This window comes from Coturnix japonica, chromosome 5, assembly GCF_001577835.2.
Source record: "Coturnix japonica isolate 7356 chromosome 5, Coturnix japonica 2.1, whole genome shotgun sequence".
Lineage (NCBI taxonomy): Eukaryota > Metazoa > Chordata > Aves > Galliformes > Phasianidae > Coturnix > Coturnix japonica.
Genome location: NC_029520.1, coordinates 6,976,572 through 7,089,049, shown reverse-complemented (window position 1 = coordinate 7,089,049; position 112,478 = coordinate 6,976,572). Strand labels below are relative to the sequence as shown.

At 41.5% G+C, this 112,478-nt stretch overlaps 3 protein-coding genes across 21 annotated transcripts in view; all 3 read left to right on the top strand.

Annotated features, from left to right (window-relative positions):
- Window positions 1-7,565: 7,565 nt before the first annotated feature.
- Window positions 7,566-79,995, top strand: ANO1 (anoctamin 1). 8 transcript variants are annotated; one of them, XM_032444890.1, is made up of 28 exons: window positions 7,566-7,849; window positions 39,523-39,701; window positions 41,446-41,769; window positions 43,497-43,595; window positions 44,687-44,838; window positions 45,934-45,988; window positions 47,528-47,579; window positions 50,147-50,212; window positions 50,711-50,766; window positions 52,364-52,405; window positions 55,519-55,583; window positions 56,261-56,395; window positions 57,721-57,881; window positions 61,491-61,573; window positions 63,382-63,393; window positions 64,219-64,290; window positions 66,096-66,173; window positions 67,278-67,352; window positions 68,090-68,291; window positions 68,889-69,000; window positions 69,674-69,731; window positions 69,841-69,941; window positions 70,353-70,498; window positions 71,825-71,977; window positions 72,700-72,752; window positions 74,318-74,502; window positions 76,298-76,403; window positions 77,332-79,995. In XM_032444890.1, exons 1-28 carry the CDS (start codon window positions 7,792-7,794, stop codon window positions 77,590-77,592), a joined length of 3,141 nt encoding a protein of 1,046 aa, XP_032300781.1. In that variant the 5' UTR covers window positions 7,566-7,791; the 3' UTR covers window positions 77,593-79,995. The 8 variants fall into 8 exon arrangements, with proteins under 8 accessions (XP_032300781.1, XP_015719169.1, XP_015719174.1 ...); XM_015863683.2 differs by lacking the exon at window positions 66,096-66,173 and having other exon boundaries at window positions 7,567-7,849; window positions 77,332-77,592; XM_015863690.2 differs by lacking the exons at window positions 7,566-7,849; window positions 66,096-66,173 and adding an exon at window positions 28,984-29,001 and having other exon boundaries at window positions 77,332-77,855.
- Window positions 79,996-91,102: 11,107 nt separating this feature from the next.
- On the top strand, window positions 91,103-94,395 carry FADD (Fas associated via death domain). The gene is made up of 2 exons (XM_015863706.2): window positions 91,103-91,519; window positions 92,292-94,395. Exons 1-2 carry the CDS (start codon window positions 91,219-91,221, stop codon window positions 92,576-92,578), a joined length of 588 nt encoding a protein of 195 aa, XP_015719192.1. The 5' UTR covers window positions 91,103-91,218; the 3' UTR covers window positions 92,579-94,395.
- Window positions 94,396-111,142: 16,747 nt separating this feature from the next.
- PPFIA1 (PTPRF interacting protein alpha 1) overlaps window positions 111,143-112,478 on the top strand; it is a 54,042-nt gene continuing 52,706 nt past the window's right edge. For 9 of the 12 annotated variants that reach the window (XM_032445207.1, XM_032445206.1, XM_032445205.1 and 6 more), the window contains exon 1: window positions 111,719-112,209. The gene's annotated coding sequence lies outside the window, so the exon portion shown is untranslated. Of the gene's footprint in view, window positions 112,210-112,425; window positions 112,462-112,478 lie in introns of all 12 variants that reach the window. The other 3 variants (XM_032445201.1, XM_015863674.2, XM_015863678.2) reach the window with 3 other exon arrangements.

The following is a 112,478-nucleotide window of genomic DNA, read 5'->3' as shown; positions in this document are numbered from 1 at the left end:
GAATCAACCCCTTTTCAGACCTCTTGCCAAACAGATAGCTTCATAGCTGTTGATATCTTTATCTTCATTGTGTGCCTTGGCTTCTTCCCATAAGAACCCAATCCACCATTAAAATAAAGGAAGTGTAAGTTTCTTAGGTTTAATTAGTTACTGAGATAGCTGATAAAATAGGTTAAAAAAGAAAAAAGTTACATATATGGTAGGTAATGACCAGATTTCCAACTTATTTTTGTGCAGCAGCACTGACTGGGAACAAAATCCACACAGCTGGGTTCAGAACAGCAGGCATGCTGCCAAGTACATATTTTGCTGGGGTCCTGGTTAATGGCAGCAAATTGCATCCATCACATTTGTTGCAATTTGGGAACACTGGACAAGGCATGTCAGCAACTCAGGAACTGAAAGAGAACTGACAGACTATGGCATCAAGCTGTTATAAGAGCAATGACCAGACTCAGGATAGGTGGATGATTACCATCCAAGCACAGCACAGGAATTCAGATAATCTGAGCGCTGTTGGAGGTCCTGTGATTTGAGAGGAAATACTCAAAAGCTGATCCTGAGATGTTTATGAGTCACCAGAATTTTTTTGTGAGTGTATCTATTTCCCATTGTGATCTACATAAACAATGAACTTCCTAAAATCCCAAATTCAATTTTCAGCTGTGGTCAGCAAGGGGCTGCTGTGATTTGAGTTCTCCCAAAGGGCAGCTTGTCTCTGAAAGTAAATTACTCTGCTGGGTACCTCTTGGGTTGTAGTCTTGACGAAAACATTATTGATTCACTTATTGCAGATGCGTGTGTGACAGTCTTAGGCAAGAGCTACAAAAACTCTCTAATGACAGATTAACTGTAAGTGCTACAATTAGAGAGATTTATTAAGATAAGGTGGAGAAGGTGCCATTAAAGCTGAAGAAATGCTTTGGATGTCACACCTACCCTGATGTCACATGTGGCAACAGTTGATAGGAGAAACTTTACCTTGGCTTAGTCGCAGGGAAGAAGATGCCACAAGATTATAAAGACTTTTTTCTGCCTCTTCCTGTCCATCTTCTCTCACCACCCAGCCTTGCTCACAATTCCAAGCACTTGGGCTACTTTGTTTCGGCCAGCCCTTCCTGTCTTGCTGGCCTCCCCACTCCAGCTCACAGTGGTGATGTTCAGAGGGCACGCACCTGGCCCAGCATCACTCTCTTGCTCTTAAGGCACTGCATGCTGTGGGCTGTTGGTGATGCACTCGGTGTACAGCAACAGCCAATGTGGCTTTGTTACTCTTCATTATCTACCTGGGTATAGACAAGCTAGCTACATTTACAGATATATTACTGGAAACTATGCAGTATTGAGTCTGATCAGGAAACAATCACCACCACATTATTTTATTTATATAGATTCAAAACACAATGTAAGAATGTCCATACACTATCTCAGATCCATTTGATACTCAACAAAAAGTATGTGAGCATAAACCTGTTCTTCAGGATCAATCAAAATTAATACCAACATCATAGACAGCCATACCTAATTACTAAGGTGAACACAATTTCTTTTAATTGTGTGTGATATACTGTCCTGTTCCAATCTGCAAACCCTGCACAGGATAAATGGCTGCATGTGAAAAGTATTCTTCTTCAGAACTTTCCGACATTTATTTCTTTCAGTACCTATGCAGTGAAAAAACAGAGAATGGAAAAGTGAACGCAACTGTTTCTTAAACCATGTCCTCCTCTTCATATTTTCTTGTGCAGATCTTGTCCATTCCTACTTTGGAAAGTACTGATGAATCTCTCTGAACTGCTTTTGACTCAGCTCTAGGCTGGACTCCGAGCTCATTGCTCACATGTTTCCCAGGGATCCATGCGCTGAAGATGGTTGAATGCATGGCTAATGTGTCTAAACTACGAAGTCCTTGAGATTGGGATATTACAATAGATATGGGTTAAATCAAAACAACAACAAAAACCTCACAAATACCTCTTGCCAGCAGTTACAACTGAGTATATATAAGGAGGTACAGAATATACAGATACAATTCAGTGAGGGTCATATGGTGTAATTTCACTGCTGATGTCCTTGTAAGGGCCTTCTAAGATTTGTATACTACATACAAAATAATTGCTATTGTAGACCAGTGAGACTTGCAGTGAGTAATTAGATTCTGAAAAAGCAGCCATATCACTGTGCATAATGCTATCCAACCATTAGTAAAGGAGATTTTCTGCTGTTATACCATAACCTGGTACTGTTATAACAGATCTTCACTCATTTATGCAAGTATTAACCCGCTACTTGTTGCGAAGCACTGTTACAAAACAATAGTCTTAAATTTCCAGTCACAGCATAAAATGCAGTTGTGATGGGAATGGGTGCTCAGCAAGAATAGAAGCCTGTGCAGTGAGGGATGCCCCAGCATCCCTCCAGCTGCAACTGTTCTTCAGGTTGGAAACAGCTGAGCATAAAGGGCTGTGGGAAGGGGGGAAAGGGCTGCTGAATTCTTCCCCTGGCACCTGGGCTGAATGTAGCATGAGAAGTTGGTCTAAGATCCTGGCTGGATGGGTAGACGGGAGTACCCAGACCTTTGGAGATGATCCCTATTAACTCCAGAAATTAAGTGCCCAACGGAGGCTGATGAGAAGGGTCCTAAGGGGCAGCTGACCGCAAGGAGAGGTTAGAAGCAGCAGCTGTGGTCTTTTCCTGTCCAAGGTGCTTAGAGATTGTTGTCTCAAATGACTGTTACTGTCTCTTGATATTTTTAAAGAAAAGGCTTTGCTACCTCTGCTATAAATGGTGCACCCACAGCAAACTCCTGTAAGTCAAGGGTATCACCCATACTAGATATGCGCTGTGGGTGATGCAGGCTCCTGTAAATGTCAACTATAAGAGTTTTTATTTTTTTCAACTTTCTCGATTAAGACCTGTAGCAGAAGTGCCAAGTCACAGCCTGAAACAGTGAGGGAGCGCCTGGTAGGAAGGCAGGGCCAACCCGGGAGAGCTCAGATGTATGCAATGCAATGCACCTGAGTGACCAGAAGGGGTGGATCTGCCCCTTCTCAGACTTTATTTAAGGGTTGGCAGTGGAGGTGAAGGTATCTTGCTGGAGATTTCTGCCTACCTGAGGCCATCCAAAGGTAAGCAGCTTCTTTCATTTATTTCTGTGCCCGTGGCTGTGTTTGAGCAATTCCTCGCTTGCTGCAACCTAGGACCTTGCTGCTCTGCTGTCATTGCTGTGCTTTTTGTTGCATTACAAAAACAAAGAATTTGAGGCAGATCATTGCACACTGCTGCAGCTTGCACAGGCACACCTTGGGCTGACTTTTGTTTTGAGATGTACACCACAAAAAGGGAAAACAAAGATACTTGAAAATTAATCTTAATCTTCCTGTCCTGGTTACCTCAAGCTTCAGCTCAAGAAAGCAATCAATAGCTGCTCCTAACCATTAGCCACAGAGATCAAAGCGGAGGGAATGTGCATTTTCACGTCCGTTGGAAATGGCCATGGATCGATGGACTTGTCTCTCATCTCAATCTCTTCTTGCTAGAGCAGAAGTGCAAGGATAATTATGTGTATAGCACTGGATTCTTGCAGCAGCTTGAAACTTGAATGGAGGGGGCTGAATTCATGGCAAAGAGTTAACAGACAAGGAGGGGGCCTTGCTTTGCTTCCCCACCCTCCGGCCTGTGCAGCTGGGCAAGTGCCACGGCTGCTGTAATTTCCTTCCATCAGCAGCAAGGGGAGAGCAGGAGACCAACTGTGACTCACATGGTCTGAGTCAAATCTTCTCTCTGAATGTTTCTGAACGCAGCTTAGAGCATCTTCTAATTTAATTTCAAAGCCCTGGCCAGGCTCTTGGGTGGTGTTACCTCCAACTGTAAATCGCAGAGGGAAGCAGTGGGAGGTTCCTCAGACTTTTGGAAAATGACACTTGGAAAATTCAGCAGCATTAATAGGAAAACCCTGCATGTATTCATAGTGGCTAATAGTAACTAGAGAAAATGTTTCATGCAGAAATGAGAAAGGGAGGAGTTCTCACACATGCAAAATCAAGGTATTCTGTCTCAGAGTTGTTCTCTTCTTAGAAGAACTTAATAATTCACTTGCCTTATGTTGTCTAAAATTGTGTGGATCAGTCATCCTAAACATCCACGCTTAGGAGTTGTATGGTGACCCTAAACATGTATCAACCGTAGGCACAAGCGAACACCTTTGAAGCAGAGGAGAACCTTAACTACAGATGTTTTTTGCATCAGTCACTACATTGCATTCATCTTTGACCATATATATGGCATACTAGGCAATACTATTTACTAACCTTAATATGTTTCTCATTCAATTTTGGCTAAAAGCAAAGAAAGAGAGCAGGTAGTGTTGATATAAGTAATATTTAATCATTTACAGAAGCATTTGAAAGACTGAAGCACCGATGAAATAATATTCTTAGCAGTATTTTCTTTATTCCAACACAACTCTTTGACTTGAATGAGACTGTAACAAGCGCAATGTTTTGTGTTCTAGATACTTGAGTTCTATGTGAAGATTAAATGCTGCACAGCCAAGAGACCTGCCACGTGCTGTCAGATCCAAGGACTCTTCAGCTCAGGACCAGCGTATGTCAGTGGCAAGCAGCAAGGGAAGGAGATAAGAAGCAGAACATCCTTCCCCACAAATGCCTTTCCAGCAACCAGGGGCTTAAGAGCTTACACAGCTGAAAATTATAGCCAGACTGCTTTGTACAGAAGACACCACTGAACCTATATTTTAACGGATGGTTCACATCCCTTAAAGGAAAAAAAAAAAAGCCTGTGCTTCTAGCCTAAGGTACATTTCATGCAATTCAACTATGCTCCTGTATCTATAGTTTGGTTGTACTTAATGTTATAGAGTAATTTAATAAAATTACTATTTATTCAGGAATACCATCTGTCAATTTCTCTGGGTATGTCTTAGTTGTTATAACTACTCCCTCTTTTCTTCACGGTCCTGCCTGTGGTTTTCAGGGCTCTCCAGTAACTCATTCCCTACTTCCACTACAACTCACCCGTTCACTTTTACTTGGCACATGGGTGATGAGCAGGGGGTGGGACCAGCTGTACTGAGCCATGGCCAGGCCTCATCCTTCCCCATGTGACTGTGCTGGCATGGCCCCAGGCAGCTGCCAGGGCTATGGTCCTTATCTGGGTGCCTCTGTTGTGGGGACTGCCTCACTGTGTGCCTCCAAAGTGAAACAGGGCCAAGAAATTAGTCTGGAGGTGACCACAAGAGGCTGCAGGGCTGCCCCTGGGGCCAGTCATGAGTGGGTGTTCCTCCAGCGTGAGCACCCAGAGCCTGTGCTTGTTTTGAGATGACAGGAGGTGAGAGCTGTGTTACTGTTGTTACAAAGGTACACAGTACATTCTGCAGGAGCAAACTATAAATATTTTCAGCAAATGCACTTACTGTAGGTGTGGGTGCCAAGTAGCACTGTCTCCTTCCTAATTGTTAGGAAAGCATTTTTGTTTTATTGCACAGACAAGTAGATTCCCCGTCCCTTTGCTATTCTTCTTGCAAGTATGTGTTGAGATGGTACAGTGGGTTTATCACACGCCAAGGAGGAAAACTACAGCAGAGCCGCTGCCTCCTATCAGCCCTGCAGCCTATTTTAGCTTGGCGGCTCTTGTTATGACAAATCACGTTTCTTCTGCTCTTGCGCATGGCCTGAGTGTCCCCGCAACTCAGATGCCACCCTGGGCACAGCAGCAGTCCCACTGATACCAGCCCCACTCTGTGCCTACCCACTTGTGTGGGTATGTCCCGATGTATGGCAGCCACACAGCCTTTGCCTGTCTGTGTGATTTCCCATTCTCTTGTAGCTGTGTCCAGCCGTGGACTTTTCTTAAGCAGCTGAGGGATCTGCTTGGGCTCCTGCATGGAGCAGGGAGGAATGCTTGGCCTCCTGGTGCTGCAGGGGCAGCACATGGAGGTTTCCACTGCCATAAAAATTGGGCCAGGCCAGGGCCTTCTGAAATAACTGCAGGCAATTGCTATAGTTTTTTTGTTTGTTTGTTTTTAAGGTCACTTTAAAGAACAAACTTTTTTTTCTTTAACATTTGTGCTCTAACCTTGTTCAGGTGCTTAATATCTACTGCTTAATTCTTTTCCACGTGTTTAGCTGGAGTATAACTTTAGTTTTTGACCTGCTGCCTGTCATACTTAAACTCTCTAAACCTCATTATGAATGACATCATGGCTCAGCTGGCCTTTGGTGGGGCTTTCAATAGGGTGATGGAGAACAGCAGGCTTAGGGGAGGTTGTAGCAAGGTGGGGATTGGCCTCTCATTGTGTGTGATGCACTGGCACAGACTGGTCAGGGAGGTGATGGAGTCACTGTGGCTGGAGGTGTTGAAAGAAAGGGCAGATATGGCACTGAATGACATGATTTAGTGGGCATGAGTGATGGGTTGATGGTTGGGTTAAGCAGTCTATCTTTCCAATCTCAGTGATCCTATGTCGCTCTTGCTGCTCATCATTTTGGTGAGCACCCAGCTCTGTGCAGCCCAGCCAAGTGCCCACCCATGTGCCTTCCCCAGCCACTGGCAGCAGGGGAGCCTGTGGTCACATTGAGATAGGGTGCTGGAATCCAGCATTGTTTCCACATTTCTTTTGTTTTGTATTCATGAGACAAATATATACATTGGGCTTGCGCCCGCGTTTGGTTCTGCTGCAAAACTCAGTCCAGAACAAATTAGTTGTAAGCAGAGGAAGGAGAACTTGCTCTCAAGTGCCTTTGATCTCTGGTAAAGCAAGCTGGTACAGAGAGCTTTGTACAGTACCATCTACTCATCTGCTCTTCTAATAATAATAAATGAATAAATAGTAAACTAAAACGTGCATTTTTAAAAATAGATTAAATCCAAGCTTTGTCAAAATAAAAGAAAAAAAGCACTAAAATTACAAAGAAGAAGATACAAAACCTAGCCTAAAAGCACCCTGCTGTGGTTTTGAAGCCTCTAGAGACTGTAGTCCATGAAGAAGTCCGTACGAGTAAATTCCTGTATTTATTTTGTGTTTAGTTGATGTGTTTTCTACTCACCGCATCAAATCTCAGACCTTCCCAGGAAAGTTTCAAGTTGTAAAAACTTTCAAAACCCAGTTCCGGAGCCACAGCGAAGTACGCTCTGGGTAACACGGGAAAGCCGAAAGCGGGACCGGACCGAAACGGGGGCCGGCAGGTTGCAGCTCAGCGCTCCCGAGCATCCCTCGCTGGCTGCGCGCTGTGAAAATCGGCACGGGCAGGGCGAGGGCTGCCCCCAGGAGAACCCCGCGGCCCCGCTCCGCTCTGGCCGGGCACCGCGGGCGCTCTGACCTTTGTCGGCCGCGCTGCCCCCGCCCGGCCGAAGCCGCCGCAGCTGCCGCCGTCCCTCCGGCGCCCAAGGTCAGGGCAGCGCCGCCGTCGCGCAGGTAGGCGCAGAGCTCCGCACGGGGCGGGGGGCGAGGGCGGGGAGGGAGGAAGGGAGGGGAGAAAGGAGGGAGGGAGCGCGGCGGCGTGACGCGGAGGGACGGCTCCCCGCGGAGGGCCGCGCTCCCGGCGGGCCGGCTCCCGGCGCCCTTATTTAAAGTCGGCCGGGGGGCGGTGGGGCGCTGCGCGGTGCCGCTCGGCGGGTGAGAGAGCCCTCCCCGTGTCACCGAGCGGGGGGAGGAGAAGGATAAAAGGGACGAAAGAAGAAAAAAAAAAATAGAAGAAAAGAAAAGGAGGGAGGAGGGACCCTGGCAAGTTGAGTTTGGTACCGCAGCAGGGCTGCGGGGATCGGCGGGCGATGGATAAGGATGAGATCCACCTGCGCAGGCTGCCTGCCGCCGCGCCCTGGGGACCACGTAAGTGTGCGGCGGGGAGAATAGTGAGGGGCGCGCTGCGGGAACGGTGTCCGGGTGGTGCTGCCCTGCGGGCTGCCGAGCGGTGTTACAGATCCCGGAGTAATCTCTGCAAAGTAGTAGGGAAATAAAACAGCGTTCTTACCCCCCCCACCCAGAAGTGTAGAGCAGCATAGAGTCTTCCTTATCTACATTAATGTAGTAATTAAAAGCTCATCTAACCCCAGGAAGCCAGGCTAATTATGAAAAATTGCTGGTGTAAAAGTAGATGAGATAAACCCTTGATTCGATGGCTGCTGTCAGTTCATGCTGTGCCGTGGCAGGCTAGCAAGAAAGGTCTCACAAAATGAACTGGGTTTGTTCAGCTGGTCAGTAGTGTCCTCACAGCACTGGTTTAATCGTGTGTCTCTGAATCATTAGCTAATGTGTGCAGCAAAATAAATTATATATATTGGAAAGGGAAAATACATTCCTTGGCTGAGAAGTTGCAGAATGTTTTGAGCCAAAGAGCCAAGCGCTTAAATGGTAGTGGGTGGGAATTTCCTTGGCTTCGCTCTGGAAATAAATCCCTGCTCGGTGGCTGTGGGTGCACACACGCACCAACACATGGGTTTGTGGAAGATATCATACATGCACGTATACACCATGCACAGAAAATCCTCTTGTGTATGCATTGGGGCACAAATTTCACAAACACTATTTACAGGAACGCATTATTCTCCTGGTTTAGAGGCTATAAAACTAGGGCTGAGATGCTAACCAGGATCGCGCTGTAACCCCCTTGGTTAGCCAGCAGAATTGTATACAAATGGAGTAAATTTAGCATGGCACCATTTATGAATTCCATACTTTACAATCAAAATTCCAAATCTTACTGTTTGCGGCTAAAAATAGCGTGGGGAGCCCTTTTCTTTACTCCTTCTTCTTGGATTCCCACGAAAACCGTTATCCTGGAGTCTCCTCGTTGCATGGCCAAACATTCAGCTGGAGCTCAGCCCAGTTCTGAAATGCTTTGTAAGCCATGGCGGAGCAACCAGGAGTGGAAGGGAACCGGTTCTGAGTCTGTGATACAATGCAGCTGGGCTGTGCAGCTCAGCACTGGGCAACGGGGTTGCTGAGCTGAATGGGGGAGATGGAAGTCCTCCGCGCTGTGTGTTGTGGAACGGAGGCTGAGGTGTTATCAGGGATGGCAGTAGGAGGGCGAAGGGGCAAAACTGGCACTGGGAAGCTCTGGCTTTGTACAAGTGGCCATTTATCCCGAGGTAATGGCAGTGGTAAAGCAAGTCCTGGGAAGCTGAAGTGGCACTTTATCTGTGAGGAACTCAGCGTAATGCTTTGCGGTGGCATTCTCTGTTTAATTTCTGAATCACCCATCAGCAGCACAAACACTGTGCACCAGCTTTGTTAGTGAGTACAAGGAGCAGCTTTGCTCGCGGAAGCACATGCATATTCCTGTTGGTATCCCCTCCCAAAGAGCGTGTTTGTGAAGCTGTTTATGGGATGAAGCTCCTGTCCAGTCCCATGATGGATCCATGCACGGCAGTGCAATGCTAGCCCTGGCCAGTCCTTGGATACGTTCTGCACTTGTTACTGGAGGGTCAGCTGGAGATTTGTCCTTGCACCAGGTCATTATCCCTAGTAAACCTTGCTGCAGGCTGCTGGGGTGGGACAGAGTTAGGAAAAGCTGGCATCAGAGGGAAGATGACAGGAGAGAGAGAAGTGAAGGTGTATTCCCATACAGCTGGAGTTACCTATGCCCAAATAACTATTTCACGTTTCTCTTGGAATGAGCTGGCTGGTGACTTCTGTATGTTATCTTTCATTCTGTTGGTAGCAGGAGAGGCAGAGGGGTCCTCTGCCCCTGCCCTTCCCACAGCCCCAGGCACTTAAGGTGATGGCTTTCAACTTGCTGCCTGCTCCTTCCTTACACCCTGGGCAACTAGGATGTGTGAAGAAGGGGCTGCGGCAGAAGCAGCTGAAAAGGCAGTAGTCAGTTGGTTGGGGAAAGGCCTGGAGTAGATCGTCATGCCAGTGTAAGTCATGAGGAGACTGGGACAAGTGCTTGGGATGCAGATTGACACAGTTGTGCCTTCACCCCCTGCATATCAACAGTTAAAATTCCCCTGAGAGAACAGCTTAATCCTCTGAAAACAGTGGGATATTTTATGCGGTCAGGCTGTTCTACCAGAAAGCGAGGTGTTTCCCCTTCTTTTCTCAGGATTACTTCACTTATGCCCCAGCATGGCCAGGGTCCCTAGCATGGCTCCATTGGCTCTTCTGCAGCACCCATCTCCCCATGGTAGCACTGCAGCGATTCCATTAATGGCAAAAATGATGAAGCATATTAAGCTAATAATTAATCAGAGATGACAAGGGACTAATAACCGTATTGATTTAATTAGGACTTCTTTTCCAGCTCAGTAACTTGCACTCACGTACAACATTAATGTAATATTTTAATTTGTACTAATAACTTATTAATTTCTGCGGCTGGGCCATGGAAATGTGGAGGGGATGGGGAATGTGGAGGCAGAGTGAGCAGGCAGGAGAGCAGCCCTGGGAAGGGGCAGTATTTATTGGCAAACAGAAGGGAAAAATATCCCTTTTGACTTTAATTGCACCCTTTGGCTTCTGGAGCTTTTGAGAAAAGGAAATGCTTGGGGACATGCTGTGGTCGGAAAATACAACTGGCTTTAAATTAGGATCACTTTGTGGACAGGGAAGAGCAGAGGGGACTGTGGCAGACAGGATAGGCTTCAAAGCATTACTGTGCAAAAGGCTGAGGAGCTCTGAGCTCGCTCATCTCCCTCTGCTTCATTCCACACAGTTGTTCAGTCACTGTATGGGTAAGCCCTCAGCTTGGTAAGTTCCACAGGCAGTTGTACCAGTGACCAGTTTTTATGAATGCCCAGTGGGAACCCATGGCACCATCACGTTCTGCAATGCTAAGCCACCCCATGCCAGCTGCCAGGCCGGTGTCACTGGGGGGTGATGCCAGCAGTTGTGTGCAGCTTATTTTCAGCACTTTGAAGAACGAGAAGACAGTGGTGCTTTGGTTGTCGCTGCGAGGTAATTTATGGCACACGCAGCAGGCGCAGGAAGCAGAGCAGCCTCAGCTGCATTAGTCATAGCCCCTGCCCCAGGCCTGCCCCTGTGCACCCACGGGAAGAAGAGTTGTGTTTATTTGGCTTAGCGTTCAGTTTCCTACCCTCACCCCAGTGCCTCTGAGAGTGGTGCTGTAGCCCAGCAGGAGGCTGGCCTGTCCCCATGCTCCCTCGCCTTCTTCCAGCCACTGTCCTGGGAGAGCTGGACCACATCCCTGCTCTTCACATACTCCATATCCTGCTCCGCCATGCCGGCTTGTCCCCTGGGCCCTCAGCTCCACTGCCACCCCAGATCCTGCTGCTTTCCCTCTTTTTCTCGTTCCTATCTGTGAGCCTTCCCCTGGCAGTCTGTCCTTCTGGCCGTTATGGAAGCTCTTTCCAGATGTGACCCAATGGAATGATGGAGATCCCGTGCCATCTCCTTGCAGTATCTTTACCCATTGCCTTATCTGCTTACCTGATTTGTTCTTGGCAGCTCTGAGTCAGTGCGAGAGCCTGCTTGTGTGTACTTACTTCTCTGAGTGGAATATTAATAATATACGTAATCACAAAATTGTCCTCTCTGACTGCACTCCAAAAAATACCACCTTTTTTTTTTTTTTTTTTTGTAAACTGTCATGAACTTGTGACTTTTTATGCACAACTGTAACTAATCTGAAACCTGTTGTGAAAAGGTTAAGTAGTGTGCAGGCATTAACTGCTCCTTTTACATCTTATAAATTACTTTTTTTATATCCTGTGGATACGAGTTCTGTGCTCCTGGTCCTGCTACCTTACCTCTCTTGCTATTTGTATCCTGTGGATAGGAAGCATACACTACAAAGAGGAAGCACTTTGTTTTCTAAACACACTGCAAATATTTGTTGCCTCATGTACTTATTTATTGATATCAGCTGATGTCCCACTTGCAGAATGAACTTGGAATATGTGATAAGAAAAGTTCTCCACGGAAAATTGCCTACGGAGAGAAAAACACATTTTACAGCGCTCAGTAGAAAGGGGAAAAGGCTGGCAACTGAAAGTGCAGATTGAGGGTGCACTTAGAATAAGTAAATACAGAAATTGAGTAGTTACTGACTTCAGCAATATCATGAGCACTGAGTCTTCTGAAATTACTTTGAAGCTTTTTCAATGCAGTACTTTGACAGTCCTATAATTTTTCTTGAGAAGAATAAGATCTCCAATGTGGAGGTTTTGGGGTGTAGCTTCGCTCCACGTGTTAGGTTTTTACTCCTTTGGTGTAAGAAGAATGGCAGAAGTGGGTCTCGTGCTGTTATTTATGTCCACTCATTTGTACTATAGCATCTTGGCTGGCGATGTACCGCAAGATATGTCAATGAGTGTGCTTTGCAATTCTTCCCGGATTTTGGCAGGCAGAGATTCAAAATATGGCATGACTTTATGCTTCTGGTATGATTGCCCAGAAAAAAATCTACTGCAGACTGCAAAAGATGGCAGCTTTTATGCAAATACCATTAAATTCATCACAGTGTGTTGTGGCACTATTGTCTTGAAAAGGTTTTCTACTGATGTATGCGTGCTATTTTGGCAATAGGAGGGGGAAAAGGGTTGTGTGGGTGTATTGCATTTGCTGCTCAGTTTTGGGGAATTGAGCATCAAGCTCCACAATAAATCACATGTTTGGTTTTGCTTGATGTTGGCACAGCCTGCGTCTGGAGGATCTGACTTAGGCATCAAGGTCTTCTCACCTGTATTTAGTAGCATTAGTAGATGGCGTGGGTGTAGCATTTTGGGATGTACTGGTGGTACCGCGGTGTATCAAAAATGAGGAATTGGCTATGGAGCCACTGGAAGGATGGGAAGCCTAGGCCATGTCCACGCAGCTGTGGCACGCTGGTGGAAAGGCTGTTCCCCAGGTCTGCTAGTGGAACTGCCCCATTATTGTCTGTATCCTGTGCTCTCTGGCACCAGGTCCATGTGACCCGAAGAAGGAAAATGGCTCTGTGTATAGTCTGGTGTGTGGTCAGCCAACTTCAGCCAGATGCTTGTATCTCGCTGCATACTTTTGAATGTTCTTTTTTGATGAATGGCAAGAACAGGTTTCTATAAATAAATTAATAGTTTTCCCTTTTTACTTCCTGTGACTTAATATACTTTATTTATCTATATAGCTACTAGTCATCGTCATTCTTCGGCTCACGGGAGTATAAACAGAGCTGAGTCCCAGCCACTGAGTGAGAATGTGGAGCCAGGCTTTATCCTGGTTTCCAGCTGAGTGTGGGAGCTGCAGAACAAGGGTGGGGATGAGGACAGGCAGGGATGGCTCTGGGCTGTGCTGCGGAGGACTTGTGTGTGAAGAAGCAGTGGAAAAGTGACCCCCTTAGTTTATCCTTAAAATGGTAAATCCCAAGTGAGGTTCCAGTTAATTATTTCTCCAGCATTATCCCTACTATTGATCAAGCCAATGTCCAAACCAATGGTTGTTTTCATTTAATCAGCTCGAACGATGTACTTTAATAAATTTAGTCTTCCAGGAGATGTATTCAATTCATCATACTGTTGATTCTGTGTCCCAGACAAATCATAAACTTGAATCAAACAGATCTGAAAATAAATTAGCCTTGTTTTTTTGGGAAACGATCTCCCTTCTGTGGTGATTGATTGCCTACTAGAATTTAAGGCTGCTCTGTACTGTGGCATCATAGTGTGGTAAATTTGTTTACTTGTGAGAAATGTCTAGTATCTGATCTAAGACATGCTGAGCATCATTTCCCACCCCAGAACATAAGGTTCTACGATATGGCATAGCTTGGAAGTGCCTCTCTGTTGTGCAGCAGGGCACCTGCATGTTACAGTGTAAAATGTATATTGTGATGTAAACGAAATAGGAAAGGTACCTTATAAGGCATACTGAACAGTTTGAATCTGCGCTGGTTTAAGCTTAGCGTATCCACATATCATGATATCATGATATGTATGGCTAATAGGACTGGCTTGGTGGTCTGTGCTGGAAGTGGGTTTACTACCAAGCAGAGTAATGCAGGGTGAATGTCAAAATGTTCCATTTTCTTTTCCCTCTTTTATCAGACTAACTGCTTGTATAGAAAACTCAAGTTGAGAAACCCTTTATTTTCATTTCCTGAGGTGGAATACATTCAGTTCAGCTCTATTGAAAGTCTGTGCGGTATATTTACAAGTGTATATATACAACAGTTGATGTTGTATGTAGTAGAAGAGGGCGTAATATTTCCCTGCCCCTCTTGCTATCCCTGCATCTTTTTTGACCTTGCCAATACATACATTCTCCTCATTTCCACCTGTACTACGTCTGTATTTCTTCTTAGGGAACTTTTACTTCCTTCCCCTTTTTCTCTTTTCATTATTAACTGTACCTGTCTAACTTCATGCACAGCTGTCCTTGGAGCTGCTGTGAGATTATTTGGTGAATGTGAATGCTTTTCTGGGAACTGTTCTATAGGATATTGTCAAAGCTTTGCATTCTTCACTGTTTACTATCCTGTTAATTAAAAGGGCTTAAAGATTCCAAAACCAACAACCTTTACACTGGATGCACGTTTGCAGTTACTTTGAGTTAACTGAAAGCTTTTCATAAGAGACTTTGGGGAACTTCATCTAGTGGAAAGGCTATGGTCTGAACTATTCAGTTATTCTCTGAATATTGCATCCAGAATATCACATTGCATTGTCATGGTTTTTCAGGGATGTGGGCATCAGAGTTATGTTTGTCGGTTCCTTAATTCTGTGTGTGAACAGCTTGCTAGGGTTTAGTGTTGACACTGATGGGGACATAGATCTGAAGTGCTATTTCCTCTTCACAGCTGCTGTCGATAACCCCTTTGGCAGATAGCTGAGTCTGGCTGGAAAAGAAGAGAGAACATCTTTAGGTACATTAGGAGGACATACCTCAGCTATCAAGGACAACTATTTCTATGCTACAGGCCGGTATTTCAAATTCAGTCACTTTGTAGAATTGTTTCACCCTGTGTGCCTTGAGGCACCAGAGGACATTTGGGCTCTCATAATAGGGACAGATTCTGTTACTGAACAATTGTACGGCAGGACGTGCACCGTGTCCTCCTTTAGCTCATGTGGTAGGAAGCCAGGCTGAGAGGCAACAGCTGGGCACAGACACCCTGTCCTAGTCCTTTTGTACATGCTTTAGAAGTACAAAATATTTCTTTAGCCACTGATCTTAAAGGACTTTATAGCCTTCGGGGAGCCCTTGGGAGAGCCCATTTTCTCCTTTTTCACATCACAGAATCACAGAATGACCCAGGTTGGAAGGGACTTCAAGGATCATGAAGCTCCAACCCTCCTGCTTGGCTCCAACCCCCCCCCCCCCCTTTCATCATTTGCATTTGCTGTGGCAGAGCTTACTTTATATGCCAGGAACTACCATGTTGAATTTAGGGGTTTGGCAGGTAACAAAAGCAAGAATTGTCATTTCAGTTCACTTGATGGACTCAGCTGAGAGAAATAATGCTTGCCCAGGGTGTAGCCACATGTACGTGGGTGGGAGTGGAAGAAATGGACTGTTGTGGGTCTGCCCTGACTTAAATGGGGTCAGACTGTCCAGAGCTGAGTTTTATCAGGCCATGCTGGATCTCTCTGCTGCTTACTTTGCAGGGGACAGACAGCTGCATGTCAATTTAAATGAAATAATTTATGTTTTAAACACACAGTCCAGAGCTTTCCTTGAGGAATGAATGGCTAAATGTAACAACCAGTAATCTACAGCAAGATAACTGTGCACATCAATACCACTCTAATAACCTGTCTTCTGTGTGTTGCAATTAAAGTATTATCAATTAATTTGATACATTTAAGTTCATCTGGCAAGATAACTAATTAATTGGATAATAATAATGAAAAAGAAAAACCGAAAACACAACATGTACCAGTTACCAATGGAAGAGCAGAAATAGATTTGTGTGTAGATTTGAAGCATCCTATTATCATATCAGAGGCATGGACATAAAATCTGAGTCTTTTAAGGCTAATAGTTTCTAAGTGGTGGATTAATTGCTTTATTTTTAAAACCTTGTCCTTGTAGTGCAGTGCTAGCAAATTTCCAGTTAAAACAGCCAGATTATTGTTTCCAAAACAACATCTTCGTTGTCTTAATAATATAAATTAATGAAAGCTTTCCTTTCTTTACTTTGGTGTATTTTCCCAAAATAGTTTGTAGGGGGTGTATCCTTCAATTTGCTGTGCCCTCTGGCCCTTGTCCAGTAAAGCACTTAAGCAGGCAAATAGCCCTAATTTTGGTCAAAAGTGGGCAACTGTGATCCCCCTGTGTGTCTTGCTGGCATCCATGCCCCTGGGTTTTTGAGGGAAACTTGTAACATGCTTGCCATTCTGTGTAAGCAATATTTCACCGTAGAGTCCTTCTCCTTCACTGAGGCATCTCTCTGAGGAGCCTGGAGAATTATTTATTGGAAGAAGAACCTGGAGCATCTTCTTTAGACGTGGAGGGTGGCAAGGCACAGGGTCCCTTCCCTAATGGGTGGCTTCTGATAAGCTCGGCTCTAGGTCTTAGTATGAGCTTTACCATTTGTCTTCATTTTGGCAAGGATGCACACATCTAGTGGTATTTGAGGAGCTCAGCATCTTGCTAGTTACAGCACTAAATCTCTCAAGTAAAATCCAGTTGAAGCAGTTCCTGGGAGCCTGCAATTGATTCCAGTCCAGCAATTACTTTGTATTGACTGGCGTGTGCATGCAGTCTGTCAGCTGCAGGAATTTCCTACAGAGACTCAGTTGCGGGAAGCTTTTACATTTTTGCAAGTGGAAAACAAATTCAGGGAGCTTAGTGAATGTATTTCAACCTCTGTGTGAACAATTATTTTATTTTATTTTATTGTTAAGACATTTAAATCTCAGGCACTGCGTGAAGTGTGCACAAAGGCTGTCATTTTGTCATTGAGATAGGAAAATATTGATTTCTCATAACCAGATTATTGCAGGGGAGGGTCCCTCCTCTTGGGTTTGGTGTCATTGTCAATAGAAAATGGGCAGCTAACTTCAGCTTGTGCCAAGTTAGACATCATGTCTCTTTGCACCACATCCTTTCCCCAGATCTTTCTTACTTTTCTTTCTTGCTATTTTATTTTTAAGATTCCAAAAGGGGAGAAAAGAGGACATCATAGAAACGGAGACCAAACTTGGGCGTGGAGGGAAAGTGTTTCAGACATCCATGGGCAGGAAATTTGAGCTCCTTTGGAACCTGAATGAGTTCTGGAGCAGTCTCGCTATTTTTATATATTTATTTCCCTGTTTGGCTATTCTGTCTGCTTTTCCCACGTTATCATCAAAGTGGCCCCAGAAGGGATAGTTGTGAAACAGAAACTATCTGTGAGTAGCAAAAACAAACAGCTTTAATTGCCATAAGTATTTGCAAATGCTTTTGCTCTTTTTGGAAAGTGTTTTAAATGGGGGGAGAAGGGAAAGGCAAGGGGAGATGTGCAGGGACTCCTCCATCTTGTTGAAACTCTTGATGAGGAGCCAGTGCACCAATGATAGTTTCTCCTTCTTCCTAATCCCTGCCCTAGCCTGAAGCAGATAGGTCCAGAGCTGTGAAGCTAAAGGAAAAAATAGTTTCTTCCCCTGGTTCACATGAACTACTTTGAACTGGAACAGATGTGGATGTACAGAACTATCTGCTTACTGCATCTGTTCCATTTTTAACCACAGATTTTCTATTCAGGTCTCTTTATCATTTTAACTTATTTTGTGTTTCCATGTCCTTTTCCACAATAAAATACTTGTAACTAAATGGGATTTCAGCTTGCATCCAAAGCCTTTGCAAGCACTCTTCCTTGTGTGAACTTTCAATCCCCAGGTTACTGTTCAGAGACCTTTTGCTTATTGTGGTTGCTCTGAAGACCAAGTTGTGTTTGGGATCATGCTGTTTGTAAGATGGTGTCCAGAATATTGGCGTGTTACCAAATTAGGTTAGAATTCAGAGTCCAGTGTAGTGGTGATTTAAATCTCACAAAAGATGTTTGTAATATCTAACTTTCATGTGCCATTTCCATTAGGCATCTGCTTTATGGAGTTTTTTCCAAATTTGAAGTACAAGATAAGTCTGTGTAACCCAAACAAAAACAGTTACAAATAAGAGGTTGAAGTTCAGTATCTTAAGTTCAGACAACAGTATCGGTTTTGTTTTGTGTTTCTCATGAGTTCCTGTTTTGAAGCAGGCCCACCCAGTTTTCAGACTGAACAAGTGTTCAGTAATTAATTCCCTGTATGTTATGTTAAGTAAGGTGAGTCCTGGAGTTCCCAGGAACATGACCTGAGGTGGAGGAAAATGGTTCACAGCCATGGATGGCATCAGCAATGATACTTGGTTAAAGCCAAGCGGTTATGCCTTTCCAGTTCTGTGCTCAGCAAAGCAGACCATGTGGCCTTTATTACAAAATTAGGGATTCATTTTTTTAGAGTTACTTCAGTTTCTCTGTTCTCTAATTTTCTATGGAAACAATCAGTTGTTTGCATATTGGAGGCTGTACGTGTCAAGTTCTTTGTTTTAGTTTGCCGGTTTTGGTCTTGATGCAGAACGCAAAAATTTCATCAAAGACATGGAGGCAGATAGGATTTTAATCTAAACCATGTTAAAAGCTGAACTCCAGTCTGACTGTGGGGCTCATTAGGGATCAGCCATGAGCCTTCTTCTTTCTGCCTTGGCGGGATGCCGGGGATCTTCCTTTGCAATTTGAAGACAGGCTGTGCAGCTGGATGATGAAGAAGCATTCTGCTGATATTTGGGTGCTCTGTGGAGCAGCTGAAGATGGCAGAGTGTCCTGTGGGTTGGTCACAGAGATTGGGAGGTGTGTGGCTGTTATCTGGCAGCAGAGAAGTCGCATTAAGTTAAACACAAATAAAAGTAGGTGTTGCCAGTATGAAGAAGGCGTAGTTTCTGTAGCTTCCCAACAACAAATAGATGAAGAAACAAAAGAAAAAGTTGTGTTTTATTGTCTAAATGAAGGTTAAGGTTTAACTGCTAATATCTTTCCCTCAACCAGTTGGATTTTAGGCCTTGTGGGAACTATCTCCTGTCATTAACGCTGTGAAAGCATGTCCTTCTGTGATTCACTGATGCAGCACAGGGAGGCAGGGTCTGGTGGTGGGATGGCTGCTTGTGAAGAAATGAAGATAGGATCACGGTGACTTTGCATGTTCCTCTTCTGTTTGTGTGGATGAAAACCAGGCAGTTTGGTTTGGTCCCATCTGTCCAATAGCTGCAGTCCACTTTATTAGCTTGTTTTAATTTTCATTTAAAGTTTATTCTAACAGGAACTACAACACTTCAACTATTCTTTTCATCTCTGAATGTTTCTGGTTGTACAGTGCATGTGACCACATAGCAAACCTTTTCCACACTGCCCTCGTGGTAGAACTCTTCTCCTGAGTGTGCCGAGTGTCCTTGCTCTGCCCTTCTGCAGCTTCAACAAGAACTAAAACTTCATGGGAATGCACCCAGTCCACAACCACATCAAAGCTGTGGCTGGAGTCCGGTTTTCAAACAACCCCCAGAATTGGTCAGGTTTGTGTTTTCAGTTTTCACTAGGAATGTTAGACAGAGACCCTGCTTGCAACATTCAGTGAGGGATGGAGAGCAGACGCCAAGCTCCCAGCAGATAACTGCTGTCTGGACTGGGGCAACATCTTGTTCATCTGTTCCTGTAACTTGTCTACAAGAGTTGTTTTATCCCCTTATTCCCCAAAGCACCGTGCAATTTGTCTGGTTTTAATACTGACCACTAGTAATGTTTTAATGTGAAGAATGTGCAGTGAAGAAAGACCTGTTTGCTAGATTTGATAGATCGTTTCCATTTTTGTTTGCATCTGCTAGTTTTATTGACTCCATTTTTAAGGAAAAATAATTACGTGGAGTCTGGTTTTAGTCGAGAACTTTTCTGTTTTATGAGGAACAAAGACCTGTAGGATCAGAAGAGTAAAATTAGGTGGGAAAAAAAAGTGTTCTCTTCCCTTCAGCAAATAAATCAAGTGCTTCCACTGTACAAGAATGCACTACAATGAAAAGCGTGGGCACTAAGGATAAGCAGACACATCAACAGAGGGAAGTCTCTGACAAGCTTTAGGTATGTCGCTTGGACATGGGATGTATCTTAGGAGGCAGTCTGTCACTTTTATTCACTAATAACTTTTGACAAGAGACAGATAATGCTGCAGAGTTTATTTTAAGGTAGATTGTTTAATTTTGTGTCTGTTCTCTTTCTTTTTTTTCATTTTTCTTTTTTTCCTCTCTGGTTACTTACCCTTTTTCATTGAAAAAATAACACACACATACACAACAACACAAGCGCCACTCTGCAAAGTGTCCCCTGGAAAAGGATGTTATTCCTGAGTTTCCCCTGATGTCCACTTACAGGAATCCAGATTTTTCTCTTTTTTTTCATTTCTTTTTCTTTCTTTGGTCAGATGAACAGTTGATTATGGGGAGGTAGGGGCCAGCTGCTGCACTGCTGTGCCTGCCAGCCCCAGGCTTATGGCTGGACCAAGCTCCTAAATCACATGTTTGTGCTATGATGGACCTGGTGCCTAAAATGTTGATTTTCTGAAGGGTGCTTTTGAAGAGGAGATTTAAGCTGAGCACTAGTGCAGCTGATGCCTTGCTGCCTGCTTGTGCCCATGACTTGAGAGGCTGAGGGTACTCTGGCTCTGTTACTTTCCATGCTTGGAGTATGCAGGGGAGGGGAGTAGGGTGAGCAGAGGAAGGGAGGGAGGGCAACTTCCCACTTGGAACTAGAGCTTCGGAGCAGAAAGAACCGGAGTCCTCCTGAGACCAACACAGGTATATAAGTGCTATCCAGAGAGGCTGCACCTTGGAAGATGGATTAGCCTGTTGCTCTGTCTCTTCTAGGTTCCCATCTTAAGTAGATAGATGTGTTGTGCCTCCATGACATGGCAGATAGATGCTCATTACAATAATTACTCACTGAATTTGAAGGGCACAGATATCCACTGTGGAAAACTGAAGTGTTCCTTCAGGCTGCATCTCCCCAAACGAATTCAGGCCATAAGGGATGTAAATGTAGTGTTTCTGGGCCTGCAGGTTTCCACTGAATGTGATTTGAGCAGTGAGCTCTTCAGGGCAGCATGGTTGGACCCTCTAGGACCCTCTTGTGGCTCAGAGGTTTTACTCTGCATTCACCATTCTAGTAGGAACTAAATGATCTTTTGAGTCCCTTCCAACCCAAAAGCTATTCTACAATTCTCTTGCTGAAACACTTGATTGACCATTTACTTTGCCTGTCATTGGAATTGATGACTTTGTTGCTTTCAGCACTAACTTAGGTAATATTCTTACAGTTTTAAATGACTGCCCTGTTATTTCTTGCCAGCTGCAAGCAAAAGTAAACAGATGAGTGTGTAACTGGCAGTTGCAGATAGCTCATTTGTTAATGGAGAGAGTTCAAGTGACCCAGAAAAGACCATTGCAGAGCAGTCTTCTAGCTTGGGCAAGATTCAACCTTGGAACCTTTCAGTGCTCTACAACCTCACCAAAATGGAAGACAGATGTCTGACACTGCTAATGTTTCACTTCCACTCTTCCATCCTGTTTCACAGCTCTCTGCAGCGTCTTCTCTTATGGCCTTCCACAACCTAGTTATCCCATCCAGGGGGAGAACCATGCTACATGAAACCCCACTGCTGCACTGAGCTTTTTTAAAAGTGGTGAAGAGAAGGTTGTCATTTAAACTTGCTGTACAGTGCTTTATGAGGGAGAAACTTGTAGACTGTTCACTCCTATTTTACTGCTGAAGAAAAAGTCAAGTAAAGAGCAAGTGAAACTGATAGTCACTAAAGCATGTGTTACAGTTTGGAAATGACTGCAAGAAGCTGTCACTGAGAACAGGCCAAAGAGAGCAACTGAAAGAAAAATTATAATGCAAGTGGAATGTAATTAAAGCTATAATTGTAGCTTAGGAGGCGCTCTGATGTATTTTTTTTTGTTTTTTAAATTTCTGTGTGAGTAGGGCTTGCTGCCTGGGTGCCTGCAGTGGGGGATCCAGGACCTCTATTAGGGAGAAGGAGAAGATGCGTGCTGTTTTACTTGATTTTTTGCATTCAGATAACAGATTTGGGCCAGAAGAGTTATAAACTCTTATAAACAGGATTTGTAAGTTCTCCTATTAGTGTCTTCCACTTACTGGAGCTGAGTGAAAGCATGCAGGTAATTGGAGGAAACACCAGCTGCCCCTTCACTGGAAAATGTCTGCCCTGTAAGGAGAAATCCCTCATCTGCTCCCTGCAACATACAGCGTGTGAACTTGTTCTGTCATCCAGGATGTGGATGCAGATGTTTTGGAAAGGGCTTTACAGAAGTATTTCCACCTCTGTTTTCCTTGGTACCAGCTGCTGTTACACCCTGAAAAGGAAAAGGAGCTGATTCCTTCGCCTCTTAAGGCAAGGGCATGTTAAGCCAACATTTGCAGTGATACATGTTCAGATTTCACATGCTGCTTGTTTAGGGTGCGCAGAGATGCTGTGCTTGCAGAAGGGCCCTAAGGACTCCCAGGGATCAGGGAATGGGCGCCAAGGTCTACCTGGGGTCAGAGCACAGGCCCCAGCAGTGAGGAGGTGCCCCTGTGCTGGGGAAGGGGTGGGCTGAGAGTTGTGCTGCAGTTGATGGCCACCATCACGCTGCCTGGGCCCAGAGGCCGGGCCTTGCCGTGCAACATGTTTCCAGTGCTGGTGCCAATGGCTGGTTGACACAAACACATCCCTTCTCTGTGCAAGGCAGAGGCAGCAGCAGGCTCACTATGTTCACCCAATGTAATAAAACACTTGGGCAGCACCAGTGGGCAGCAGCTGCTTTGAGAATAACATGATGGAATGGAGTGGGGACATTTTGGTGGCAGAAAGCCCATGCGTGCTTGCAACTGAGAGCACCCTGTCTCCCCTTTGATGCCCCAATCTGTGCCCTCGGTTCAGATGTCCTTAAGGTTGGCTGTGTTAAAAAGAGCCGCTGGTTAATTTGCTTCCCTTTTACAAGCTGCAGTTTGTGGGGCATGTGTGTAATGCAGGGCACGTGAGTGGTGCTGTGCAAAAACATGGGTCTGCTCACATCCAGGGCTTGTCCCTGGAGAAATTAGATGCAACTTTGGTCTCTGCCCAGCAGTGTGATTGAATCGTCTCTCTGGGATGGGCAAGCAAGATGGCATCTTCTAACAGCTCCAAAGCATTTATATTTAATGGTAAGTTTCATTTACAATTTACTGTAAAAACAAAATTTGTCGTTTACCATAGGAGCTGACACAGCTTGGTCACATGGAGTAATCCTGAGGGCACCTACTGTTTCATAGCCTATACATACATGGGTGTTGTAAAATTTTGCTTTGTGTCTTTTCATTAGTTCTTTGTAGAGCTCGTGATCCATCTGTGCTCCCCATGCCCCCAACTGGGTCTTTCCTATGAATTTTGAAGGTGACAGTGGGGCAATGTGGCAAGGTGAAACGTGGGGCAAAAAGATTTATTGTGTGTTTAATCCATTTTCAGATTTTTTCATGGTATACTGAAAATGATCGTATGCTTTTTTGTGAAACCAGAGGCTCTCAAAAGTCACGTGAATGTCTGTTGCACAGTAGTGAGAAATTCTGCTTCTGGTGGTTTGGATGCAGAGTAAAAAAGGAATATAGCACATTAGCATTCTGTATTGTGTAGACTGAGGGACTGGAATAACTTAGTGCTGGTTAGGAGTATAAGAAATTGTATTCCACATTTCTGTCCTTTTGCTTTGTGGTGTTGTACCTCATCCTTGTCATTAATGGAATACAGATTCTTTCAGGAACACTTGAGCTTGATCCTACAAATTATTCAGTAATGAATCACTCCTTTCCAACTTAAGAAGATCTTCACATAGCATCAGCAAGACAAATTGCCTGCTTAAACATGCTTAGGTTTGTGTTTTCCTCCATGGCTGGTGTCCTGTGTCCTTAATTTTACTTACTTATTTTCAGCTTCTGTGTAAAGAAGGCCCTGTGGCCAAGTGGTTAGAGCAGGAGCCAGCAGTCTCACCCAGCCTGCACCCACGACTCACATTGCACCGAGTCAACACACATCTCAGCAAATCCAGGCTTCAGGCTCTGCCTGTAAGCACAGCTACTGCAAATTCTGGATTTAGCTTACATGAAGTGGAAGTCTTTTAAAGGTTGTTTGAATGGGGGGAGTTCTAACTGAAGAAAGGCTTTTTTTTTTTAGCAACAAAAATAAAACTCCAATAATCTGTGTTTGCGTTCTGCTCCACCATGTATTTATTTTAAAATCTGGTTGCGCATCAACACATTCTCAATCTGATCTGTAGATCTCAGACTGAGATGTTTCAAATGTTTGAACAGAATCCAGTTTTAAAGTACTACGGTTATCTAAGAAGTACATCGAAATTTCCTTCAGTATTCATTTGTCAGTATTATCTGTTCTGGAGTGGTGATTGTTTTTCAGTGTAATTAGCGTATGTGTCACTGTAAGTTCTCTTTCTTATCTTGCATCAGATGTACTGTCATGTTTACAGAAAAGAATCTCATCCAGTATCTACAAAGCTATGTCGAAAAAGAACTTTTGCCCTTCTTCCATGACTTTAGATTTTGGATTTATGTGCTATCAGATCATGCAAAGTACTGGTGTGGTTTTCTTTGAGTGTGTGCAGCTCTCAAATTCAGCAAAGCACCCAAGCAAGAAGTAGCGGTAGCTCTGTTCTTTTATGCCAACGTTAGGCTAACTGTGGCAGGCCTGTTGGTAACAGATTTGAACTAAAGCCTGCCAATATCATATTGCCACAAAGCTTTGTTTTGAAAAACCTCGAGCGATATGGTGACTGTATTTCACAGTTCTTCATTCTGTGTTATGTGACTATGGAGTTTTGGATCTGGTACTAGTAGCTTTAAATCCTACATATTTAAATCATAGACTTGTTGCCTATCTTCCTGGAAAAGGATGTGTTCCCATAGCTTGGGCTGAGAACCAGACAAGCGCAGACTGTTCCATCTGGGTCAGAATAATTAGCTGAATAAAGAGCAGTTCCTCAGAAAAGGATCTGGGAGTCACAAACTAAACATAAATCCACAACATCATATGTTGTGGTGGAAAAAACTGAGTGGTGTAAGCAAGAGATGGTGATATAATTCTTCTCAGGGGTGGAAAAGCATCAGCTGGTGTACCATATCCAGTCTGGGTCATCTTTCTGCAAGAAAAGTGTGGATCTTGCAAAGCTGAGAGGAGTGGAAAAAATGATAAGAAACCCAATAAGATACATCTTAGAAGAAAGTAGTCTAAGAGTGGCATTTCCCACTGAGTTTGCAAACTTGCATTACATTTTCTAGATTGAACTGCTGTACGTAGGGGAACATTCATTATCCTTGCCCTGTTCTGCAGTTCCTTATATTAATGCTGATATTTATTTGGAACTTGGAGGGAAAAGTCCGCGTTGTAGGAGGGGCACAGAAGCAGTGGGAAACCTTCTGTGCATGTATGGCCTGTGTGCCAGCTGCTTTCAGGAACTCCAGGGTCATCATGTCCAAATCTTTGCTATTTTGGGCGACTACATCACAGAACCCCATTCATAAATTTCTCAAGTACCACTATAAAAATAGTTTGTATTTTCTTTTCGTTTGGGTTTTTTTTCCTTTTTCATTTTCTTTTTTTTTTTTTTTTCTTCCTCCTCCATTGCTGACTTGAACCTCAGGCATCAGGCATTCTTCTAATCCAGAGCGTCATCTCTGGACCATCTATGCATGTTTTAAACATTAAGGTGATTATATGTGCTCTTTATTTGTTCTTCATTGCTCTTTAGCTGTTTAACCACCCAACTAAGAGGAAAGGAGGTAATGAAGGGAATCTATCCAGATAGCTTTTCAGCTTAAAACATCAAATTTCTTTCTTCATCTTCAGGAAAGACAAGCTTCTCTGTCTACCACTGCTCCTCCCAGTCATTTTGCTTCTGCTTAGATTTGAGTTCATGTTTCTGAAAAAGGGATGATGAAAAATGCGAGCTGTATCCCAGAGGATCACTGCTGCTGCTCTTTGATTTTTACCAGAAATACTTTGATTGGTGTAATCTAAAATTTGCCTTTTTCTGAGATGTGCCTCAGAGATGGATAATTGTGCTGTGATCTACTGACATAGAAGGAAGGAGCCCTATCATGTCTGCAGTGCTAGACAGTGCTACTATGTGAGAAAATTAGTAACAGCCGGTGTTCGAGCAGAAAACACATGCCAGTTTTCTTAGAGCCTTGATGGACTTGCAAAGGCGTTACAATCATAGGAAAGATATTTTTGTGGATGTTCCCTGAAATTAAGAAGTCCTGTTGCTTTTCTGCACAGAATGGCCAGTCAGTGTAGTTTTTTATTCATAAGGTGTTAGTCATGGGTTGGATAGGCACAGTTTAAATATATGCTGTTCTACTTGGAGAACACCCATGCTGCTACCAGATGTTCACAGCTGCATTGTGTTGGCAGCTTCTCACATCACTGTGAAGAGTCTCCAGCAACCTGGAATTGTAGTTTCAGTAAAACCAATCTCTGCTTGTTTTCCAGAGACCATATGTTCAGAGTGTTGTCCCCTAACTGCCATGCAAGAGAAGAGCTAATTTAGTGGGTGAGATTTTCTAGAGACCAAACAAGAAAAATCAGAACTGTTTTTTGGAGGGGACTGTCATAAGGCAGTAATATAAAGACTCAGAAGACTCTGAGCTAAAGATCCTTACCTGTTTCAGTAGAGGGAGTCATATGTCCTCCCTGTGGACAGTTATTTCTATTTGTTAGAGGAGGTATTTCTTACAGAAGTTTAGGCAAGAGATCAGATTTAGAAAACAGAAGAACTGCTTGACGATGCAGGGATTATCACATTGTATTTGGCTACATCTCATGCATTCTGAAAAGCTTGAGAACTTCAGTGTCATTGGAACCTTTACAGACACCTATGAAGTAAGGAGAAGGCAGAAGTGTCAGTAAATGGTAAAAACTATGTGTATTCCTCTACAAGCAAAAATAGAGAGACTCCAGCCCAAGAGCAGTCAACCCAGAGACCCTTGCTTTTGAGCATCAGGCCAATGGTGGGGACATTGAGGCATTCTAAGTAGCAGAAACTTGGCATCCCTGCACAAACTGACAGTAAGTTTTGCACCCGTGAGGGCTGTGACTAATAGAAGGCTACCAGCATGCCTATTTTGGTTACATTCAGTTCCTGATGAAGCAACAGGGCTCTGTTCAGAAGAACAGAGTTCTAAAGGTCATTGCTATGTACAAATTTTTATTTTCTGAATTGAATCAATGTTTTGCAATTTGTAAATTTTACAACCATTTGGAGGGGCTGAATTAATTGCATACACGTGGTTATGTGCAGATCATCTCCTTTCCCTCCCTCTTTTCCTGAGACACATCTCCACTTTGGTTGTGCTGCTGCATTTCCATATTTAAGCAGTACTCCAGAGTGTTTATTGAAGTGGGTATGTGATATGCCATCCAAAGTACTGGGAATTACACCATAAATTTCCAAAATAAATTGGCATAAGGAGAGAAGTCAAACAGAATACAAGTACTAAAAAGCCTCAAGATTAGCAAGATACGATCCTGTTAGTCAAACATGCTAATAATTATTTCCCATGAAAAACAGCATTTCAGATGAAGATTTTTTTTACTATTATTATTTTTTGTAATTATCTGATTTTGGCATTTGGCTAAAATGCCTATATCTTGTTTAAGGGATTACAGGCCAAGTTCCTTCCAAGACCCTGAGGCCAGATTAGTGAGCAAAGAGAATAGCAGAAAAAGCAGTTGATAGTTTCTTGTCCAAGGGGGTCCTGATAGGGTACTGTAGAAACTGCTGCACTCTGGATATCGTGTTTTCTTTCAGCTGGCAAGTCATGTTCTGGGGTGACAGCATTAGTCTAAGTAGATAACTTCTCACGTGAGAGCTGGCACTCTTCAGCTTTGGGCCTGGTCAAGTCATATCTCAGTTTTTACTTGCACCAAGCTTTCTACAAAGTCACTATTGGTGACTTGTGGATGGCTGGACTGGATGATCTTGTAGGTCTTTTCCAACTTCGGTGATTCTGTGATTCTGTGAAAATACAATTTTTTGGTGTATTTTAAGCTTCTACAATTGCAGGACATTGATCATAAAGACTTTCTGTATTCTCTGAAGTTTTCTTGAAGCACTTTGCTGAACCACCTTGTCAGGCGTTGTCTTGCAGTGGTGCTTCTGTCTCCAGTCACTTGGGCTTTGCAGGCAAGAATCCTCTTTGCAGGAAGGCAAGGAATAAAGGATATAAATTGCTGATCTGTGTTATAAATACTTCTTGGAATACTGCAATTAAAGATGAGTGATAATAGGAAAGAAGTCTTAATTTCATTTAAATAGAAGGCAGCCTCCTGCTAAAATTTGGTCAGGAAAACAGATTCAGGGACTACATGTTATCTGAAGGTGCAGTCACCATCCACTGTTTTAGGGCACTAATATCCTTGAGATCAATATTAGTGGTGTATAAAACTCTTGTATTTCCTCATCGCTGCTTGAGGAGCTTCTCTGAAGAGGACAGTACTACTCAGGGAGATCTGACTTAGGGATGCAGCTTGGGTGGGGATGTCTTGGTGAATTGGACCTGATGATCATAGATGCCTTTTTTCAACTTTAGTGATTCTGTGCTTAGCTTTCTTTAACCCTGCGATGTTAAATATGTGATTTGTGTCACATATGCTCTCTTACATACTATAAAGCCAGGGAAATCAGTAGCAATATTTTGTCCCACATATTGTTGCTAATTCTCCTCTATAGATCCCGTATTGGCATGAAACAAATTTCCATCCTGTATGGGAAACTGATAATCACAGCCTGAACCTCTGATTAATCAGCTGAGGCAAGTGTCGGGTCAGCTGTGGGAGCACAGGTGAGAGTAATTTAGCTGTGCTCCCTGAAGGGGTGGAGCTTGACTCCATCTCCTCTAGACCTCATTTAAGGGCTGACCACCACTAAGACAGCTTCTTTTGGTGGTTGCTCCCTGGTGGAGATTACCTCAGCGTTTCCCAGTGAAGGCATCCATATTGGTGAGTTTTTCCTCATAAATAACCTTTTGAATATCTGTTACCATCTTTGTTACCATCTTTGTATCATTCCACCTTACACATCCTTTGGAGGGTTATCTTGTTTCTTCAGGCTGTGATGGTCAAATGGGTCTGTATTCTGAAATCAAGACTGTATGTCTGTCAGAGTAGCTACTGAAAAGGTGCCTTCATCTTGAGTTTGGCCTGAAGAGTGGCAGTATGAAAAGAATAAATTTGTGCTTGAGTGCCTGGAATTTTTTTAAACCACTGCAACTGATTCAAATGTTTAAATATCTTATGACTCCCAAATTGATGCATTGAGCAATAGCTGATCTAGCATTATGGCACCTGTTCCACTGTAACCACTGTTGCTCAATCACATCACAGAATACTAGCCAGTCATAATAGAAAATAGCAATGTCTATATAGGTTCCAGAAACTCAAAAGGTTAGTAAAGCAAGCAGTTTGATGACGTTACTAGAGAGCTATCACAGTAAGATCTGATGACCATCAGAATTGAATAAATTTCATTTATATTTATATAGTTGCCCTCCATTCCTTTCATTTCCAGTGTTGTTAAAATCACTGTGATGAGGCAGAACAACATTTTTTTTCCTCTTAAATGTATTTTACATTAAAAAGTGAGCCCTTTGAGGTAGTTTCTAAAAAACACGAGTAATTTTATTTAAATAAACAGAATATTCATGAGACTTTAAACCTAGCTGGAAGAACATGTAATGCTTTTTGTAAACTGGCTGTAACTATCAACCAAGATAGAGAATATGTTAATATTGATAAAGCTTACAATTAGCAGCTTAAAATGCATTTCTTTTAAGTTTATAGAATAGTAAATACCTTAAAAGACAGTATCCAAATAAATAATTGTTCCAAATATTTTGGTTAAATAAGAACTTTTTTCATAGAGAATATTGTTGTTCTAAATACTTCAGTGCCTGAAGACGTGGTGTATTAAATTTTAATTCTGTTTTATTCCATTGTTTAGTTTTTCTCACTGAGCTTATAAACATTTACCAGATAATGGATAGAACGTTTTCATTTTCCCAAAAAAAAAATAAAAAATAAAAAAAAAATAAAAAAAATTTAAAAAGACAGCAAATGAATTGTGAACCAGAAAAACATAATAAAATTTTGCTTTATGCTTGCGAACTTAATCATGCATGGAGGAAAATAAATTCCTCTTAAATTCTAGGATGAAATCTTGGCCCTCTCCAGATATCAAGCTTACATCATTTTCAATGTCTTTGTCAGGAAATATGATAACAAATAATGTTTTCTCTTTTTCTGTGTATCTGCCTTTGTGTCAAATTCTGGCTCTTGCCAGGAATCCCCCATTTCCTTTCTTACCCAGAGTATCTTCAGACAGACTGTGGGTTATGTGGGTTTGATGCATGGGTTTTGGTCCACTTCATGGTTATGTTTCACTAATGTCTCATCATGTTTTGCTCATCAGTTTTGTTAGTGACAGCTTGCTCTCTAAGGGGGAGCAGTACGTTTTCTATGCACTATAAATAAGATGAAAGCATTTTTTTTGGTGGAGCCTTACATTGTATGGTCCAGGAGAGACTCATGCTATTTGCTTGCAGCACTGTAACTGAACAGCTAAATTTGGGAATCAGCAGAATCTTTGTCTACAAGAGAGAGGCATTGTTTCAAACTGTATCATTTCTAGCTTAAGTCCTGATGCGTCCAACGTTTATGCTGTTCAGAGCTCTTTCCTAAAGGAAGGAGGACTAGTATATGTATTTAGAGTATGTTATACCAAGACTAATGCTTTATTGCTGGTTGCTGTCTCAGCTCTTGGTCTCTTTTCATGGATGGTTACTGAAAGAATAATGAACAAGACAGAAACGACTCTCTTTTTCTATTTATCTCACTTTTTTTGAGGTAGAACATTGAGTTACAGTTGCCCTTCTATTGTTCAGGTACATTAGAACAGTTTTGTTCTCGCAACACAAACATGTAAGAGCAATTTAGGAATGAACCCTGTTCTGACCACCTGTAGCACCCTCAAGAATCCTCCACGCTTTTTTTGGATCTGGTTCTTAGCTTTTTATAGTCAAAACAGATTTCCTGGCAATTTCCCCTTCTTTGATCTTCTGTAGTAAAAGTGGATTGTTCAGTGTTCCTTTGTGTAACTCACAGTCTTTAATGAGTCTTCTACAAAACCTACAGGGCAGCAGTTTACACTTAGACAGGGTCTTGATTGCTTGTTTGATGAGAGGATATAATAGGTAGCAAAGATAATCTAAAGCTTACTAAGGAAGAGATTTGGTGGGTCTGGACTCAGTGCTGCTGTCATTACCATCTTTGCTGCTGATGGCCAAACTGTGTAATGCATGACTCTGCTCAAACACTTCAAGTGTGCCTTTCATCTGGGGGTCTTGAAATGCCTTAACAAGGGTCTTGGCCCTGCTATTGCTCTTGCCAAAACTATAGGGAAGTTGGCTTTGCTCAGATTAGTTTTCTACTCCAAGAATTTTGCAATTCAGGACAGGACTATCAGGGGTACTAGGTGGGAGTATCTGTAGCATGTGCATCCTCAGGCACAGGGAAAGCTAGCTGACTTGTGGCACCTTGCTGTAGGATCAGCTTCCTTATGGCAGTTAGATCCCAGTTCTTCCTTAAAAGCAAGAGCCTGCTTGGTTGCAATAGTGACTCCTTAGGTCTTGTGCCTCCGGAATGCCTAAATTTGATCCATTAAGACATGGGAATTCTCTCAGGCAGGAGTTAATAGCATTTTTCCCCTCTCATTTGTGTTCACCTGCCTAATGTGAGATAAAGCTTATTTCATTTGCTGGTGGAACTTTGCAGTGGATTGATTGAGTTGATTGCAATGTTTCTCTGCATCCATGTTAAAACCGCAGGATCTTAATGCTTGCTAAGGCCTGTGCATACCTTCAAGCTTTGTTCAGCATACACTTATTAGTTCTATCACCTGTGGAAAGGCATCTCAAATAGCATAGAGCTGAGGCTGCCCTAGGTCCTGGCTGAAAATTGCCTACTGCCACCTCACTATCAAATCAGCTCCACCTGTTCTGACGCACCCAAATAACATGTATAACATGGAACTCTGCCATATAGAACCTGGCTCCACCCAGGCTGATTCAGATGAAGAGCCCTTGGATCTTTGAATGCAAGTGTAGGGGAGCTACAGCTGCTGCATGTGGTGACTGTAATCAGAAACATCCTTATCAGGTTAGGCAAAACCTTACAGAATATTTAGTTATGTGATGAGGTCTGAGGAACTAAAGCATCTCCAGAGGTGCCCTGTGTATTTTAGAAGCTTTGTTTCCTACAGGAAATCATCAGCTGCTGTGAGGCTTCATGCCTAAATCTATACTATCAGAATGCCCTTGCGACATTGATAAACAGAAATTTAAACACAAGTGTTGATGTTTTGAGATTAGAAATTGGAAATCTTTTGTATCAAGAACAACTTTATGGGTGACTATGTGCTATGACCTTGGTCTGTGGTTGCAGTTTATGAATGATACCTTTGCAGCAGACCTTTTAGAACCTCCATTTTTAGTATGAAGAGCTATTTTTAATAGTCTGGCTAGGGAAAATACATGCAGTACTTTAAATGTATTTAAATATCTTTAGAAGTTGCTATGAGAGCTTAGATATACATTGTTGCAATGCACACCGTACTCTCCCCACAGTATCTTCAGTAACGTTTTCCTTTCATCTTAGTTCTGTCGCTGGAAGCAATTGCCTTCCCTTGGAGCATATGAACAAAAATAATTAGCATTATAACCCTTCAAAGCATACCTGCTGAAATCCATGGCAGACATTTGGTCTTCCTTATGTAATGCATTCTCCTGTTCCCATGACGTGTTTGGGGATGCGAAGTTGCAGAATATGTCCAAGGAAAATATCAGCAGGTGCTTCGGGAGGCAGCAGTAATTTCTGTAAGAAAGAGGGGTACAGTCTTTAGTTCCAGTGGTGAATCGTGCCAGTGTTTCTGCTCTCCTTAAAACTGGTTGAAACACAAAAATGCTGTAAAGATTGTTCCGTATGTGTGTCGAAGTTAACTAGAAGCAGGATTTTGCTCTTTTTGTCTCTTTTGCACTCAAATGCTATCAAATGACAGAAATATGTAAATAATTTGTAAGACTAATTAGGGTTTGCAAAGAACAGTCTGCTTTATGCTCGAGCGTGGCCTCAATGATGCTTTTCCTGGAATAGCAACAGTAGCAAATCTGAAATATTTTTCCGGTGTCTTGTGGTAGAAGTGTAAGTGTGCTGGATTTTTCCTATTTTAGAAGCATGTCTGAAAACAGATGTACTTAATAAACCATGAAATAGTTCTTGGTAACTGGGGAGAAAAAAAAAAGTGCACTCTGTCATAGGTGGGTGTATGGGAAAAGGCTTCATGTGTTTTTTGTTTTTATAAAATGTGGGATTTTCCAAGGCCTGCATATCTTAGTAGGATAACTTTGGTGACTCCCAATAGAATTTATATTTGCTGGTCCTTGAAAATGCCTTTTCACCCCAATGGTTCATTTTCCTATCATTACATTTTTAAGGTAATTGGCTTTATGTGTTCAGATTTCACAGAGGATGTATCAGACTGGGTGTGTTCAAACCTGGGGCTGCAATGCTGCAAACAGCGACAATTAATCTTTATAAGCGAAAATAGAAGGGCAGAAATAGAAATGATGCCATAGTTGTCCGGCCTTCTTTTAACATGTTCCTGATAATAATAGATCAATAACTTTAAAAGTGTGACAGCCTTCTGGGAAAGCTGCAGCCCCATTCTGGAGAATCACAGCTGATCCAGTACTGAGAAATGTGCCTGAGCCCATGTTTCAAATAATCCTGACTTCACCCGTGTGACAGGGGTTGGTTTTCAGGTTTCCAAATGCTGGATGAACTGAATGGGCTCTGCTATATAATTGGAAGTGCTAATGAAGTTATCAGCTTCAGCTGTATGGAGACGGTCCTGCTTTAGAAATATTTCTGTTCTGGGGAGAAGGCTGTCCTTGGAGCCTCATTTGATATTGCTCTTTGATTTAGATATTTATTATTAATGAATTGGATCATGCCTTCCTCTCTGTTCGCTTCATTAAAGTAATGCTCTGTGCAGACCCAGGCTGTGGCCAAGTTCTAAAATAAAGGCAGAAGTGCCAAGATGGGCGAGTTCCAGGGTGTCCCAGTAGGTGGAATGCCACAGGAGATGAAAGGAAGAGGGAGTCACATCTTGGGAAGATGTCAACACAGCTGAAAGTGGTCATCTTTCATGGGAACAGGTTGTCAGTCCCTTACAATAGCTCTTTATCTGTTCTGTTGGTGGCACTGGGGCAGCCTCCTGTGCTCTGAATTGATGCAGCCCAAGGCCACAGCTGGCTGCCAGCAGATGCGAGGGGAGATTTGCATCACATGCTCCCAGATGTGGATCCTAATCACTTTTCAACTCCTTGACTTCAAATAGAACAAAAGTTCAGAACATGTATGAGCGCTCCTTGGAGAGTGCAGTGGTTCCTGATTGGGATGTTGGGCTCCAGCCAGTGCCTCGTAAACAGGTGTCAGCCTCCCAAAAAAGCCCTCTCTGCGTGCCAGCAGCGGGTATCCTCACTGGCGTGCCTACAGCAGGATTTAGTGGGTCAGGAGGAATGACCCATAGGTCAGCAATGAGGCGTGCTGCTGGGCTGGCACGCCTGAGGCTTCCTTGACATTTGCCTTGCCTTATTTCTCCTGAGGACGAAGCAGAGATTTCAGGCTCCAAATCTGAACAGTGAGCCTTTCGATGTATTGTGTGTGAGATAAAGGAGTAAGTAATGGGTGAGTTGATTGTGAGGGCTTGTTTGTTTGTTTGTTTTCCTAACCCAAGCATTAACCTCTACCTTTGAATTTGGGCAATATGGGAAGTAATGAAATGGATGAGGCTGTGCTGAAGGAGGATTCTGCTGCTAGGGGGCAATATATATTAAGTAAAAACACACTTAGAAGTTCTCTCTATCTGCTGAAGTTTAAAAAACACAAAAGCCTTCTAACAGAAAAGTACCCAATATTTTGCTACACTGGTATTTCCTCAGAAAATAGTATAAACAAAATATTCAACTTACATATATCTGTGTGTATATATATTTTAATTTTTAAAAAAATAAATATTTGTGAGTGAGTGACTTTCTCTCCTCTCTATCACAGTGGGATTGCTATCAGTTTCAGAGACCACGCACAGCACTTTTCCATCACAATTCATATGAAAGAACTGCCTTAAGTTTAAGGGGTCTAAAAGTGTTTGAGTGCTCTGGCTCCTGGTTCTTTAAAACCTCAAGTTCAGGGAACATATCCTGCATGATCCTCAAATTTTTTTTCCAAGTTCAATTAGTACTTATATGAAGCAAAAAGGTAACATTCTGGACATTAGAAAATCTTGAATCACGCAGTCTTGTAACTGTCCTGCTTCTTCCTTATTGAGAAAAACTGGGACAGCTAGTTCAGATATCTTTATGACTTTTTGTTCTAGCCACTTTCTTAAGTATACTCCCTAAAAAAGAAAGAAACAGGAGATAAGAGATTGCTTCAGCTGCTTTGTGGCTTTCATGTTGAGTGGTGAAATAGCTGTTCAGTTACTTAAATGTACTCAGCCTTGTTTTAGATCTAGAGCCAGATGGTTCCGTAAAGCTACATTGTGATAATGCATTTTTCCATTTATTTTAATATTTGGTGATTATAAGGGATTATGAATATGATATTCATAAAGTAGTTGTCCAAGGCCCAGGCAGGTATTAGGAAAAGTGCTTCTACTTCTCGAGCTGATTTTCAATTCTTGTTCATCTGGTCACTGAAGTTTAGCAAAAGAAGCATTGTTCAAATGTGTACAGGTTGCAGTATAGCATGCCAGATTTCTGTGGTAGAAAATTTGTTGTTAATTAGCGTTAAGAGGAGCTTGCCTGAGGATGTTTTGCAGCTGCAATTGAAAGTTGCACAAAGAAGCAGATGTTTCCAAGTACTTTTTTAGTAATGTTATCTTGTTTCCTGTATTATTCAAAATGAGATACACACAGGAGATTCAGGGGCAGAATTAATTGGAACAGTAGTGTATATTTGGCAGGGTTTTCTGAGATTCGTACCAAATACTAAGAAATGACAAAATGGCTAAAGGGGGGGGGGGAGGGAGGGCTATAAAAATGAATGGGACAGACAGCAGAGTCTGTTTCGACAGGACAAGGTGAAATGATTTCAGTCTGAAAAGGAGAGATTTAGACTGGATATAAAGAGAGAGGTTTTTTTACGATAAGGGTGATGAGGCACTGGCACAGGAGACATTCGGAGTCACACTGGATGGAGCTCTGAGCACCTGATCTAATGTAGGTGTCTCTGCTCTTGCAAAGGGAGTTATACCAAGGTGGCCTTTAAGGGTCCCTTCAAACTCAAGTGATTCTGTAATTCCATAATAATGCATAGAAGTGTTGGGTGGGTCTGAGTTTACAATAGCAGGAGTTTCTGCTATCTTGAAATCCATGGAGTTTTGAACACCATAGGCTGTGGAACTGGAGGGGTGACGGCAGCTCTTTATATGGCTGTGCTGAAACATGTGAAGCACTTCTTCAAGACTTTACTGTAGCACTTTCTGGTTAGTAATAGAAAAGAGTGGGTTAGTCAGTGTTAAAAAGTAGCAAAGCCAGCAGTTGTCACAATAATCCTCTTCTTTCAGCTCCCTACAAAGAGCTTAAGATGTGACTGTAGCTGAATTAGGAAGCTGGCACTCTTTGTGCTCTTCATTTTGTGCCTGCTAACTTGACATAAATAATTTAGAGCATATATTTAATTTCAGATAAATTTATTGTTGTTATTTAATATGATTAACTCAATATACAGACTTGAGTTTTAAAATATTGTCTTTTATCAAAAGATGTTCTGTAACAGAATGCTTTGACCTCTGCCAAATCAGTGTATGTGAACTACTCGTAATCCCTGTGCGTTTATAATTACCAAAGTGGCTTGGATGGCTTTACTTAGCCTTAAATCCTGACATCACCTTCAAGCACAGAAATCAAACTTCTTGTAATTAAGATTGTATCAATGGCGTTCTCACCGTTTCTTGTCTTTTTCCAGTCGTCATAATAAACCAAAATTTTATGATTCATTGCCTACCTTAAGCACTTGTACTTTCAGATATTGCCAGGCTACTGATGTGTAAACAGAAATGTAAATATATGCTTGCAGATGGCTGATTGCTTGGGCTTACACAATAGCACTGAATCACCGGAGTAGGTCTCCTTGCTCTGCACTGCAAACTTAACAAATACAGTTGAGAAGCTGAACAGAGCACAGAGAGTTTGTTTGGGCCCACTGAAGCTTGTGGTTTTCCATTCCAAATGTTTTTCATTTTAACTGTGGTTTCTAATCTAGAGCTTTTCAGTTCACAGACCCATTATAAAGTACAAAATATATTTAGATTCAATAAGTCAGTAATTGACACTTCACTCCTAGTGATCTTTGTGATCTGGTGGAGTACCTAGGTTTAATTTTCTATGTGTGTCAGAGGAGGAGGAAGGAAAGAGGAGTTTTCTAGCATTTAAGCTATTGTTTCTAGAAAATTATTTCAGGCATTCTTCCAAATCCCAATATAGGTAGTTATGTGTAGGAAGTTCCAAGAGTTGCTGTATTATGTGAATACCTAAAAACTATGGGGGGGGGGGGGGAAAGAAGAAAAAAAGGAATATGCAGCTGATAAACATACATTATAAGTACTTGAGTGTTCATGGAGTTTGTATGTGTGCATGTATATGCTGGGGAAAAACAGAGCAAAGATGTGTGGGGAATTGTTATTGTCATGCTAGTTGCTCCCATTAGACTGCTGATTTTTGTGTGCATTTCTACATTATCCCATCAAGAGATTCTTTGATTTTTGCAAGTTGTTATTCAAGTGATTTGCTGAGTTTGAGGATCCTGTCCCAAGATCACAGGAGTGATCTAGAATCTTAAAGGAAAGCCAGGGATAGCAGCACATACGTGCGGTGATATGGGTGCTACGTGCTGTACGCATGAAATACATGAGGATAATTACTGCCCAAGCTCTGTGCAAAGGTTATAGTGTTATTCGGTCAGGAGTGGGGAGGATGTGGATACCAGACATCAGATCTGAACACTGCAGTTCCTAGGAATGCCTTGAACACCCAGGGAAAATGTGGCACTTGTTGAATGTTGCTTGGGACAGCAGATTTCCTAAGTACAGGGACTGAAATGAAGATCTATAAACTTAAGGAAATTGCTGTTTCCAGAGAAGCATGACTGATGGTTCCAGAGAAGCTTGGCTTTCTTACCAAGTGCTCTTCTCTTTATAACTGATAAGCCCAAGAAGCACCACACCTTCCTGCTGTGCTGCAGGCGTTACCCATGCTTACTTTTGTCCAGGTACAGACCTTGCATTTGGCTTAGCTGAGCTTTGTGAGGCCACATTTCTTCAGCCTGTCGAGACCCATGAAGTGGCATCCCTGCTCTGCACCTTATCAGACGTTCTGCATCCTGTGTTTTCCACAAACCTGCTGGGGAATGTGATCTCCCCTGCCTTCCTTGCCATGCCACCTCTGAAGATCTACCATGTTCAGACAGGTCACTGGGTGTAGAGCAGCATTCCCTAAAGCTAAGAAATAGCTGGCTAAAATGTGATGTGTTTCCTCACTTCATCCTAAAGTTAGTAGGTAGAAAGGAGGAGTGTTTCTCTAAGGGGCTACTTCTGTCCAAGGCCCAGAGGCACTGTGTGTAATGTGTACACACATGGTTTTGGCTGATCCCTGTTCCAGAGGCAGAGCATTGGACAAGCTGCAGCAACAGATTGTTGCAGCTTAGCTTCTAGAATGTGCTCCTCTGCATGTTTTTCTTGTTTGTCTTTGGGGGAAAGTTAATTTAGTATCCTCTCAAGGCTAAATTCTAAAATTCTTGCTTTATCTTTGCTCCTTAGACAAGCAAATCCAGCTCCCAAGGGGTTTGGAAAAAGGCATAGCTCTGTGGTATTTTGCTTCTGTGTTAAAATGAATCAAATCTTGGAAAACTTTGCCTTCCATTGTGTGTATAAATGTACATGTGCATGTTTCAATGTGTATATGCAAGTGACGGTTTGTTTTTCAACTGTTAGCTGGTGGTCCTATTTGTAATGAAATTTATATATGAAATCCTTTAGACCACCTATAGGATTAAATACTAAGTAGGAGTGCTAAGGGTGCCTGGCAGGGTAGGGCTGAGAAAACCTGGTATGTCCAGGTAAGTGGGAATGGTTCATCACATTCTACACAACACCTGCTTGCTTGAGGGAAAAAGCATTTAGTTGGTGTGACAGCACCATGGTGGGGATGTCAGGGAGTATTCCTCAGAGGAGGAGATTGAACTCAGGGCCACGGGCTCTCGAACCAAGCAAGGGGTGGGTGGGAGCCCTGCAGGGAGGCTCATTGGCAGCTGAGGGCAGGAACAGGATACGTCTCAGCTTGGGTGGCTCTGGGAGGAGCATGTGTTGGGATTAAAGTGTCCTTATTAAGTTGTTCCTTTTCCTTTCAGACACAGACAGTGATTTTCATGGGGTGGATTTTCTGCCTGACAACCTCAGTGAGGTTCCAGACGAGTCAGGCATGAGGGTTAACAAGAAATACTCCTGCCTGCCTGCTGAGGAGAAGGGGATCCACATCATCAACATCCGAGCTATTGAGGATATAGGATATGACCAGCATGAAAGCACAGTGAGTAAAGGACCTGCCAGATGTGCAGCAGCTAGCATGCTGTACTTATTTCCTTACCTCATTCCCAAATGTTCCCTTTCCTTGAAGGCTCTGCCAGTCTCCCCCTTCCCTTTCAGGGGTGCAGAGGAGGCTGCTGCCAGCCACAGCACCTGCTTGTTTGGTGGGCTTGCTGCTTAGGTGTGTGGGCTGGCAAAGGGAAACAAGGGAACCTTTTTTAACTCCTATCCTAAAAAGGGTTTGGTTATTCTCAGAGTAATCTGTCAGTAAGGCTGTGGCAACCTTTAAATCTCTGCCCACGCTGAGCATAAATGTCCAAAACTGCATGCAAAAACTACTGTTAGCAGAGGTAATGTTAAACAGTTTGTAACACACAGCAGAGATTGTTTCTCATAGTCAGATTTCTAGCATCATTAATTGTACCTCGGTTAAAACTTTTTATCAGCAGTTTTAAAGGAAGTTAGTAACATAAATGCACAGCAGGATTAGAAGCTGGCTGTGTCATAAGCGCATAAAAGTTTATTCAGGTGAAGGAGTGGAGGTGGAGTGAGCTGTGTAACAGACCATGCTGGAGAAAGACTCACCAGAAAAGCAGTGCTTGATTCATTGTGCTTAATTAGGGTTGAGTGTGGTGGAATGATTCTGTCAGGGTTGTTTTGAAATAGATACCCATTCTTTGTATCTTCTACAAGCAGAGGATCAGGCCATGCATGGTCTTGGCTGATGCACCTTTCCATCTCCGTGGCCTACAAGAATCACGCAGTATTAAAGAACAACCTGCAAAGACTCTATTTACTTCTTTAAATCAGGACAACGAGCTTCTTTGGAGTCCTTTGGCTCATCCCTTTCACAGTGCAGTAGAGTTATTCTTATCGTTAGGGAATGTGTTGAGGCTTTTGTATGCAGAGTGCAGCAGACTCTCCTACAAAGTCAGCTAGTCCTCAAGAGGGTCAAATTTTCAACAGGTTCAAGGAAAGACAGAAATTAATATCTGTTAGTACTTTGGTATGTCTCTATAGTTATCCTGTCTGGTTTTCAGGCAAGTGTGTGAAAATGAGGCTGTTTTGAGACTTGTGTCCTGCGGCATTGCGCAGCCAACCTACACAGCACTAGTTCAAGGCAGTAACAAAGCCCTTGCCACCCTCACGTTGTGAGGCAGGCAGGGGTTTGATAAGTGGGGAGAAGAGTGGTGAACTCAGCTAGCAAGGAGCATGCTTCCCTGGCTGCAGTCCATGGGTATTGGCCGCCCTCGACGCCCAGCTGGCTCCCTTCAGTCTGTATGGGGGCTGATCTCTTTCTCAGATGATATAAACTAGCAGCCATAGATAAAAGAAGTGAGAAATGTTTGCGTATGATATCAATCTATCTGTCAGAACCAAAACACAGATGTCCCAGATGGAAGAGGACAGATGATCTTAGTGGCAATTAACCCTCAGTGGAGACAACCAAAACTACCCAGTAGCTGACTTAAGAAGCAGTGTGCTGGGAATTAGATTAAATCCCAGTCATTTTATCTATTTACTTCTGACCAATGAAATCCCAGCCGGCTATCAGGAAAATTGCGAGTGTTAACTTGCAAAATTGTTTTCAGTGAGTAGCATGTGGGGGCTGCTTCTGCAGGCTTGCTGTCTGTATTTAGGTCTTGGTGTGTTCTGGTAAAGCAGTGCTTGATACCAGGCCCTGGTCTGCTTGGTGCCCATTTGACTGTGCACTAATTATTCTTCTCCTTCTCACTCCCTGCTTCCAGCTATTGAATTCCCTATCCAAAAATCCAGATGCTGACTGCAAATATGGACTCTACTTCCGAGATGGCAAGAGGAAAGTGGATTACATCCTAGTATATCACTACAAGAAGTCTTCAGCTGGGAGGACACTCACCAGGAGATCCCAGCACAATGATGCAGGTGCCAGGAGCACCAAGCAGGACCCACTGCCTGGGAAGAGTTTGCAGATGGAGATGGGTGAGAGCGAGCCCCATGCTGACTGCCATGAAGATGACAAGAGGTTTCGCAGAGAGGAGTACGAGGGGAACCTGGTGGAGGCTGGCCTGGAACTGGAACATGATGAGGATGTAAGGAGCTGCTGTAGATGTGTTATGATAAGGAGGATGGCTGGTGGGTGGGTTTGGGGAGTGTCACAGAACCATAAGGGCTGGAAGTGACCTCTAGAGATCGAGTCCAGCCTCCTGTTAAAGCAGGTTCCCAACAGCAGGTAACAAAGGTAGGTCTTGAATACCTCCAGAGAAGGAGAATCCACCTCTTTCTGAGCAACTTGTTCCAGTGCTCCATCTCTCCTGACAAAAAAGAAGTTCTTCCTTATGTTAGCACGGAACTTCCTGTGTTACAGTTTCTGCCCCTTGTCCTTATTCTATTACCACACTCCACTGAAAAGTGTCCGCCTACATTGACTTGACTCATGCACTTCAGATATTTATAAACAGTTATGAGATCCCCTCTCAACCTTCTCTTCTCCAGATGTGTCCTCACCAGTGTCAAGGGGGAGGTTCAACAGGGCAACAGGCTGAGCTTCTCAGCCATCACTCATGATGGCACATGCCTTACTGCCACACAGCTTGTTGGTGTGTTATCATAGCTAGAGGTGAGGCTCATATGGCTGTAAACAGCAATCAGAGGTTGATGTTATGACATGGGTTGGGTCCACTTGTAATTCTGGCTCTGATGAGGAATATCTGATGCAGACAGTAAAATTTTCGTACCTTGGTGCAGCCTCTGGAGAACTATGTTTGTGCAAGGTGCTCTGCGAAATACTCTGTTGTTTCAAACACATGGCTCTGGGTTGCAGTTTTATTCCTTCCATTCTTGGATGTGAACATTACAGCCCTTCACCTGTACTCTGAAAACAGCATACTCTATTAAAAGACCATTAGATTGCATGAAAAGTGATGCGTGTGAAGTACTGCCAATGTGTGATTAGTAGAAATAGCCGCAGTCATATTAATTTCAAAGAAAGCTATTACAATTAACTGATCCAACCAATATGCCTGAAATCCCCACGAGAGAGGGTGAGTGTTTGTGTTGGTTTTATTTACTGTATGCAACAGTTGGCATTAAACATCTAGAACAGAGATCAGTGTTAAATAAGTAAACCTGCCAACCCTAATTCACAAATTATAGGTGAGGCTGATGGTACAGTGTGAGAAATTTTCCAGTTCTCTGTGCCTGTGTGAAATTATGAATTGTTTTGTGTCAGGTTGTTGTAGTGTAGCTTTGTTCACTTGTTCATTAAGTCACTAAAATGCTCTTTGAGGAAGTAAATTCAAGGATGCCTTGGAACTGATAACTGGTTGGAAGGCTGGGGGTTAGCTATGTCCTCTGGGCAGTCAGTGGGATTCTGGAAGACAGGCTGGGAAAGGTGGATGTCCCTTCACTTCCTGTGGGTTCTGTGCAGCTTCTGTGAGGCAGCAAGAATGCCCCTCGGCTCCACTTCTTACAATGCATGGCATTTGGCCCTGTGCCTGTGAATCAAGTTTACCTGGCTTAGCCATTATTTGTGTCCGTAGCCATTAGCTTTTATTTCTCAAACAGTTTTTATCTTTTTATCTGTTTAACCTAATGGTGATTGTTCTGGAAGACAATAGCATTTCTGAGTCACGTTTTTTATCAGCTCAGCTCTGAGAGGTACCCACTGATTGTCCTGTTGTTAGAAACTGGTCAGCTCAAACAAATGAGCTGATATTGTTGGCTGTAATGGCATTTCTTTAAATGTGGATGAAACACAAGGGGGAAAAATACTTAATTTCTTCCCACCAGTAACCTTTTTTTTTGCTTTTTTTTTTAGACTAAGATCCACGGGGTTGGATTTGTAAAAATCCATGCACCATGGAATGTATTGTGTCGTGAGGCGGAGTTTCTTAAGCTCAAGATGCCCACAAAAAAGGTAAGCCCAACTGTCTTGCTTTTTTTTCCCTTTTCTGTTTTTCTTTGTGTTTTGTTTCCCCTCCCACCTCAGAAGGCATTGTTTAAACACATTCTCATTACACACCTTTCAAATATACTTTTATTCCCACAAGCATTTATAAAATAGTGAACTAATCTGCACAGTCCAGCAAGGAGGACAGTGTCTCCATGGCACTTAACAAGAAAACTGGGAGAGTCAAAAAATTTCTTGCCTGGGACAACAAAAGAACAAGTAGAAGCAGGGGTGGGAATCATGAACTCCTGACTCCTGCCACTGCCTGTGCACGGTGCGAGTACTTTACCCTCCCAGTGTGTTTTAAAGGAGGCTGTAGTTGATTGATAATGAAATGTAGTTGTACCTTTTGGTGGTTTCTTTCTCACCCAAAAGGCTGGACTACTTAAAAATGAATATACTACTTTGCATGCAGTAGTCTCACTGGGTTTAGGTGGATACTTTTACATACATCATCAGTCAGGCTTGCAGGAGTAAGGACTACTTTACCACAAAATAAATTACCTCTCAGAATATTTGAAATGTCATTAAAGATGCAATGGTGTATTTTCATCGTGAGCTAAATTCTCAGTCATCCATGATAGATCGCTACCTGCTCAGTGAGAGTAGCTTAGAGATAGATTAATATTTAAACATACTAAGTGCATGTCCCAGACTATGGAGGGAAGTCTGTAATGGAGAAAGAGACACTCTCGAAGCTCAGCATCATTTATTACAAAGCTACAGCTACGCATTTGGTTTGGATTTTATATCAATCCCCATTATTGCCTCACTTCCTGCCGAAGTCAGAAGCGTAATAAAAAGAGAACTGCAGTAGAATAGCGGCTTCAGGGTTATGGAAGCAAAGTATCTTGAATAATCTTTGATTATATTGAAGAGGAGAAAATTCTGAAAGCTACAGGATATTCACAGGAAAAGCCCCTGATACTGCAGGGTGGGGTGACCACTTCTGTCCCTTACTTCTTTGTACTGTTGCACCCAGGAAATTGTACCAATGAGAGCACCTCTGTGAACCAGAAAATGATGAAGTTCTACCATTCTTCTGTTCTCCCCCTCAGATGTATCAAATCAATCAGACCCACGGTCTTCTGAAAAAGATCAACTCAGTAATTCAGAAGATTACGGAGCCCATCCAGCCCAAGGTGGCCGAGCACAAACCGCAGACAGTGAAGCGCCTTTCCTACCCCTTCTCCAGGGAGAAGCAGCACTTGTAAGTGACCGTGGTGCCAGCGGGCCTGGACTGCTCTGGTAGTGGCTGAAAAGAAAATGAATGTCAAACAAAACTTACAATGTTATGTATAATAATCTTTTTTCCCACATAGAATGGAAGTGCTCAGTAAAATTTACAGGCAGAGTTGTGGATTGATAATGGCAAAGACAATTCCAGTCATGTGGCATGGGCAGCTCACATGTTCTGCAAATCAGGTCTTGTCTTGTAAGTGATATGAAGTCAGTGGTAGCAGTGGACTGGTGAGAGTAGCTATAGATGTGGGTGGAGGAAAAAAATCATAAGGTGGGGCCCAGCCGGATTTTCATTTGCCTCGGATTGCTTTGCTGCTGCTCTTCCTTGGCCAGCATCCCAGAGGCAAAGCTTTGAAGAGTGTGTTTATGTGCGTGCCAGCTGGAACAAATACCAGTCCTAGGGAAGGATTTCTTCACTCTAGATATGGACTTTTTTGATTGTTTTTAATAAAGGGATGCAGAACACTAATGGAGCTGCGTATTAGATTCACATGCCTGATAGTGGGGCCACTTGATGCATATAACATTTGATTCTTAGACTTGCAGCTATTATATTCATACGTTTGTGCTGCATGTAGGATGCTCCTGCAGCAATGGAGACTGATAGCTCAGAGAGAGCCTAGAAGGTGCTTCTTAGCTTGTGTTTGGAAATGCCTTGTGTTTCTTGCAGAGGTGGCTGTCTTCAGTGAGACCATCTAGGTGTTTGCTGTATGAGGGAAGCCAGAGTGCTCTTACAGGTTTTGCAGGTATGGCCCAAATATAAAGATTATTAGGAGGAAGAAACCCGAGGCCCATGCAGGCAGGAATTTGATTAGATGTGTGCCAACAGCCTCTCTTGTGTGGAGAAAAAAAAAACAAACAACAAAACTATAAATAATAAAACTTGTCTTTAAAATGCGAGAGTTGGACTTTCTTTTTAACAAGGCTTCCACAAGCTACCCTTTATTGTTAGCTATGAGAGAACCCCACGAGAAAAGAAAATACTGAAGGGGTCAACAAGAGCAGGAAATTACTGTGTTGTTTCTTTTTTAATGTAATGGGCTTCCTTCTGGTCTTTTAACAGATTTGATTTGTCTGACAGAGATTCCTTCTTTGACAGCAAAACAAGAAGCACTATAGTAAGTACTGTATATAAATAATTCATGGCAGGTAGTGCCTTTGTCCTGGTGTTAATAGCTCCTTTGCTGTATTTAGGACAAAATCTACTGCAAGTTTGTCCCTTTGTACCAAAGGGCAGAGGTGACCCGTGATATTAATTATTTATCCAATAGATGTTTCCAGCTCTAGCTTGTACAATAAATTGTGTTTGATGCTAACAGATTGCTGTCTTTTGGACAGTGATTTGGATCTTCTTTTTGGTTCATGGTGAAAGTGAAACATGATTTCTTAGTAGGCACATCACCAGGAGGGAATAGATTTAGGTACTGTTTTGCGCCTAACTGTCCCTGGCTATACACTGCTCTATTACAACTCTGCAATAGAAAGGGGAGAAAGTGCATCCTGCTCTATAGTCAGATATTAAAAGGATATTAAAATGAAAGCCTGCACAGCATCCAGGGTTGTGCCGAGCAGCAGTTGCTGCAACAATTCTGCAAAGCATGGGGCTGACTTCTTGCTTACCTTCCCTAAAGCCCCTAAGGAATACCAGGCATATAGCAGTAATGCTGATTCTGTGTTGCTTCATTTGAAATTCCTGCAAATAACCCAGTAACAAAAGGTAGATTGAGCAGTGCCTGGCATCATCTTATCCTGCATGCATTTCTCTATGTATTCTTGTTACCTAAAGATCTCTCTTGCCTTTCCCATATGTATTTTTAAACCACAGTGCAAATATTGACCCTCCCACCTACAGCAAAATGAACAGGAATCCAGTCACTCCCTGGGGAGGCTTTGTTGAACAGAAAAAGCTGAAGAGCTTGAACTTTTTTTTTTTAAAAAAAGAAAATCATTACATTATGTATCTGGACATCTCTCTGTGGGGAGCTGAAGGGCAGTGCTGGGCAGAGGGGCAGCCTCAGGTGCCACCCATGACCCAGCAGGCAACAACTGTGCAGCTCACCCCTGCAGAGCTGCCAAAGCTTATGTGGAAAAACGCAGGATGACCTCCCCTGCCATCCTGGCCCCACACCAGTGTGCAAAGGTTATTTGACAATAAATGAAAACAAGTCATAGAACAAATACGTTTATTTTGCGACCAGGCTCTGAAACGTTAAGGTCAAACTGTTTGTTTTACCTGTTTTCGGATAGCTGCCACACATGTGCAAACTCATGGGGCCGGAGGCAGCGATGTCCTCAGGCACTGCAGGCAGTGGCACTCCCTGAATGGCAGCAGGGAGGGGTGGCCCGACAGGAGAAAAATGTAATCCTGTCTCACTCAAATAAGCAGCAGTAACTGGCCAGCGAGCTCAGCCTTCCTCTCTCACAGAATCACCAAGGTTGGAAAAGACCTAAAAAAACATCCTGTCCAACTCTCATACTATTAACTGCGTAAGGAAGTCTTGAAACTCTGATGTGCTGAGCATGACAATTTTTATTAACAAATAATGACTTCACCAATGTCTTGGTTTTGCCAATACTTGTATCTGAGCTGTGCATAGAAAGACTGCTTTTTGCTGGCAATATCCCAAGTAAGCATTTCTCTTTTGTTACTTCTACAGGTTTATGAAATTCTGAAAAGAACAACATGTACCAAAGCAAAATATAGCATGGGTAAGAAACATTATTGAGGTTTAAGATCAATATTGTTTTTGGATATTGAAAGTAATGGCAAGCTGTAGCTGGCTGCGGAGTTTTGGTTTTTGTCCTGCTCTCTGATTTGATGTATGTGGATGTGTTTTATTCAGAAATCTAATTACTGTAGCTATTTGGAATTTTTTCAGACATGAATCTGTAGATTCAACTCTAAAGGAGATGTGAGCATGTAGGCCCTCTGTATGTTAGTTATGACCTTTATGGCAGGGCTGGAAGGTGATCTAAAGCCAGGGGTGACATAAGCTCTGTGGTGGTTCAGTTTATCACTCATTGTAGTGGATGAGAGCATTACCATGCACTTCTGTAACTGCCCTGAAAGCTATGGGCCACTGCATCCCCTTTGCAAGCACTTGAGTGAAATGGTGACCGTCCAAATCACTGTTACAAGTGTGAGTTCAACCTGAGGCCAGTCCTTCCCTTGGCCCTCATGGCAGGTGTGGGTAAAGTTCATGCTGGCACAGCCAACAGTTTTAGGATTTCAGCCCTAAGTCTGGTGCTCTTAAGAAATGAATTCCTAATGCAGGTAAGCATGAATTCAAACACTGTGAGGCAGAAGTGGTATATAGCTGTCTGAGGGATCAAATGTAACAATGGTAAACCAAATTATATAATATATATATATATATATATATATATATATATATATATATAAGAGAGGCTGTATTCTCTCATATCCTGTCATCTTAACAGATGATAAATAGAAACATATTTGGATGAGAAAAAGTGCATGGACGTGGTGGAAGGTATTTGATAACTGCTGAAGTCTGTTACAGCATTTATTTACCTACAAGCAGCTAAGTAAAACAATGGGAACTTGAACAACAGGTAGTTCTGTTCAATATTGACCCATCAGCTGCTTATAAGTCCAACAGATAATAAAGAACAATTATACAAGAAACAATTTCCATGCTTGGATTTCTCTGTTGAAGTAACAGCATACAATGTATAATTGTTGAGTCCTTGTATACACTAAATTTTCTTGGGGTTCAGCCAATATTAACAGAAGTTCTATTTGCCTGTAGCATGGGAAATCCAAGTTAATCTGTGACTTTCAGGACCCTTTTTTGAGTCTAATGCCAGATCACTTTCACTGGATATTATGTACGTGCACTCTTAAAGGGAGAGAATCATGTAGCTCAGTTTGAATTCTTGCCTGAGAGTTGGTTGCTTACTTGATTATTTTTTATTTTTAATTTTTTATCCAAAAATGGGAAACTGGTTAGAGATTACCTTCCTTTAGCCTTTGCCCTATTCAGCTGAAGTGTTAGAATTCCTGGGTTGTTCTTCTTCAATGGACTGGCAAGGTCACGAAGTATACCCAATAAAAATGTCATTAGGCCTGCACATCTGAGGGTATAATCAGCATAACTCAATCAGGCTCTTTGTGTTATGGCACTGGAATGCTGGGTTACAACCCAGCAAAGGTTGCAAATGGATTTGAGCAAACACAGATAATGCTGCAATGCTTCTGTCCAGCAGGAAAAGGGCAGCAGCAGAGCAAACACTGCAGTCTTTGTTATTCATTTTGCGAATTTGTGAAAATGTGAACCTATTGTAACTGTTAAATGCTGATATGTGGTAGGGTATTATGGAGCTCCTTGGTGGCACTGCCTAAAAGGATAATTTATCTGTTCACTAGCTGCTTGTGCTAGAAGTGTGGAAACATTTGCAGACAACTCATTGAACTGTATAATTTTAAATATGACTTGAAAAATAATGATACTACAGGATACTAAAAGCTCCCGGAGCAGTTTCTTTAGCTAGTGCTATTGTATTAGTGAAACTGAAAAATTCTTACTTTAAGAACAATCAGAAACAGCTCCCGAACCTGCAGTGATTGCTTCCTGATTCACGCTCGCTGTCCCACACTGGGTAGCAATGAGTGGATGGTCAGCAGGGAGCATGCAATAACGCATAATTTTTCCTCTCCCCCTTTTTTTTTTTTTTTTTTTAATAAATTGTTGAGTTCTTTTGAATTCTCTACAGTGCCAGAGATTTATTTTTTTTTGTTTAGCCTTGCACAGAGTGAACTGCTTGGCTTGGCACCAACTGACCCAAAGTAGCTCTGGTTCCACAGCCAAGACTGGTTGGTTGAATCACCAGCCATAACTCCATGAATAACAAGGCATGCTCGGATGTGGGCACCCCTCCATCACTGGCAGCAGCTGTATGGATGGCAGCAGTGTGTGAGAGGCTGTGTGCACCCTCAAGGGCCTTGGTTTGGCCAAGTGACCTGTGGGAGGGAGTATCACTAAATCATAAAGGCTGGAGAGATCTCTCAGATCACCTAGTCCAACCATCATCCCATACCTGTGACTACTCTAAAACAATCCTCGATGGATATGCCCTTCAGCCCTGTGCTCGCGCCTTCCCCAGCTTGGCCTCGCTGTGCTCCAGCCCTGCTGAGGGAGTGTTACCGCACCAGACAGGGCTGAACCTGTCCCTTGTGCTCCATACATTTTGTAGATGAAGCATTAACTGCTTTCAGGCTCATGCATGTAACTAATAAACGGATGTGTAAACAGGGAAAGGAGAGGGAAGAAAGAAGGAATCTGCCCTTTTAAATAAAAGACGAAAATGTGGTAAATATGGTAAGTATTACGCCAAGGTCTTTGCAAAGGCTTTCCCTACAATTTCTCTAATCAATCTGAAATCTAAATTCAAAGCTCTGTGTGTATGATGAGTGCGTATGCGTGTTCCCTTATAACATCAATTCCAGCCGTATTCTTTTTGTGATCGAGCCTTCTGCTACATGCTTTCAAATCTGCAGGCTTGCCCTTAAATCAAACTGACTTTTCAGAAAATGTAATTTATTATCATGACTAATTTCAAGTCATTGGCTTCTAATTCTCGATCCTCAAATATATATGACTTCTTCTTGCTCTCTGCAGTTTTCCATTTCATAAAATGAGTCATGTTTAATAACCTATATGATTAAAAATGAAAGTACATGGAAAGGAATGAAATGGCAGAAAAATCATTAGCTGACCAAATGGCTGTTATTTTGAGGGAAACCTCCAGGAAGCATGATGAAGTGAGACTGTCTAGCCTTGAAACTGTAAATAACCATTATGTCTTTATTTTTCAAGGGATCACCAGCCTGCTTGCCAATGGAGTTTACAGTGCTGCATATCCTTTGCATGATGTAAGTGATCTTGGAATGCATTTTCCACGTCTACTCTCTGACACCAAGCAGTCCTTAATATGTAATGTATTAATGGCAACATCCCAAACTTTGGTGCCCGGGAGCACAACTTCCTGCTTGCTTGCGTGATGGCTCTAGTCATTTCTGCAGGCTGTTTCCATCACTGTGCTCACTATTAATGAATTTCCCACCTCCATCCTACCTCTGACGATCCGAAGTGATGCCTTTATATGATAATAGAAGAGTTGTTTCAGTGACTTAGCAAATGAAAGTTAAAGTGAGTGATGTCAAACCTAGACATGCTGGAAAGAGCCCAACCAAGGGCTGTCAAAATGGTGAAGGGTCTGGAGCACCTCTCCTGTGAGAAGAGGTTGAGAGCTAAGGCTGCTCAACTTGGAGCAGAGGAGGCTCACGGGGATCTCATAAACGTGTACAAATACCAAAAGGAAAGGTGCATAGAGGATGGAGCCAGGCTCTGCTCAGTTCTGCCCAGTGCCAGAAACAGTGGCACTGGGCACAAGCTGGAGCAGAGGAGGTTCTTTTCAAACATCAGGCAGCACTTCAGTGCTGGGTTTGTTACAGCATAGGTTTCTCAGAGGTTGTAGACTCTCTGGAGAGGTCTTCAGAAGCTGCATGGTCATGGTCCTGGGCATCCTGCCCTGCGTATCACTGCTGGTAGGACTAGGTGGACACAAAGATCCCCTCCAACCGTCCTGTGATTTTTGTGAGCCAGAGGTACACAGCAGCTGGGTGCTGGTCACGCTTTCCCTTGGAGGTCCACAGCATGGCTAGAACTGTCAAACACCCTCAGCCAGTCTTGCAAAAAGGCCTGGCAGATGTCAAGAGAACATTACAGAAATACTGCTCATGATGAGAAGGCTGCTTAAGTGTCCAGAGAATGCCAAGCCCAGTACAGGCTGCCCCATGGGGAACGTGTGAATGAAGCATGCTGTCTTAGTTTTCTGTCCTCTTTGCTGTGTCTCCAGTGTTTTATCTCTGGGTAACAGCAATCACAACAGGCCTGTCATCTGCCTGATACTTATCAAAAACATCAGGCACTCGTAGGCTATGGTGATATCACTTAGAAATCCGGAACAGTTAAATAAACTTCTCTGCATGTACTGGCCCCACTTCTTTAGATAACTACTGATAGGCTCTGTTTTAAGTAATTTATTTATTGTCTTCATTTACTCCTTTATCATACTTAAAAATAGCTCTGCAGATCTAATCAGCCCTGAATGTTTGGAGACTTCGGGTACAGATCAGCTCTCTCAGCTGCTCTCTCTCCTGTCAAGTGGCCTGAGGTGAACCCCAAACACCATGGAAATACCACATCCTTTCCCTTGACATTTTTAGGCCACCTTTATCACTTATTCATTTCTTTTTCCCCAGTGATGGACACCATTACTCTTTCTTAATGTGCCCCGTGACAAGAGACAAAGTGTGCTATGACAAATGAACTCCTAAAATGCAGCATTATTTTACAGATTGCTTTTCTGGTTGTGATGCATTAAGCGAGAGGGATCCATGGGCATACAGGAGGTAAAGCAGCTCTGAGCATGACTCACTAAATGACATGAGTTTTCTTTCTTTAAAGGGTGACTATGAAGGTGAAAACGTCGAACCCAATGACAGAAAAGTAAGTGAATGTAAGGGGGTTAACTGACTTGCGAAAGTTCCAGCCTGAAGTTACCTGCTGGAATCTGGGCATTGCCAAGATTTCCACACAACATGTCATAAAAATGCCTTGCAGTAGAAGTATGCGTATACTTTCTAACATTTCAGTTTGCCTTCATGTGGAGCTCAGTATAGCTATGTATAAAATGCCAGCTTAGTAACAATGTGCTTCTTACTACATCAGCAACTATTGAGAGCATCTAGACATGACACCTAAAGTTAGGGTGCTGTAACTTCAGGTCTCCACCAGTGAGAGAATACGCTCAGCTATCTTCAGATACCCACACCCAGCACAAACCCTGCTTTGTGCCACAGCCAACCATGCAAAATGCATTGCAGTCTCTGTGGATTAATGTGCTGCTACTCTGGAGCATGGCATTAACATCAGGCCCAAGAGGTGGCCATGTCAGCTACTGGGAAGGATAAAGACTGGCTCATTCCTCATAAACGCTCATTTTTTATTTCCATTTAAGCTTTAATGTGAAGCACATCCAGAGGTGGCCTTATGGACATATACTGCTTACTCTATCATTTTTTGCATAAGTCTACAGTTTAAATAGCTTTTAGTTTGTGTATACTGAAAAACATCTGTTTAGTAATCATTCTGAGGGAGTACTTATCAACAGAAAATGCGAACTTGTCTACACTTTGCAGAAGTGCCAGTTTCTTAAATTTGGAGCGGAATTTCTGCACAGTGATGACCATGCTCCTTTAGAACACATTTATTCACTCTCAGTGTGGCATAAGAGAGCTTAGGCCTGCTCCTAAACTCTTTGCTTCGTGGGAGGAATTAATGAATTTGATTGCCATGTACCTTGGGCCCCTGAACTAGCAGCACCTGCCTTTGCCTTCCAACTTGTTTCACAGCCATGTTTCCATGAGGAAAAGCATGGTTCAGGGTGTACAAGTGGGTCTCAAACCCTCAACGTTAGCCTTACAAAAGCAGGTATCCAAAATTATGGGTCTGCTGGGCCTTACATGCAAATGAGTCACCAGGAGACAGTTACTGTTGATTACCAACCCTTTCTTTTCCCCACTGATTTGAGTTAAAAATACCCCATGCTTATCATTTCATCATTGAGCAATACACCCCTCAAACAAAAATGATGAAACGTGGATGAAAGTCCATGTTTTGTAAATCAGCTGGATTACCATCTTTACTACTGGCCTCACAAATGCACTTATTTCACAAGTTCACTGTCTGTTTTGAAATGTTTACCTTGGCTTTTGGCTTCTAGTCCTTTCAAGTAATCTTTTGGTGTGCTTTGGCACGTCTCTTCTGGTTTCTTGAAGCTTTCTTTAATCTAATCCGTGCTAGGCCAGGCTGTGCCTTTTTTACAACAAAATTAAATTTGAGACATTGAAATGAAGTAAATATTTAGGGATAGCTCACTGATGTTCTATAATAATGTCTTTGAAGCCATGCTTTGAATATCAAGCTGATAAATGTCAGGATAAATGAGATAATTCATTTGTACTTTAACTGCAAACTTGGTTTGAAGCCCCATACGAAAGTGAAAAATGACACTGATGCAAAATCTCCTCCATTTAGTGTTTCCTGATAGGCTTGGCCAGATGTGGTTACTGAGGAATCGTCTCTTTTCCAGCACTAACTTGTCTTATTAAAAGGAATTAAGAAAAAAGAAGTTGAATTGTCAAAATCACTGCAGTGTTTCCCAAGCACAGGCAGCAGAACTGAAACTTCTGGAAAAATGGTCGAAAGAAACTTGTAGTAGAATAGAAATCGCATATGCAAGAGTGCTGATGTTTAATAAAAACCTGCCTTTCAGCTTTTACTTTCTGCCCTTATGGTTGTAAGGAAACTGGTAAAGATGAATTATTTTCAGGAAAGAGAGGAAAATCCATATTCCACTTTTATTTTTGACAACACATTTCTGTGTAAAGAAAGTCGTATTTTTGAGTGATTCAAAAGCACAGTGGAGTAGTTCAATTTGGAAGGTTTGACCAATGATTTGGCAGGAGAGTTGCTAACTTCTCTAGGAACCTTGTTGGCTTTGCAATATGATGCTGGAGGTAGGGCAGTCTGTGGGCAGTGGCTGGTGTGCCGACCTGCCTGGCCCTGCTTTGCTGCGAGGAGTATGGCTGTGTGCTCCAGGCTTTTCCTGCCACAGCCACAGAGCCTATAGACTGGAGCATTGGCATCCTGCTTGGGCTGCTCCCCTAGGAAGTGATCTCAGAAATGACCAACAGAGTATTTGCTTGACATATTAGTTATTTTTTCAGTGATGTATTCCTTATCTCTTATAAATGGGTTAAACCAAAGAGATAAGCTGAAAAGGAAGGTAGGAATTCAAAAGCATATGTAGACAGGCTGGTCCCCTCATCCCAGGAGAAGCAGTGATGATGGTACAGGTGGCCAGTGAGAACAGTTCCTTCTATCCAGTATTTACTGGACAAACTGATTTCTTGTTCTATCTGTTAGCTGAACTGAAAATTAGATCAGAGGAGCACTGCTGATATATTTTACAAAGTAAAAGAGAAGGTGAAGGTCTCAGAGGAGCCTTTTTATGAGGGATTCAATTTTATAAATTATTAATGGAGACTGTTGTTCTTCTTGGCCTGTATCCTAACCAAAAGGGTGAATGCAAATCATCACATACTTGTAGATTAAAGCTGAGCATCTCCTGAATGTGGGCTTCAAGGCAGCTCTGTGCAGTTCCTCTTGATGGACTCTGAATTTTTGTGCAATGGAAACAAACCCAGTTATGCTTGTTTTCTCTCGTTAACTTAAAGCATGTTCATCTTTCCTATGTGTTCTGTTAGATTCTTTCTGCAGATCATAAAATCAGGACTGCTCTTCCCATCTCTATTGTAGTTATCCATCAATCCCATTGCTGAAGAGCCTTTTAATGTACTAGAATTCATCACTGCATTATAGCATGCCAGATCATCAAATTTGCTTTTAATACTTAATGCAGACAGTGTATATTGGCAGATCTGAGTTATGTGTTGAAACCACATAGAAGTGAGACTCGATCACAGCATGAGAACTGCAGAGGAGAAATCTTCCCTGCTTTTGGGGCTTCAGCTTTCACCTTCCTTTCTCTTTTACAGCTCCTGTGTGAGGAGTGGGCAAGCTATGGAGTCTTCTATAAGTACCAGCCTATTGATCTGGTGAGGTGAGAGCCAGCCCTGAGGGCACATTCTTGCTCCACAGCTGTGCCTGCCAGTGCCCTGCAGTGCTTGGGTCCTTTGGAGCTGCCCTATAGGGCTTCCAAGGACAGGTAGCTGTGTATGTGTGCATCTCTGATGAGCAGTAGTCCCACATATGTGTCTCTAGATAGCACAGTAGAAGCCAGGGGAGCTAGGGGTGGGCAAGGGGGAGGTTTGTGTGGGGTTTCAGTGCTTTCTGTGTCTTTCATTAGCTCTTGCTAAGAGCGGAGACTCTGTGAAGTTACATTTTTACAGAAAATGAGGGGCTTTGGTAAGAGGAACAGCTCTCAGAAACAATGTCACTACATGTTCCATGTGTGACAGAAACACAGAAAAACAGCGTCCAGTTGGACTAACTGGCTTCCATGGTGCCTGCATCACTGGATTAGCTCCATGCATGAGAAAGAGAGTCCTCTGAGGAAAACATTCCCACAGGTCATCGGATCTTACTTTCTCCATGCTTAATCCAGCTGTGATTCATAATTTTAGCCATGTTATATTTTAAGAAATAGGAAACATTTTTTTCCTCTCTCTTTTTTAAAAATAAAAAGCCTCTTTAAGAAGAAGTGTAAGTGAGGTGGGCAGAAGAAGTCTGTAGTAACATTATAAGAACTCTTTTTTTAAAATCTTTAATGTCTTTCAGAAAATACTTTGGAGAGAAGATTGGACTATATTTTGCCTGGCTGGGAGTTTATACACAAATGCTTATTCCAGCTTCCATTGTAGGGATTATTGTTTTCCTATATGGCTGTGCGACTGTGGATGAAAACATACCAAGGTAAAAGCAAATTAAAAGACACAACAGATGTTTCTATTATTTGGGGGCAATTAGAATGTAACTTGTGTAGTTGCTCTGCCACTAATACTTAGAGCAAGAATAGCTGAAAACTGTGGCTCCCATTTCTTGGGCTTTTCCTGTGCCTTCTGCAGTGCCCTTTCTGTGTGTGCCACGGCATCCCCAGGTCTGGCTGCCAGCTGGCACTGGCCAGAGCGCAGTGAGTGCCCTCTGCCCATGTTCCTCTGCACATCCTGCATGTTCTGTCCTTTAGGAGCTGTGTTTGAAGGGGGTCAGTGAGCTGTGAGAATGGGGGAGGCTCTAGTCCCACAGGTTCCTGTTCCCGTAAGCGATGGAGATCTACCAAGGGCTGAGTGGGCACCAGAACTGCAGCATGTCTTAAAATCATTAGCAGTTATTGTTAATGTTACTTGTTGAGCTGTGCTGATGTACTAAAATTAATTCTTGGCTGGTTGCTCAGGTGTGGGTTGTTTTTTGTTTTTTTTTTCTAATGCAGATCATTATGTGAAACTAACAAAAGGCTGCTGATGATAGGTTTTAGTGCTCCCTTCTCAAAATGCTGAAAGGCATATTGTGTGACATAAAGATAAATCAAGAATATATATGTCTAAACTAAGCAATTGCAGCCAGATTAACAAAGTCGTGATGTCCTACTATTTTTAAATTTAAGTAGGTTTTGTTATTATAATAATTATAAAGGCCTGTGATTTTGCATTATTTGCCCTGTGTGCATCATCAGCTGTAGATGAAAATTACATAAAATTACATAGTTTGTACAACAACCAAGAGCGGTGATTAACAAAGCAGATTAATGGATTTCAGAAAATAGTTTTTTTTTTCTTTTTTTTTTTTTTTCTTTTTTTTTGTTAAGATTGCTTTGTACTGCTTCCAACAGTGGAAGAAAGTCAAAGACATTACTATTGCTCTTCTGCAGATGGAGTGCAGAGAAGTTAAATTTGTTGAACTCCCGTCTCATGATACTCAGCACTTCCCTTGTACTTTATCTATTGCTGAGGTTAATATTTTAAAATAAGTTGGGATGGTTTTATTTTTAACAATAATATTCTGTAATAAAAAGAATAGAGTCTTTTACATCTCCTGTTTCAGCCCCTCCATTAGTGTGGGTTATGGATGAAGCTGCTCACTAGGCCAAGAGAGGGAAGGACTACAAGATGAATACAGTTTGGTGGTCCTGATCAGAAACAGTTGCTGCGCTGAGGAGAGTGGTGCATCAGAAATGACTGTCCGAGCTTGGATGTTAAACCATACTGACATTGCCTTTCATGTGTTGTATTGCTTCTTTGCAGTATGGAAATGTGTGACGAGAGAAACAATATCACCATGTGTCCCTTGTGCGACAGAACTTGCAGTTACTGGAAGATGAGTTCCGCTTGTGCGACTGCTCGCGCAAGTCATCTGTTTGATAACCCTGCAACTGTCTTCTTCTCAGTCTTCATGGCTCTCTGGGGTAAGAAAATATATACTTTGATGTTAAGTTTTTAATTATTTAAGATATAACAGGAAGAAACAGAAGAGATAAAGCAGTATATTTATACTCAGTTAATTACACAAAAGACTTTTCTTTCTCCCCCCCCCTACACCCTCACCATGAAACTGCCACTCCCAAATTTATATTCTGGACTGAAAGCTAAAATTCAAGAAGTTGCTCAAGATGAATATCAAATGAAATTGTTAAGCATCTGTCATAAAACTGCGGCATGGTATGTCAAAATTTCATTAACGAGATTGCACAGCTTGCCAAAAAAATCTATTTGCAGAGCCAGCTTCCACTTTAGAGCATTACGGAAGAAATGTATTGATGTACTTTGGGGTTGAGGGGAGGGCTCCGTGGGGAAGTGTAATGGCCTTTAACGTCTCTGGACAAACCAAGATTGATTCCTGAGTGTGTTCCGAGATGCAATTAAGTTTATCAGCAAGAAGACATCAAGCATGCAGACCATGAACTGGGAATTGTGTCATAATAGGTACTTTTTCTGATGTGGATTGGCCCTGTATTTGAGCAAGTCACTTAACCTTTATTTTCTCATCTGCAGAATTTAGTTAAAAGCATTGTGAAATTTTTTGTGGCAGTAGTTACTGAGGGCTACATGAGCCATGGTTATCCTTGTGACAGGCACTGGGAGATGATAAATGGGATAATGATGGGTCCAAAGCCCATGGTTGTAACTGGAATCCTGTACAGAGAGGTTACAGAGAACAGGGATGCTCCCGGCATTAGTGAAAGCAGTGCAAAAAGTTTGTCTTGGACTGATATTTGTGTGAGCCATTGTAATTCCACTTAGAGCAAAGTCTTCTGCACCAGTGTCTCCATTTCAGTTGCAGTGAGCTAAGGGCTGATACTAACAGCTCAGTGTCAAGGAAAAGAGCTGCCCTGCAGAGGGATTAAAGGGCAGCAGGGACTCAGGAGCGCTGCAGGTCCAAAGAAAAAGCTGTAGGCTTGGGGAGGCTGAACTTGCCACAGGGAGGAGTGCCTGTGATCTTCAAGATCATCTGGCCATGTAATGCATAGGGAGAAACAAGATACACCCCAAAGCTGGGTGCCATGTCAGAAGCTTTAAATAGGCTGATGTTCTCATGTGGAGAGGCAAGTATCAGTTTCGGTCTCTTTCACTTACTGTTATTGTGATCCGCATACAGGTATTGGCAAATAATGCTCTGTTGTCCAAAGAGTAGGGCTGTTTGTCTCCTTTTTCTTAGCATGAAATTCTGGATCCTTTCATGCACTTTTTATCTTCTGGGGCAAAGGCAGACATATTGGCAGAAGCCAGTTTCTGTGCTCTGTGCAAAATAAATCTTAATCTCTGAGATGGTTTTGGAGTGGGATGTGAAATTCCTCAACTTCTTTTTAGGTCAGTGTAAAGCTTTATTTTGGTGGAACATCATATAAAAGATGTTTTAATAGTGTCATGTTGAATCTGAAATCAGAAGATTTTCCACAAGGTTATGAATTTGCATTTTTTTAGAACTTCACTTTTAAAGATTTCTCGAAAGTTGTTTTTTTTTTGTTTGTTTTTTTTTTTCCTAATGGGAACTAAGAATTTATTTTCTAGGGAAATAGTATTAAAAGAAATTGATTCTCTCTATATGTAAGTATATGTATATCCTGCAGTGCTGTTTGTGAGCACTTCTACCTGTAAGGAGTTTTATTTGGCTTCTGTACAGTTGAAGATCTGAGGCAGATGGAATCTAACCTGCTCAGGTGACAAATTGTCCTTAACATAGCAAGGAAATTACTCAGAGTTTGAGGGAATTTCTACAAGCACCATCTTGGGTAGGCTGTCTTTCTGTGATGTTGTTCACAGAATTGATAAAATTGGAAAGACCACCAAGTCCAACTATCAGCTCATCCCCACCATGTCCTTCAGTGCTACATTTCCATGTTTCTTGAACACCTCCAGGGATGGTGGCTCCACCAGTTCACTGGGCCAGCGTTACAGCATTCTGGAGAATTCTGTTTCCATGACAGAGCAGCTGCAGCACTGACCCATGTCTGTCACAGGTTCAGCATTACACATGAGCCCTGATCTAGTGCTGTTTGTTCTCCAAAAAAGCAGGCTCTCCTTGGCCAGCCCAGAAGCTTCCTGGTCCTGAGTGATACTGGCTTGCTTCCAAAGGAGTGAAGCTGTGGTCTTAAATGACATGAAAACTTCAGAGGATCTAGATAAGATCACTTGGATGATAACCTCTAGGAAGCGTTGAGTTCTGTCTATGCTGATGGGCCCAGATGTGGTATGACAATACATAGATATGTGTGGTGCAGTGGCCATGCTCAACTACTGCAGCATACCTGGCACATTCACCCACTGCTTTACAGAATTATCAAGGTTGGAAAAGACCTAGAAGATCATCTAGTCCAAATAATGGACTATATGGACTATAATGAAGTGGCTGCATTTCGGATGCAGTGTTTTCATTTTGCATCTTTATAAGGCAGTGTCATGAAACAGCACCTGGAAGCAGTACTAAACAACATGTCATTCGTTGTCCATATTCCTTACTGTGGGTGGAGACTGCAGGCCACAGGACAGGAGCTTCAGCAGCAAGAGATGGGATCTCTGGGACCCTAACACACTCTCTTAAGAGACAGTTACATGGTATGGGTAGAGAGATGAGGTTCAGCCATAGAGCTGGTAGGTTAGAGTTGCTCTTGGAATATGAATGCAATGAGCAGAGTCAGGTTCTGGACATGAGGGTGTCCTTCCCTCTGTGTTCAGCTCTTTTGCCCTCTCCCTGCCTCTGCTTTTCCTGAACAAGAGGGCAAACATTTGTGAGTACATCTGTTAATGCTCATTGCAGGAAGCTCCCCTGGGAACACCACTTCTGGGTAGACTTGCCTCTTTCATAATCGCTTATTTATCATACAGTGCTGGTGTATTCCCAGCATCTAAATATGTCCTCTGAGAACTTGTTCAGTCTCAGAGGCAGAGAGACTGATATAGGCTGGGATCTTTCACTGTGACTCAAGAAATGCTTTTAGTGATGTTTCTTTTCTGGAAGTTGTCCTCATCAAAAACAAAATTTCAGTGTCTTTAAAGATTAAAAAAACCCAAAGCCATTACAGGCTTCTTTAGCACTTCACTCATCCGCAGCTTCAACACTTTTATAAGTATTTGGGTTTGAGCGTGATTATTAGAGGCAAAGTAACTATTATGACCACTAGATGGATGGAATTAGAATACACAAATGCTTTATTTTGATATCTTTGAGTGAACAACTATACCAACAGTACAACACAAGTTAGATCAGTCATATTTTGTGTAGATGAAGCACAGATTTGTTTGGACTTACAAATGGAATTACGTACAGATGAAGACCAACAGTATTATTAGTCACATACAAATATTTAAATATCTTTGGCTGTTTGACTTTCTTAGACCTCTTAAAAACTGTATGCATCATCCACATGAAGTCATGTGGGCATAGTAAATGTCCTTTGTTTTAGCTTACACAGACAGAAAAGTTGGCTGCTAGCACAGATTCCAGCCATGTACCTAGGGCTGATAAGACCCCTGAACCTTTGTAAAGTGGTGAAATAATTGTTAACCTGTTGTTTCAGCTGCTACCTTTATGGAACACTGGAAGAGAAAGCAGATGCGGCTCAACTACAGGTGGGACCTGACTGGGTTTGAAGAGGAGGAGGTTTGTCCCTTCCGTTCTGATTCTTTTTCTTGCTCCGCGGTGCTCTGATCCCTTCCATTCCCTAAGCCACCAGATCTTGGCCTGTGGTGTGCTTAAAAGACAGGAAAATCCCATACGTGAACCATATGATGCTTTTTTTAGCAAGCTATGACTAGTATGTATTGTTGTCATAGAAACATAATAGCATAGCCACAAAATCACAGTTGGTCGGTGGGTTTTTGTTTTTTAGGGTTTTTTTTTGTTGTTCTTTTTTTGTGAATATGCAGCCGGGTCACACCTAGCAGCATACTCATGGAATATATGGCTCACGCATCACTCCCTGGCTGTTGTCAGGGTACTAACAACCACAGAACTTCGCTCATCTTGCACTGCTGTAAATCAGAAATGAATGAATCAAACTTTATCAGGTTACAGCACTGTGTTTAAAATTAAATAAATTAATTTTTAAAAAAAAAAAAAAAGGCACTGAAAATTCCAGTTGGGTGATGCAAGATCAGGCCATGACTTGGCAAATAGTTAAGAAGGTGCTGTCAGACAAGTACTGACTGCACTGGGGACACTGGAAGAAATACAAATCTTGAGGGGTATTTATTTTGTATGCCAAAAATAAAATCCCTAGACAGGTTTGTGATAAACGCACTAAGTGGTGTGAAAGGGGAAAAAGAGGGATCTGTGTATTTAAGAAAGGGTATTAAAAATCAATTAATTCCTTGAAGAAAAGGAGATAAAATACTCAGCTTAGGACCCGCCTTACACCTTTTCATTTTTAACTTAGTCACTTCACAGACAGCACCTGCTTGCTCCGCAGCACAGTGACAGTAGTACCAGTCTTGCCATGGCCTTAGGCACAATCTGGGGGTGCAGGTCTGCTGTGTCACACTGCGCACTGCAGCACCCCAGGCAGGGCATACAGCTGGCATGGGGCCACTGCCCTGCTTCCTGCCTGTCCAGATTTATTGCTGTTGTTGTTACTAAAAGGAGCACGGCTGCACTTGTCATATCACAAGCTGTCCTAAATAGATACACAACAAATTTTGTTCCCTTGCAACAAAAGCCTCACAGATTTGACATGGTGCTGTGCAGCTGGGTGAGCCCTGGGCAGTTATTGCTCCCCTCACCCCCAGACATTTCTGCTAAATTATCTCTCATTTAGCTCCTCCTTAGTATATTTAGGCACACTATGCAAGCTGCCGCTCTGCCATGCGCTTTGCTAGATTATACCTATTTGACTGGGATAGAATATGGGGCTTTATTTGCTGGATGTTACACTGTCCTTTTTTTTTTGGCAGCTTGCTGATAGCACACATGAAAGCAGAAAGGATTAACTGTATCTTTCCGATGACCATATCCTTCACATCCAATTTCAGAGCTCTATCAGGCTAAAACTTTGTGTGGCCAAAGGCAGCAGCTGTTAATAATATACGTTCTATCCTTTGTTTTGTATAGGCAACTCTAGATAATACATTTGTGAGGTTAGCAAAACATTTGAGTCCCTCCTTATTTCTGATTTTGATGAAGCTTAAGCTAGTAGCACGCTAAGAGCTGGGGTTGCAAGTAGATACTAAAATACAAAGTGTCTCATCTTCCAGTGTTTTTTAGGGACAGCAATGTCATACAGTACCTTCCGTACTGTCAATAGATGATAGCATGGAACATGAGCAGACTGATCTTCTGATAGCATCTACCATCTACTGCGCCTGTGTTTGTTTAATGTAATTGTGAAAATATAAATCTGCAACAGTTCAGTAATTAATATTTTTTCCCCCTTGTTCTTTTTGTTTTGTTTATTTTTTTCTGGTTTCCTGAAGGAGGCAGTCAAGGTTTGGAAACATTTTTTTCTAAATCGCTCCTACCTTTTTTATTACATGTCCACTGATGAATGCCATCCTTTGATCTCCACCTCTTCTTTTTTTGAGCATCAGATTTCCCCTACAACTCCCACTGGTCGCTTTTCCTTTACACCCTCCCCCTTTCCACTTGCTCAGACATTTTTCAGATCCATTCTGTTTTCCATCCAACGCATACCTGTGAATTCTGCATCTTCTGTGAATGCGTAATTATTGTCAATTCTGAAGCCACGAATCTTTCTGAAACTTTTGGCTGTCTCTTATTTCTGAGCATTTCCTACACCCTCTCCTGCAATGGCTAATTGTGTGAATTTTGTCAAAGACAGGATTATGGGAAGACCCCAGACGACAATTTTCTGGGATCCCAAAGCCGTGGGTTTTGCATATTTACAACAAATAAGTGTTTCCCTCTAGAACTGAGAGTCACTGAATTTACAGTTAATGCAAAATCTAATTGTCATCACAAGCAGAGGCCATTGAAATCCAAGTATAATGTCACACAGTTTGAAACCTGTCTGCTGGATGTCCTGTGTGCTCTTAAGAATTAAATATAATGTGCGCAGGGCTACAGGCAAATCGCTACTGCAAATCAATCTGCTGCTGTAGAACTGCAAATCATATAGTATTTAACATCATGTTAAATGTATAATCAACTATTAATTGACATAATGTATTGAGTGAATTAGAATTCAATTACAAAATGGAGGTTATTGGGAAACAGACCTGCAAATGGTTCATACTTAGCTGATGCTGAAAACAGGTGACTTTGCTTTTTATTCAATATGACTTATTCCACAGGCTCATCCCAGAGCAGAATATGAAGCAAAAGTTTTAGAAAAATCACTGAGGAAAGAACACAAACATAAAGAGGTAAGATAAAAAATATTAATTTTTTTCATCTATTAAGAGGAAAAAAAAAGCTTTGATAAAGGCACTGACTCATAACCAAGAGAAAAAGAATAGAAATAGGTTACAGTGATTATAAACAAAGAGGGGGAAAAAAAGCAAAAACAAAACAGTGACACTGTAAGTGGTATTTAGATTCCAGAAGTTTTCAGCCCTGACATACATGTGTACTTACATACTTAAGACCCTAATAAGTCTAGAAATGCCTTCAGTGGTATGGTCAGATATGGAAGCATGGTTTAAGAAATATTGTTGGTCTGATTGAAGGGGCTCTCCTTTTAGGCTAACCAATAAAACTTGAGAAAAATAGAACAAAACATCTTACTTGGTGCTATTACAAGTGCCTCAGGAGAGGTTCACTGTCTAATGAGCATCCATCCTCCCACCAGCCGATCAACTTGTGGGGCTGAAATCTAGTGCTTCTCTTACAGAGGTTTTGGCTATGTGGGGAAGCCTCTGGCATTGTGGCTGCATCAGGGAAGCCCCTGAGAGCCCTAACATCTGCTTTTGCCTTTTTGCTGATAGCGTAGGACAGGCAAGTCACCGCTTTAACACAGCTCTTAGAAGATGAATGTCCTGCTGCTGAGCTGGGATCTGACTGTGCTTAGGTCTTGGGACTGTTTTGTAAATAAAAATATTTCTAGAGCATTGATTGACAGCACTAACACAAGTTTTCTTGCCCAATTCCAGCTTCGATATTAACTTTCTGCCTTTTAAAAGCATAACTTCCATTATATTTCACCAGATAAGGTATTGCTCACTTTTGCTTTTGCCTTGCTCTTGATACTGATGTGAATAACGTGCTGCCAGCCATCCTGGAGTGCATCTCACCTGCAGCCCTCAAAGTTCTTTTGAGCAGCTCAAGTACTGCTGGATCCCTTTCTCAGGATGCTTATGTCAGTACATTCTAGTTAAGGCACAGGATGCAGTATTAAAGCTGTTTGGTGCAATGTGGAACACCTGATTTTGCAGCAATGTTTTAAAATTCCTAGTAGGAGAGAAAGAATTCAGAGCACTGCCTTCTTATGTAAACACTTGAATATACACTTTGTTGAATTCTATCAGAAATATGTGACTCAGTGTTCCTTTTGGTATATTAGGAATTCAGATCCTGAATGTGGAATATTAGGATAATCAGACAATTAATCCTAACCTCAAAGTATCAGAGTAGGAAAGCTGAGCAATAAAGAGAGGGGTTTTTTTAGCCAGACTATTTATAACTTCTTGGGTTGCATTCAATATGGATGTTGCTAATTTGGGAAACGTGAGAAAAGAAGTTTTTTTCTGAAAGACTTGGTAATTATCTTTCATTGGGATCTGGAGTGTTCGGGTTCACATTTAGCAGTTGAATGTCAACTCATAAATTTTGTTAAAGGAAAACTATCTAAAGTCAACCCAGAACTTGCTCACATTCTTTCAAAAGAAGTCTGATTAAAAACTTACATACATCCTTCTGAAAGGAAAAACACTTTGGACATCCTTTACACATTGCAAAGGAACAAGAAGGGCACAATCCTAAATCAAAAACGGGAAATTCTTTGCAGGACAGTTTGACCTATCCCAAGATTTTGGGCAAAAGTTTATGTTTTGCTGTTGGTTTTTTTATTAACCTTAAGCTGCAAAATTTGCATCGAGCAAACAAACAGAGCGCTCACTTGTGGCTAAACTGCAGTGTGTGTAGAGTTAGTAGAGACTATAGAGATGAATTTAGCAGTGCTTTGTAATGCTGTATTGCCCGATCCTTTTTTGTTTCCTTTAATTGCCATCAGAAGCACCGGTATTTTCCAGAAGAGGCAGCAAACAAATGGAGACAAAGAGTTAAGACAGTCATGGCTGGGGTGAAATTGGTTCTTTTTATTCAAACTTATGAGGAAGCTCAAATTATGTGTAATTATGGAAGACACAAATCAATTGTTTTTGGCTGTTGAACTCTTGTTTAATATTCACATTGAGTTTTGGGTTTCTTTCCCTTCCTCCCCTGGTTTCTTCAGCACTCTTTTAGCCACCGTTTCTATGCATCTGGAATGGCACTGCATGGCTAACCTTAGGGGTACTGTGCTGGATTGAGGTTATGTTTTGCAGTGGAGCATGGGCTGTGTGTTGAAAGAGTTGCTTGCACTTCCTTAAGGCAACGTGCATGGAATAAAAATAGAATTTCGAGTAATATTTTTATGTCCATTAAAATGTGTGCGTCATCTTCTGTAATGCTACTTCATTGTTTATTTTCTGGTGTTTAAAAACAATTCCCAGCATGAAAGTTCATAAAAGACTTGATGAGCAATACCGCTCTAAATGAAATCTTCATCCCCAACTTCACTGTGGCAGGGTCACTAGACGGTTGATGGGATTTAGGGTAGTCTGCAGACTGTTGCTACTACGCACGCGCATCTTAAATCCCAGAACTCTCAGTAGCCTGGTCCATCAGATACCATGTGGATGGTCACGTAGTTAAAATTTGCCCCAGTTGAAGCAATTGTAGATAGATCACAAAACAAGAGCTTCCCTGTCAACTGTGCGCTCATCCTGAAGTTTTTTGGTAGAGTCTGTATTTCAGTGGCACCAGTTGGGTAAATGCAAAGCTACAGATACTGACTGGGGAGGGAGAAAGGAAAAAGAGGAAGAATTTTTCCAGGGAAAGGAAAATAAAATATTTAACAGTGGGAGAGATCTTACATCAAGGTTTATGACAGGCTATTTGCATGCTTCCTCCAAAAAGTATACAGAAAAAATCTGTTTTATTTATACCCGCATTGCAGGCGCTTGACCAATTTGAACCTAGATAGTAAACAACTTGCCTGTGTGGAATTGTAACTGTAAACACTGTGTCTTTGCATCTGCTAACTGGGTGTGTATTTGTTAGCCTTTGTTTCCCCTCTGTGTTTTTGTGACATGCACAAAATTACATGATCTGTCTTTAGTAAATGTACTCTTTCTCTCCTCCCAAATTTTAGACGGATAAAGAGAAGCTGACATGGAAGGACCGTTTTCCAGCTTACTTGACCAATTTTGTTGGCATTATCTTCATGGTAAGCATCACATGGCAAAGCCTGAAATTTATTTTACTTAAGTGATCAGATAGAACAGGAGAGATAAGAATGCTAGTGAAATCATGATAGGTTTATCAGATTGATGTGGTTCTCAACAACTTTCAGCAAAAACGTTCAAAGATTTTATTACTATTTTATTTTATTTTATTTTGTAACATAAAAACTTTTACAGAAATTGAAGTACTTCGAGTCCTACTTTAGCACTACTCGTGGAGGTGGTTATGCTACTCTTTCCACTAAAGAAATAAGCATATCTGAACATGGTAAGGGAAAAATGAAGGCGTGGAGGGGAAGATTACCACTCTGATCAATGGGACAAAGCTTAAAACACAGAGAGAGTGCTCCTGGGAAGTATTTGGGAAGGAGAGAATGGCATATTTTTTTTTATTTTTTCCCCATCTGCTAATAAACCATCATCATTTAAAACAAATTTTTAAGGAAATAATAATTCAAGACAGTGGCAATTGGATAAAAAGGTTTAAGCCCTTTCCAAAGTTATAATACACCAGACTGACTTAGTTCAAATGTTTCTGGAGATTTTGATGATGTAATGACTAATAAAAGTGGATCTGTTCTCACAGCGACTAGGAGCCTTAACACAATTTCTGGGGTTGGGATGTGGCCCATAGATTTCATCTGTCAGGCCATGGCTAGGTTTTGCGCCAAGTGTTTATAGTTAAATCTTTTATAAGGGGCTGCGCTGCTCTTACTTGCAGGTGGGGCTGACATTCGCTATAGTGTTTGGAGTCATAATATACAGAATCTCCACTGCAGCAGCACTGGCAATCAGTGCAACCCCATCGGGCCGGTCCAGCGTCAGGGTCACTGTCACTGCCACCGCTGTCATCATCAATTTGGTTGTTATCATCTTCTTGGATGAAGTATATGGCTGCATAGCAAGATGGCTAACTCAGATCGGTAGGTGCAAGTCCTCAGGTGGTATTTATTGGAGCAGTTATAAATGAGAGTACCAAATGGACTGCATTGCATGATTAACTTCAAAGCTTAGATGGATTCAGCTTTAAAGTTGAATTGCTAATCCAGTTACATGTGACAGAGATACAGCTAAATTCCTGTACCTACTCTTGACCTTGACTCTTATCACGCAGTTTCTGCTTTCTTTTTTTTTGCTTATTTGGCATAAGAGATGTCAAGTAATGGAAAACTGTTAATGCAAAGAAAAACAAGGTAGAAGAATAAAATAATGCCAAAAAGCATGACTGATGAAAGGTCTAGAATTCCTTTCAGTTAAGTTCTTGTCCATCCTGCAAATGATTGTCATGGAGATCACCCAGATGTGACAGACATAACTCTAAATGCTGGAGTTGTTGCAATGCAGCTGAACAGTGGGATTCCAGAGGGTTTACCACTGGCCTCCCTGAGGGGTATTTCACTTTATGTTTCTTTGTGTAAAAGGTGGCTGAAAATGCTTTCCAAAGTCCATTTATTAAGTCATGTAATGTTCCAGATAGGACAGTTTCTTAATGTTTCTTATACATGTCCCGTTGGTTCCAGAGGTGCCAAAAACTGACAAGAATTTTGAAGAGCGTCTGATTTTTAAGGCTTTTCTTCTGAAATTTGTCAACGCCTACACACCCATCTTCTATGTTGCTTTCTTCAAAGGCCGGTGGGTAATGAAAAAATCTGTTCAGAGTTTTGGCTCATTGCTTGAGAGGGCAGAAGAAGGGTTAAGATTTGGGTGATAAAAAAGATTCCTTGGGGTGGGTGACAGTAAAGATACCACAGGACATGTTCTTGTTAACACAACAGCAATTAGGTTAGGTGCCTCTGTGTAGTCACACTGTGGCTCTAGTATGATTTCTGAGTGTGAGGGCAACACTGAGGTGTTCTGGGGTGTCAAGCAGCATGCAGCTCACCTCGGGAACTGGGCTGAGGTGGACAGCTGGTGCTCAGCCTGCACAGCTTACTCCCTCCCCTCTTCTAACCTTACCTCACTAATTTACTCTCAAACATTTCTTCCCTGTCCCTCTCATTTTGTTTTATGTTTATTTTTTCCCCCTTTTTAATATACCTCAGAGGATTTCTGACAAGATGTACCTGTACTATTGAAGGGCATACGGCTTGCATTTTTACTGAGCTGCTCACTCAGTCCACGGGACTTACTTTTGGAGACAAAAACCAAGAAACTTCCAAGATGATTGATTTCCTTCTCTGTTTTATAACTAGTCATTAGCTGGTCCTGCTCAATGACATAGCATTTCACACAAATGACTTTAGAAATCAAATATAAGAAGTGTGAAATCTATATGAAGATCTTAATTCTAACTTTTGCTCTCTAGGTTTGTTGGACGTCCAGGAGACTATGTCTACATTTTCCATTCTTTCCGAATGGAAGAGGTAATTGTATTTCACCCTGCCTGTGCTCGCACCACGTGTGGGGACCCTCCTTCCCCTGTCGCAAGGGTGCAGCAGGTGTCCTGATTTTCCTTTCCTCTGTCTGCTGCAGTGTGCACCAGGTGGCTGCCTAATGGAGCTGTGCATCCAGCTCAGCATCATCATGTTGGGCAAGCAGCTGATTCAAAACAATTTATTTGAGATAGGCATCCCGTAAGTAGCAACTTCTTTTTTCTCTCTCAAATACATCTTTTGCAGTGTGTCCAATGAACTGTGTGTCCACAGCCCCTTGATATGAATGTGGTTTGCAGACTACCTGCAGGTCCTTTGCAGTGAGCCTCTGTATGCCATATAGCAAATGCTGTGTCCTTGCTGCTCTGCAGCTGCACTAGCATTGCTGTCATTACAGCCAGCAGATCAAGTCTGAAGAGTTAGGAAATCTACTGTCTTCCTACTTTCTAGCAGTAGGTGCAGTTCTGAATGTGGTTCAACCATAACAATTTTTCAATACCTGCACACACTGAGTCTTGGTACTTCATTTTAGCATATTGTTCCTCATCCACCTGAAAAGTGGGCGTTGTGCACAAAGTGGAGTGCTAACTGGATCACTTCCATTTTCCCCAGGAAAATGAAGAAATTCATAAGATACATGAAATTAAAGCGTCGTCGCTCCTTGGACCATGAAGAGCACATGAAAAAAAAGCAGCGTTATGAAGTAGACTATAACCTGGAGCCTTTTTCTGGACTTACCCCTGAATACATGGAAATGAGTGAGTGAGGTGGAAAGAAGGCATCTTAAGCAGAATTATGTTGACTGAATGGGATGGATAGCTGAGGTTTTTGGGCTGTACATTTGGAGGACAGTGGTTATGGTGCAAAACTTAAGCATATGGTCTGTATGGTGTAGGACAGGAACCCATTTCAGCCAGTCATGGGCTGCTTCAGTAATGAATTATGCTATCTGATGATCACAATCCCTCCTCTAGCACTGTATTTTAGATACTTCCTTTTGAGCTATGTGACATGTTATTGTCAAGTGTTAAATAATTAAACCTGAGACTGGGAGGCAGATTGTATCATTTGTTACACCTTATATGGAGAAAAAAAAAAAAAAAAGAAAATCAGTTTGCATTACTGAGACTCAAAAGCCACATTTTCTTTCCACCTTAAAATATTGGAGAAGCTGAGAAATCTATTCCTCTTAATGCTGTTATTAACAGTGTCAGAGCTTCCTGAATCATAGACAAGGAACTTTATGTGTTTATGTGTTTTCAGGAATGACTAGGCAAAAGTATTGGAAAAGCATTATGAAATATGCTAATGCCCTAAGTAAGCCTCCCTATTAAATATAGTGTGAATTAGAATAACTTAGAGTATTAGTTTGAGGGAGATGCAGATCTCTCTCTATAAATACACAGAGAGGGCAAGCATTAGGATGCGTGATGAATGCAATATGAAAAACAAAGCTACCACAAAAGCTACCAAAAGAACCGGCACATACAATCACGGAGAGAGTGGGCTGGCATGCAGAAGGTTTCTAAACTTCAGAAGAGAAAGTTTCCAATGGGCTTAGAGAGGGCTGAAGCCTTGCCACGTGGAGCATGACAATCCTACGTGGGAGATCATGCTGCCACAGGAGGCAGCAGGTGGCAGAAGAGCTGCTGTCATCCCACATCCCTCATTTCAGATAACTCCCACGGTTGAGACCTGCCTGGAACTCCCTCCTTGCCCCTTCCCTGCTGGAGGAACACAGAGTGAGCAGCAGGGCCAGCATTGCTGCGATGAAGTTGTGCTAGGGACTCCCCTGACACCATGATCATTTAGCCTTGCTGGACATCAGACCGATGTAGACAATGCAGTTTAGTCTCCCAGAAGGTGTTGTCTTATTAGAATCTGAGGGAACAGCACTGACATGATAATGTTGGAGTGTCTGGACAGCTCTCTTAAAAATAGGATCTGATTTTTGTATGGTCCTGTGTCGGGAGTTGGACTCAATGATCCTTATGGGTCCCTTCCAACTTGGGATATTCTATGACTCTGTGTATGCATTTGATGAACACAAATTAATCCATTGACATTCTTTTTTTTCTTCTCAGTTATTCAGTTTGGATTTGTAACTTTGTTTGTCGCATCCTTCCCACTGGCACCTCTGTTTGCTTTGTTGAACAACATAATTGAAATCCGTTTAGATGCAAAAAAATTTGTTACGGAGCTGAGGAGACCGGTAGCAGTCAGAGCAAAGGACATAGGTAAGTGCTCATTGCTGCTGTCACTCTCTGCTTGTTTATTCCTGGACTGATAGCAGGATGTTATTGTGCTGAGTTGGTCTCATTAACAGGAAGACATTTATAGGACAATTCAAATCATTATACTGTGGCTTAACTGTGAACTGTCATAACTTACCAAGGCTTTGCTTTCAAAATAGAAAGACCAGTGTTTTAAATCCAGATGAATATTTTATTAGGTAAACAGTGGCATTTTTCAAAGCAAAATGATCAATACAGTAGCGAAATATCTCACGTGGCTCTGCACACCGACAGTTCTTCCTGGCAACACAGTTTTCTTGCAGAAGCAAAAATTTCTGTGTTTAATAACTCTGTTCTGGGCTGGAGAAATAGACTTGGGATGTCTGTGGGTAAGCATGTCCCTTCATCCCTGCTGGAGCTGCTTGGGCATTTAACCTGTCCAGGCTGGAAAGCTGCAATGAACCTGGCTGCAACTCAGCTCTGTGGTCGTACAACAGCAGCAGCAGAACAGTCCTCCCCTTCCCTCAAAACATCCACAGAAATAAGTACCTAAGCCTAATTTTGGAAGAGTTGGAGACATTTTGCTTATGGGTCCTTAAATTAGTCTCTTACAAATTATTCTTTTTAATTTCAATATTACAGTCCTAACCCTGTTATCTGAAAAAATGTTATTTATCTAATTTTAATGACTGGCACAGCATTCACAAGTTTGTCTCTTTACTTAGGAATTTGGTACAATATCCTCCGGGGGATAGGAAAGCTTGCTGTCATAATAAATGTAAGTAATTCTGCATGAATAAAATTTTACTTCAATAGGCTGGCTTTTCCATTCTGCTCCATTAGTTTTATCTCAGCTTAAATCTCTCAGTGAAAGTAAACGATTTAGAATTTTGTTAAAATATTAGGGAGTCAAATCCAGTGGTTACTTTAAAGTTGAGATGGTTTTGCGGAGCACTGGGGACAGAAAACAGCCAACCTTCAGTATTCAGAACAATTGGAAGAACTGAAAATCTGAGTACAATCTGGCCTCAAAATGCAATGCTCTCACTCAGATAGCACTGAAAATCGATGAAGATATTTTTAGTTACTTAAGCACTGAATATCCCATCCACTGCAAAATTTTAGGCTACCTTTATGTTTTCATTTTTTACACCATCTTGATTCTTCAGAAAAGTTGTGTTCTCTCTCACTTTCTTTCCATCATGTTCATTTCTAATATTCTAAATAAATATAAATCCAAGTTTGTCACCTTCACCTGGCAAAAGCTGAAAAGAACAGTTGAATGACAAGCTGAAAACATGTTTCTAAAGCAGCACAATAGCAGCTGTGCAGAGCTTACAGCCACATGTCCACAGGCTCTCCTTTTTTCTCCCCATTATCCAGACTGGAAATCCCTTAGCTTTGCCAACAGGTGTCTGTTCTTTTAAGGCCAAACCATTCTAGTGTATCTGGTATCTGGTATGCTGCCTTAGTTTGTCATTAACATTTCTCATCTTTTCCTTTGGAAATAATTTCTCTATTATTCTCTTTTCTCCCCCATAGTCTCTCTTTATCGTTATCCAGTGTTATTTTCCTTCTTTGACCTATGCACTGTCCCTTTTTATCATAGAACAAGTAAAACATTTTGTACTGTGTTTGTTCCACGTGTACATGAGACTTATGCCAGCAAAAATGTTTTATAACAATGATAAATAAGAACAGAGAGAGTTATGAAGAAGTCCGTTGACTTGGCTGTCCTGTGCTTTGTGTATGACGTTTTTACAAAACCTTTCAAAATAACCAAACAACATGGAACTTTTGTGACCATAAAAATACAACTGGCTCGGTCCGCTCATCCTTTTATCCCAGTGGAGCTAAAGAATATGTAAAATCGATAGGCTTTCACAGTACAATGAGAGTTTAGAGAGGCAACTCACTGTAAGTTGTTTGCAGAACAGAAAAGGAAATAGTGTAAATAAATCAATTGGACTTCATGAAATGCATAGGGGTCAGGTTATCATAGGGGCACAAGGGAACAGCAGTGTGTTTTGCTTTCTTCTGATATTGGGGTGCAGCAGCTCCATGCTCTGGGGAATTGCTACCACATACAAATCTTAGTCAACATGAAATTGCTCCATGTCATGTCCTGCAACTCGGAAGTGTCAGCAGTAAATACTACCTTGTTACAGCAGTTAATATTCAATTTAGGGGCCTGTGTGCTGTGGTTTCTGCTTTGTTTCTGCAGCAACCCCTATATGACAGCCCCTTATTTGTGTAATCTGTGTGGGCAAGACATAGTTGAGTGTGTTGTTAACTTTAAACAGTGCCTGAATATTGCGCTCATTCTTTACTCTTATGGCTTAGGCATTTGTGATCTCATTCACATCTGACTTCATTCCACGCCTCGTGTACCTGTATATGTACAGTGAGAATGGCACCATGCATGGCTTCGTGAACCATACACTATCCTCTTTTAATGTCAGCGATTTTCAAGCAGGAACAGCTCCAAACGACCCCATGGAACTTGGCTACGAGGTTCAGATATGCAGGTATTCTCTTGAGTAACAACTAATTTTAAGCATTTTACCAGCTAAGAACATGGCAAACTCTAATATTCCTGGGGTAGACTTTGGTCCCTTGTATTTTCAATGCTTTCTGAGCACTCTGGCAAACTTCTATATTGAATAGAGCCATTGCCTTGAAAGTCTTTCCTTACAGATTAACTGTGAGACCTAAATGTGAAGTACTGCATATTTTGGGGAACAGAGAGTAGTGTTAGCAAATTCACTGTTTGTCTCCACAAAGATTTTTATTATAATGTATTCCTGTTTTCAGAAAGGAGATAATGATGAACAGCATAACGATAGTTCAAGGGAATAAAATGGTGTCAGTCATGTTATTAAATCACAGCCTTCTAATGGGATGACAGTGACTTCACAGTATACTTCTCCATTTTCTGTAGCAATTGCTGATGACAGTAATAGCAGCCTGATCTGCACTGGAATTTAGGACACACCGAAAGTGTGATTGCACAGGAAATACACGTACCTGTAACAACTTCTACATATTATTTTCATTGCTAAAGGCAAATTATTGTTTGCATATTTCAGCTTATCAAGCAGTCTGGCCCTGAAATGCTGAAATAGCATTTGCCTAGATATGCATCATCTTCAAAACATGTTTTCAACCTTATAAACTGAGGACAAAAACCAAATGGAAGCACTTGAAACAGCAAAACTGAAAGACTAAATAGTAGGCATAAGTGATGGCAAGGAGGAAGACAAACTAGAGAAGAGAATATAAAGAAAGAAAAATGATTCTAGTATACATACCCTGAAAAATTACACAAACTGATAAGGAAAAAAACACATGTTTATAGTTTTCTTTTTTTAAAATCTATATTCTTTATGAATTGACGCAACAGAATAACTTGTGCTGAATGAATGCTAAACAGAAAATTCACCCTGAGATGAAAGAGAAAACCAACCAAAATTACATACATATTAACTTAGCTTATTTTTAATTTCTTCTGATTTATTCCTGGTTATCTTCATACAGAGAATAAATTAGGCAAGCAAACATGTTGTTAGCACAGAACTTATAGAAGAGTAGTGTTAGGGTGTATTTCTGTCACAGTAAATGTAAAATGGCAGTTTTTTACTTTTTAATCCCACCCTCTTTCTTCCATTTCTCCCACATTCCAGGGATCTTTAAATCACTTGAAAACAGGGTTCCTAATTCCTCCTAAATATTAAAAGGGTGCTCTATTTTAAATTAAATGTATTTTTCTTGGTCCAATACCTAAGAGGGTTTTGTTGATTGGCTCATAGATTTTTTTGGAAGCCATAGCTAAAGGGAATTTCTCATGTTCTCTCTATATTTTGGCAGCAATCTTTTGCCAGTTATGAACAAGTAGAATGCCATATAGCGCAGCACACATTATGGACTTGAGATCAGTATTTTCTTCTTTAAAATTTGTCTGAAAAATAAGTTTGCTAATTTGTTTTCATTAAAGCTTATTTCAACAGCAACAACAACAAGAAAAAAAATCAGACTGAGTTGTGTTGTTTGCTGTCTTTATGCTGAGTTTATTGTGTTTGTAATTGGAGTTAATATTATTTATAGTCAGAGGGTATTAAGATTGAAGACTTAATTTTGAATAAAACTTAAAGGCTATGGGAGGTTCAGCAGTGTCTTGTTTGTGAGAGGCTACTACGGAGCCATGCTGTAAGAGGGAACTTTCTTTTAGACTATTTGACCTACTGTTCAGCCATTCAGTGTTAATTCCTTGTTGTGTTGAAACATCTGAATGATGTCACTGATTTACTGAGTCTTGTTTTGCAGGTACAAAGATTATCGAGAACCCCCCTGGTCTGAAAATAAGTATGACATTTCAAAGGATTTCTGGGCTGTCCTAGCAGCAAGATTAGCATTTGTGATAGTTTTCCAGGTATGTTGCGACTGCAGGCACTTTTAATATGAGAACAAGTGTTGTCATATTTCTTCAGCTGAATACAGCAGGCCAAAGAAGGTATCTTCCTTCACAGCTGTTTCTTGCAAAATCAAAGAAATTTGCCCATTCTCCTTCACCTTTCCATGTACAGTCCCAGATGTACCCCCAGCAGTGGGTTACTTCATCCTCAGTGATTCTCTGGTTTGGTGCAGAAACAACAAGCTTAGTGAACAGGAGCATGCAAAACTGATCTAATTAGGTCCTTCCAGTAGGACAATTACAGGGAAGAAACATAAATTTCCTCCAAAATAATTTCTAGACCAAGCCAAGAAATGAAACTTCCAAGACTTCCCAGTTGTATTTTATTTCATGTCTGAACAAGCAGGCAAAACCTGGTAATATTTCATTGAATTACATTCTTCAGTCACAACAGTCAAGCTGGCTATTGTGATACAAGTGTTTTAATCCCACCTTACCTAAACTTGTTTCAATTATTATTTTTTGTAAGCCTTTGGAAAGTCTTCTCTTTCATGGAATTAAGATTTTAAATCAGAAATGTTCAGTTTTTCTTTGTTTGTTTGCTTGTTTTGCCAGCTTTCATTGTTTTACCTCTTGCTTATTTGCTTCTGTCTTGCTGATGTAAAACTTTACCAGGTCCAGTATTACCTATTGATTTCTAAATGGCTCTAGCAATATTTGTAGATAAATCATAAAGATCTGCACCTGGCATTTTTCACTGTTTCTAATATGAACAGAGAGTTGAGGTTAATTTGTCTCCGTAACACATTTGTGGCATGCAGTTGAGTCCAATTCAAATATTGTCTTTTCCTCATTCTTTCTTCTCAGCTGCAGTAAAATGACCCCTTTCCCTACGGTCATCCTTTCACTTGCTCTGGCTGACATTTTCTCACAATTTCATTTTCAGAATTTGGTCATGTTTATGAGTGACTTTGTTGACTGGATTATCCCAGACATTCCCAAGGACATTAGTCAGCAGATTCATAAAGAGAAGGTTCTCATGGTGGAGGTCTTCATGAGAGAAGAGCAAGGGAAGCTGCAAATGTTGGAAACCTGGAAAGACAAGGACAAGAAAAAAGGTGAAAACTGTAACAATCACAGCCCCAGACTCTCCCTGAGCCACAGTGGGAGTTTGTCCTCCTGTCACTCATATCCTGTTGATGTATAGAAGAGGATGGATTTGAGTGTGTCGGGGCATTCCACTGGTACATAAGCCATCACGTAAAGGGCAGGACTTGAATAATGGACAACCTGCTGCATGTTGAAGGATGTGCTGCCATTTTGCTCCCATCTTTGTGAGAAATGCTCTTCTTACAAATATGGAGGACCACATTCTTTTTCTGATAATGTTTTAATTTTTTCTTTTGCACAAGCAGTAATGCAGGGAATTTTTATATTTCATCATTAGGATACACTATTTACATTGGTGTGCATTGATAAAGATGTACTTAGTATGTCTTATAGAGATATTCTCTGAGAATTTGACCTTAGGCTATTAATTAAATCATTAAAGCTAAATTTTAAGTAACAAAAATACTACTAATTTAAAATATTCTTGGAGCCCCAGGCTTGCAGCTCTATCAGGAAACTTTATAGAGTATATGCAAAATCAGTTTTAGAGTGTGCCCTGGTATTCCTTTTGGCAGGAGAGGAATCATATAAAGTTTACCAGACTTACGTGCTCTCAAAGATACGGTTTAGCTCTGCTGGCAGACACCTGTGTTTGAACCTGCAGGTCTGAAACAAAGCTTCCATTGAGTTTTTGGGTCAAATACATGCCCAGGGAATGCGTGGTTATCTGCTGCATGCCTGAGACCTCCACTGGGCAGTGCTTTCTTCACAAGCATCAGGAAAGTGGATCTGGAAAAGACCCCTTTACCAATACATGGCTGATGTGGTGGAAGCTGCCTTGGTGCCCTAGGCTGCATCACCTGTGTTGGAGTGGTCCCCAGAGACTTCTCACCCATAGCAAGGCAGCAGCAGCACAATTCTGGAGATCTTCCCAGCAGGTAGATTACTGTAGAGCATTTTGGTAAATGCCCTGAATTAATGAGCACATGCAGAGCTACAATGACTCAACTGCCCTGCCTAGTATGCAGACACCATTCTTGCTGAGGGGAGTCCCCTTTTCCCTTCCTTTTAGCACATCCCCTTCTTAGCCAGGTTTTTCTCTGTAGCCCTCTGTCCTCTGCAGGAGAAGGGAGCCAGTTGCCTTTGCAGACTTTGTACTGCTGCATGGCATTTCTCACATGCTGTGCTGGAAGAGCAAATCCAGAACATGTAACACTCAGTGTCTTCAAGGGAAGTTTAGCCTGCACCGGGGCTACAGGACCAGACCTACAGTTAATTACAGAACTTCTCTTTTGTCTTAAAATACTCTATCTTTTATACATGGAAACTTCCTTAAATAGAAATCTAAACTCCTTCCTTATGAAGCCTATCTAAATCTCATTGGTTCGACTCTTTTAAGTATAGTATATTTTAGTTTTGCTTTGTCAAATGATGGACTGCACTTCCAAATAATATTGGTGCAATTAACCTCATTTCTTTTATTGCTTTGTCTTGTCCATGGCACTTGCATTATGAATATAAAACCGAAGAATAAAATAAAAAGTAAAGATTTCTTTAAAGTCTAACTACTGTATGGTTTGTTACAAAACCAAACATCAAGACTGTTTTCAGTAGTTGTTTCTTTATTCTTTTCCTCCTTTCTTTGCCAAACTAATTTAAAGATTAATGCCAGAACTTTAAAAAAAAAAAGAAAAAGAAAAAAAAAAGCCATATCTAGCTTTTGATATATTTATTTGTTTTAAAGTATGTGATAAACTTGATATTTTTCTGTAGTCTGTCCAAAGAAGGCACCAGAAAAGATATTATGTGGAAGAAAGAAAATGGTATTAACCAAATATTCTTGACGCTTATTTAAAATATTGATCCAACCAAAGATTTTTATTAATAAAGGGCTTATATTTTGTTAACACTTGTTTCTGTTGTATTTTGACTTGCAGGAATGTCACTATTTTTTAAATCTGTAATTTATGATAGCTTGCTCCTATAGGCCCAGATCCTGCCTGATTTATTCACACTATAAGCATTAAGCCTGACAGTAAGTATTTACAGGGTCAGGCGCATGGACTGCACTAAGTGCAAATAAATTAAGCAGAATTTTGTTTGTAGCTCCTATAGAAGTGTTCTTTCTCTCATTCCATGATAGCCCAAAAGATCTAGAAGAAAGTTAAACGTGAACTACCTATTCTGAAGAGACATCTTACGGAACTTCCTCTAAGGGAATTTCATCTGTAAATACTGAAAGTGTTCCCAGCTTAATACTGACATTCCTGTAAATGGTAGAACTATATCCTGAACACATACTGATGAACATCAAAAGTTTTCATTCTTTGCTGAAATCATGAAATAGTAACAGTGGCTTATATTTTCTTTTGTACAGTAAATTGTTTGAAATGGAATTTTGTATATAAAAACTGTATTACTACTTAGATAACTATAAAACTTTCATGGAATCCTCTTTTTTTTTTTTAAGAAAAGTAAATATATACTAAATCTGTTTTAATTCTTTTTTATTTTATTTTATTTTATTTCTTTTCTTTGAGCATTTATTTGAAATAAACTTAAACATGCCAGAGCTGCTTTTGTGGGGTAGGCTCACTTCCCAGTCCTCCCTGTGCTCAGAGTGCAACTACAAATACTGTTAGATTGGAGAAATATAGTAACTTGTGTTTGTTTGCATAAAAACAGATTATTGACACTCTGCCGTGCTCCTTATGTATTTAGACTGCAGAGACCAGAATCAGGAGGTTTTTCTGCAGATATTGACTACTCTGTTTATAGATGTCTTCTTGACAACTGAGATTGCAAGTTTTGTGTTCTGGCTGTCTTAGTTCTTTGGGTCAGAGTGCCATCAAATCCCACTTTGAAATTTTGTGCATCTTGCTTTAAATATTTCTGTCTCCGTGAGCACAAAGGGAGATTTGACTTCTATCATTGACATGGATGGTGCATACACAGTGACAAATCTTAACCTGGGAGCTTTAATTTTCCTTTGATGTCAGTCTTAGGCATTTGGCAGAATGTAACCGGTAAGAGTTACATTCTTACATTTTTACATTTTTAAAAATGTAAAAATGGGCTAATAATGTGAGTACTTCATGGCTTGTTTGTTTAAGTTGAAGAATGTATTCATTATTAGGAGAAAGTATAAATTGTAAACTGACGGAATGAAGCCCAGAGATTCCTTGGGCAGTGCACCAAGTGCAGCCCTGAAGTTGCACTGTAGGCCACTTTTATTGGACAGTGGGTTTTGTGCAAGTAGAGTTGGATACAGAATCCCACTTGCATTTTCCAGACTTCTCCTTTCTAACATTTCTGTGAGAGGGAAAAGAATGATTTTTCATTCCAATTATTCATTTTTATCAGAAAATATTAACGCTTCTAACTGTAATTGAATGTATTTGGTAGGTAAGAATTCTTTTCAGAGATAATGGATGTGAAATCCAATTTCTAAAAGCTGTAAGCATTCCACATTGTCAAGCACAGCAGCTGGTTTGTGTTGTGCTTGTATTTGTTGTTTTTCCAAACAAAGGTGAGACCTTATTTTTCTTCAAAAGATGCACTGACTTAAGCAACAATCTGTATCAAAGAATACTTATCATTCTAAGTTTTGTAGGAGCTGGTACACCACTGCCTGCTTGGTAACTGGAGTAATGGAAGAGATGGGAAAGAACACAGGAAGAACAATAACATAGAGAAGCAAGGAACTGGAAGTGACCAAGGAATAACTAAAAGCAGCTGGATGTGACTTGCAGCTGCCAGAGGGTATAGCTATTCATCTTGTGAATGACTTCCTATGGCTAAGTACAGAAGTCTTGATTAAAACAAAACAATGCATTCTATCAAACGGGGAAATCACTATAAAAGAGCAGAGGTCTTGACAAGAAGCTGCAGATAAGGAGAAAGGTAGGAAAGATTATAGCTGGAAGTGGCTGTGTAGAACTATTGCTAAAACAGAGCGTTTGCGTTTTGCTAACCAAAGTTTGTGGAAAAAGCAGAATTACAGTTGGTACATCTGAGGAGGAACTCACACGCACCCCGTTGTGTTGACAGTACAAGTCTGAATCTTCTGGATTTCAATGTCGCTGTGTTTCTAAGATACCATATTACAAATATTTTGCAGTCTTAAATAGCTTAAGGGTGAATAAGACTCAAGTCAAGGCACAGATACGTTTCTATTTTAAACCCTCAGTGCTCTCCGGTGCTGAGCTGTTAATGATCTTTTTGGCTGTTGCCATTTCCAATAAGTGATAATAAAACAATTTACATTTCGTCTTGTTACCTCAGCAGTCTGAACTTTCCTCAAGTTTTTTAATCACTGGAGCACATTTATATTTTCCTATGACGTTTTCAAAGTAAACAGTTCTTTTTCCTTTTGCCACTGAAGAAACTATGTCCTAAAATTTACATGGAACTCATTCAAACTCTGATTCAATTCTTTTCACATTTGAGTACTATTTATTCCATGGCCAAACACAATATGCCATTTTTAGTACAGCAGAGAAAAAAAAGTTAGTTTTTTCCTCCTCCTTTTCTAACCAAACAGGCCTTTCAGAAGAAGAAACCACTAAAATGGCCTCTTAATTTTCAGCTCTTCCTTGGTTTTCAGTACCTTGCATGCATCGTAATTCAAGGCTACTTGCAGCCAAGGAAAATGTTTTCTTTAACTCCCTCTGACTTACTTCAGTATACTTAACATAAGACTAAGCATTGCTTATTGAATGATTGGTTTCACTTGTAACCAGAATTCTTAGTACTCAGCCTATGCAACTTTCATAATCTTAAGGGTTAGTTAAAGCCAAAATACATTGATTCACATAAGTTGTGTAGGCAGTAAATACTTCGATACGCTGTTGTATTTGACTCCGTGAGGAAAATGATTCCAAAAATCAAAGGCATTACATGCTCATTTAAACATATTTAGCTACACAAATTTGAAGGTCACAACTTTCTTTTTGCTTAGTTCCACATGTATGAGAAAATTCATTAAAAAAGAAAAAAGGCTCATGGATCCATCAGGATGTTTGTGAGGAGAAGAATCAAAATATGACAAAAAGTATTGTGCTCAGAAGCGTAAAAGCTTAATGAAATCCATTTTTCCAAGCAAGAGTTAGATGTGTACAGTGAAGCAAACTTTCTTAGAGCAGTAAAAAAAATCGTCTGGAAGTAGAATTGCTTCTTAAAGTGAGACCATCCAGTATGCAGGTTGTCAGGTATCCTTTGCCAATCTTTTCTGAGAAACACACAATCTCAAGTGCAGTACAATACTATTGACCCTATATACAGGTGAAGGCTAGAAGGTGGTAAGAAATGGAATGAATGTGCAGTAAGGACAGGCTTGAAGACTTGCTGACTTGTTCTCCACTGAATATATTGTATGGCAAATAATACCATGAGCCTCTACAATCAAAAATAAAAAGGCCCAGCAAAACCAATGCTTTTAACTGGGAGCTTGCCAGCCAGCTTTTCCACTTGAAAGGCATCTCTTTTCAGGAGCCAGGAAGGCAACATAATCATCCAAACAGCAATTGTTTTTATTATTATTGTTATTATTTTGCAGATTAATCTTAAATTCTGGCTCAACAATTTAGAGGCCACGGCATTAAACCAGTGCAATCATTTTGTTTCTCACACGTTCCTCCAGGAACACAGTTATTTTTAACATCAGAATGATTTATAATTCTGATGCATCAGAACGATTTAAGAGCTCTCATGCCATTTCCAACACTGAAGTTAGACCATGCTCTCAGCCACCTCAGCAGCTAAGTTTCTGAAGCCTCCCAGACAATGTGCTGGTGAATGGCTAACCACAGCATTGCATCACTGCTTTGCTGTACTCACAGGTATGGAATTGCCATCTATCCTGGTAAGAACACATAATTAACGGAGTTACTTACATTTCTTAATATATTAATCTTCCAAAAACATCTGTTGGTAAAGAAATATAATTACTCACAGGTAATTAACCATCAATTGGGAAAGTAATAAATCTCAGCAGACTAGCCTACTCCAAGTTTACTGACAGGGAAGGATTAGTCCAGTGAAGAAACTGAGTTTCCAGCCCTGCCTGAAGGTTAACTGGGTGAGGAGGTTGGTTAGAGGCCAAAGTTTCACTCAGAGTGGGCGATTCCTGAAGAACAAACCTCATTCTGTATTAAATGGGGACAAACATGTTTTATATGTTGGATTGTGTACCAGGGAGTTGGAGACCTGAGGTGTAGACTGCTTTTACCTTGAAAGCATTTAAGTTTCCCTCTAGTTACTTTTCCCAGTGCCAAGGTTAAATTACGAACTGGTCCTAAACTGCCACTCTCCTTCCTCTGCTCTTCCCCTGTGCCACCAAGTAAGCACAAAATCCTCAAGATGTGAAGAAATGGCTCTACAGCCTGGTGAAAGCTGGGTCACACTCCTGCAAGTAGTTTGGTATTATACTCTACACAGGCACTGCAGGGAGAGTGGGGGAGCTGGTAGCAGGGAAAGGAACAGTGGCAGTCCTGAGAGTAGACTGATGTGAATTCCAGCTGTATCTTCTTCCTTGTGTCAGAAAACAAGAGAAGTAAAACTGAGAGTCAGTTTCAAAATCCCACTCAATTCCTCCACTTTTATCTCTATGAATTTTAGTTTTGAAAACAAATTTATCCACATCTTTAAAATGTGTGCCCTTCAGATCTGACCAAAGAGAGCTATAGAGCTAAGCTGGTAAACACCATTGGAGCTTCTTGTAGGTAAAAAATGCCAGTTAATTCCAGGATCAGGTACTTGGCATAGATGTAATAAAGGCTATCTCTGCTTTAAAGTAACACTCAAAATTAGTGAAAAATAGCAAAAGTATATGTGTGTTTGAGAGAGGATGTGAACACAGATCTGATCTCATACTGCAAATCACTTTACTACGGTTGTGTCTCTGAACAATAACTTCTCAGGAAAGTAAGAAAATGTAGTACATAAACTTTTGAGTGTAGACAGACAAAGCTCAGGGCTGTGCAGCTTCTCCTTATTCTCTTCAAAGGTATACAGAGTGCAGGTGAAGTATATAATATCTTGTATTATGTTAACCACTCCTTTTCTTAGAGTGTCGTGCTCCTTTGTTGTCTTCTCATTTCTGGGGATAAATCACATTTTCCACAGTTCCAATGAATTGCGGATTAAGTGTAACTTGTATGTGGTTCTGGCTGCAGTGCTGAGGACTAGCTCAAATTGAAGCCTTTATTCAGAGAGCAGAAAATAATGCTTTCTATGCCCCTACACCTAAGAATCAAGGGAAGGGTACAATGAAACCAGATTTACTTTCACATTTATTATTTCTAAATTCCGGTGAGTAACTAACCTAGTCATATCCTGTGTCACTTAATGGTTGCATAAAACTATTCACATCTTAAAAGGAAGTGATTGCTCCAGATAATAGCCACACTGTGTTGGTGCAGACAAGGCACTCCCTCTTTAATCAGATTTGAAAAAAACCTGCACCTTCCACCTTCAATGATGGTGAGATAATGACTCAGATGGAAAACACTCCACTGGCATATTCTTGAAGGGAAGAACAGAAATCCAACAGTCTTTCCTCCAATGGATAATTTTACTGCCAGCCACAGGTATCTGAATCAATACTTGTTAAGAAATTCATTCCCCTCTTGGTATGTTGTGGTCACTGAGCTCAAAACTGAGTTAAACACAAGAATAAATCAAGTAAGGCTAGGCCGATTCCTTTACTTATGTTAAGGTAAAACTGAAGTCACTCTGGGAGATAGTTGGAAGCCAAGATATTTTCTGGTCAGTGAACAGGCTGCTCTGCAGAATGGATGCAGGCACCTGTTTGGAAAAATAGGCTTCATTTGTCGTGACACCTTCTGCAGTCAAATGGCAGGGTAACAACAACCACCTCCAAAACAGAGCCTATGAATTCAGAAGAAATTAGAGCTGGAATATACACAAACAAAAACTGAGCAGTGCTGTACTTGGTATGGAAAGAAAAAGAACCCCATTTCTTTAGGAAGGAGCATGAAGTCTTAAGACAATTTGCATGCTTATAAGAAATAATGCCAAGTTATACAAACTAGTGCAAAACTGATCTCTTTTACGCTTTTAAACTAACCTAATCTTTTTTATCACTGCAAAAGAAACTGAAGATAAATTCTTCCATTTATTTTCTTTCCAAAAAATATTTCTTAGTGTAGCAAGTATTTAACATTTCATTTCTTTATTGGCCTTGGGAACTGGCAGCACAATAGCCCAGGAAAATAAAAAACAAATGTATATGCTTGTCAGAAGTTAATTAATATTAGTTTAGGAGCCTGGCAATCTGAACTGTTGGATTATTTCCCTGGATTAATGGCAACCTTCACATCATTCCTTACCTTCATTTGCTTCTTTCCCAACCAGTCATTCAGCACACCACTGCATGATCAAATGGAGAGTCACTGGGGCTGAGTGACAAATGTGCACCATGAAAACATAGTGGCCCTGTACCACCCTAGTGGAGATGTTTTTCTTTAGTCTCACACAGCTTCTGCACAGTGCTGTAGAGGACAAGCATGTGGACATGCTTCAGCATAGATTAACATGAGCTTGATTAACGTGGCATCCCTGTATCATATTTTCCTGTAGTTTCATCTTCATGAGGAAGTTGCTCAGAATATCTACATCACATGGCTGTTCTATGCTACTGAGGTAGCCCTCAGAGTGTGGGCATTTCCAGTGTTAGAAAGGTAAGCTAGTCCAGGCAGGACTGAATAGAATGGGAAAAGAAAGTGCCCCAAAGGAGATTTAATGATAATTCACTAACATTCAGGGTCTTATTTCTTCCCAGCTTACTTCACAATAACATTACTCTGTGGACAATCCTCGTTTCTGTTTTCTCTGTTATTCCAACTGAAAAATTAATGTTATGTAGCTTAAGTAATAGATACGGTGTAGTGGAAAGAAATGTGCTAGGGTAATACATACACACAGCTTTACTGACATGTGAAATGTTTGTCTGAATGATTTCATACTCACACAGTACGATGAAAAGTCCATACAAAAATAGGTAAAGAGCCAAATCAGAAGGTTTTTTGTTTTTTTTTTCTTTTTTTTTTTTTCTGGAGAAAATAAACAGAAGTCTACAGTTTGCCCTTTCCCTAAAGTTAAACTAAAGTCTTCTGCCAACAACAACACAACAGAATTATATCAACAGAATTATATCAACACTTCTTCTGTTTCAATATTAAGTTCAAGTATCTGTTAACAACTTATTGCTTGTTGTTGTTGTTACGTGGCCAGATCTTTTATCCATATACAACAATGCTGGAGTTAACTTACTTTTCAGTACTTATTTGCTTTTCCCACAGTCTGCTTCTAATTTTCTCTTCTTCAACCCACATAATCTGACATTTCTTGTAGTCCCTTTTATCATGGACAGTGCTCTCTTAGAATCCCAGGTCCCTTCACAAGCATTTTCTGTACTAGAGAGCATTTCTTTCTATATGAAACAGTGTAGTAAGAGAGGTAATCTCTAATAAGGAAATATGAACACTTTGATTTATTCACACACACACACAAAAAGGCAAGGCAAGGCAAGGCAAGGGAAGGAACCTTACAAGAACTGAACTGCAGAAACTGTATTTTCCTTGATGACAATGTTTTATGATTTTGCAAACAATGAATGTCAGACATGGAATAGGTCGGTTAAGAAACTTTATGGAACTCAGTTTATTCACCATGAGATTAAAACTGTCTCTGCCAAGAAGTTGGTCTAACCTGTTTTTCAGAAGTGACAGGAAGGAGAATTTTATAATCTCCCTGAGTTATTCATTACTGAATTGTCTGATAAGTTAGAAAATGTATCAAAGCTATTTCACTCATAAAGAGCACCTCACCTAAATACCCTGGTTTCCATGGACAATTCTTATTACCTGTTCAAAAACAATGAGACTACTCCCCTCTCCAGATGCAGGACTTCTGAAATCACAAGTGCAATCAGTCTGGAAGGTGGACAGCAGCACATGGATTTACCTTATAATGATGGAATGCTTTGAATGTTGATGCCACCTTTGCCATATGGACATCCTCCTTTTTGCTTCCATTTATTAAAAAATAAATAAATAAAAAATAAAAATACCCTTTTGCCAATTCTGTAGTCAGCCCAGACAACCTCAAGAGTACCAACAAGCAGCTTGTGAAGAAACAGCAGTAGAATATTAAGGTCTCATTAATTTGATTTCAGTTGACCATCTTGTCATCTTATCATCTTGGCATATTACTTAAAGCAGCTACAACATCAGTAAGATGCCTTTACAAGCCTGTAAAAGATACAGTCATGATCCTTTTAGACTTTCACCTCCTGCTCTGTAAAACCAGACAGGAAATAATACAGAAGTGCATTCTTTGCACCTCACAAACCCAGGAGCTGAGCTTTTCTCTTATGGGACAGGACTGACATGATAGCAATGATTTAAACTCGAAACAAATCAAAGGTAAACAAAGTATATACATACAAAGCAGCAGGCATATGACTCAAAACATAAGCAAAGAAAACAGATACATAGATTAACACTGGAAACTCTATATGTGTAGCCCTTGCTATAGGCCTCAGGAGAGGCATTTCTTTGAATATTTGCAATATTATCTCAAATTTGAGTGTGCTGTATTGCAACCATAATCTGAAATAGCTTGTTTAAAACTAGTTCTGCTGTGACAACTGCACACTACAAGCACATCCCTTGTTAGATAAAAGGAACTGGCTGAAAAGAAATGGCAGGCTGTTAGTATTTACAGAAAGCTATTTGTCATGTGGGGAGTAAATTGCTTGACAGTATTAGAGAAAACATAGTCATCAAAGCTGGACTTAACTGCTCATATGCTTGCTAATGACCACTAATAGCAAATTAGATTACATCAGATTGAATTAGAGCTCCTAGAGAAAATGTCACACACTTTCACAGCTGTGTAGCAGATTAGACTATGATTCCAGAGTAAAGAAGGAAGGCAACAAGAAATTCAAGTTGCCTTGGCTGGAATGAATTACAGCATTGTTTGAATTGGAAAGGACCTTTAAAGGCCTTCTGATCCAACTCCCCTACGCAGAACGTGGACACCTACACTAGATCAGGTGCTCGGAGCCTCATCCAGCCTGACCTTGAATGTCTCCAAGGACAGGGCATCCACCACCACTCTGGTCAACATGTGCCAGTGCCTCAGCATTCTTACTGTAAAAAATTTCACTCTAATAGCCAGTCCAAATCCCCCCTCTTTTAGTTTGAAACCACTTCCCCATGTCCTATCACAACAGGCCTGCTACAGAGTTTGTCCCCTTCTTCCTTTTAGCTCCCCTTTAGATTTTGAAAGGTCGCTATCAGTACAGATCATCTTCTAAAATTCTGTGAAAGCTGAGTCAATCACCTACAGTCAGGACAGATGTGTACATTTTGTCAGAACGTTCTTACTCTTACAGGCACATAAATTAATCTGCTGCTTTCTAAAGCAGTTGTTTAGTAAGTTATAAACCTTGCCCATAGGAAGTCACATGCCATGACTGCACAGCCCCTGAGAATGTCAGCCCCGTGTGTCGCTGCTTCGCTTCCCCACTCTTTAAATGTGTTTGTTCCTGTATGTCCTGGCGACCAACACTTTTCTAAGTCTCGGCAGAAATGAATCATTTTGCCCTCCTTGCCCAGCTCCTTCAGTGGAGATGAAGTGAAAAAGCTCAGCGCGATGTACTCCAAAGCCTTGAGCTCCCTCTGCAGCATTTGGGAAGGAATCGTCATGCATCAAGGAACCGATGTGGTAAGGAACCGGATCGTTTAGTTTCTGGGAAACGTCCGCTGAAATCTGATCTGGTCTAACAAATCGTTTCCATTAATTTTATTCTAATGAGACGCCGTTATGATCTGTTGATCCTGGCAAATATTTTCCTTGCAAACCCCACCCCAAACCGCTTTGAAAGGAAACAACCGGAGGAAAGCATGTTGCTCCAGGATTTTCATCTGTGAATGTGTGGTTAACAGCTCAGATTCAGACATAACAGACGGTGTTACTAAATTGCTAAGTCAGACGTTAAAAGTGATTTTAACAGCATTTAGGCAATGACTTATGTCTTAAGTGATGAGTTACATTGTATAGTTCCATGAGAATTATCTGCACATATGGGATTGCTATCACACCTCCTCATACATCAGCGCAGAATGTGGCCACTGGGTTCATACAAAACTATGAAAATCTCAGCTGATGTTGATTTCAATTGCACATCAAGGGGCTGAGGATAAGGGTATAAACTACACTGATTTATGTAGGCTTCCTTCGTGTAGGCTTGTTTCTGAGTTCAGCACAAGCTATGTGCCACGTGATTTGGTCCTTCCTTACATGCTTTTGCTTTATAGATAGTTTTTTCTTTGTTCTTTTGTTTTGTTTTACTTCTTACACTGCAACTGGGACTTCTGACTGCTTTCTAAATTAATTCACACATCTTCCTCCTTGGCATCACCCTACACATTTTATTCACCTTCATTCCTCCACACTGAAGAATCTTCAGGACTTCAGAGAGAAAACATACCCCTGAGCACAGGCACAGCTCATTCCTCCCGTGTGACCTTGCAATATCCAATTTGTAGCAATTAGGGACTCCAAATAAAAAACCTGTTTCAAACTGGTTTAGTTCACAGATGGACTTCATGTCTGTAGCTAGTTCCATATACTGGCTTTATGGATGATATGCAAGACTGGTTCTAAATAAGAGACTGAAACAGGATGCTGGAAATCTAGCAATTTTATCTAAGGAGAGCTTGTGCCTGTGGGAGTTTTAGAAATGTTTTGGGAGTAGTAGGAGTTGTTCCTTAGCTTGGAATGTGAGACTGAGGAAGGAGATGTGGAAAATGATATCTTCCAAGTTTGTGTATCTGTCACTGCAATCTATGGCAAGAATCATAGTTCTATTTGTGTATTGCAATGAGAATAAATTGAAGGATGTACTAGAAACAGTCTTGTAATGGGGTAGCTTGGGGAATCAACCAAAGGAACAAGGAAAGTCATGAATTACCTATCTGTGCCATGAGACAAACCAGTGTGGTTGCTCTGAACTTTAAGACATACAAAACAATGGCACGAACTTGAACTTTCCCATTCAACAAAAGTTCACAACCTTTCACCTTGTGTGAAAATTGGTTTTAAAATGTGGACGCTAAAAATTTGCCCTCCTTCTTGTGTTTTAAAGGTCAGGAGTTATTTCATGTCACAATTAATCTTTGCAAGTAATAAGACCGCCATGACAAGAACCATGCTGCTAGTGAATGGCGCAGGCCTCTGGGAGCAGCAGAGACAGCACAGCGAGGGCAGAGGCTCCTTTCCTAAGCAGCTTCCAGGGACATAATGCAAGTAGCAATGTCTCTTTGAGAAAGGGGCTCTGATACTGCTCTCTGTTTGGGGCTTTGATACTGCTTTTCTTACTCTCTGTTTGGTCCTTTCATCAGTGTATAACCCCAAATAATTCTCGTTCATTTAGCTGGTCGGTAAATTGTATAGCCCAGCTGTTAAGCTCCCGCGGGCCCTAAAAGCACGGGACGCCATCTTCAGAAGGCGGAGGGAAAGTCAGTTCCGCCTCGGCTGGCGTGGGGCAGCACCCCACCGTAACGGGGCCGGGCCAGACTTCGTAGCACTGCGGAAGCACGGCTGCAACTCGCCGCTGGGGTGGGGTTCCGGCCGCCTGCTCGGAAAGCCTGTCTCTCTCGGTGCCGGCTTCTCTGTGGGCCTCAGCCCCATGGATCCCTTCCTGGCTCTGCTGAATTCTTTGTCCTCCAGTCTGTCTGTCGACGAGCTGCACGAACTGAAGTTTCTGTGCAAGGATATAATTGGGAAAAGGAAACTGGAGTCTGTGCAGAGCGGCAGGGAGCTCTTCAACTTCCTCATGGAGCAGCAGCTGATTTCAAGATACAATGTAGACTTGCTTAAAAGAATGTTTAAGACTATTAAAAGAGAAGATTTGATCTCACGGCTGATGGAGTTCATAGAGGAGGGAGAAGCCAGCGCTCCTGATGAGCGGCCTGACATCAATGAAAGACGTAGGTGCAACTTTTTATGTTTTCATATGTATTTTTTTTCCAGTTAATTCCAGTAAACTCGTGTTTGAGACTTTAGAGCGCTCGGAGTACGGCAGCCCTCCGTTCCCATCTGTGGCCGCTGCTAACGGTGCTGCTGCTTAACTGCTGCTGCAGGGACTGTGTCATACCCTGTAAGCATACCACGAGGGCTGCATATGCTGCAAACAGCTGCTCCTTTAGCCCCCATAACAGAATCGTAGGGTTTGGAAGGGAACTTTAGAGATCACTGAGTCCGACCCCCTGCTAAAGTAGGTTCCCTACAGCAGGGTTGCACAGGTAAGCAGCTAAGTGGGTCTTGAATGCCTCCAAAGAAGGAGATTCCACCACTCTCTGGGCAACCTGTTCCCATGCTCTGTTACTCTGACAGTAAAGAAGTTCTTCTTTGTATTTGTATGGAACTTCCTGTGTTCCACTTACTACGCGTTGCCCCTGGCCCTATTGCATGCCACCAAAAAGAATCCACTCCTGTCAACCTGACTCCCGCAGTTCAAATAATACTTACAAACACTTATTATTCCTTCTCTCACTCTCTCTTCTCCAGACTTACGAGCCTCAGGTCTCAGCCTGATGGTCACTTAGAAGTTCTGCTCTGTACTTGGAGCTCCCAGTACACGCAATAGCTTTTCAGGCATGATGTGACCTTCATTGTGAGTGATACGTCAAGAATAGTAGTATTTTGCTTAATAAAAATATTTCTTTGCATATCATCACTAACATATTTCTACTGTTTCAGGTTTGCAGAAGGTGGTTATCGAAGTCATATGTGAAAACGTTGGGAGAGACTGGAAAATGCTGATGCGAAAACTTGACCTTTCTGATGTGAAACTGGACAGAATAGTAGCAGCCAATCCACATAATTTGGGAGAGCAATTGGTTCAGTCGCTTCGAGAGTGGCAGAAATGGAAGGGGAAAGATGCAAAGGTGACTGACCTAATAAAGGCTCTTCGAGACTGTAATATGAACTTGGTGGCAGACATAGCAGAACGGAAACTCTCACTTCTGAACACAGAAAACATGTGAAATCAAGATAAAAACACTTTCACATCACAGATATGAATGAAAAAAATAGAAGCAAAAGTGCCTTTTGATCATCTGAACCCAAATCACTGTCATTGGCTCTGTTAATTCTGTCATTAATTTAAGTGCCTTAAAATTAACAGCAAATTTCCGGTCAGGTTATAACTAATGTGAAAACAAATTCATTTCAGACAGTGCTTTCCAGTTGGTGCTTCCCTTACGAGATTTTAACTTTTAGAACACAAATACTCCACTTTGAGGAAATTCTGAGACTTTCATTTGCCTCCCACCTGAAAATAAGATATGGTTTATTGCAGATTCCTTACAAGTGCCTTGTCTGCAATTACATCCGTGGGACACTTCTGAGGGAACTGAACATTTCATTAGGAGGGTGGAATATTCATATATATATATATGGATATGTGTGTGTATATATATGTATTTATATAAATATATACACACATTTTTTTAAGTGATCTGTTTGTAACTAGTGTGAAAGGGGGAAGGAGGCTGAGCTCTTAGATATGCAGTAAATCTTCTCTTTGTTTTGAGTAGCATGAGGTAATATCTTCTATAATTTTTTGAACACCTTTGCTAACAGTAAAAGAATACAAAGAAGACTGTAATCTCAGTCTGTAAGACGGCAGTGCAATAGGACTCATAACTGCTGTAGTGAGGTTTTTTTGTTTGTTTGTTTGTTTTTGTTTTTGGCAGAAAATGTGCCTGGATTGAAAAACAATCTTGCTGAAATTAATTATCAAGTGCCTTTATACACAAAATCACAGAATGGTTTAGCTTGGAGGGGACCTCTGAAGGTTATGTGGTCCAACCGCCCTGCTGAAGCACAACCACACAGGGCAGGCTGCCCAATACCAGGCCCAGGCAACATTCCAGAGGAGAGAGACAATAAGTCTGGGCATCCTGTGCCTATGCTTTGTCACCTGCTCACTACAGAAGTGCTTCCAGATTCTTAGGTGGAAAACATCATCCTGAGAATGATGTTCACTTGAAACTATCAAAGAAATTGTGCCTTACAGATGTTTACAGCAGACTTTTTGTATTTTATTGCCTTGAATGTTTTAAGATTTTCTTAAACTAGTCATCTCATGATCCATATCAGGGAGTCTGGTCATATCTGCTGGATGCTGCAGCTCACCTCATCAGTAAACTACAGTTATTTGTGGTCTTGGTTAAAGGCACAAAAAAAAAGCATATACTGTAACAGAAACTTAGAAAGTAAAATGTTTTCTTTTTAGTAGAGGAGGGTGAAAGCTTGTTGTTCTTGTTGCTTGGTGCCGTTACTGTGAAGACCAAGTATCAGCGTGTAGTATTACATCACTATTCTGTATAAATGTTGCTACAAACGTAATTTTCAAGATTTTGTTGAAGTTGGTGCTTCTAGTTTAGAAGATTACCCTTGAATACTTGATTGTAATTAATGGAAACTGCTGTAATGTGAATTTTTAGTTGGGCATTTCCTTTAAAAAATGCTTGTGAGGATCATTTAAGTCATAGTAGTGATTATATACAAGCAAAGAACGATGGGGAATATGAAGGTTTGCTGTTTTTTGGCAGGTGCAGTTCTTTAGGTGCTTGCCCCAATACTTTGTCACCATCAGTTCTCAGTTCCAAAGTTCTGGTAGGAGATGAAATGCTGCACTTCAGCTCAGAAGTTTTAGAGATGTTTTTCATAATGTTTATCCCCATTCTGCAGTATTTAAAGATTTAATTTTTTTTAAATTATTATTGTTTTTGTTGTTGTTTTTTTTTTTTAATTCATGTATTTTTATGATTGTATGGGAAATTGGTAATCACAGCCTGAACCTCTGATTAATCAGCTGAGGCAAGTGTTGGGTCAGCTGTGGGAGCACAGGTGAGAGTAATTGAGCTGTGCTCCCAGAAGGGGTGGAGCTTGACTCCACCTCTAGACCTCATTTAAGGGCTGACCACCACTAAGGCAGCATCTCTTGGAGATTGCTCCTCAGTGGAGACTGCCTCAGTGTTTCCCAGCAGACTGAAGGCTTCCAATATAGGTGAGTTTTTCCTGTAAATAACCTTCTGGATATTTACTACCATCTTTATGTTATTGTCACTGTACAATGATTGTTGTGAACAGAGCAGAGAAGAAGTGAACTTAGCAAAATGAGTTATGCTTGTGGTGAAGTGGTCTGCAGCAGATCCAAGTTTAGTCTGTCTGCTAACATGTTTTCTTTATCTACTTGTCATAAATCTTCTGGTTTACCAAAGATACACTTATCTGGAATATTAAAAAGAAGTATATTGCCTACTGTATGCAACTGGGGTATTTTTAGAGTCATTAGGAATAGCAGTTGTAGCCAAGAGTTCATCTGCAAGAAATCTCCTGCCTTAGAAAATGTAAAACTTCTGGATTTGTACTTAGTTTTATACCCTGTTACGTGCCTATTTCATTAAAAACATTTCTTTAAAAGCAAATGAAATGGAATTGGATTTGTCTTACTGGATTGCTGTGTCTCTAGTGAGGAGAAAACAAATGGTGGGGATACTTAATGCAAGGACTTGTGGTAAACAGGCCTTGCGTTACTATGTCCTTCATGGAACATCAGAAAGGAGGGGAGGCAGAAGGAAGCAGCGATAGCTTTGAGTGCTTTCACCTGTGGAGGTATACGAGAAAAAATTTTCTGCCAACCCTTAGAAGCCTAAAATTGAATGCAGTGTATGCATGGGAGGTAAGCCTTTTATGAGTAACCATATAAAAAATGGTTTTCTTCCTTTTTCTCTACTAATCGTGCTGTGGTAAGGACGCTGTAGTTGTTTTATAATTAATTAAAACTGGAGTTTACACCTTATACTAAACCTGCAGGCTCCTAGAGGATGCATTCTCTCAAGTCTGTACTAGTAATAGAATGTTAGTGAACACGTAACACTTCAAATGCATAAGGCAAGTAATTTAATTACTCATTTTATCAAATTCTCTCTGGAATAAACTGCAAGAATATCTGTGAGAATCCCTAAAATCTTTGGGTTTGTTTCTGTCTCTTGAAAATATTCTATTTTACAACCTTGAAAAAACAACACATCAAAACATGCTGAGACTAAAAAGCAGTATTGCAGGAGAATCTGATACTGGAAGATTGTTTTCTTCATGTCCTTTCACAGTCGCTTTCACAACACACATACCATTTCCTTTGATGCTTGAAGGTGTCCATAACTGTATATTGCATGCTGGTTTTTATTATTATTACTGTTAAGAATCTGCTTTATTTTCATGACAGTTCACAAGATGTTTTCTAGACTTCTCAATTCCCCCTACGCAAGTTGGTTTTCATGACTACTTCAAATGCAATGTTTTGTATTCTTTTCTTCTCCATTCCTCAGACACAGGCAGCTGCATTTCCTCCAGCCTTTGTTTCACTCCTAAAATACTGGACTACTTTATGAAATCTAATTGCTTCAGTTAATTGTCTAATGCACACAGCTTAGTAACACAAGTTGTGCCTCAGAGCTCTTTCTGGCACTCAGCATGTCTTTAATGCAGACTCGTGTTGATTATTTTTCAGTTTAAATTTAGTTTCTAGTTGCTGACTTGTTTCTCCCATGACTGCCAGAAGGTGGCTTGTGTTTTTCTTCCCATTCCCTGCACAGATCACCTATGTCCTTAAAATATGTTCCAGCATGGAAAATATTGTTCCAGGTTGTTTTCCCTTTATGATTTATTACTTCTTTCCTCCACCAGTGTTTTTATTGCAAGTTTTAAGGATGCACCAATAGAAGTACAGAAACCAGTTCACTGTTTCAACTGCATTCCATAAAAGCAGTAAGAATGGGGGTCATATGAGAGGTTCTGGGCTTTGATGCCTGTGAGTGGCACAAGAACTCTGGAAGAATCTCTGTTTTCATAACAGTTTTCATAGCAGAGGTGTACTCTGTGTTGAGAGGGTATTTTGCAGTGGGTTCTGGGAACTGTAGGCTTAGGAGAAAGAAAGCACAAATGTACACAGCTGCCAGGAAAGCTGGGTTAATAAAGAGAGGAAATACAGGCTTCTGTGCAGTAAACTCACAGGCATTCTTAATGACTACACAGGCATAAGTTTCTATTTCTTCCACCGCTTCCCCTCAAGAGCAGTACTCCTTCTCTTCTTAAAACAGACCGTTTAAAGCCAAAACACTGTTAAACATGTTAAGATGTGTTGCATTGGTGTTGCTACATAAGTTTAAATTCAGGAATTCTACTAAAGACAGCTTTCAGTCTACAGAATATCTGGCTGTTGTAGCAGAGTTAAGGCTTTTGAAACTGTGTTCTCTAAAACTCTGAAGAAGTTGATATTATCTAATGTGTATTGTATAATGCATTGTAAAGCCATTCTAGAGGTTTGTATCTCTAATACAATGAGCTAAGTACCTTTGCTAAGAAAAGTAGCTTAACGTTAACTTTGTGTCACGAGGTTCTGAAACAGACATTTTTACTTCCTAGCGTTCAGGCCTTCGCATCAGGTTGTTGTGATGTGTGAAATTACAGAAGGCAAAATTTGGGCCCTTGTCAAGGGGACATATGAAGCATTCAATGGGACTTTTCTGTTGACAACAGATTTACAGGTGAGTCTGCTGGTACAGACTTCTACATAAAGCAATAACATTGCAATTAAAAATGCTCACAATTTTCATTCACTTCTGCTTCATAATTCCATTATTCCTGTTGATCACAGCTGGATTATTAGCTCTAGAAAGTAATTTGCACAATTTAATAAGTGAGTGCTTCTTATTGTGGCCCATCTTAACAGCTTTGCCACTCTGCCTGTAGAGAAGATTTGCCTAGAGTGCTGTCTGATGGTAATTCTGTATGCTGGTTGGAAAGTGATTGTGTGCAAACCTGGAACCAGATTTATGTACAGCGAGCAAATAAACTACAAAGAAAGTTTTTATATAAAAATCATAGAATAATAGAATGGCCTGGGTTGAAAAAGACCACATTTACCATGTATTTTTAACCCCCCTCCCCCCCGCTATGTGGAGGGTCACCAACCACCAGACTGGGCTGCCCAGAGCCACATCCAGCCTGGCCTTGAATGCCTCCAGGGATGGGGCATCTACAATGTCCTTAGACAAAACTGAGCCTCAAAATGATTCTTGCCATAACCTCCTGAATTTTAAGTTAAGTTAACACTTATAGTTCTGGACAAAATTACTTCATTTCTTCCCCACTCTTTTCCAGAATTTTTCATATTTGCTTTTTTGAAAGATTTCTGGGTTTTTTTTTCTCCATAAGAAAGAGGTTCCCACATCTCCATCCAGCTGTTAAATAAAAGAAGGGAACAAAATATCTGACCATTAGAGCTAAATGCTTTTTTTTTTTTTTTTTTCCCAACCAATAGTCTCCCTGAGAGTTAGTTCCTGTAGCTTCCAGGCATAGTGCCAAAGTTTGGGGGAAAAAATTGCAGAGAAAATGGGAATGAAAAGGGTGCAGCACCTGACAGGTCTGGGCCCATGGTTTCTGGGTTCTAAGTCCTGTATTCTTTCTTTATGCTATGTTAAATGGGAGCAGAATTTAGTCACAACTTCCTGGCCGTGAAGTCCCTAGTGTGGGAAACCCTGGTTAGATGGAATTACCCTCAAAGCCATTATTCCCATGGCAACTGCTTTGCACGGGAGTGCACTGGGCATGTGGCTGCAGCATGCTCCCTCCTGGCTATCCAGCTAGCTGAATAATGCTGGGAAGCTGTTACTAATTGGGAGGCTTGCTGCCGACTCTGGTAGCTGACCGTGTTAGAAAGCCCAGCTCCAAGTTGAGTCCTGTCTTGATTTTCTCCCTTCTCTGTCACATTGGGATAGGAAAGATGAGAGTGCAGGCCTAGAAATTAAAGCATTTGCTTTTGCAATTTCCTAAACATCAGCTGAGCACATGGTGCTTTCATTTCTGTATCTAACCTGGGCTGTAAAACTCAGACCTGTGTGTCTAACTGCGTGTTTGTGCATGAACTAACTCATATATATGCAGATGAATGAAAACTAATGTGAGCTAAAAAAAACCAGCATGTATGTTTCTAGCTAATGGCTACTTGCAGTTCTGTCATATGCCCCTTAAATAAGTGGACTTCATTATACAGTTCTTTCCTTCAGAGCATTCTATATTTTTACAAAAAATTAGCACTTTATATATATTGAAGAATGCTGTCTCTCTTACAATACTTCATCAGTATGTCAAGTTCCATACTTGGGTTGAGTTATAAGAGGTATGGTGGGTAACAGATAACTGCAGGTACCAGTCTTTTTGTTCTGTATGGCATTTTTTTTCCTTTAATTTCTTGGAACTTCACCATAACCAGAGCTCCAGCCCTAGCTTGCTTTGAACCTTTCTCACACAACCAAATGAGATCCCTGAGGTGAGTGTCAGTTCAAACCTGTGGTTCTGTGTTATGTTAACACAATATATGCCACTACTGTAACTACTTGACTGTGAACAGGATGTACCCAAAAACAGTGGGCTTCACTCTGAGAAGAACACTGTGGATGTGGCCTTTGTTTCCATCCTGGGTTCAGTGCACCAAGTGGGTGCTGAGCAGGGAGGTGTCCAGGATCCTAAGTAGCACTTAAGAACTGTGAAGTCTCCTTCTGCTGCATGACCTGCCAGGAAAAAGAAATGACTTCTGCTCGGGGTTAAGCTATAGGGATCTCAATTTGTTCTGTGAGGTCTGAGAAGTTCCCACAGGTTAATTAAGAGGAATTCAAGAAGGAATTATGGAGAAATCAGATCAGTTCCTTTTGCTTAAACAGTACCTACGGTGCCTCATAGGCTTGTTTCTTTTTCTCCTTTAAAGATTACTTTCATCCATTATCTCCCTCCTACAAACTCATACCCCCACACATCATAAATGTTGACTGATTATCATACAGAAGCCAGAGGGAAGACAAATACTGGTTTTCTTGGTGGTTTGAAGAGGACTTTGACATTGCTAGAATCATCCCAAGCTGATGAGACAGCCTGTTCCAGTGGGTTTTAATGGTTTCAGATAGGGTATGACAGCCTCAACTATAGGAAAGTGGGCACTGGTAGAATTGGCACTGTACCTGTATCCTGTTTGTTTTTTTTTTTTTTAAGTGTTATCATGTCAGATGTTATAGCAGCAGTGGAAGCTTCCTGTTTTCCCAAAGAGAGACAGTGGGCAGCTGCTGCCTTCTTTCAGTCACATACTTTGGTATCACAGAGGCGGTGTTATTGAAGGCAGGCAAAACAGCTTCTAACCGTGCAACCAAACTGAGCCATGGGAGCTGAAATAACCTTTCTTTGTGCTCTCATAAACCTTGATAAGAACTTACTGAAGACTGTATACATAGACTTTTCTGCAGCATTTTGGTCACAAACTGATAACGGTATGAGATGCTCTCTATGTGCACTGAAAGGTGGCAGTCATTTCCGCATTGTGACTTCTCTGCATCCTCTCCTTTTTGCAAAGCCCAATCCAACAAAGCATTTCCAGATTTGTTACCTAATGCTTTAAATTCATGGCTGATTATTTGGAGTGATGTGAAGTTTGATTAATCTTTTTACCATAAGAACATACCACTGCAGGATTTATTTTAGTTGTATAAGTGTAACTGGAAAATCTCCTTACTAGCTGGATGCTCATGGATGTGCAGCAGTAAGCATAGCATGTAACTGTCGGCTGCTCCTGTGAACCTGTTGGTATATGGCTTAATGATATAGTGGAATCAAACTTGGGCTATATTATTTTGGTGAAAGAAAGCTGTATGGTTTATTATGGGAGACAAAGCAAGTGTTAGATATGAGAATGATGTGCCTCCTAAATCCACATATGCCAGTGTATGTGTACATACGCATATCTCTGTGTATATATGTATACATATGTATACATGCACACACCCTTAAATAAAGCTATTTGATATCATCTGGAAAACAAGATTTTCCTGACAGTGCTATTTCTCAATACTGTTTCTCAGACTTATGTCTATCACTGGAAGCTGTAAGGAAATATATCCCTCTGAAAATCTCTAAGATCAGCCCCAGTTTTGCCTGAAAGAGTTGTGTTGCATTTTGGGGCCAACACTAAATACCAAGTACAAATGCAGGGCCAGCTGCTGCATCTTCAAGATCAGGCAGAGAAAAAATAATTTTAAATCCATGTTTCAGTCTCACAAATTTAAATGCAAGAGTTGGCTTATTTCCTAGTATACATTAGAGCAGTCATGGGTTGCTATTTACAATCAGCATTTTCCTTCAGTGTAACACTTGAGGCCAATACAAATCAGTGATGCTGACATTAACCCTCTGTTCTTTACCTCATTACAGCTGCTTCCTGTGAGAGTGAGAGACAACATCAGTTCTTTAATAAGCATCCACATTTTAGAGACAGTGTGTGTGACCAAAGTGAATGGGAGAATCTCTCCTCATTGTGCACACTTTGAGATGAGTTGTCTGTGGTGCAGATGCTGCTCACTCCCAAGCTATCAGTGGAGCAACCCCGATTCCCAGCCTCTCTGTGAATGGTTAAGGAAGAAGATAGGTGAGTCTTGGCTGCTTCAGTCTTATGATTCTCTGACAAAGAGTACAAAGAACAATTTAGCTCTAAGTTCCTTTTGTGGCAAAGGCAATGGTTTACCTGACTGAAACTACCAACTTAACCTCACCTTTGCTGGACTAAGTATTTTGTATTTGTGTATGAATAAATGATTCCTGGAAGTTGCAGGTATTATCATCCACAGTTGTTTAAGGGACAAAAGGGATTTAGGCTTATGTGAATTCGCAGGAGGGTCCCACCCTGTATGGGGAGTACTGGCTGACTGATGGAAGACAAAGAAGGATCCTAACATTCTTTGCCTCCATGCATCAGCATGAATGTCCTATGGCAACTTCACTTACAGACCACAGCTAGAGCCTGTTCACGAGTAAATATTTATGTTGACTCTTTTAAAAGTGAATTACACTGCAGATGATCATAGTGTCCTTAATATGAACCATGTTCAGGAGATTAAGGAGTTTAGCTCTGAAATAAACTATTTGCCCTGCTTGTTAGAGTTTCGATGAACAAAGTCAGGGCTGATTTTTTTATTTTTTTTTATTTTTTAAATTGTGAGTTATTCCCCTTCGTATCTTACACAGGAAGGTATTTCTTAGTTTTTAAATGGTAGAATCATGGAGTATCCGAAGTTGGAAGGGACCTGTAAGAATCAAGTTTAGCTCCTGGCCTTACATAGGAGCACAAAAAAATCACACTATATAGTTGAGAGGATTGTCCAGCCATTTCCTGAACTCTGGCAGGCTTGGTGCCAGGCCCACTTCCTCTGGGAAACTGTTCTGATGCCCAGCCATGCTCTTAGTGAAGAACTTTTTCCTGATATCCAAAGTGAATCTCCTTCGTGTGCTGTGTGACTCCAAGTTTTATAGAGGAGATGATGTGTTGAGGTAGGTACATTTGGTCAGGCTAATAACAGACACACAGCCAGTGGTAAGCTGAGAAGGGACACAAAGCCTCATTATGTTTTTCTTATTGTTAAAAAAGATTATTCAGCAGTGACCTGCACATCCTTGATGCACACATCTCTATGTAAGAAAATCCCAGCAGCACTAAAATGGTGATTTCTGACAGGAACACTGAAACTGTCTTTCTTTAAAGCAAATATGAATGCAGTGGTAGGGATGACCATTGCAGCTGGTGAGGTGCAGAGGGCTCTGCTGGCTTTCCACCTTCTTTGAAAGGCTCTACAGAGTCTGCTCCCCAGTGCATGTCTCATGTTGTATATACTCTGGATTTATGGATTTGCAAGGCATTTTGCTCAAATCATGGCATTTCTTCAAAAGAAAGGGATGAGAGCAACTTTCTTGGCTTATATATTGACAGGCATGTGCCAACTTTCCTGTATTTGCTTATTAAATTAAAGAGTTTATAGTATTGGAAGACCACCAGATGGTAGGGGCAGACCAGCATAGAGGTAAACACAGAAGGAATTTACTTAAAGAAATGTTATGTAAATTTTGCAGAAGAGGAGAAGCACCGTTTGCTGCGTTCCCATTATTTTTCTTAGTGTTTGTTTCAGGTTGAGTTGAACACTGTTTCCAATGTGGGGTGTTTTTTGTGTTTTGTTTTGTTTTTTTGTTGTTTTTGTGTTTTTTGTTTTGTTTTTTTTTTTTTTTGCTGTTCATCCAGCATGAGTAGATCTCCTTTTTCTAAAATATTGTCTGCTTTCCCTCCGGGTTCTTCTCTGACTCTGATTCCTTTTAAAAGTCAGTCTGCTGCTTAAGGCTACTACTAGGTATTCTGAGCTGAATGCTTACTACTATATGGCTTATACTTATTTTCTGTGTCAGACTCTGACCTAGTAACCCTCTTCTTCTCCAAATGCCAAGGGTGATGTTTAGTTTTAAATGACTTGTTTGCCTATGTAGGATTGCTATTAATCAGAACAGAAAAATGATGCTGGGTAATGACCTTTCTTTGGCAGCAGTTTAATGCACCATATCTATTGGCAGATAATTTCATTTGATCCTTGGGATAACCTTGAAACTGGAGATTTATTTTTTTTATTTTTTTTTGGCAGAATGCACTGGTGCCATTGCATGTATCCATAGTTTTCAATGTTTTAATCTGTTTTAGTTTTTTGTGTGAATTGATACTGAGTCTGTGTTTTTGCTCACTAACTCAGCAGATTCATTTTACAGATTAATTTCTTTTAGCAAATATTTTTTGAGACTGGGGATTTATAAAATGGTGGAAACAAATACTGAGGGGTTGGAGTTGATTCCCAGAAGTCACTTCCAACCCCTATGATTTTGTGATTTAACTCCAGTGTACATAGACCAGTGATTCACTGAGAACAGTATTTATATTTTCATTTGCTTATAAGCAAAATCTGGTTGCACAGCAAAACGTTGTCTGTTTTACACACATACAATTTGGGAGTAATACCTTACCAACATTATTACCCTCGCATACAACAAGTTCCAATTCAGCGTGCATCTGAATAATGATGATAGTGATTGCTGTATGCAGTTTCACGCAGGCAATGAGTGTCTAATGAAAGGTATGTTAGCATCTTGAAAACTAGTTGGTTAAGGTTTAAAAATGAGATTGAACACTATATGAGATCTCTCTAATTATTTATTTTTTTTAATGCCTTTATCTACTTTCCTATGACAGCAAGAAGGGCTAATAGTAGAGGATACTGACTACATAGAAATTATGGTCCAGTTTGATTAGTGCCCACTCCAAAGCCACTTGAAGCAGTAGGATCCCTTGCATAGCAGGTAGGAGCAGAAGTGTTACTTCATGTGCAAATCCTTCTTAATCTAGTTAGGCTATCTATAAAACTCCCTGTGCTTGTTATTAAAATAATCTTTTTTTTTTCCTAAATCATTCTGAAAAGATGAAGCCTCAGTTTTGAAATGATCTGCATAGAAATCAACTCCCAACCCCTCTTAGTATTCAGAAGTTTGAAAGACCATCTATAGAGCTTACTCTAGGATCAGCATGTGAGTATACAAGGTGTTTTACAATAAAAAAGCAAAAAATATAATTCCTTTATTTTTGGTAATTGAATTTTTGTATATCCTCAGAGATTGCCATGGCTCTGTATTTATAGATACCAGTTGTGCAAATATAATTGTATAATTCCAGACCAGTTAGAATTAATGAGTAAGGCAGGCAAGCCTCAGGCTGCAAAACACAAAGCAGAGAAGCTGATTACAGTACAGTACTTTTTATTTCCACAGATATTTGTGTTCATTTTACTAGCTTTCTTACAAACAAGCTGTGCCATTTTTCACATGCATTTGGCATCCGAGCCCCAAAATTGTCTCTGGCTGCTCCAGAGACCTAACTGTGTCTCCCATGACCAGAGTACAGCTGCCCTAGGCTCCTTCTGCAGCCAGTGAGAAAACAAGCATCCCAAGCGGGTGATTCATGTACCACACCAAAGGTCTGAATTGCTCTCATGGAGCAGCTCTCTTGCTCCACTGATTACAGAGGCAGGCAAGGGTAAATGGGTTCAGAATGTAGGTGATCAGCCAGGTGGAATGTATCCAGACCTGCTCCAGTGAGTCAGGAGGTGCAGTATCACAGCTGATTCTGAATCCTTTACTCCAGACCTTTTTGCTTCAGCTATGCCACATGAATTTCCTGATATATATATATCAGGAAATACACATATATATATATTATATATATTATATATATTATATATTTTATTATACACATATGTATAATATGGTATATATAATATATATTATTATATGTATACTTCATATATATGAAGTGTAACTAAGTGTTCAGCCCCGTTGTCCTGAACTTACAACTGAAAGGGACTGTAAGTAGATGTCATTTGTTATATTCAAACAGTCTCTTTAAAGATGCTCTGAAATCAGTATATTTACTTACTGTAAACTACCCTTGCACTAGATACTAGGGATATATTTTACTTGAGATTAAACTAATTGATACTTTTCTTTAGAAAGTCTTTGCAGCTCAAGGGGATTTCTGTCACTGTAGATCAATACATAAAAGACAACAGCTGCAACAATTCTGTGCTGTAAACTGCACAACTGGAGCTGAAAGTAATCTGCAAACCTTTTCCAGTTCAGTGGGTTTGTACTTGAGTGGGCATATGCATGTTTGGTTGTAGGAACAGCAGTTGAATTTAGAAAATATTTATAGTACTGACATACCCAATAAAATAAATACTATGTGATTCCTATTAAAATACATACTTTAAGCTCATCTGCTCTCTTAAAAGTTTTCTGCTCATCTTCAGAGCTGTCTGTTTTGTGGAGGCCGTTCTTCCTATCAGATGAAGCAATCCAACTGAAAATCCTCTGAGATTTCAGAGCAGCTAACTCTGATCTGATTTACACCTGCATAAATCAAACATTAATCCATTTAAATATATACAGTACAAATAATATGTTGATGTAGACAAATATGGCAAGCCGCTGTTTCTAGCAGTCGCAACTTCTGTTGCTGAAGGGTTGACACATTTTCTAGTGCACTTACCCCTACAGTCTGGCTTAGCCTTTAATTGCTCTGTCCTCTTCTCTATAGACCACCATATGGTTTTACCCCTGTTGTTGCTTCTCCCCCCAGGCGAAGAGGCTCTTCTGCTCAGCAACCTCTGGATGCATTTGTTATGGTAGAAGAATGACTAATCTACTCTACTGATGGAAGAGTAATTGGTGCTGTCGGCAAAAATCCTCTCCTTTCAGCATGAAATGAGTGAGATGTGTTCAAAATGTATTTTCCCAGTAGGGCAGTTGGAAAGGATGAGGAGTAAGCACAGTGCCACAGGCTCAGCTTAGGAAGGAGAAGCCTGTGGGCTCTGATCCTCCCCCAGGTGATGTGATGCTGTGCAGGAAGGCCAGTGGCAGCAGGTGGCTTCCCTCAGCCAGCTGGGGAGGGCAGGAAGGGGCTGCTGCTGCTCGGATGGGATAAACACTGGGGCTGTGTCTATTGTGTGACAGGAAAGCTGAGGTTTTTTTAATTCTGCCTTCCCCTCCCCTTTTTTATTTTTCCACTCTGTTTTTACCATCTTTTGCTGAACTTTATTGTGTGGTTATGAGGTGCGGGGAGTGACTGGGCATCAAATCCCAGCCTTCAAAGCTATGACTTTGCTGCCAGCTTCTTCAGTGAGTGGCTCTTACTGATCATGTCTCTAAGCGTAGTGCCTCACTAAATGCTGTGGGTGAGCAGCCAGACCTCTCAGTGAACTAATAAAGAAGTCATCGTGCTCATTCAGTGAAAATATCCAAGCTGCTCATACTTGATGCTGTACAGCATGTCCCGGGGTGCGTGCCTTGTTGGAAGGAAGGAGACCACTTTTATGATACTGTAAGTAAAGAGAAATGCCAAGAAGTATATTGTTGTTGTAAAGGAAATACCTGGGAATTTTCTTGACTCTATCCTGGGTATTTCATGTGTAGTATGTGCAAGACAGGGTGTTACACAAAGATCTGATGATTCAGTCCCATTTTGAAGCACTGATCCTACCTACGCTGGGCTCCACGCAAAGAGCCACACAGCGTGGCTTTGAAACCCTGATCTTTTTGGGGTGCCTTAGAAATTTCTGCTGTATGTAAGGTCTAGTCTTTGAGTATAGCACTTAGAAAGCAGAGTGCCTGACAGAGACATTTGCAATAGAGTGTGTGGGAGGCACATACTTGAATGGGATCATCTGAATTTGAATTTTCTTCTGGACTAAGCTATCCTTTTGGGCATGAATAAATGCCTGGCTCTTTATATATGAGGAGACAGTGCCTCCCTTTTATATGAGACATTTAATATGCCATGTGAACTCTGTTTTTACCTGAGGCTCTGGAGACTGAAACCTATTATATCAAGAAAGTGCTTAAACCACTAGCATTTCCATCTCTCCTCTAGAAGTTGTGTGTGGGGTAGTAGAAGACTTGGAGATGACAAAGACTGTGGTGGCAACTCCTTTAGGCTAAGGAGAGTCTACAGATGACACCTTTTGCTTCCTAGAAGGGAAGTCTGGTTGCAGGTGAGATGTGCTGGGAAAGCTGAATGAGAGTGCCTGTGCCTTGTCAACCAACTGGTTGAAGGTGAGGATTAATTTATGCCCTATATATTTACTCTCCAGTTCAGAACTGTGTTATATTCTTTCTTCTGCCTTCATAACAGAGCATGATTTTACTTGGTAGAATTGTTTACTTCTGTTATTAACCACTCAAAGCCAAAACAACATTTAGTTTTGAAAGCAAAAAAAAACTAAAAAAGCCTACAGTCTGGGTCACCCCAAACAGAAAATGTAAAGATATCTTTCAGGATCTCTATAGATAAAGAAGTTCACTTACGAGTTTATTCCATGTAGCCACAGTCTAACTGCAATTAGTCTGACTGGGTGTAACACAGTGTCCAACTTTATAGAGTCTGTCCATTCTGTACCTATGCCATTCAACCTTTTATCCTTACATTCACAAGCCTTCCATTTGTCTCATATTAAATGAAAATCAAACCAGGCTGTAATCCTTCTAGAGAGATTTATTAGTTTTCATTTTTCTTTATGTATAACAAGTTGAAGTGAAATAGTGTTTGTTTACACAGCTGTAAATTCTACATTTATTCTTTTCCAACCAGTTTTGCTTTTGCTTGAAGGCATTGTTCTGAAGAGGCCGGTTGTCAGCTCCTTAGACGGAAGTGCTCTGTCCACAGAACTGGTACGGCAGAAGTAATCAAGATAACAGGTAAGGATTTCACCCTTTCTTGCATGTACTGTCTCACCTGCATTCTCACCTGGAAAGACTTCCTGGGCTTGCAACACTGATGAGGCAGAGTCAGGACAAACACCTTCAGTGCCTTTGAACTCTGACTCCCAAAGGATGAGGACAAAACAATGAGCACTGTCCTATCAGCAAAGGTATCCCTTGACTGTTGCCCTATTCACCGCAGCTGAGGATCTGTATGGTGACAATAATGGAAAGATGGTAATTATAAATACCCAAAAGTTTATTTACAGGAAAAACTCACCCGTATGGAAGACTTTGGTCTGCTGGGAACAACTGAGGCAATCTCCACCCCAAGAGATGCTGCCTTAGGGTGGTCAGCCCTTAAATGAGATCTAGAGGAGGTAGAGTCAAGTTCCACCCCTTCTGGGAGCACAGCTAAATTACTCTCACCTGTGCTCCCATGGTTGCCCCAACACTTGCCTCAGTTGATTAATCAAAGGTTCAGGCTGTGATTACCAATTTCCCATACAGGAACATATTCACAAGGTACAAAAATTCTGATTCCAGTTTAGCATAAGAGGCATGGCACAACTTTTGACTCTGTTAAACAGAGATCTCAACACTAAGCACCAATTGCCTGTGCTGGTTCTCACATTTGGATCTGCTTCCACACTGCAACAGCTTTTTGGTTGCCAATTAGTAGAAATGAGATAATTCCATTAAACACTTGAAAGTCTTTTGAAATTTGTAGTTGTACTTTTCTGATAACTTTTCCAAAAGTTATTATGGTCACTATCCTGTAAATTGCTCCTTTCTGAATAGCTGTATTTCTGGATTCATTGAAACAACTGCAGTGAGAAAAGCTTTGGCTGGAGTTCTACACTCTTTGTTGTCAGTGGGGGGAAAAAATGGCTTTACTAGCAATAAAGAAACCTAAGAAATATTTGATCACAATCAGTTGATGGCAGCGTAATTTAGCATCCTGAAATTGTTTTTTATTGAAAAAATTCCACTGTCTGTTTTGTGATCGTAGTTGAGTTCAGCTGAAGAGGTCCATACCTAGTCATGTTTGGAGAATGACAGAAAAATTAGACTTGTTTTCATATATCTTTTCTGATTTCTGTGTAAAATATGTTTTTCCTCCTTTCAGAATTAACCTGAAATACTCTTCTTTGCTTCCAGATATTTTTCATGCAGGCGTAAGCATGAAATCAAGAAACTGCATAAACTGGGCCTAGGATAGATCAGTGGATGCAATGAAATGGCTGTTCTGCTGCTGCAGGTGAAAATACTATTTTCCTTGCAGAGAATTATTTGAAGAAGTTTGTGTCCATGTTTTGATACATATATGACAAGAGCCCTTAGCAGGGGTTGAAACCCTCAGTAACCCGCGAAAGGAGAAGGCCAAATGAAGAATGCCTCTGCTTTTCTCCCCTCCTGGGATTATTTTAAGCAGGTTATGTTAAAATCCACTCATACAGGCTTCTAGATATTTCAATATGAATATATCAGTGCTTTTAAATAATAGTATTAAGTCATACTGAGGCTGTTGGACAACACAGGTTAATTCATAGCATTGGGCAGTTTCCTCTGAAACAGCACAATTGATTTTACCCTTTTTTCCTTAACATTTCTGTACTGATAATGCAGTTCTCAGTATTTATTTTTCCAATTATGTTGTGACCCTAAGTGTTAACTGTGCTAACCAGCATTTGGCAGAACTCGTGATTTGAATGTGCTTCGTAGTATTTGGCTTCTTCCTTAAATTTCCAGCTCCCAGAGTCATGTGATAACAACAGAACCCTCAAGGGAAAAAGAAATCGAGACCTCATGGCTGTGGGGGGAGGAAAGCTTAAAAACGTGACCCGAATTCACCCTAAAGACTCAAATACCAAAGGGAAGAAAAAGAGCACAGTGTAGTAAATTGGTAACTGTAAAGATTTCTGTACTTGGGAAAGAGTGACTAATTAATGGTCCTTTCTATTCGGTGCTGGTTGTCAATATGTTCCATTAACAAATGAAGTGTCACATAATCTAGGCACAAAACCACACGAGCTTCAGCATGGGGACTGTTGCTTCTTGGCATGACGTGCCTGCGTCCGTATAACCGGCTCTTGGTGCTTTTCAGAGCTTTGCACTATAAAAGCAAGTACAGGTACTAAAATGCAAATGCTTTATTCATTGCAGTGACACAACTCGGGAAAAATGGAGAAAAAAAGCACAATCAACCAGGAACGGAATGTGGAAAATACATGTATGCTGCTTTGGAAACAGGTCACGTGGAAAAAAAAAGACATTATTATGTCAGTGCACCCACAACCTGCATCCTGTGGGAATGGGCCATGGCAACAAGGCCACCTCTGGCACTAAGGGGCGGGCTGAGGGCAGAATCACAGAACTGTAGGGGTTGGAAGGGACCTCTAGAGATCATCGAGTCCAACCCCCCTGCCAAAGCAGGCTTCACCATGTCACACAGGTAGGTGTCCAGGCGGGTCTTAAATATCTCCAGAGAAGGAGACTCCACCACCTCCCTGGGCAGCCTGTTCTAGTGCTCTGTCACCCTCACTGTAAAGAAGTTTTTCCGCACATTCTTTTGGAACTTCCTATGCTGTACTTTTATCCCATTAGGGAATGAAAACAGGGAACAGGCCGAGGCGCCACACGACTCTGGGGCCACAGCACTGCGAGCAGCGGGCGGACCAGCCCAGCAGGGCTGTGCCACGACACGCCAAGCCCCTGCCGTGACGGGGCCACTCTGGTGCTGGCAACGACTCTAGGCCTCTAGGCCAGCCCTGTTGCTCAGCGAACACGCCTCCCATCCCAGGGCAGGCACCCGTGGGCGGCGGGAGTGTCGCTGGTGGGGACAGCGGGGTGACCTCATTGCAGCCTTTCAATACCTGCAGGGAACTTACTCCCAGGAGGGGAGTAAACTCTTCAAAAGGGCTGATAATAGCAGGACACGGGGAAATGGTTTTAAGTTAAAAGAGGGAAGATTTAGGTTGGATGTTAGGGGGAAGTTCTTCACTAGGAGAGTGGTTAGGCCCTGGAACAGGCTGCCCAGGGAGGTTGTGGATGCCCCGTCCTTGGAGGTGTTCAAGGCCAGGTTGGACGGGGCCCTGGGCAACCTGATCTAGTAAAGGTGTATGTTTGGTGGCCCTGCCAGGCAGGGGGTTGGAACTACATGATCTTGAGGTCCCTTCCAACCCGGGTCATTCTGTGACAGGGAAGGGCGAGCGGGGAAACGGGATTCGAACTCGTGGTTACAAGAGCCGCAGCCAAACTAAACCCGCCCGGCCGCACCGAGACTAGAGACAGAGGCGGAGAGAAGGGCGGGCCGTGCGCTGACCGCTCGCTGTGCATTGTGGGCCCCGCACTGATTTATGCACGAGCCGCAGAGGGCGCCGGGAGACGCGGGAGGCGGTGGCGCGGAGGCGGCGGTGCTGGGGCTGGCGCGGCGCGGAGCTGCGGGCCGGCCGGCGGCCATCCGGGATCTACGGATCCTTCACCGCTCCCCCGGGCCGCGGGACGCGGAGGCACCTTGCCCGGCCTCGGCCGGCCGCTTATCGGCCGCCACGGACGTGGAGGAGGCGACGGGCGGAACCGGGCCCGGCTCGGAGGGACTGCTCGGTAGGGCCCGAAAAGAGGGGCTCGTTCGGAGCCTCCGCGGGCGGGCTCGCGGTTGAGGGCCTACAACGGGGGCAGAAGGCTCCGTGTGTTCGCACAGCATCTTTGTTCCTTGGCCGCTGCTGGGGAGAGGAGCGGCGAGGCCCGCACGGTTTCGTTCCCCCGTTTCTTCTCCGGGCCTGAGCCGGTTGGGAGCTGCCTCCGCGTCGGATGGAAGGGTGAAGGTTGTGCAAGCGACGGGTCTCCATTCCCCGTGTCTTCCGACCCCATATCAGCTCCTCGCTGCTGGGATTATAAATGTTTGGACGGAGACCCAGGAAACTGAAAGGAGAGCCTCCAGTTGGAATTTGCAGAAGAGAAAAGGAAGGAGGCTTTTCCAAATCCTTCGCGATAAAACTCGAGCCGTTTTCCTATGCTGTCTGTATTCCGTTTAATAATGCGATTGTAACCCGAGTGGGATTTCCGAGCCATGAACTGTTGAAGCTTTTGCACCAGTGCATCGGACTACGTTTTTCTCTCTGCACATGATTCCCCCATCCCAGCTGTTGCGGGACCTATGGGCCAACAATAGACGGGAGGTTCATTTTCACATTCTTCTGTGCTGGGGACTTGGCTAGTTAGCTGGGGTTGCTGCTGCTTTTCGTTGGAGCTGCTCTTTATTGGGCGATTTTATTTGTTTTCACGTACACGGGGTGTTTCAGTTAAACAGATGTTGGACTGTAGCTGAATGGATGCTTTGCAGTACGCGAGGTTTTGGAGGTTAACAGGAAACTACTAAAAACAGAAGAACCGGTACTGCTGGAAACCTGGAGCCCATTTTCCAAGCCTTTTGATTTTATTGAGCAAGGTAAATAATGCAGTGGTGTTGAAAGTACAGGGCTTGTGGTAATCATACGTGAAGATGTTGCAGAGCACTTAAGGGTGTTCAGAACCTTTCAGCGTATTCGGGGGTGTAACTCTGTTAGAAAGCTCTATATAAGTTTAGTTTTCCTTTAGAATGGGTGTAGAGCTTAATGCTGAGAACAAACTGATAACTGAGCGAACCATTTTTTAACCATTACAGATCTCTGATGTTGAATGAGGCTGTCTAAAGAACTTCGTAAGTCTCGAGTGGTT

Excerpts from the sequence above, each read along its gene's own strand:
- ANO1 (XM_032444890.1), top strand. The coding sequence starts at position 7,792 with ATGGATAAGGATGAGATCCACCTGCGCAGGCTGCCTGCCGCCGCGCCC. Across the intron at positions 43,596-44,686 it reads TCAAGATGCCCACAAAAAAG|ATGTATCAAATCAATCAGAC; the intron begins GTAAGCCCAACT and ends TCTCCCCCTCAG. Across the intron at positions 69,001-69,673 it reads GTTGCTTTCTTCAAAGGCCG|GTTTGTTGGACGTCCAGGAG; the intron begins GTGGGTAATGAA and ends TTTGCTCTCTAG.
- FADD (XM_015863706.2), top strand. The coding sequence starts at position 91,219 with ATGGATCCCTTCCTGGCTCTGCTGAATTCTTTGTCCTCCAGTCTGTCT. Across the intron at positions 91,520-92,291 it reads GCCTGACATCAATGAAAGAC|GTTTGCAGAAGGTGGTTATC; the intron begins GTAGGTGCAACT and ends CTACTGTTTCAG.